We start from the raw sequence: 111,401 nt of genomic DNA, 5'->3' as shown, positions 1-111,401 counted from the left end.
TCATTATCACATTGCCTTTGGAGGGAGCATGCTGTGCACAAATTGGCTGCCATTTCTTACTTTACAACAGTGATTACACTTCAAAAATTACTTCATTGGCTGTAAGGGGCTTTGGGACATGCTGAGGTCATAAAAAGAACTATGCATCAATGAAAGTCTTTCTTTTGTCAAATTAAGAATCCTAGGCAAAGTACTATTATACAGATCAGCATAAAGTTTGAATATTAATTGAGAAAATACGTCAGCAGAAGGCTCAGTGGAAATGTTCAACTTAAACTGGGAAGGCAAAGGAAGAGGTAAATTCTACTCATTAACTAGATTTCAACTGACATTACACGTGGAATTACTGCATCTTCAATAAACTTTACAAAGTAGACATAACTTCTCAAGATAAATGGTACCAAAAAAGAACAAAGTTAAGTTATTATTACATTTTAGTACTGTGTCAGCAGACTTTTAAGACTAGAAATGGTCTCAAGTCTTAGATGATATAATGGAAGTTTGGTATAATGTTCCTTGGCTCAGCAGTTCAAGGATATCAGTACAGTGATTACAATATTTTACAGTATGCAAGCCGGTATAAAACTATAATGCTTTTGGAATCTTCAGCAGCAGCCACTATCAAAGAATCACATAGCCACCATCAATCACCAGACTCTCAATTTCCTGGCTGTAATGTCAATTGGCCCTGGGCCACTGGCAGAAATATTGACCAAGAAAGCAGAGCCAGAGTTGTACCAATATTAGCAGTGACAGAATATGGCTCATCCCATCCCCAGAGTCCACACATTGGCACAAAAATCTGAGTTTTCCATTCCAGCTATTCTAATTTACAGCACAGTCATTTTGAGTCAAGTATTTTTTTTTTTACTCATTCATGGGATGTGGGCTTTGCTGGCTGGGCCAGCATTTATTGCCTGTCCCTAGTTGCCTTAAGAAGGTGGTAGTGAGCTGCCTTCTTTAACCGCTGCAGTCCATGTGGTGTAGGCATACCCACAGTGCTGTTAGGGAAGGAGTTCCAGGATTTTGACCCAGTGACAGTGAAGGAACGACAATATATTTCCAAATCAGAACAGTGATTGATTTGGAGGGGAACTTCTAGGTGGTGGCGTTCTCGTCTATCTGCTGCCTTTGTCCTTCTTTGGAGTAGTGGTCGTGGGTTTGGAAGGGGCTATCAAAGGAGCCTTGGTGAATTCCTACAGTGTATCTTGTAGATGGTACATACTGCTCTTACTGTGTGTCGGTGGTGGAAGGGGTGCATGTTTGTGGATGTGGTGCCAATCAAGAGGCTGCTTTGTCCTGGATGGTTTCAAGTTTCTGGAGTGTTGTGGGAACTGCACTCATCCAGACAAGTGGGCAGTATTCCATCACACTCCTGACTTGTCCCTTGTAGATGGTGGACAGGCTTTGTAGAGTCAGGAGTTGAGTTACCTGTCGCACTATTCCTAGCCTCAGACCTGCTCTTGTAGCCACAGTATTCATTGTGGTGCGCATATTACTTGCCACTTGTCAGGCCAAGCCTGGATATTGTCCAGGTCTTGCTGCATTTGGACATGGACTGCTTTAGTATCTGAGGAGTCACAAATGGAGCTGAACATTGTACAATCATCAGTGAACATCCCAATTTCTGACCTTACGATGGAAGGAAGGTCATTGACGAAGCAGCTGAAGATGGCTGGGCCAATGACACTACCCTGAGGAACTACTGCAGTGATGTCCTGAAGCTGAGAAGACTGACCTCCAACAACCATAATCATCTCCCTTTGTGCTAGGTATGACTCTAACCAGCGGAGAGTTCTCCCCCTGATTCCCATTTACTCCAGTTTTTCTAGGGCTCCTTGATGCCACACTCGGTCAAATGTGGCCTTGATGTCAAGGGCAGTCACTCTTACCTCATCTCAGGAGTTCAGTTCTTTTGTCCATGTTTGAACCAAGGCTGTAATGAGGTCAGGAGCTGAGTGGCCCTGGCGGAACCCAAACTGAGTGTCAGTGAGCAGGTTATTGTTAAGCAAGCGCTACTTGATAGCACTGTTGATGACCCCTTCCATTATTTTACTGATGATCAAGAGTAGACTGATGGGGCGCTAATTGGCCAGTTTGGATTTGTCCTGCTTTTTGTGTACAGGACTTACCTGGGCAATTTTCCACATAGTTGGTTAGCTGCTAGTGTTGTAGCTATACTGGAAGAGCTTGGCTAGGGGCGCAGCAAGTTCTGGAGCACAAATCTTCAGTACTATTGCTGGAATATTTTCAGGGCCCATAGCCTTTGCAGCATCCAATGCCTTCAGCCGTTTCTTGATATCACATGGAGTGAATCGAATTGGCTGAAGAGGGGCATCTGTGATACTGGGGGCCTCCAGAGGAGGTCGAGATGGATCATCCACTCGGCACTTCTGGCTGAAGATTGTAGCAAATGCTTCAGCCTTATCATTTGCAGTGATGTGCTGGGCTCCTCTATCATTGAGGATGGGGATATTTGTGTAGCATCTTCCAGTGAGTTGTTTAATTGTCCACCACCATTTACAATTGGACGTGGCAGGACTGCAGAGCTTAGATCTGATCCATTGGTTGTGGAATCGCTTCGCCCTGACCATCACTTGCTGCATATCTTGTTTGGCATGCAAGGAATCCTGTGTTATGGCTTCAGCAGGTTGACATCTCATTCTTAGGTATTTCTGGTGCTTGCTCCTGGCATACCCTCCTGCACTCTTCATTGAACCAGTGTTGATCCCCTGGCTCGATGGTAAAGGTAGAGTGGGGGATATGCCAGGCCATGAGGTTACAGATTGTGTTCGAGTACAATTCTGCTGCTGCTGATTGTCCACAGTGCCTCGTGGATGACCAGTCTTGAGTTGCTAGATCTGATCGAAATCTATCCCATTTAACACAGTGGTAGTGCCGCACAACACGATGGAGGGTATCCTCAAAGTGAAGATGGGACTTCGTCTCCACAACATCTGTGCATTGGTCATTCCTACCAATATTGTCATGGACAGATGCATCTGTGGCAGGCAGGTTGATGAGGATCAGGCCAAGTATGTTTTTCCCTCTTGTTGGTTCCCTCACCACCTGTGGCAGACCCAGTCTAGCAGCTATGTCATATAGGACTCGGCCAGCTCGGTCAGTAGCAGTGTTACCGAGCCACACTTGGTGGTGGACACTATATCCCCCACCCAGAGTACATACTGTGCCCTTGCCACCCTCAGTGCTTCCTCCAAATAGTGTTCAACATGGAGGAGTACTAATTCATCAGCTGAGGGAGGGTGGAATGTGATAATTAGCAGGAGGTTTCGTTGCCCATGATTGACCTGATACTTATGAGACTTCATAAGGTCCGGAGTTGAGGTTGAGGGCTCCCATGCAACTCGCTCACTGTGCCACTACCTCTGCCGGGTCTGTCCTATCGGCGGGACAGGACATACCCTGGGATAGTGATAGCAGGGTCTGGGACATTATCAGTAAGGTATGATTCCGTGAGGATGACTATGTCAGGCTGTTGCTTGACTAGTCTGTCAGATACTCTCCCAATTTTGGCATTAGCCCCCAGATGTTACTAAGGGGGACTTTGCAGGGTCGACAGGGCTGAGTTTGCTGTTGTCATTTCGGTGCCTAGGTCGATGTCGGGTAGTCTGTCCGGTTTTGTTCCTTTTTTGTGACTTTGTAGCTGTTTGTTACAACTGAGTGGCTTGCCGGGCCATTCAGAGGGCATTTAAGAGTCAACAGGGTTAATGTTTTGAGTCCATCTGGCTCTTATTTATAGCTGCACTGATGAAGAGTCATACGGACTCGGAACATGAACTCTGTTTCTTTCTCCATGGATACTGCCAGGCTTACTGAGTTTTTCCAGAGTTTTCTGTTTTTATTTCTTCCGACTGCTGATTATTTAATTGAGCTCACAAACAAAATTAAAACAGTTTATTTGCACCAAATCTAATTTTGAAATGAGACTTTTATTTATCATGTTCATTTCAAACTTTGGACATGTTCAGAATGATACTTCAGCCCTGCAAGAAAATGTGGGGGGTTTATAAATAAATAAACAATTGGAAAATAGTTTCGATTCAAAACCTCTGAATGGACAAATACAGTAATAATAATAATTTGCATTTATATAGTGCCTTTAATGTAATAAAGCATCTGTCAGGGACAGGAGGGTGTTAATTTAAACAACTCAGATTTCTCCACTTACCACCCATCCATAAACAGATAGGTGCTTTGGATTTTGGTTTTCCCCTTATAAGCAGTGACATATTTCTCAGTTCCTCAATCTTGGTGTGGTCCAATTTTGACTGTGTTCTCCATGGCAACACCCCTACCAATCAGAGTTCACTTGCCAACCAATCAGCACTCTTTTCTCATATATTATAAATTATTGTTTTCCCTTTATTTTGTATTCTTACAAAGTGTCCTGATGAGTGCAAGGCAAAAGCTTCGACATGTTTCTTTTTTCAGCATTACTCAAGTTCTGTGCTACCAAATGACTATTTTAACCATTAATAATTTCAAAAGAGGTTTTGGGATCTTTTGTCATATCAGACTGGTTGTCTCCATTGGCTAGGCCTTGGCCTCAGGAATGTAAATGGTCTTTGTACAATTCTCTTGGATTTGATCTCTGCAGTCACAAGGGTCATTAGCGTCTCTTCAGAGATAACAAGGTGGCAGCTGTTCTAAATGCCAGGAAGTTCCTTTTGGTTGAGTCATAGCCAGCAATTTAAAGTCATGCCAGACACGCAGCTGGCAGAGGCAATGGCAGTTCTTTGCTGCATTTCTGTTTTTTGAGGTTTAAACCCAGGACAGTGCACCAGCAAGGACATTGTCCAGTCCTGGGATTTGGGAGGTTTAGGTGACTTGGGAGGATTCAAAATTCATCTGTATGGGGAAGGCTATTTGGGGCTAGAGTTCTGAATCCCCTCTGTTGGGGAGCAGGCATGAGCAAAGCCCTTGGTGTCAGAGCTCTGCAACTCCTGCTTAAGGAACCTTTAAAGGGTCTGGGGATTGTACAGGGTGGTTAGCACTCAGGGATGAGTGATGGTCAAGCTGCCCTGGGCAATCCACACAGAAATGCTGGACACCTCACTCTGGGGGTGCCAGGCCTTTGGATCATAGGACTGAGTTGCTCTTGTCCAGCTTAGCTCCTGCTTGTTCACTTTGGTAACCTGTGGGTTCACCTGTTCAGACCCAGGGACTGTGGTTAGGCTGAGGGTGAGGAGTTTGGGGTGGTTTAAAGGGACTTTAGCCTCTTTAGGGGCTTCCTGTTCAGGGTCCAGCTCAGGCGCTAGCACAACTGGAGAGTTCCAGCTTCTGGTGCTGGGTGTTTTGGCTTGGCATGACTACAGGCATGCGTTGGCTCCTGAACTTGGGACAGCCTTCTTGCTCCTGGATGATAGGAAGATGGTTTTCAGGCTTGGGCCTCTTCCGCATCTGTACCAGACAGATGTCAGGGCTGTAGCCTGGTGGGTTGTTATGGATCATTTTAACTGTATGGGGCTGTTCCAGTCACCTTGCGATTCTGCATTAAGGGGGTGAGCATGGAGTGCAACCTGGTTTGGGTTCCTCTACTGGCTAGTTATGTGGGATGGGGATGGTCAGCTTTTGCTGTACCTCCAGGTGGCTTTTCAACAAAGTGAGGCATCACTCTCACTTTTTCGAGGCCAATTTGGGAACTTTTCTGGTTGACATTTAAATTCGCCATAAAGCTACCGGCCAGGCCATTCAATGGCTTCCCAGCCAGGGCCTTTGACTTTGGAGGGGGCACTCTCCTAATTTGCTCTATATCCCCTCCTCTTCCCTAAAGTGGAGGTGCAGTGCAGCTACACTCCCTTGTGGCTTTTCGACTAGGGGAGGCACCTGGCTCCCTATCTGCTCATTGGTTTGGGAACTCCCTTTGTCCTTATTTAATATCGAAAAGTAGGTTTCTGCCAGCCCTATTTCAGGCAAGTCCTTAACCTTGGTTTTTTTTAACCTGGGAGAGAGGCAGAGAGCGAACCTGGTTGGAGAACACAGAGGAGACAGTGAGGATATATAGAGGGAGCAAGGCTCGAGGCCTACATTTACCCAGGAGAGAGGCAGAGAGCGAACCTGGTTGGAGGAGACAGCAAGGATATATAGAGAGAGCAAGGCTCAAGGCCTACATTTACCCAGGAGAGAGGCAGAGAGCGAACCCGTTGGAGAACGACAGGTTTGAAAAAAAAAACTAAGAGTGACATCATAGGAAAACCGTAAGTTCATTGGTTAGTGAGACACTGCTGTTAGGGAACATCTTTAAATAGCTGCAAATTAAAATAGCGTATTGTCTTTAAAGAAGTAGCTATTTGGATTTAAGAAACACTAGAAATAGGGGAGTAAATTTAAGCCAGTAAAATAAAGTAACATAAGTAAACCAAAAGTAAATTCAGGTTAAAAGCAAAATACTGCAGATTCTGGAAATCTGAAACATTAAAGTTAACGTATGGGAAGTAAAGTTAAGACATGGCAGGGCAGATCAGTCATGTGGAAAGCATGACCTGTAATATGTGGGAAGTCATGGACACTGCTGGTGTCCTAGATGACCATATGTGCAGGAAGTGCTGTCAGCTACACAAACTTGAGCTCCGGGTTTCAGAGCTCGAGTGATAGCAGGAGTCAATGTGGTGCACCGGCGCGCCTGAGAGCTACGTGGATAGCACGTTCAAATGGTGGTCACATTGCAGGCTAGGAGCATGCAGGCAAAAAGGGAATAGGTGACTGGCAGTCAATCCAAGAGAACCAGACAAGTCGTGCAGGGGTCCCCTGAGGTCCCGCTCGCTAATCGGTTTTCCGTTTTGGAAACTGGTGAGGGCATTGGTCCCTTAGAGGAGTGCAGTCAGAGCCAAGTGTGTGGCACCTCAAGCAGCTCGGCTGTACAAGATGGGAGGGAGAACAGTGGAAGAGCAATAGTGATACGGGATTTGTTAGGGGAACAGACAGGAGTTTCTGTGGCTGTAGACGTGACTCCAGGATGGTATGTTGCCTCCCTGGTGCAGGGTCAAGGATGTCATCGAGCGGCTGCAGGACCTTCTTCTGGGGGACAGTGAACAGCCAGAGGTCGTGATCCACATTGACACCAATAACTTAAATAGGAAGGGGGATGTGGTCCTGCGATCAGAATTTAGGGCGAGGTTGAAAATTAGCAAGCAGGACCTCAAATGTAGTAATCTCCAGGTTAGTCCCAGTGCCACGTACCAGTGAATACAGAAATAGAAGGATGAGGCAGATGAATGTGTGGCTGGAAAGATGGTGCAGGAGATTCCTGAGACACTGGGACTGGCTCTGGGGAAGATGGCACCTGTACAAGCCGAACAGGTTGCACCTGAACAGAGCCAGGACTGAGTTCCTTGTGGGATGTTTTCCTAGTGCTGTTGGGAGGGCTTTCAACTAACTCGCCAGTGATGTGGGAACCAGGATAGAGTATTAAAGAGGAATACCAAGGTGCACAAAATACTGGGAGAGACAGATAGCACTAGTATAGAGAATATTAAGTTAGAGTCAACAGGGTTAATGTTTTGAGTCCATCTGGCTCTTATTTATAGCTGCACTGAAGAAGAGTCATATGGACTCAGAACATGAACTCTGTTCCTTTCTCCATGGATGCTGCCAGGCTTACTGAGTTTTTCCAGCGTTTTCTCTTTTCATTTCTTCCGACTGCTGATTACTTAATTGAGCTCACAAACAAAATTAAAAGTTTATTTGCATCAAATCTAATTTTGAAATTGAGACTTTTATTTATCATGTTCATTTCAAACTTTGGACGTGTTCAGAATGATACTTCAGCCCTGCAAGAAAATGTGGGGGTTTTATAAATAAACAATTGGAAAATAGTTTCAATTCCAAACCCCTGAATGGAAAAATACAGTAATAATAATAATTTGCATTTATATAGTGCCTTTAATGTAATAAAGCATCTGTCAGGGACAGGAGGATGTTTAATTTAAACAACTCTGATTTCTCCACTCACCACCAGTCAGAGTAAGGGAAACAGCCATGAAGTCTAAATCAGGGTTATTGTGCATGTATGTGAATGCACAGAGTATGGTAAATAAGATTGGAGAGTTACAAGCACAGATTGCCCTGTGGAAATATGGTGTTGTGGCAATAACAGAAACCTGGCTCGAGGAAGGGCAGGACTGGGTGTTAAATATTCCTGGGTACAAGGTATTCTGAAAAGATAGGAAGGGAAGAAAAGAAGGAGGGGTGGAGGTATTGGTTAAGGAGAGCATTGCAGTGCTGGAGAAAGAGGATGTCCCAGAGGGTTCAAGGACAGAATCAATTTGGCTAGAGCTAAGGAACAAAAAAGTTGTAATTACATTGCTCGGTGTAGTCTATCGACTGCCAACTAGTGGGAAGGATGTAGAGGAACTAATCTGCAGGGAAATTACAGAGAGATGCAAACATTATAGAGTAGTTATAATGACTTTAATTACCGAATGTATACTTGGACAGTGGTAATGTAAAGGGTGGAGAGGGGCAAGAGTTTCTAAAGTATGTTCAGGAGAATTTCCTACAGCAGTATGTGTTAATCCAACAAGAAAGGATGCACTGTTGGACCTGGTTTTTGGAAATGAGGTGGGCCAAGTGGATCAAGTGTCTGTGGGGAATATTTAGGAAACAGCAATCATTGTATCATAAGGTTTAGGATAAGTGGTAGAAAAGGACAATGTGCAATTCCAAATAAGAATAATTAACTGGGGGAGAGCTGACTTCAATGGGGCAAGAACAGAGCTTGCCCAAATAGACTGGAACCAAAAGGTGGCAGGAAAAACTGTAGCTGAGCAATGGGCTACATTCAAAGAAGAAATGGTTTGGGTACAGTGAAGGTATATTCCCTCAAAATGGAAAGATAGGGAGAACAAATCCAGAGCTTCCTGGATGAAAAAGGAAATAGAAATTAAGATAAAGAAAAAGTGTGCTTATGACAGGTGTTAGGTAGAAAATACAATCGAGAACGAAACGGAATACAAGAGGTTCAGTGGGGAGGTTAAAAAGCAAATAAGAAAAGCAAAGAGAGATTATGAGAAAAGACTGGCAGCTACCATAAAAGGGAATCCCAAAGTCTTCTATTGGGACATAAATAGTAAGTCAGTGGTAAAAGGAGTAGGGCCGATTAGGGATTTACACATGGAGGCAGGAGGCATGTCTGAGGTGTTAAATGAATACTTTGCATCTGTCATTACCAAGGAAGCAAATGCTACCGAGGCCATGGTAACAGAAGAGGAAACTCTGCCACTAAAACAGTTCAAAATTGATAAGGACGGAGTGTTGGATAAACTGTTGGTACTTAAGGTTGATAAGGCATGTGACCGGATGAGATGCATTCTCGAAAGCTGAAAGAAGTAAGAGAGGAAATTGCAGGGGCACGGAGTCAGCATGGACTTCTAAAGGGTATAGTGTGTTTAACTAACTTGCTAGACGTTTTTGAAGAGTTAACAGAGAGGGTTGATGAGGGTAATGCTGTTGATGTGGTGTACATGGACTTTCAAAAGACGTTCGATACAATGCCACACAGCAGACCTGTGAGAAAAGTTATAGGTCATGGAATAAAAGGGATACAAAATTGCCTGAGTAATGGGAAACCAGGGGTAATGGTCAATGGATCTTCTTTGGAAGAAGGTTTGTTAGCGGAGTTTCCAGGGGTTGGTATTGGGACCCTTGCTTTTCCTAATATATATTAATGACTTAGACCTTGGTGTGCAGTGACAATTTCAAAGTTTGCGTAAGATACGAAACTTGGAAGCATTATGAACTGTGAATAGGACAGTATTGAACTTCAAAAGGACATAGGCAAGTTGGTGAAGTGGGCAGATAGGAGGCAGATGAAGTTCAATGCAGAGAAGTGTGAGGTGATTCATTTTGGTAGTAAGAACATTGAGAGACAACAGAAAATAAGGGGTACAAATCTTAAGGATGTGCAGGAGCAGAGGAACCTGGATATATATGTGCATAGATCATTGAAGGTGGCAGGACAGGTGGAAAGAGCAGTTAATAAAGCATATAGTATCCTGGGCTTTATTATCAGGGCATAGAATACAAGCGCAGGGAGGTTATGCTGAGTTTATATAAGGCACTAGTTGGACCTCAGCTGGAATACTGTGTACAGTTCTGGGTGCCATGCGATAGGAAGAATGTGAACACATTGGAGAGAGTGCAGAAGAGGCTTACAAGAATGCTTCCAACGATGAGAAACTTGAGTTGTGATGATAGATTGGAGAGGTTGGGACTGTTCTTGGAGAGGAGGTTGAGGAGATTTGATAGAAGTGTTCAAAATCACGAGGGGGCTGGATCGCGTAGATAGGGAGAAACTGTTTCCGCTCGTAAAAGGATCGAGAACAAGAGGGCACAGATTTAAAGTGATTTGCAAAATTAAATTACGTGAGAAAAAACTTTTGCACCCAGCAAGTGGTTTGAATCTGGAATGCACTGCCTCGAAGTGTGGTGGAGGCTGGTTCAATCAAGGCATTCAGGACGGTAAAAGATGATTACTTGAAAAGAACCAATGTGCAAGGGTACAGGGAAAAAACAGGAAAATGGCACTAAGTCATGATGCTCATTTGAGGAGCTGGTGCAGATACAATGGGCCAAATGGCCTCCTTCTGCACCTTCTGTGTTTTTCCTTTCTGGGCTTATCATCCGGGCCTTTCTTCAGGTTCCTTAGCTACTTAGCATCTCCTTCACTATTTCTTTCCCTGCTTTAGGCCTTCTCTAGTCCCTATTTAATTCTGGTATACTTGGTGAATATATATTTAGATTCTAGGGGCCTTTCCTGGACTTCTTTTAATTTTACTGGTGTGGATTCGGCCTTGCTACATCCGAGCAGCCTTCAATCATTGTTTAGGGGTGCTATTTTACCTTTCTGGGCCTCTTTTCTTTCATTGGCTAACACTTTGCTGCCAACCAATTGTTCCCAAGGAGGAAATCGATTCCTGCTACTGGTAGTTCAGGGACAATTCCTACTGTAACAGGGCCTGACACAAGGTCATACTGTAAGTGGACCATATGGAGGAGGGCAACTCAGATCCTCCTCCCACTCCACTGAGCAGTGCTTTGGTTTTCAGGGAGAGCTTGGCGTAGGGGAGGGTAGGTTTAACTTTCCCTCCAACATTAAGGACTGCTGCATCCCTGACTGAGAGGATTCTCTGCTCCTCCAACGATACCAGCTCATGCAACTCCCTCATAGGTATGTGGGATTCCTAGGGATCTTAGCCATCAGTTGTTCTGCTTCAGCTGCCCAAACTGGATGTAGGTTTGTGTAGGTTCCTTACGAACTTTCTGGAATTGTTGTCAATAGGCCTCCAAGACGAACTCATAGGCACTTAGGATGGCAGCCTTGGTCTGCTCATAATTCAGGGACACTTCAGGAGGCAGCATGGAGTAGACCTCTAAGGCTCTCCAATTGCCTGGTCTCTCTCTCTCCCTTTGAGCTGTTAGCTCTATTTCCAATTCTCAGAACTGAAATTCTCTTTCCCTTTCTCGTTCCCTTGCTCTCGCCTTCTCTCGTTCCCTTTTTCTTTTTCCCTGTTCTGAAATTCGAGCTTTTCCAGCTCAAAATTGGCTTGGGGAGGGGATTCAGAGTCATGGCTGAGCTCTGCCTCCAGCTGCTCTACCAGTAATGTGAAATCCAAATGTTCCACCAACAACTGGATCAGTTCACTTCATTCGCTGAGCAATTTTAACTGTACCTCCCTCCCTACAGCTTTCAATTGTTCTGTGCTAAGGGCCGCCAATGTTTCACCATTTAAATGCCCTTACTGGTACAAACATCTAGACATCAAAAGTAACCATTTTCTTAGTGTTAGGGGAAAAGGGGTTCGCTGCGTTGTTAATTGTGTTTTAAAATTTGTTCCAGCCACCGAGTTTTCCCTTTTTTGGCTTCCAACTGATTCGTTTGTATCCGATGTGGCTCATCTCTTAACTTGGACTCTGGCCAAATTCAGATTGGGTCTTCCCAGACTTGAGCTCCTAATTTCTGTTACTGACAAGACAGGGTTTTAAACAGCCCTGATTTCATCTCTCACCACCCGTAAACAGAAGGGTGTTTTGATTTTGATTATCCTCCCTTACAAGTGGTGGCATATTTCCCAACCCCTCGATTTTTGAGAGAGTGAGAGCCAATTTTGATTTAAAAACCCCACAGATATAAGATAAAATCAGAAGGTTAACATATTTGCACACACTCAAAAATTTGGAGGGGGTGATTGTGCTGTCACTACGTAGCCCCTGCTACATTCATACACTAAAAGAGGGATAGAGAAAGAGGTACAGGCCAAAGACCACAGAATAAATAAATATTATTGTTTCACAGCAGTTCAGAATCGAAAGTCCAATGCTGTATTCTTTCACAGAGTCAGCAGGTTGAAGACTGATGCTGGATAATTTTCCAGTTGAGATCACTTCCACGATGACAATGGGCACATCAAGATGATTTAGTCTTCTAGGCATTGGTACAGAAGTCCTAGTAGAAAAGTATAGATGAGGCCCAGGCATTTACCTGGATCACCCTTCTTCTGAGTTGTTGCTTCGTTACTGGAAAAAGGCAGTCTGCTTTGTAGTTCCACGAAGCAGGCTAACTGATTCTCCCAGCTGGGCAGGCAGGGGCGGGGGTGGGGTATGTGTATTTCATGCAATATGCCTCCTTGAGTTTTTGCAGCAGTGGCATTTAATCAGGTGGGGGGGTGGTGCAGGAGGGCTTCGCCACCTTTCCACCTCCATCAAGTCTGTGGTAGTAAGACCTGTGGATGACCTTCTATCAATTAATGCCCACTAAAGGACCTCATCCCCCACACTGCTGGTCTTAGCCCAGCGGTGGGTAGAGGACTCGCCCTACAGGGAGCACGATAAAGGTGCGGGGGTAGGAAGGTGGTGGTGGAGCCCTCGTTCAAAGGCACTTAGGTACCTAATTGAGAGACCTGGCCTCGGGGGGGGGGGGGGTGCTCAGTGAGCCACCCCTGGCCCTTGCTGCTGACCCACTCACCTGCAGCTTTCACTCCATGACCCTCTTCCCACCATCAACCACTTGTGCCTGGGTACCCCCACCCCCTGTGATCTAAGGCCTCTTGTCAGCGTAGTACGAACAGCAGCCACCAGTGACACTGGTGAGTACAGAAGAGTTGCCAGCCTCAGAATGGCTGGCAGCCCTTGACAGGCAGGACTTCTGCCCCTGGCTCCTTGATTCTAGGGGGAAGGTCCTGTTGGCCTGTCAAGTGCCTGAGTGGCACATGGTGTGGCCGGGATTCCTTAAGAAAAGCAGCAGGTCTCTCCAGCTCTCGGCAAAGACCCTTGTCACCTCCACAAGGCTCCGGCCATTAATGTTTCAACCATTAACAATTTCAATAATGACCAAAAGCTCAATCAGAAAGAAGGTTTTAAGGAGAAGTCTCTTCAAGGATTAAGAGGTGGCAGCATATAGGGAAGAAAGTCCAGAGCTTAGAACTCCAATACAATTTGATTGCTCTAATTAGGATATAATGACAAACATTGTCTAGGTTTTGTTTTGTGTTTTCTCATCCATGCAAGTTCACGCAACTCAAAAAATTACTGGAGGACAGGACTTCAAAGAAATAGGTTCCCTAGTTTAGATCACTCCGAGTAAGCATAGATCTTTCCCTTTTCAATTTCATCACTGCTCAATTTTCCAGGGGGAGTTCATGAATACTAATGTGGTTAAAACCTTCAATGCCGTGCTCATGATAGCTTCAATGATGCCATTAATTACCAGAATCAACAGGTTTGGGAACAGTTGCGTGTTTCCCCAAAGGACCACAAGTAAATGCGTCAGCACAGAATGCTTTTCAACAGGGACATATCCTTCTAACGTGTTTTCAGTATGTGCATTCTCCGAACCCAATTCATCCAAGGGATATGGGGATAGTGCAGGCAAATGGCACTGAAGTAGATGATCAGCCTACCCCTATTTACTATACTTTCCATCTTAATAGCATTGTGCTTGCTGGAAAAAAACGATTGAGGATTTGTCTGTTTTTCTAAGCTTTGAACTTGGGACATCAACAGGAGGATTATACAGGTTCTTTGTTACAACAATGACAACCATTCCCTAGCTACCGACTCCATTCCTCTCTCTCTGGCAACCCAGGGGCTAAACCAGAATGCGCACAGCCTTGGCGTCATACTTGACTCTGATATGTGGTCAAAAGCACATATCAATGCAATCACTAGACTTCTTATTTCCACTACCATAACATCGCCTGATTTATACGTAGAATCTGAATTATTGCACAAGAATTTAAAACTAACACATTCAAAAATAAGCACAAGAGCACAGTGGGTTAGTTCAATCAAACTCATGTTTATAAAGCTAGAAAATATTTTGCTTTGGGACTTAACTGGTATCAAGTGAATTCAGGCATCATTTATTCAAAATTAAGATCCCTCACAAAATTAGCAAAAACGGCAGGTCTAGAACGAGTGTAGTGCAATAAAACCAGTTTAATGCTTGATAAACAAAGTACTGAAAAAGGCAACTTTTATTATAAAAACCCAAACCCATTCATGATTCAGCAAATATAGTTTCAAGCAGACTACTGAGACTCCATCAAGGGGAGGGAAAAATAACTCTAAAAAAAAAGTTAATTGATTTTACCATTAGTAAGTGGACAAAGTATCAGTATTGCCAACTAACCACATGGCTGAGACTAAGGATTAGGCTGGGTAATGATATACAACCGGTTCCATATCAGTTAAAGTTTAAACTTGGTCAACAAGAAGCGATTGGTCTTATTTTGTCGGAAGCACCCAACCATAGACTTAAAATCAGCCTTCCCCCACACAATTGCCACATTGGTTCAAACCACTAGGGGTTCTCTTCAATTAGAAAGTGCATTTTACTTTATATACGAAAGCACACTAACACACCCTTTTTTTCCCAAAGGCGTGTCAAATATTAACTTGAAGCTCTTTTCCCCGGTGCGTCTGAAGACTGGATATTATGCAATGTATAATTGCAACTCAAGAGAAAAAGAAAACTTTATTCCCGATACTGAACACAATTCATGCTGTACTAAATTGGAATTGTGCATTCTGACGTTCTATTTAAACCAGTGGTCTGAGCACTTCACTGTTTCAGTTCAACGTAGTTAGCAGGAAAGAGACCGTATCTGCCTCGGCATTCCCCTCGCCACCATCCTTCGTCAATCATTTCGATATTGGTGATGGTGTCATCCGGATCAAATGAAATTTCATCATCGCCATCTGAAAAATGTATTTGCGTGCATTTTACACAAAAATAATACTTTGAGTTATACACAATTTGCATTATAGAAACAGGCCATTCAGCCTCAACCCCCGCACGTCATTCTAGCTTTCTATATCTCTCTCCTGTTTACATAGCCACCCCTTCAAAGCATCCAAGTTATTCACCTCAACCAATCCATATGGTAGCAAATTTCACATTCTTACCATTCACTGGCTAGAGTTTCTCATCAATTCCTGTTGGATTTTTTTTTAAGTGACTGCCTTATATTTATGTTCCCTAATTCCCTGTGTATCGAGGCTGTCAAGCACTAATAGTCTCCACTTTCTCTGAGGCACATCTGCCATGTTGCCCTTGGGCAACCCTGACCCAAAGCCAGCGCTGGGAGCACCTCAGGTGAGGACCCCGAGGGCAGCAGCGTTGAAGGCCCATCACAGCGCTCAGCCACATCCTCCACCAGCGCAGTGACACACACCTCGGTGGGACCTAGATATAGAGCAACCTCAGGATCACAATCTGGTGAGCACAGCACACAATCTGTTCCACAGCAGGTGGAGGCAGGGGCATTGGAGGTCACCAGCACTTGAAGGACTGCTGGAGGCAAGGAATCTGCCGAGTTCGAGTCAGAGCCTCTGGACTCGGTCCTCAATCAGTTGCTTGACCTGCAAAGACAATCACGGAAACATCAGGAAGGGATGTCTGGTGCACTCCTCAGATTGCAAGGCACGATGGGGGAGTCTGTCCATCTTCAGTCTGAGGTGATGGCACCGGCATGCTGATGCACCAAGGACAACACCTGTAGGATAGCGGAGACCTTGGTCCAGGACATTAGTCCTGCACTGCTGCGGAGGCTGAGTTCCATCGCTGATGCCATAGTTGGCCTCCAACAGTGTCAATGCAAGAGGAGTGGGGAGCAGCTCAATCTCACTCCAGCTTCCCCTTCTCATCAAGTGATCAGCCAGGGGCTGTCGGGCACACATAGGGAGGACCACCAGCAGTTCGATATCCACCCAGGTGATTCTGGGATTGTCCAGCCGATCCAAATCCCCTCTTCCTGTGACCCCATAATCTCCTGCTCCACGGGCCGAGGAGGGTGCACCTGGCCCACAGCAGGATACCCGAAGTGGGCCAGGGCCCTCCAGAGGATGCCCACCAAAATCATCATAGACAACAGGGTGTAGCAGTCAGCAGGCTGCCCCCACCTTCACTGTGAATGTCAGGGGAGCACCAAGATGTAGCGGCAGCATTAGGAAGGTTAAGAAAATGTAGCTACGTAGCCTGGGCACAGGTGTTAGTCACTTGTACTTCAGTGTTTACGATTTCAAATAAACTCAAGAATGTCTCCTTGCCAATGGCTCCTTGTTCTGATGAGCACTGTTCGTGTCACTCAGATGTGAAACCTTGGCTCCTGTACAAGATAAAGGCAGGTGCCTCAGTCCAAGGCCTCTTCCCTGTGCAGTGTGTAACCTTCAGACCAAAGGATGATCCGGCCTCTCAATCCCTGGACACGTTACTGATTCCTGCACCTCAGTGGTGCTTGTCATTGCTGCCAGAATGTCAATGGCAGGTGTCACAGGTTTCCATCATTCTGTGTGCTCTCAGCACCTTTGAGGTGTGGCTAGCCCTCATCTCTTCAGCATCTGTGACCAGTGACGCTGTGCTCCTGGAGGGGACAGGTGCTGAAGGCTGACAAAGGATCAGGTGCATTTAAAGTTTCATGGCTGTGTCTCCATTGTATGACCCTAATCACAGAGCGCAAGCGAGCTGCCCTCAGTCAGACAGGATTCAAACATTCACAGAGGTTATGTGAAGATCTTTGGAGTGCCCTCACTGCTTGTCGTCATCATCTGCCTGGAATCTAATGAATATTAGGGCCTCCACTGTGTCTCCATGACATGAGCCTGAGCACTGAGGGTATGTGCACTGCCATCAGCCACACAGGAGTCAAACATTCAAAAGGTGCAAGGTGAGGACGTCAGGACTGTCCTTGCTGCATCTCGTCATCATCCTCCGTGAATCTTGTGACTCTTAAGGTCTCCCGTGCGTACCTGCCTTGACTGGCCAATGCGACGGCCTCATCTCCGGCAACCTCGCCTTAGAGGACCTCATCATCCTCAGCCTCTTTGGGGATACGTGCAGCTCTTCCATATCCTCAGGCACGTCCTTCCCCCATTGCAGCGCTAGGTTGTGTAGCGTGCAGCAAGCTACAATGATGTGCGACACCTTATGGGGACTGTATCGCAGCCTGTGTGTGCCCTGGAAGATGTCAGGGACCCGAGAGCTGTTAAGGATATAGGAGTCGTGGACGCTCCCTGGGAATCACGCACAGACCTGTAGGATGCATTTGTGGTGGTCACAGACCAGCTGAACATACAGCAAGCGGCACCCCTTGCGGTTGACGTAGTGACCGTTTGTTGTCACGGAGATCTAAGCGCCATGTGAGTGCAGTCGATGGCACCCTGCACCTGTGCAAACCAGAGACTGCCACAAATCTCAGCGCCCTTGTTTCCTAGCTTGCCTGAACCCAGTCAAAATTGCACCAAGTTCTGTACCTTTGTGAAGATGATATCTGTGAACTCCTGGATGCACTTGTGGGCGGAGACTTGCGAGACCCCACAAGGGTCACCTGCAGGGTTCTGGACTGAGCCACCGGCCTAAAAATTGAGCGGCACTCGTCACTTTCACGGCCACCGGCAGTGGATGCCCTCCATATCCCCATGCTCCAAATCCTGCAGCAGGTGGCATATGTGACCGATCAGTTCCCTAGAGAAGCGCAGTCTTTGGCGATATTAGTTCTTAGTCATCTGCAGGAATGAAAGGCGCTGTCTATAGTCCCTGGGTCTGGTGAGGTGCCTACGAGCAACAGCTCGCTGTGGATCTTCAGCTGCATGCGCAAGAGGCCCTGCCGCCCCTTCATTTTGAGGGTGGCACCCCTCCCATTGGCGAGCCAGGCACTCTCTTCTCCTCTGCTCTCTGTAAGCCATGAGGCATACCACTACACTTCATGACCCTGATGTTCTCCTCCTGCAGGATCAAAGAGAGATACGCGTGGGTTAGCGCATGTGTACTAAAGACCCTCTCTTGGTTAAGTTTCAGGCCCCTTCATGCATGGAGAGTGCTGGCCACCACTTGGATGGCAAGTGTGAAGTGTGCTTCATAGCTGTCTGAAATCCCACCCATCTCCACCCCACTCTACTTGACCGATTGACAGCAGCTTATGCCACTCGACTGTATGATGTGCTCTCAGCTCAGGCATTCTCCTAACCCGCACTGCAAGGCTGCACTATTAGCTTGAACCATGATGGATGCTAGTCCACACCTGAATGAAGACATTGCAAGGAGCTGTGAGCGCCTCCACCACTGACTGCTCCATGGCCACCTTTCGCAAGGGCATTCTACAACTTGCCCAGTCGTCGAATTGTTCTGTTGCTCCTAAAACGCACGTTAATTTGCAGTCTGCATCCAAGGGCTGAAATGTTCTGGAGCATTTGGTGGCACTTTCATGTTTTTGCGTTGTTTGAATGAGCAGAAAAGCTTCAGAGGCCCGACTCCAAGCCTGTCAATGGAGCTGCTGCTGAGCAGTCTCAGCTGCAGAAGAATGCTCACTTTTGACAAGTTTTTTCCAAGCGCGTGGCCACTTCCCTCACCCCCACCCCCAGCACGTGCTTGCGTACTTCCTTCAGTCTGTGCTGCCTTGAGCCCTCCCTCACCTGCACTGAAGCCCTTGCCCCAGCAATGCACTGAAAGCCAGCTGGGAAAAAGCGACTTGCCTGTGCCAACTCCGCCACCCACCCCCGCCCCAGAATGCGTGGTGCCTCTTTCCTTGATGTCCTATGGACGACCCTCACGAGCGCTGCACAAGTCGGGTGCACTCATCTCAGGGTTCCCCTCGAAGTTCAGCTCGCCAGGTGCAACACTTTTTAAAGGCGGTCGTAAATCAGGCCGTTCTGAAGTCACGCCAATGTGGGAGGTAAATTTGACGTAGGTGGACAATTCCATTAGCAAGATGCAAATCAGATTTATGCCAGCCTTCAGCGAGATTCACGATCTACCATGGCAGACGCCATCAGATGGCACCGCTGTGATTTCACACCTGCGTGAATCCGATTCCTGCCCTGCTCGCCATGACACCCACCACCAACGGAAGCGGAAGATTCCAGCCCTAGTCTATTCTGATTGTTATAACCTCACTCTTCTGGTATTATTCCTGCAATGCTTTGTGCACCTTCTCCAGTGTCCCCTCTCTCCCTCTGGAGACCAGAATTGTGTACACAGCACTGCAGGCTTGCTTAAAAGAATGGCTCCTGTAACACAATTTGGGCTGCATTAAGGGAAGCTGCTGAGATGGGGAGCAAAATTTAGAGTAACACTGCACTTACCAGCCTGGTAGTCATACAAAGCCACCGCTGTGATTCCATACTCATTTCCATATTCTGCATAAGTGGGCTCATCTAGAAAGGAAGACACAGGGCTGCATGGTAAACGGTTTGAATAAAAATGTCAAAACAGTTTTAAAAAGGACCTCCTATTAAATAGATTTTCTTCCCTTTTAAAGCACAAAACATTCCAATATTAAATCATTTACAGTTGGATACAACAAGCATATTGCTTTTTCCGGGTTTATTTTTTATTATTCTTCGCTCATGGGATGTGGCAGCACTGACTAGGCCAGCATTTAGCCCATCCCCAATTACCCTTGTTCAGAGGGCATTTTTAAGAGTCAACCACATTGCTGTGGGTGTGGAGTCACGTGTAGGCCAGACCAGGTAAGGGCAGCAGATTTCCTTCCCTAAAGGACATTAGTGAACCAGACAATGGTTTCATCATCAGACTTTTCATTCCAGATTTTTATTGAGTTCAAATTCCACCATCTGCCATGGTGGGATTTGAACCCAGGTCCCCAGAGCATTACCCAGAGTCTCTGGATTACTAGTGACAATACCACTACAGCATCATTTCCCCCAAGGTACTTGAAAGGCAATGGTTAGAGCTGCATTTTAGACATTACCTCTTTGATAATCTTGACTTTCATCAGGCATCTGGTAAACTGCTTCTTGTTCATATGTTGCTTCCTGGTAGTGTGGTTCATCAGGGCTATAGCTGGGCTCTGCTTCATAGATGCCCGAATATTGGTTCTCCTGGTGATTCTCTACTTCATGCACCGGTGGCTCCTACAAAATTGGGAATATTTGAAACTTGCTTCACCTAGTTTCCCACATTCAATTCTTCCCATTGAATTCACTAACCGCCCTGGAGTCTAAAGATTTATCAGCAGAACACTGCTGCAGGAACCAGGGAGAAAAATCATCAAGTCTATATTTCAATTTTATGAGTTACAAAAATATTGGTGAAGGATAAAATAAAAAGGCTGCTTTTCCAGGGTGGATTGGCTGGAGGCCAGGGGTCACCTTAGGAAATGTGGCAGGAATACGTCTAACCAGAGCTGGCACCCTAATCTGCTCCAGTCTTTACTCTTTGAATGAAACACACCCTCCATAGTATAGGAGTGACTTGGTAAGTCTCCAGGGAAATCAGGGTCAGAGCAATTAGACAAGAACATCAAAAACAAAAACAGAATTACCTGGAAAAACTCAGCAAGTCTGGCAGCATCGGCAGAGAAAAGAGTTGACGTTTCGAATCCTCATGACCCTTCAACAGTTCTGTTGAAGGGTCATGAGGACTCGAAACGTCAACTATTTTCTTCTCCGCCGATGCTGCCAGACTTGCTGAGTTTTTCCAGGTAATTCTGTTTTTGTTTTGGATTTCCAGCATCCGCAGTTTTTTTGTTTTTATTTTTAGACAAGAACATCATGCTGCTACAGACAGGCAGTGACATGCAAGACAGTTCCACTGCCCAGTTTGTCACTGTTCAGAGACTAGTTCCAAAGCCAGCCTTACTATCTATCATTTCAATGGTCTGATCGATATGCTGGACTACTTTTATCCTCTATTTGACTTGAGCTCATTCCCTTGCAGATGGAAAGGCCATCCATTCAATCTTGAATATACTCAACAACTGAGCATCCACAGCTCTCGGGATAAGAGAATTCCAAAGATTCATAACCCTCTGAGTGAAGAAACTTATCTCAGCGCTAAATGGTTGACCCCTTATCTCAAGATTAGGATCCTAGTTCTGGACTCTCCAATCAGGAGAAACACCCTCTCAGCATCTACCCTATCAAACCTTTTTACACTTGCTGCTACGGAAAAGTCTGTTGAAGGGAACTGCCTTGGAAGATGCTATCCTGGGCTGAAGCGCAGTCAATTCTTACAGTTGGCAAGTCTCAGTAAAGTGGTCACATTCTGTGGTGGGTACTGGGATTCAAAAAAGATGGCAGCTACCATTAGACTTAGCTTTCTTAAGTGACCTCTTACTGGGATCCATGAACTTTTTACGAAAGGATGTGTTAGATTAGACTAATGTCAACCAGTGAGAAGGCAGAAATAAAAAATCTCTCTTGGATTGAGCAGCATAATGGCCTTTGGAGATATTCACCTCTACTTGAATTGTTGCCAGCCTTCTCATAATTGGACTGTGAGTTTTGGTCTTTACACTCTAGCTCACATGAAAGAAACTAACTGCAGCCAAGTCCTCTGCTCAGCAGAACTAGTCACTTATAATGATTGACAATCTGATTATACTTTGGCTGTACAAATTTGTAAACTTAGTGCAACAACGGTGCTTGAAATCTTAAAAGTCCTCCTGCATTATGGATTACCCAACCCATGAGAGGACCTGAAGTAGAACTGAGTCTCAGGGAAAACTGGTTTATTTTAGTGTTTATTTTATAACAGTGGGCCAGATTCATCCACAGTCTCATGGCAGTGAGGAACCCTGTTAAAACTGGCTGTGGTTTTCCTGAAAATTAGAGCGTATATTCCATTTAAGACCCTTAAACCTGGCCCACTGAGGTACTGATTGAGACTCCTGTTAAGTACCTCTAGTTGCAGCTCTGATCTGACAAATTCAAAATGTTAACTATCTCCATTCTCATTTCCACACCTCCCTATTCCTCAGCAGAGTCCTGCTCCCAATCACAAGGGGAAGTTCTGGACTCTGATCCTCCATTAGTCGCAGGTTCCTATTCTGCTCCACAACGAATCACAGTGTGAATCTTAAGAGTGGATGATTGGTTTTATAGCCATGCTAGTAAACTTGGATGGATTTGCCCAGCAGGCTAGGAACATGAACCAATCTAAGTGTTATTTTCTTGGATTATGGTTTGAGAAGCCTGCCAATATCCCTTATCCATATTCTCACCTCGTCTTGATTGTCCCTGAAGGAAAGCAAACTGCAGCAGTGGGTGTTTGATAACAAAAACCTCTAAGTCAACAAAAGTGCAAGTGTACAAAGTTGTCATCACCATGCTCCTGCAATGAAGCGAGACCTGAAGTGTGCATCACTGACGCATAAAAGTGCTAGAGAAATTCCATCATCAATGCCTCCGCCACATCCAGCTAAGGGCCGCCAAAATATTGATAAAAAGAGAAAAAATAGAATGAGAGTAAACTAGCCCAGAAATATAAAAACAGATTGTAATAGCTTTTATAAAGTACATAAAAAAGGAAGAGAGTAGCTAAAGTAAATATTGGTCCCTTAGAAGCTGAGACAAGAGAAATTATCATGGGGAATAAGGAAAAGCCAGAGGCATTGAACAAATAATTTATGTTTGTCTTCACAGTAGAACATACTAGGTTAATTCGGGAAATATCTAGGGGCTAAAAGGAGTGAGGAAATTAATATCAGCAGAGAGAAGGTATTGGAGAAACTTATGGGAGTAAAATCTGACAAATCCCCAAGACCTGACAGCTTACACATTAGGGTTCTAAAAGAGATAGCTGCAGTGATAATGGATGCTCTAGCTAGGATTTTCCAAAATTCCTTAGATTCAAGAATGATTCTATCAAATTGGAAGTTGGCAAATGTTACAGTGCTTTTCAAGAAAGGAGAGAGAAAAATGAACTACATGCCACAGCCTAGCAACAGTCATTGGGAAAACGCTGGAATCTATTATTGAGCAAGCCTTAACAGTGTACTTAGAAAAGTATAGTGTGATTAGAACAAGTCAACTTGGTTTTACTAAAGGGAAATCCTGTTTGACAAATTTATTAGAGCTTTTTGAGGATGTAACTAGTAGGGTAGATAGAAGGGAACCAGTAGATGTTTTATACCTGGATTTCCAAGTGGCATTCAATAAGGTGCCATACAAAAAAGGTCAATAGGCAAGATAAGGGCTCATGGAGTTGAGGGCAATATATTGGCATGGACAGAAGATTGGTTAGTGGACAGTAAGCAGAGGGTGGGTGTTAACAGGGCTTATCAAGTTGGCAGACAGTGAATAATGGAGTGCCGCAGGGATCAGGGACTCAGCTATTTATAATCTATATTGCTGACTTAGATTAAGAGACAGAGAGTAATGTATCTAAGTTTGCTGATATACAAAGCTAGGTGGAAAGATAAATTGTGGGAGGACACAGAGACTGCAAAAGAGATTTAAACAGGTTAAGTGAATGGGTAACAAGATGACAGATGCAGTAAAATGTAGTGAAGTAATTCACCTTGGCTGTAAAAATAGAAAAGCCAAATATTTTTAAAAGGTGTGAAACTTTTCAGCATTGATGTTCAAAGGAGCTTGTCCAAGGAACGCAGAAGTTAGCATGCAGGTCCAGCAAGCAATTAAGAAGGCAAATGCCACGTTGGCCTTTACTGCAAGGGGATTGGAGTACAGGAATAAAGAAATCTGGCTGTAACCGTGCAGGGTTTTGGTGAGACCACATCTGGAATACTGTGTGCAATTTTGGTCTCCAAGTTTAAGAAAGGAAATACTTGCATTGGAGGCGGTACAGCTAGGTTTCACCAAGTTGCCCTCTGGAATGAGAGGGTTGTCCCAAGATGAGAGGCTGAGTAAATTGAGCTTATATTCTCTGCAGTTTAGAAGAATGAGGGGACATCTCATTGAAACCTCCAAAATTGTGAAGGGTAGCACAAAGACTGTTTCCTCTGGTTGGGGAATCTGAAACATGGGCACAGAATTTCAGGATAAGGGGCTGATCATTTAGGGCTGAGATATGGAGAAATTACTTCACTCAAAGGGTTGTGAATCTTTGGAATTCACTACTTCAGAGGGTTGCAGATGCTCCATCGTTGAGCACATTTAAGGTTGGGCTAGACAGATTTTGGGTCTCTCGGGGAATCAAGAGGTATGAGGAGTAGGCAGGAAAATGGAATTGAAGCCCAAGATCAGCCACACTTTTATATCAGCCATGGTCATGTTGAATGGTGGGTAAGGCTCGACGGATCATCTGGTCTTTTCCTGCTCTTATTTCTTGTATCCTCCAGATCCTGTGGGAGGACTGTCAAACAAACACTTGTGCCCTTCTTGAAGCCAGCTCCACAAGCATTCAGGCAAAACTTCTGCAAAATCAACTTTAATTAACTGAACGTGTGCAGATGGTCAAAAACTGTCTCCTCTGCCAGATCCTGTCCTTTCAACTCTCCATCTCCAGGGAGAGGACAAAGAAAACACTTCAAAAACACAAACACTCCTTGAAGCATGGTGGCATTGATCTTAATAACTGGGAGGAGCTTACTGCCAATCATTCAGAATGGTGACAACTTGTCCATCAAGCTGCATCACACAGACCTAATGTCTTAGTGGTGAGGCAAAGCAGCAGCAGAGGAGGAAAGAAAAGGAAATAAATCCCGCACTCCGAATCCCATTACCACACGGGACATCCTGCTCCATGTGCCCAAAGATCTGCGGGGCGAGTATCGACCTGTTCAGTCACAAGACGACCCATGGCAGAAACTCGCGACCCTGAGTAGACATCACCCTCGAATGGAGGGACAGCCAATGACAACAATGGCCCAGGGTCACCTGACACCCATCAGCATCAGAATAGTTTTGAATATGATTTGAGGTGTTGCCTGGGCTTCTGAGCCGACGTTCCCCCGAGGGGAACCAACGTCAGGAGGTTTTAGTTATCTTCCTGGTGTACTCAGTCAGTAATCATTTTGTTTTTAGGAAACAGAATTCAGAGTCAATTGAGAGCAATGATTATTCATGAATTAGTTTAAAATTAAAAGTTACTGACGTCCTAAATATTAGTCGAATGTTTAGACACAACTTACCTCATAAACTGGGCTAGGAGATCTTCGTTCGTTAACAGGTGCTGGAGCAGGAGTAGGAGCAGGAGCAGGTTCGTGAGCTGCAGCAGGTTCCCGAGCTGGAGCAGGGTCCCGAGCTGGAGCAGGGTCCCGAGCTGGAGCAGGGTCCCGAGCTGGAGCAGGGTCCCGAGCTGGAGCAGGGTCCCGAGCTGGAGCAGGGTCCCGAGCTGGAGCAGGGTCCCGAGCTGGAGCAGGGTCCCGAGCTGGAGCAGGGTCCCGAGCTGGAGCAGGGTCGCGAGCTGGAGCAGGGTCGCGAGCTGGTGTCGATACAGCAGCTTGTTTCTTTGCCAATTCTTGCTCCTGCTTCCCCAAAACAAAAAAAAATATGTGTATTAATGTACTTATCAAGCATATATAATGGTTTTAGAAATTCACTGCAAAATGAACTTATTTGGCTTACTAACAGCACTAAAATTAAACAAATTCAGGAAATCACCCCAAATATGTTCATGGTTGTCACCCCACATAAGCTTTTTTTTTGAGATGGCAAAGATTCTAATGAGTGATTCTCTTTGTTTTTAGCTTTAATACTACAATCCTCCTTCACTTACTAAAGACACTTTCAACTTGATTGAGGTATAGATTATAGCTCGACTCATCAAGAGGTATATGGATTATAACCTCCATTTCACAACTAACCTTCAAATAGTCCAAAACTAAAATCCCAGCGTGACCCCTTTGGGAACACTCATCGTAGAGTCAGAAGGCTGTAAGCTCAGGTCTCAATGTGCATTTTAACACAAATCCCAAGAGTAACACTTCAGAGTGCTGCTTCAGCAATACAGGGTTACTGTTTAGTCAGAAATACTGTCTTTTGGGTAGGACATTAAATTGAGAGTCGGTCGCCCTACTCATGGTGTAAAAGATCAGGTGGTATCGTTGGAAGATGAGCAGAGAGCTTGGCAGGTGGCCGATCCAACATGGCTCCTTCAGCCACACTGGCAAAATAGGTTAGTTGGCCATTCATTGCTTTATTTGTGGGACCTACAGTTGCAACGTGCCAATGTTTTACCTCTAGCAACATGTGGAGGATTGGGTGAAAAGAAAGACCTTGCATTTCTACAGCAACTTTCATTAGCTCGGCATATCCCAAACTACTTTCCAACCAATTAGGTATTTTTGAAGTGTAGTCACTGCTGCAACGTAGGTGGGTCTTGTTAACAAGCCAGGGACCATAATCTTGGAAAATGTCACCAATGTTCTTTTGACAGGAGAAGCAATCAGTTACTTTCCACAAACGTTTTGTGTACACGTTCATTTAAAAATCATGTTGCAGCTGTTCTTACCCTGAAACTTTTCATCGTTTAATCTAATGAGCGCAGTATCTAGTCCCCCTGTCCCACCCTATGCCTGAAACTAGCTGCCCATAGTCTTTTCAGTCAACTGAATTTATGACAATAAGCAGCTAAACCCAGATGGGAAAAAATGTCTGTAGAAAAAAAATGCAGTTTTTAAAAAAAGCAATGCTAATCAGTTTAATACTGACATCAATATTATGTTGCTACTTTTCATGTCCCAAGTGCTTCACACAAAGCAATATCCCATGAACAGTAAATGGGATGACCAGTTAATAAGAACAGCAGTAGGCCATTCAGACCCTGAATCCCCATCTGTCAGATCCTGGCTAATCTGGGTGTCAACTCCACCCACCTGCCTTGTCTCCATATCCTTTTACACCCATGTCTAATAAAAATCCATCACAGTGAATCACAGTGATTGGAGAGTCATAGAGACATGATACAGAAGCCATTCGGCCCATTCGAGCCCATTCGGCCCATTCGAGCCCATACCAGCATAAATCTCCAATTTGAAATTATGAGTTAATCTCGTATTTCTTTTGGGGGAGTTCCACACTTTTACCATCCTTTGCGTGATGAAATATTTGCTAACTTCTCTGCTGAGTGGCCTGACTCTGAGTAAAGGCCATGTCCCCTTGTCCTTTGCTTCCCTACTAGGGGAAAAAGGTTCTCCATCTAACCCAGGGGTGGGGAACCCCTAGCCCAGAGACCAGGCCGACCCGCTGCGCGTTTTCACCTGGCCCGCAAGGAGATTTCCAACTCCGGCCCCGCGCGCGCCTCCCCGCCCAACCCTACACGCTGCATTCTGGACAAGCCGCCGCCATGTTCTGTGCCTGAGCCTCGGCTGCAGTCACCAGGAGCCCAGGCTGTGGGCACAGAGCAAGGCCTGAGATACAGGAGCAGGAGCGCAGAGCAGCGTCAGGAAGCTGCCAGTTGCTGAACAGATGATGAACCTGGGCAGCCACAGCCACTCAAGAGCCTTAATAGGAAAGATCTGAGGACAGACCTCCAGGTCAACCATGACTAGGCTGGTCAGAATGATGGGCGCTGTAGGGGAAGTGCAGAGTAAAGGAGGACAGGAAAAATTGCTTCTATGCCATTGAACAGAGAGAAGGCAAACAACTGCTTTCGTATTCTTTATCCACTTCTAATGACTTCCTATTAAGCTATCTACTTTTCCATAGGACAGTCAGTGTACTAAAAATGCTCAGGTCTCAACTCAGAACTTCATTTCCCAGATGGATCTGATAACAGGGATACAATCCTTTCCGGGATAGAGGAACTTGTTCGGACAGCGCAAAAATTAGACGTTCCACACTATAAACTTTATAGTGAGTAACCCGGGGTGGGGGAGAAAGGGAGCAGGACACCCAGCTCCACTGGTGGTTCAACCCCACCTCCCCTAATTTCAGAGGACAGGGGCTCAGCTCCTGCAAATCAAGGGAGAGGCCCAGGCTCAGCCTCAGACTGGGAGTTGGCCAGAGCCTTGGGTTGTTCCAGTCACTGTCCTGGGCTGGTCTGGGGGTGAGACAGGGTGTGAATGGAGAGGTGGGGTGGGGAGAAGAGGAGAGAGAGAGAGAGAAAAAGAGAAAGAGATAAAAAGAGAGAGAAAGAAAAAAAAAGAAAAAGAAAGAGAAAGGAAAAGAGAAAGAGAAAAAAAGAAAAAAGGAAAGAGGGAGAGAGAAAGAGAAAGAGAGAGAAAGAGAGAGAGAGAATGGAAAAGGAAAGCAAGCAAAAGGTTGAGTTGAATTTCAGGAGTGCTGTGATTGGGACACAGAAGCTGTGCTACTCATTAAGGAAAAGCAAACTCAGACATCACATTAAAGCAGTGCGTGAGTTGAAAATTATTGTTCTTGAGAGAGTACAGAAACTAAGTTGGTTTTTGTGTGTGTGTATGTGTGGCCTGCAACTGATTTTGTCTATGTGCAAGTGGCCCTGGATAAGAAAAAGGCTCCCTACCCCTGATCTAACCCATCAATTTCTTTCAAAATCCCGAGAAACTGCAACCATATCAGCCCTTAACCTCCTATATTCTAGATAATCTGTTACAGATGATATTGGTTTAAGGAATATTGGCTAGAAGACCTCCTTGCCCTTGTTTAAATAGTGCCACAGCATCTTTTCCATTCATCTGAACAAGCAGGTGTCTCAAAGGCAAGTTGAGAAGAACAAATGAATGAAAGTAGAACAAAAACAGCTGGAAAAACTCAGCAGGTCTGACAGCATCTGCAGAGCGGAGCACAGTTAACGTTTCAAGTCCGCATGACTCTTCAACAGAACTAAGAAAAATAGAAATGAGATGAAATATAAGCTGGTTGTGGGGGGGTGGGATAGGTAAAGCTGGATAGAGGGCCAGTGATCGGTGAGATAGCCAAAGATGTCATAGACAAAAGGACAAAGGGGTGTTGATGATAGTATATTAGCTATGGAATGTGCTAATGGTGACATTAAGAGTAGAAAGCAGTACAAGCAAGTGACAGATAGCCCCAGTGGGGGTGGGGTAGGGGGAAGGGATCGAAATGGGCTAAAAGGTGGAGATAAAATAATGAATGGAAATACATTTAAAAATACCTCTCTCTTTATTAAAGATAAAAAAAGGAGATGCTGTTCTATATCCCATACAACAAATAAGGGGGCTGTACTGTACCAGCTAACACAACAGGCCTGTGACACTTCCAATCACGCAAACTCCACTGCCCAGAAGGGCAAACGGCACCTGGGAACAGCACCACCTCCAAATTCCTATCTAAGATAGGCACGGCATCCTGACTGAGAAGTATATCGCCATTCCACATTGCCCATAGATCAAAATCCTGGAACCCCCTCCCTAACATTATTGTGGGCGTACATACATCACATTGATGGCTGTAGTTCAAGATGGTGGCTCATCTGTCCCAGGAACAAAGTTTAAAAAAAAAACACCTCAGCTTTTGAAGGAAAGTCTCACTGAATAAGATTTCCTGTAAAGCCAGGAGACGATAGGCAGCAGCAATATATTATCCCATTAAAATATTGTGGCAGTAGATCCATTCAACATCAACTATCTATTTTTCCTTTTAACCACATAAACTACATGACATTTGCTCATCCTACAGCAGGTTAGATTAAACAACACAGTTATGGCCACAGCCGATGTTATTCGCTGAGCAAGCCAATTCCCAGAGGGAAACTTGCCTTACTGATCATAACCTTGTCTTTTGCATTTTGAAAACAAGGTGAAAACTACTGATCCTAGAAGCATAGAACCCCAGTAACACTTTTAAGGTTTTAAAATTAAAAGATTTATTAACAAGAAAAAAAAACAAGCACACAAGGTTAAAACAATCTTACAAAACATTCCCCAAAAAAACCCACTTGGTCGCAACACACAAGTAAACTACTTGGGCAACAGCTCCCTTATAGATTTTTTAACCATAAAAATCCAGTAATGTTACCAAGGCTAAAACTGCTGCTACTTTAGTAAAGCATGCCACAGCTTCTCTCTCTCTCTCTCTCCTCCACAATGTTGTGGAAATCCAAAGGAAGTTCAAAAACAGGCTGTTTTTTGAAAACAGACTTTTCTGGTTTGAAACTGGATGGCTGCTTCAAATTCACAACTTTTCTCAGCACAGAGCTGGTCTGAGGACATCTCCCCCAAACAGCCAACACAACTCAACTAAACATCTTCCCTTAAATACCTTTTGTCCCTCTTTCATCTTAGACTCCATTGTCCTAAGCACCTCTTTGAACTCAACATTTCCAAAATTTATTTAAAAATCATTTTCTTATTACCTCCACTTTTGGGTCAAATAAGATCTAATAACCTTTCCTTGTTTACTTATAAAACCTTTAAGTTGCAGAAGTCCCTTAAACTCCCTTTGAAATTTAACAGCTGAAAAGTCAAATCCCTACCGATCACCTAAGGCAAATTTTAAAATCCAACCTATTATTGTAATTCCAACTTCACCATAGCCTCTCATTACAAATACATACATCTAGCATCTTCACCTTTCATTTCTCAGTTCCCATAGACAAGTTGTCCCTTTGAACCTTCCCCCAGTTTAATTACCCATGGACACAGACACACAGCCTTCTTTACAGAATACCATCGCATTCCCAAAAATAGTTTTTTTAAAATTCATCTTCACACCTCCCTCAACAGAAAAATTGAAACGTCATAATTTTAAAAAGATGTTTTTATTATCTCAAACCACTTTGTATTACTCTATATTTGTATTTATCTATATACAAAACTATTACACTTTTACATGCATCAACCATGATTATATATATACAATTCTTTTGTAAGAATAAAGTTCATTCCAGTTCATTCTCAGTTTCCCAATATCGAAGTCCTTTTGAATTTAAGCTCTTGATAAAGCATCTGTAATTAAATTCTGTTGTTCAGCCACATGCATAATTTTTAAATTGAACTGCTGCATTAACAAACGCCACCCGAACAGTCTGGCATCTTTATCTCAAATCTTTTCTAGAAACTTCAAAGGATTGTGATCTGTATATATAACTGTCTCTGAAGATTTGTTTGCAACATGCACTTCAAAATGCTGCAAAGCTAAAACCAAACTTAAAGTCTCTCTTTCTATAGAGAAATATTTCTTCTGATGCACATTCAACTTCTGCGAGGAAATACCCCACTGGTTTCTCAAGTCCCAGTTCATCTTCCTGCATAAACACAGCACCAACTCCCACATCATTGGCATCAACAGCCATTTTATACCACTTTGTATAACTAGGTATTGCTAGAACAGTTGTAGTGGTTAGGACAGCTTTCAAACTGTCAAATGCAGTCTGACACTCCAACGTCCATTGGAATCTCCTGTTCTTGTCCAATAATTCAGTCAGTTAGAGCAACTACAGGAATTTCCGATAAAATCCATTCATGCACAGAATTCTCAAAACTTCCCGTTTTGTCATAGGCACTGGGAACTCTACAATAGCTTTTACTTTTGCATCTCATGGGGCCACTTGACCATGCCCAGTGTGGCCTAAATATGTAACGTTTGCATTTGCAAATTCACTTTTAGCCAAACTTACAACCAAATTGGCTTCCTGTAGTTGGTCAAACAGTTCCTTTAAATGTTGTAGATGTTCCTCCCATTATTGACTGAATACCACTATGTCATCAATACAGACAGCACAATTGCTTAGCCCTTCAATCACTTTGCTGGTTCGGCTCTGAAATGTTGCTGGTGCATTTTTCATACCAAAGGGTATTATTCTGCATTGATATAAATTATCCGGTGTCATAAAAGCCGATATCTCTTTTGCCCTTTCTGATAAGGGTACTTGCCAATATCCTCGGATAAGTCAATTTTTGTGATAAACGCTGATTGTCCCACTCTCTCAATACAATCCTCCAATCGTGGAATAGGATAGGAATCAGCCTTAGTTACTGTGTTTACTTTGCGGTAATCAATACATAGTCTTTGTGATCCATCCGATTTTGACACCATTATAATGGGTGCACTCCAATTACTGTGACTGGGCTCTAGGATGTCACTTTCAAGCATAAATTAAAGTTCTTTCCACACTTGAACAATTTTACTGGATTTAATCTATATGGGTGCTGCTTTATTGAAACTGAATCCCCCATGTCAACATCATACAAAGCCAAATTTGTATATTTCCACAAATTGCTGTGTGTGACTGCAACGGTTCTTGTAAATCAATTCAACAGTTTTCTGGAAGGTAACTTAATACTACATTTAGATTCATAAGTACTTACTCATTGCCCAATTTAATCAGAGGAAGGTCAATTTCTGAATCTTCAATTTGTGTTTCCTCCTCCTTACCTACAACTACCAGTATCTCCTTTTGTTTATCCTCTCTATTAAAGTACCCTTTTAGCATGTTTACATGACACACACGCTGACTCTTTATTCTATCTGGGGTGTTCACTACATAGTTTACGTCACTCGGTCTCTTTCTGATCTGGTAAGGTCCACTAAACCTTGCCTTTAATGGTTCACCTGAGACTGGAAATAATACTAACACCTTTTCCCCAGCCACAAAACAGCCTTTACCCTTTTATCTGCATTTGCCTTCATCACTTGCTGAGTTATCTTTAAATGTTCCCTTACTAGCGCATATGCCCTAAGCAATCTCTCTGAATTTCACCACATAATCCAGGAGAGTTGTTTCAGAACTTTGACTCCTGAATCAGTTTGAGTGGTCCCCTTACTTCATGACCATAAATTAACTCAAAAGGACCAAACCCTGTTAACTCATTAGCAATGCCCCTAATGGCAAACAACAAGAAGGGAATCCCTCATCTCAATCATGTGGGTAGTTTTGACTATATGCTCAAATCATAGTCTTTAAAGTTTGATGCCACCTTTCTAAAGCACCTTGTGGTGATTCAGGCAGACAACATAAATTTCTTTATTCCTAGGCTGTTCGTTATCTCTTTAAATAGCTGTGACATGATATTTTAACCCTGATCCGACTATTTCTTTTGGTAACCCATATCTTGTAAAAGAATTTGGTCAACTCTTCTATAAATCACCTTTGCTTTGATATTCCTTAAAGGTATTGTTTCTGGAAATCTTGTGGACACATCCATAATTGTCAGTAAACACTGATTTCATATTTTAGTCTTAAGGAGGGTTCCTACGCAATCAATCAACACCCTGTCAAAAGGTTCCTCAAATGCTGGAATTGAATTAAAGGTGCAGATTTAATTACTGCTTGAGGTTTTCCTATCATTTGACATGTGTGGCATGTTTGACAGAATTTAACTACATCTTTATGTAGTCTAGGCCAACAGAAATGTTTTTGTATTTTAGCTCTCAAGTTTTTCCAGTTCCTAAATGTGTAGCCACTGGGATTTCATGAGCTACTTGCAAAATTTCATTCTGGTACCCAGATGGTATCACTACTTGGTGCACTAGATGGTATCACTACTTGGTACACTATCAGTCACTTTTCATCTGCCAAAACATGAGGCGGTCTCCACTTCCTCATTAACACATTGCTCTTAACGGAATAACACTTTGGAATATATTCTGCTTCTGGTTCCGAATAAGCTGTCTGGTATAACCGCTTTAAGTCTGGATCCTGCTGTAACTCTAACTTCAAAAAACTAAACACCTCAACCTCATCCTCTCTAAACTTGTATTCCTGAGTAATCTTTTCAAAGATTGATCCAGCCAACTAAGATTCAGTATCCTCCCCCTGCCTTTTAGATTCTTCCTCTCCCAGTTTAAGTTTGCGTCTCTGTGACCTCAGTACCACAAAATCTGGAAACAATCCAGGGTACAGCTTTATTGTAAAACCTCTGATGATTGAATTTCAACAGGTTCCTCTACAACAGTAGGCATAGTCAATATTTGCGATCCAGCCATATGATTTTCTAGAATAAATTGAACCCCTGCAATAGGCAATTTCTCCACCACTCCAACAATCACCTCTCCTGTTTTGAAATCACTAAATTTACTTTGCATAACAAAATAAGCTTGAACCCTCCATGAATTCCACTAACACTTTTCCCTGCAATAACCCTTCTGGACAGAATATGGCACTATCCCATAACATTAATGGCTTAACAGTCTTTCCTGCTCTTCCCAGAACACATGGATATACTTTCCCTTTGCATATAAAATCATGAAATGCCTCTAACTTGTCCTTTAGAACTTCCTTGGGTAGGTTGTAAACACATTCCCACCTCTGTGGCTAATACTGACTCTTTTTCACCTGAACAAAGGCTACTGGTCCGACTTGCATTTGAGTCTCAGAGTCCACTGCACTTTCACTTACAGAACGCTCTCGAGTTCCTATCGCTGCAATCCATTTCCCATTTATCTTCCAACAATTTGATCTTGCATGGGCAGCCTTGTTACAATGGTAACGTACTTCTTTTCTTCCTCCACCTTTGCCTCCTACCTTTCCATCTTTAACAGACTGGTGTCCTTCAACTGGCTCCTTGTTACTAACACTTTTACCATTGCTAGGTTTTCTATACCTCCAATTCCTTTGCTGACTCCCATATGGTCCTTTTCCTACACTCAAATGTCTGCATGAATTATCATAAGTAGCGGCTAAATCAGTAGCTTCCCTGATCTTTTTACTTTGACTTTCACCTAAATATGTCATGAAGTTACTAGAATACTATTTCTAAATTCTTCCATAATCATAATTTATCTTACATTTTCAAAAGTCTTTTCTAACTTTAATGCCCTAAACCACTGATCCCAGACAGTTTCTTTTTCTCTTGCAAACTCTACAAATGTCTGATTAGGTATCTTCCTTAATCATTTGTTTTACATGAACACATTTCAATTGATAAGCTTTGGGGACAAGCTCCAAAGCATTTAGCTTTGCTGCTTTAACTACCTTGTGGTCTGCAGATTGCTTCTGTGATAAACTAGCATACACATTCATTGTTGTGCCTGACAAAACACTAACGTTATAGTAGAAGAATCGCTTGACCAATTCAGTTTTATAGCTTACCTTTTCAAACGAGGTGAAATCTCTTTCAACTTTAAATTTAGGCATTAACCAAAGATTTTTAGTTAAATCAAATTCCTCAAAGGAATCAAAGTCACCATCAGAATCGCTATCTCTCCTTTCCTCCTTTATTCTATGCTTCATTTTAGACAAATCATACTGTCTGGCTTCTTTGTCTCCTTGAAGCTCTCTATCTTTTTCCTCAATTGCTAACAGTTGAAGTTCAAGCTTTCGCGTTTCTATTTCTTGCAATCTTTCTTTTCTTTTTCTTACTCCTCTTTTTCCCCATGCAAGCTTTTTTAAATTTTTAAATTTACTTTAATATGTCCTCTTCTTTTTCAAGTTCTTTTTTCCATTTCTTTCTTTTTCTTCCAATTCAAGTTTCTGCCTTTCCCCATCTCTTTCTGTATCAAACTCTTTCGAGTACAAACCGGTTTCCATCTGTTTCAGATGAAGTTACGTTGTTTCATAGTTTGCCTTTGAGAGATTTGAACTCTTGATACTCTTTTGAGTAAACCTGTTTCCATCTGTTTCAGATGAAGTTACATTGTTTCATAGTTTGCCATTGTGAGATTTGAACTCTTGATCTTGGGGTTACAAACCCAGTACCATAACCACTTGGCTATTTAGGCCAAGCATCTTTCTATATCAAGGCTGCTTCACCTGCAACTGAAGTCTTATTACTTTCAGCTGTGACACAAGTTTCAGGCGTCCCCTCCTCTAACTTTAAATTCTGAGTAAGTACTTTGACCGTATCAGCCTTATGAAATTCTGCTTTTATTTCTATCTGCACTTCATCTGCTAACTCCCTCAGCCAAGTTTTAGTCAAAGAATTCAAAAACTCCACAGTCACATCTTCCACTCCCAGAAAAGTCTTAGCAACTACCAAGAGCCATTTTACAGACCAACCTCTTTAAAAACCTTCAACACAAAACTCCTGAATTCAGTACTCGTATCCTTTAAATTCACAAATCCAAATTTAATCAAGGAATTTTAAATCCTGGACAAGGCCCCAAATTTGTTACAACTGCAGCCGATGCTATTGGCTGAGCAAGTCAAATTCCATAGGGAAACTTGTCTTACTGAGCAAAACTTTTTTTTTTGTATTTTGAAAACGGGGAGAAAAACTATTGATTCCAGAAGCATAAAATCCTAAAATGTGTTACTGGGATTATAAAATTGAAAGATTTAAGAAAAAACTTAAGCACACAAGATTGAAATTACACAGTGAAAACAAAGAGTCAAAACATTTCCCCCAAAACCAAACCCACTCGGCCAGGAACACACGTTTTCAAAATACAAAAAAAAAAAGTTTTGCTCAGTAAGACAAGTTTCCCTATGGAATTTGACTTGCTCAGCCAATAGCATCGGCTGCAGTTGTAACAAATTTGGGGCCTTGTCCAGGATTTAAAATTCCTTGATTAAATTTGGATTTGTGAATTTAAAGGATACGAGTACTGAATTCAGGAGTTTTGTGTTGAAGGTTTTTAAAGAGGTTGGTCTGTAAAATGGCTCTTGGTAGTTGCTAAGACTTTTCTGGGAGTGGAAGATGTGACTGTGGAGTTTTTGAATTCTTTGACTAAAACTTGGCTGAGGGAGTTAGCAGATGAAGTGCAGATAGAAATAAAAGCAGAATTTCATAAGGCTGATACGGTCAAAGTACTTACTCAGAATTTAAAGTTAGAGGAGGGGACGCCTGAAACTTGTGTCACAGCTGAAAGTAATAAGACTTCAGTTGCAGGTAAACTACTTGACAACAGCTCCCTATGAACCTTGCGTGCACACACTTTACAGAATACCACCATATGCCCAAAAATATTAAAAAAGATCATATCCATCTTCACAATGCAGAATACTGACTTACCAGCACCTAAACACAGACTATCTGGTCATTATCACATTGTTGTTTGTGGAAGATTGCTGTGTGCAAATTGGCCGCTGTGCTTTCTGCATTATAACAGAGCCAACCCTTCAAAAGTATTCCATTGACTGTAAAGTGCTTTGGGGTGCCCTGAGGTGCTACAGAACTGCTAGTCTTTCTTTAAGTGCCCACAAAGCTATTGCCACAGAGCAAGGAAACCAAACAAATTCCATAACTGCACCCAGTACATTCCATGAAGTTAATAACTTGACTCCTGTCATCACTTTGGCTGCACTCAGTTACCAAGTACAAAGCAGGAATGGTCACCTGGTCAATGCTTATTTCTATGTCCTATTTGAAGAGCAGGGGAGTTCTCCCTAGCTGATATTTGCCCCTCAGCCACCATCACCAAGGTGATCTGGTCATTTGCTTATTGCTGTTTGTGGGAGCTTGCTGTGTGCAAATTGGCTGTGATGGTTCCTACATTGCAGCAATGGCTAGACTTCAAAAATACTTCATTTATTGCAAAGTGCCTTGGAACATCCTAAGGTTGTGAAAAGTGCTATATAAATGCAAGTCTTTGTTTTAAATACCAGATGGGTGCTCCAACTGCAACCAAAAGCAACAGCAGGACACCAAGTGTGAGACACCAAAACCCAGCCACCAACATGACACTGTGATGCTTCACTACCAATCATCTCCCTGAAGCTCAGACACATTTCACCCCCAGCTCCACTGGCAGAGACCCTCCTCTCTGCGGAAGAAGATAGCTGCAGTCAAACAAAGAGTAAATGCATCAGGACAGAGGGACGCTGTTCATTGCATAGCAAGTTCACATACAGGAAGAGCTGGTCATACATTTGAACAGCCCTGGGTTTGTCACATTTCTGGGTTTTAAAAAGCTGGAACATCAGAATCATTGATCAGGTGCCACTCCTGCGACAGTAATAAGACTTGCAATAGTACACCCTAAATCATAAGTTTATACTGCATTATAACTTAGAAAGGCAAGCCTTTAGCACTGAAGATTCTCCACCAACCTCCAATTTCCTCTTGGCTTCCTCCTGCTCTAGCTTCTCACTGGCGCGACGGCGAGCTCTCTCTTCTTCAGCCTTCTTTCTATCCTCCTCCTCTTTCGCTTTGGCTATGTTCTCAAACTTGGAACGGATGCTGCTCGCACTTGCACTGGCTGCAAAATGAAGAGAATGAACTAAAGTCATGAAGCTGTGGCAACTTCCCTCCCGCAGCACCAAACCACAGTGAGGAATTGGTCCCACTCAGAGTAGGAGGTTCCAAGGATTTAAAAATAAAATGAATCATTACACTTAAAATCAATCACCTGCCACACAAGCTGGACAGGGGTAAATGTCTCCATAATCAGTAAAAGAAATTTGGTAATTAGATGGGATTGGGAGAATAATTCACAAGGAAGTCGCGACTTCAGCAACAGACTGCACAAAATGGGTGAACAGAATCATAATTATTCCTTGAAGTTCATACATACCAGCTTCCACTGGCTTAGTCTTCTGATAAGCTGGTGCCAACCGCTCAATATCATCAAAGGACGCTGCACTCTGTAATCAAGAAGTCAGGCGTTGGAAACAGCTTTCCTCAATACTGTTAATGCCCTCATTTGTTATTGCTGCCTTTTCAATGACATTCTCTCTCTAGCTGTGCGTCAGCTAGGAGTTTTTAATAATGTCACCAGGCACCTTGTTTGAGGCACTCGGTCGGAAAAAGCTGGCCTTCTTAATTTATAGCAGACAAAAATAATACGGATTTGGTATAAATATTAGCAGACTCAGAAGTATCAAACAGAAAACTGTTGCAGTTTTACAGAGGATAGCATTCATCACAACGCTTAGAACAGTTTCCTGGCAAAAGCTGGGAATTCTAATCAGAAACGAACATGAAAGCATCTATTAGGTGCCTAGGATTTATTTAGAAGGATCTCCATGGAGATGCTCCCATATCCAAAAGCAGATACATTAAAGCAGTTTCCAAAAGCTCCCATTGGGCGCAAAAGTGTGCTAAGTCTATTTCGGTCACTATTTTCCTGAACACTGGTCACTGTTTCAGAGTCTAGACAGTGAGGGGGCAGAGGGAAAAGCAAAAGTGAAATGGAAGTGGGAGAGAAAGAAAAATAAAATGTAGATAGATGTAAACATTAAATCTACTTTTGATGACTTTCAACTTGGAAACCAAGAAAATGGAAATCTCTTTTCTTTGTTAATCACTTGTGATTATCTCATGCACATTCAGGGAGCATGACAACTTACATTTTTATCGCAATTTTAACATAACAAAGCACCCAAGGCACTTCACAAGGGCATTATAAAATAAACTAAGATATCAAGCCATATGAGGAGATTTATTTCCAGAATGCTTCCAGAGATGGGGATTTGAATTACAAGGTTAGGTTAGAGAAACTAGGGGGTTGTTCTCCTTGAAGCAAAGAAGATTGAGGGAGGTTTGATAGAGGCGTAAAAGATTATGACAGGTTTGAATAAAGTAGACAAGGAAAATGTATTCCCATTACCTGACAGTACAAGGGTTTGGGGCAAGAAATGAAGGGGAAAAGTGAGCAAGAACTTTTTTTGCACGGTGACTGGTAATGACCTGGAACTTGGGGGAGGTGGTGTCATGAGGGTGGAGGAAGTAGAGATCAACAATTTCAAAAGGAAATTGGATGGACATCTGAACGAAATAAACTTGCAGGGCCACAGGGTAGAGCGGGGGAAAAGGACTGACTGCATTGCTGTACAGAGAGCCAGCATACTTGATGGGTCAAATGGCCTCCTTCTGTGTGGTAAATGACTATGAGAAACTAGTGCAGATGACTAGAAGCTTGGACAATGGGATAGGTTTTAAGGAACATCTTAAAGGAGGGAAGCAAAGAGAGGGGTGCAGAGGCTTTTTATATTTTAATATCAAACTGACAGCCATTGAAAAAAGGTGCAGTGTAGGTTCTCTCGGAAGAAACTAGAGATAAGGGATCCGAAAGACTGTTGCTCAATGCACTGAAGCTGGTTATTAGAACTGAAAGCATTAAAAAGAGAGATTATTTTCAATGGTGGGGACTCAACAACTGGAGATTTAAACTCAGCAATATTAAAGCGATATGGAATTCATTACCACAAATGACTATTGTAACATTTAAAGAGATTTTAAAAAGTACTTGAGAAAGCAAACTAGTAAAAGGGAATGTAGAGAAAATAAGATTAGAGTTGACAACAGCTGTAGCATTCCTTCTATAGCAGGATACCCTAACATGGCCAAATGCCATCTGCATCTAATTGAATTGAATGTGAGATTGCTTTATGTTATATTTATATTGTTTTAATATTTATCCATATAAAACTGCATTTGCCTCCCATCCTCTCACTCTGAGCATCGGCACGATGGCCCAAATAGCCTGCTCCAGTGCTTTAAATTTCTATAGTTCTATTAGGTTCACATGTTCAACTCCATACATCTTCAACAAAATCAGAAAATGCTTATAAAACTCAGCAGGTCTAGCAGCATCCGTAGAGAGAGAAACAGTTAACATTTCAAGTCCATATGACCCTTCTTCAGAGCTCTGAAGAAGGGTCATGCAGACTCGAAATATTAACTCTGTTTTTCTCTCCACAGCTGCTGCTAGACTTGCTGTGTTTTCCCAACATTTTCTGTTTTTGTTTCAGATTTCCAGCATCCGCAGCGTTTTGCCTTTATCCATACAATCTTCACTTGCATGTTAAAGAATCTTAACGTTTACCATCTCTTCTTATTCTAAAATCACCATCCATCCACAAGTTCAGCTGCAAGATATCACAGATAAACTGTTCCAACATTAAAGAAGTTATATTTTTTAAAAATATAGATACTGCAAAACAATGGGGTCAAGGTAATCTCCTGCACTAGTTTACATCACAGAGAGGAATTTCCCAGATGCTTCCACTCCCAAATTGGCCTGTTTTTAAAAAAATCTGGTATAATTCTAAGGGGGTTCAGGAGGAGGGGGATATATAGGCATATATGTGCATAAATCATTGAAGATGGCAGATAGAGAGTTAATAAAGCATACAGCATCTTAGACTTTATTAATAAGGGCATAGAGTACAAAAGCCAGGTTATGTTAAACTTATATAAAACACTGGTTTGGCCTCAATTGGGGTATTATGTCCAATTCTGGGCACCACATTTTCAGAAAGATGTGAAGGCATTAGAGAGAGAGTAGAAAGGATTCACAAAAATGGTTTCAGGGATGAGGAACTTCAGTTATCTAGATAGACTGGAAAGGTTGGAACTGTTTTCCTTGGAGAAGGTTGACAGATTATTTAATAACAAAATTGATTTAATAATTAATTCAAAACCATGAAGGGTTAGACAGAGCAGATAAGAAGAAACTGTTCCCATCGGGGGAACGATTGAGAACTAGAGGGCACAGGTTTAAGGTAATTGGTGAAAGCAATAATGGAGATATGAGGAAAAACTTTTTCAGGCAGCGAGTGGTTGGGATCTGAAATGCACCAATGAAGTGCGTTGGAGGCAGGTTCAATCGAGGCATTCAAGAGGAAATTGGATTATTACCTGAGAAGGAAGAATGTGCGGGCTACAGGGAGAAGACCAGGGAGTGACATTCGTTAGCCTGTTCCTTTGGATAGCCAGCACAGATATGAGGGGCCAAATGGTTACAGCAGAGGGAAGCCATTCTATTTTTTTCCCCCTTTTCCAGAATATCGCAGTTTTCAGTGGGATGGAAGGCGTCTATATTACAATGCAAAAGTTATCACAATTTGTTTGGGACAGGACTGATGAATAAGAATGTCTTGTCTTGTCCGTAATTGATTGTAAGTTTGTGTAAGTAGCTGTGTGGATTATACATATAAAAAAAATAGTTCCTTGCAGTCTTGTGGCTACAAGAGCAGGTCAGAGGCTGGGAATTCTTCAGCGAGTAACTCACCTCCTTACTCCCCAAAGCCCGTCCACCATCTGCAAGACACAAGTGAGGAGTGTGATGGAACACTCCCCACTTGCCTGGATGAGTGCAACTCCAACAAAACTCAAGAAGCTCAACACCAACCAGGACAAAGCACTCCACTTGATTGGCACCTCATCCACCACCTTAAACATTCACTCCCCCCATCACCAACAGATTGTGGTGCAGTGTGTACCATTTACATGATGCACTGCAGCAACTCACCAAGGCTCCTTCGACAGCGCTATTCAAACCTGCAGCCTCTACCACCTTGAAAGTTAAGTACGGCAGATGCATGGGAACACCACCACTTGTAGGCTCCCCTCCAAGCCTCACATCATCCTGACTTGGGACGACAAAGCTGTTTCTTCACTGTCAAAATCCTGGAATTCCCTCCCTAACAGCACTGTGGGTGTACCTGCAGCAGATGGACCGCAGCGGTTCAAGGCAGCGGCTCACCACCACCTTCTCAAGGGCAATTAGGGATGGGCAACAAATCTGGCCCAGCCAGTGACACCCACATCCCATGAATACAAAAATATATTAAAAAACACTCACCTTATCCATTCGGTCTTTTTGAACTCCATATTTGCCACCAAATCCCTTTGAATAGTCTGAAATAGGAGGTTGAGAGTGTAAGTTTCAGCTGGGAGAAAGATATGCAGGTGAGAGCAGAATGACCATGCAGCATTCAATGAAGGCAGCCAAACTGAATACAAAAAGCCTGTCATTTTAACTGACAGCCAAGATTGGATTAGGCTCAATTAGATTTGTCAGGAGGAAGAGGAAAATTACACAGACGCAGGTTACTATTTTTGGCATTTTGTTTTTGCGCCTTTGGAATCTGATAAGCAGAGTTTGTAACAAGAAAGTAAATGAGATGCTGGAATGAATGACCTGACTACTTCAGGCATGCTAAAGCCAGTCTTTCAGGCAAGAGAGGTGATCGGCTTGATTGAGGTAAATGTACAAGCAGAAATAAAGTCTACAGATCAGACAGGACAATAACAAATAAATGCACCAGTTTGCAGCACAGACCTTCGACGCACTTAGCTGAAATATTACCCTTATGCCCCATTTGGCCTGAGGTCAGGAAATAACTGGATAATCCAGGAAACATCATTCTCCATCTGTCCCAGTTCCAGAACACTCTTTTCCAACCTCTTCTCCCCCAAATAAAACTGGGCTGCTTTGGAGTGATGTTGTGTGTAACCCCTGATACCATCACTTCAACTGTAAAGTGAATGCAGTCTAGAGCACTGCTGTAATGTGTTTCCCCAGGAGTCAGGTCACCTGTAGAGAGACACTGCCTAAAGTGTGGACATTTAGATTAGCCATCTTGATAGTTTATTTACTTGTGGTTTGGCTACCTGGAGCATGTGGCCAATATTTCTATACATCTGATCACGAGGAAGATGTCACTCAATGGCCTTTATGCATAACGTTGAATTGGGGATTCAAATCAAGAGTATTAATTGGGATAATCTTAAGTGTTTGGCATTTAAGTAAACATTCACTGCCAGCTGAAGATCAGATCTAAAACTGTAACATCTCAGTGTGCTTTACTAGAACACAACAAAAGCAGCCACAAGTCAGACTTCATTTTGAGACTGCAGTCTGAAACTTTTATGAAATTTTTGCTGTGGTACGAGATCCCATGTATTGAAAACACCACATTCAATGATGTCAGCTGAGGAAGGCAGAATAGGGCATGGGGGATGGCAGGCTGCTTGCTGCTGGGTCGATGTCCATCAAGAGCTGTTGGGAGAACGCTGTATCTAGGCACTGGAGGAGAAAATTGGACAGCTCTCAGAAGCTTGTAGCCAGCCTATGTCTGACACAAAGAGAAGGGGACCTCGTGGGGAAAAGGCAACAGACTTTCTCTGCCACTTACAGACCCCTAAGGATGAGCCGCTGTTTCCAAGAGAGACGGGAAGAAACTTGGGGAGAAAGCCGCTTTTAATACCCATTGCAAAACATTTTTTAAAAAAGTAAGCCGCTGAAAGGGTCTGTGCTTAAATTTAATGCATCTTAAGAAACCAGAGTGGGGCCTGGCATCAGACTCTGCCTTGTTGAGACTCGTGCTTGGCCAGCTTTTCCTTGTAATCGAACCCCACCGCAGATTTGTCCTGGTTTTCTGTCTCAACACCATATTTCCCGCCGAAACCTCTCTTATAGTCTGCAAATACACATGCAACCAAGACAAAGACGACGACAAGAAAACAAAACAAGCCAGGTTAGGTCAGGCATGTAATACGTTTATAAAACAAAAAAAAAGACAAAAAAAAGCCAACAGTAAGATATCGTACAAACAAACTGTAAAAACAAACTACTTCAAAACGCAACACAATTTAGTGAGTTTTTTTGTTAAGAACAATTGGATTCTTGTTAAACGGTGTTAACTGTAAATACCAGTTAGTTCTAACCAAGCTGTTTTGGATGTAGCTTTAACCCAGTGCCCAAGACAACGAGCCAACACCAACATGATTAGGTGGTTAAAGATCAGCAACACAAACAAGTTCCTTTTCCCCATTGGATAGAAAGTTGCAGAAACCCTTTCAAATGCCAATGAAACCCAACACCAATAGAAATTGTGTCATGAAAATATTATAGTTTTCATAATATTGTGATTTATTGTAAAGGTAGGTTAACGGTGGGGTTTGGATTAGTTTGTGTGTGTGTGGATGTGGGGGGGGTGGTGGGGGGCGTTGGTTAATTGAATTGCAGACAACTAGTCTGGAGCTTTTGAGTTATCAGAAGACGGGTAGGTATGAAATACTAAATACATAAACATGGCTGAAGCTTCAGAATCTGAGCTGTGAGGAACATTGGCATTTTTAGATAAACCAGAGTGAATTTCAAAGAGATGGTAAAGGTGTTACAACTAGCCAACAAAAGCTAAGCCAAACAGTGTGTTTATTTTTCCAAAGATTACTGATAATATGAATACTATGGAAGATTTATATTATGGAAAAAGTAAAATTACAAAGACACACTGAGACAATGAAATTTACATTAAAAAGGAAGAAACCTGCAAAAAGGAGATGAGGTGGTGTGTAAGGAGAAGGCATTCTAAGACTTAACAAGTGTGAAAAGCTTTCAGCTTCTATACGTCAAGCTGCTGTCTCCAGGAACCGAAGCTACGAAAACTCATTATGAACAATAAAATTTTTTCAAAAATAAATAAAAAGAAAAACATTATCCTTCTGGTACATATGAGCAAGCTATCATACAAATAAAAAGCAATATTTCAGAACGGTGTCCATTAATTTTTTCATTTCGCATCAGCCTCAAATCAAAAAATTGGTCTCCTTCCTATTTAACTTAAGAGGACACTGACAAATCCTGAACATTCCTGCCGAGGGTATTGTGTGCTTTGCCTGTGCCTGTTGAAATCTATCTTGCTTTATTGTCACCTTAACGGGGGTGTAACTGGGAGCTAGATTAATTAGGAGTTATTATAGTCATAATTTGCGGATTTGTGTGTTTAAAATCCTTTTTCCTACATTAATAAATGTTCAATTTAGTTTTGTAAAAACCTTTAAGTCTTGGTGGGCTGATTACTACTGAATTTAAAGGCACACACCTCGAAATAAAGTACAAATTGCAAACAGTTGTGGCAGCTGTTTCAAGTTTCCCTCTGGGATTTGACCAGCTCAGCATTTACCACCTGCTGTGCCATTACAGTTGTGAGTTAGAAATAACAATTCTTGAGTGGTATCAATACAAATATTAAATTACATATGATTTGCAAACTTGCTTTTTTTCAATAAAAAGAAAAAAGTCATCCTTCTGGTACATATGAGCAAGAATATCATACAAATAAAAAGCAATATTTCAGAACGGTGTCCATTAATCTTTTCATTTCGCATCAGCCTCAAATCAAAAAATCGGTCTCCTACCTATTTAACTTAAGAGGACACTGACAAATCCTGATTTAACAGATCGAGACAACTCTTTGCAGTCCACACCTATAGCAATTGCACGGGATTTGGAGAGGTCCTTTACACTATAGGTCACAGGATAGTCACTAACTTGTCCAATGGCTATCTGTTTTTTCATTGGCTAATAAGCACCCCAAACACAATTTATGACCCATTATCCCATAGCTTATTTATAGATAACTAAAAAAAAATTATTTAACTAGAGTTTATTTTTAATTTATTTATTCATGGGATGTGGGCGTCACTGAGAACGACAGCATTTATTGTCCATTCCGAGTTGCTCTTAGAAGATGCAGGTTACAGGTTTTGAAGGTGCTATCAAAGAAATGTGAATCTAGCACTGAAGAATATGGCCAGTCAAGATTCCACCAGCAAAGTGGCACTTCCTCTCCAACTGAGAGAGTTTTAGACAGTATCTTTCAACTACCACGCGCAGTAACAATGAGTTAGAGACACACACACACACAAAATGGAGTTCCGGCTGCTTGGTTAAAAAAAACAATTCTATTCTGATTAATATTGAAGAGACACAGGTGGAATTTTATGGCCACATCGTGACAGGAGTGGGGTGTAGACTTCGGCAGGACTGTAAAATTCTGCCAGCGTAAGATTTCACCCATAGTCTAAAAATTAGAGTCAGGCCTTTCAGGAGTGAAATTAGGAAACACTTCTTCATACACAACGTGGTAGAAGTTTGGGGCTCTCTTCCTCGATTGGCATTGATGCTAGATCAATTGTTATTGATGCTAGATCAATTGTTAACGTTATATCTGAGATTGAAAGGTTTTTCTTATCCAAACATATTAAAGGGACATGGGGCAAAGGCTGGAGTTAGATTACAGATCAGTCCTGATCTCATTGAATGGCCTACTTCTATTCCTATGTTCCTCTTAGGGATAACGTGAAAATAGAACAAAGAATGGAATAGGAATGAGAATGTGGGAAAGTAAACTTAAAGTGCTTAAAATTTTCTTTGATTTAAAATTGTTTAAATGTACATAATTAAACTACAATAACAAAGCAACCTGATAATTGAGTCATATACTTGCTTCAGAATGATAGCACATGTCCATAAACTGAAAACTCGCTATTCAAGTTGAACCTGTTGAAAGTCTTTGAGGTGAGGAGTGAAATTCCATTACATTTTACAGCTCTCTCATAAAGCAAGATAAATCAGATGATAGTTCATGTTTAGGTATTGACATTACCTGATCCATGACTTTTAAGCATTCACTTCCTCCACCATTAGTACACGTAGCTGCGGTGTACACCATCCACAAGGTGCACTGAAGCAACTCGCCCACACTTCTTCGAAAACACTTCTCGAACCCATGACCTCTATCCCCTAGAAGAGCAAGGGCAGCAGGCACACAGGAACACCCTCACCTGCAAGTTTCCCTCCAAGTCACAGCATTCTGATTTGGAAATACATCGCTGTTCCTTCAGTCACTGGGTCAAAATCCTGGAACTCCCTCCCTAACAACACTGTGGATGTACCAATACCACATGGACTGCAATGGTTCAACAAGGTGGTGGTCAAGGGCAATAATGGATGGGTAGTAAATGCTGGCCTTGCTAACAATGCCCACACCTCGAACAAATCAAATAATACCTACAGATTATGCTTTTGCGAAATAGGCCCAAAAGAAAAGAGTTGTGGTAAAGTATGTTGCTAGATTACATTTTTATATAAGGGTTGTTACTGCATGGCATATCCTACCAGACAGGGGAGTGGAAGCAGAGTCCATCGTAAAAGGGAGGTGGTTAAATGTTTGAAAAAGAAAAATTAAAAGGAATGGGCAAAAGACAAGACAGCAAGCAGCATATAGCTGAGAGCTGGCACAGGTTTGATGATCTGAATAACTTTTTGTAGTGGACAATTCTATACATCTATTTATCAAATCTAGTGAACGTTTAATAGAATACTTTTCTAATAATGAGGATCACCGAGTCAGTGTTTTTTTTTAAATGCAGATCTTGAGAACAGGACATGTGAGCAGCAACAAGTACATTGATATTCTGAAGAAACCTGGCTTTCCAGGAAGAGAGTGGAAATGCAAAGTGCTTTCAAAATGAAGTTAATGGTACAACTTGTATAGTTACCTCAGCACAGCCCCCGCCCCACCCCACCCCCAACCGGCCACCTCACCCCATCACTTTCAGGGGAGTGGGATGGAAGTTGTTCAATTCCACACAATGGCAAACAATTGTGAGAACAGTGGTAGTGGGCTTCTTTTGAAATAAAAGGAGCCTCGTGTAGCCCTGCAGGGTGATTGGAAAGGCACAACTACATGTGTGCTTCTGGAACTGCTCAAACAGACTGCAATTGATGCAGTAATGCCATACAAAAGATGAGGGGACAGCAGAGTTGTGTGTGTGTTTTTTTTTATTGTCCTTAGCTAATACCGTTATTGTCAAATCACTGTGGGTTGCATCTCTGCTACCAACTATTGACAACCTACACCAGCTGCTTTGTCATCAATTGTGCTGACAATCTCTAGCATTGACAATTGGGCAATGTCAGCTGCGAGCTTTATGTGAAGAATCAAATTATGTCAGCATTGCGCAGGAAATCCTGACAATTGATAGAAGTCTAAACTTGCTGACCACTCTAACAGTGGGTGCTTTACTAACAAAAACAAGTATTCAATTTGATAATACCAAGCTCATTCTCCTGTTGAAAAAACTCCCAACCAGTTCATACTATAATGGGTCGTGTTTGTCAATGGCAATTAATGCCCAAATATTGCACAGAACACGTTCAAAAGAAAACCATTGGGTATCTGCTCATGTATCAGGTGGAGAATTACACTTACAAAAATTCTTATGGAGCCAGTCAGTCATTACAGCATAGGAGGAGGCCATTCAGCCCAAGTCCATGCCTGGTCTCTATAGAGACTCCAGTCAGTCCCATTCTCCCACTCTACCCCTGTATCTCTGTATGTTTATTCCCTTTCCGTGCCCATCCAACTTCCTTTTGAAATCACTCATCATCTCGGCTTCTATCGCCCTTATATTATAAGTATTTCAGTGATCATCTGTCATGACTGTATGAGAATTATGTTCCTATCGCCATTTTTAAAAGTGATGCCACGGCAAACGATCGTAATGACTTCTTTACCCAAACAGCGGTTAGAATGTGAAACATGTTATCAAAAGGGATAGTTAAAGTGAATAACAGAGAAACATTTAAAGGAAACTAGATCTTTAAGATTATGAAGGGGGTTTTTATAGGGTAGACAGAGATGTTCCCACTTATTGGCAGACCAGAACAAGGGGCCATAGATATACTAAAAGTCACTAAAAAATCCAATAGAGAACTCAAGAGAAACTTCTTTACCTAATGAGCGGTTAGTTTGAGGAACTTGTTACCACAAAGCAGTCAGTAATTGAAGTGAATAGCATAGATGCATTTAAGGGGAAGCTAGATAAGTACTGAGGGAGAAAGGAAGAATATGGTGATAGGTTTAGGTGAACAAGGGTAGGAGTAGGCTTGTGTGGAATATAAACACCAACACAGATCTGTTAGGCTGAATGGCCCGTTTCTGAGCTGAAGCCAGAATATGATTCTAAATAATTTATATCATCAATATCTGGTGGGTAGTACAATTGGGTGTTCCATCTTAAATTGAAAAAAAAGTCATTGATTGCTCTTCAAAAAAATATAGATTGCTTTGGGACTGAGGACAAGAAGTTGCCAAATAAACACAGATTCTTCCTTAATTCTATTATTAAGTTGGATCTGTATTTTTGTTAAATAAGTTGTCTTCCAAATTTTTTTCAATAAAGTGTTTGCATTGATAACATCTCTGAAAAACAGGTTATGAAAGTTTGGCCCAACATCAGAGCCACCTGTTGTTTGGGAGAGCCATTTCCATCCAGGCCAATATAGCATGAAACCCATTTCACTTTCCTTTTCTGGGTCCTGAAGCATTTTCAGTTGGCATGGGGAGACAGTGGGGTAGTGGTAATGTCACTGGACCAGTAGCCCAGAGGCCCAGGTTAATGCTCTGGAGGCATGGGTTCAAATCTCACCATGGCAGCTGGTGGAATTTAAATTCATTTAATAAATCTGGAATATAAAGCTAGTCTCAGTAATGGTGGCCATGAAACTTCTACTGATTGTTGTAAAAACCCATCTGGTTCACTAATGTTCTGGCATCCTTACTCAGTCTGACCTCCATGTAACTCCAGACCCACTGCAATGTGATTGCCTTTGAAATGGCCCAGCAAGCCACTCAGCTCCAGGGCAAGTAGGGATGGGCAACAAACGCTGGCCTTGCCAGTGACGCCCACATCCCAGGAAAGAACAAAGAAACAAAAAGCACTTCCTATACTGGAAAGAGCCAACCAGAACTATAAGTTAGACACTTAACTAACTGTTTGGTGCAGGAACATCCTCTTCAGTGGCCTTCATATAGCCTCCAGCAGAAAGTATTCTGCTTCCAGCTATTGGACAAACTTCTCATTCCACTTTTGCCTATTCTCTTCTTCCCTAATGAAACAAGTCTGGATCTAGCATGTGTGTGAGCTGCTGAATCCAGATACTGAAAGATTCCATCAAAGATTTCCTTAAGCTATTTCCCAACATCAGTTTCAACCCTCTTCATCTTTTTACTTCAAACATACGAATGAGCAGGAAGCAGCCACTCAGCTGAGCCTGCTCTGTCCTTTAATGAGATAATGGCTGTTCTGATTGTAACCTCAACTCCACATTCCCTGCTATCCCCAATAACCTTTCACTCCCTTGCTTATCAAGCTTCTACCCCCTACCTTAAAATGACTCAACTCCACTTCCACCATCTTTTGAGGAAGAGTTCCAAAGACTTTCAACCCTCAGAAAAAAATTCTCCTTATCTGTGTCTTAAATGGGCATATCCTTATTTTTAAACAGTGACCCCTCATTCTAGATTCTCCCACAAGAGGAACCATCCTCTCCACCTTCACCCTGTCAAGACCCCTTAGGATCTTATATGTTTCAACCAAGTCGCCTCTTACTCTTCTAAACTTCAACAGGTACAAGCTTAGCCTGTCTTTCCACATAAGGCAAACTGTCCATTCCAAGTATTAGTCTAGTAAACATTCTCTGAACTGCTTCCAACCTATTTATATCCTCCCTTAAATAAGACGACCAGTACTGTACACAGCACACCAGATGTGCTGTTACCAATGCCCTGTATAACTGAAGCATAACCTCCCTACTTTTGTATACGATTCCACATGCAATAAACAATAACATTCTATTAGCTTTCCTAATTACTTACTGTACCTGCATACTAACCTTTTGTGATTCATGCACTAGGACACCCAGATCCCTCTGCATCTCAGAGCTCTGCAATCTCACCATTTAGATAATATGCTCCGTTTTTATTTTTCCTGCCAAAATGGACAATTTCACATTTGCACACATTATACTCTATTTGCCAGATCTTTGCCCACTCACCTAACCTATCTATATCCCTTTGTAACCTACTCATGTCCTCTTCACATTTTACTTTCCTACCTATCTTTGTCATCAGCAAATTTAGCAACCATACCTTTGGACCCTTCATCCAGGTCATTTATATAAGTTGTAAAAAGTTAAGGCCCCAGTACTGATCTCTGGTGACACAACACTCGTCACAACTTGCCAGCTATACCTCAGTTTTGAGGGAGCAGGCAAATTCTTTCATTCCCCTCCCTCTGCGCTTCTTGAATCACAAATATTTTGTGCTGTTCTAGCCAGCTAGTCGCTGGCTACAGCTATCCCCATTTCCAATGCTCAATAATTCCTACCGATTTGCCGCTTATCTGTAGTCCATCACAAAGTTCCCGACCACTTACCTTTCTGAGATTCATGAAGTTGCGTCGTTTCTTGGTGATCCCAGCCCAAGGCGTTCTTGTCCTGTCGATCTGTCTGGACCCCAAACTTTCCACCAAAACCTTTGACATAGTCTAGTTAAATCAAACACCACCAATTAGTTTGGAAGTGAACAGTGATATTATCCCAAGGCACAGACAAAGAATAAAAACTACTGCAAAAGGAGGAAGACTGGGGGAATAACGGAAGGGAATCTGGGGTTTTAAATTGATCCGAGACAAACGAAATGAAAGCACACTGCACTCGGAGCCTAGTTAAACAAGTTGACACTTCCATCTCAATTCCAAGTGGGGTTGGGTCCACAATACAAAATATTAATGAGCAATTAATGTAATGCAGAGAATATAGGAGATAGAGTAGGCCATTCAGTCCCTTGAGCTTATTCTGATATTCAATTAAATCATGGCTGATCTGTATCTTAACTCCCTCTGCTATATGAGGTTCCTTAACCTTTAATACTCTGGCCTCACCAAAATCTATCAATCTCAGTACAGAAATTTTCAAGGGATCATCAGGTTGGGAAACAGAAATGTGACACAGGTTCATTTAAAGCAGGGTGTTGATACAATGTAAAACGAGATATATCCTGCACCCTATGAACTACATTATACCTCATTTGATGCTAGCTGCACGAAACAGGAATCTTTCAGTGATTCATAGAAACATAGAAAATAGGAGCAGGAGATGGCCATTCAGCCCTTCGAGCCTGCTCCGCCATTCATTATGATCATGGCTGATCATCCAACTCAATAGCCTCCTACTACTTTCTCCCCATATCCTTAAATCCCTTTTGCCTCAAGAGCTGTATCTAACTCCTTTTTGAAAACATACCATGTTTTGGCCTCAACTACTTTCTGTGGTAGCGAATTCCATAGGCTCACCACTCTCTGGGTGAAGAAATTTCTCCTTATCTCAGTCCTAAACGGTCTACACCATATCCTCGGGCTGTGACCCCTGGTTCTGGATTCCCTCACCATCAGGAACATCCTTTCTGCATCTACCCTGTCTAGTCCTGTTAGAATTTTATAGGTTTCATTGAGATCCCCCCTCATTCTTCTGAACTCCAGTGAATATAATCCTAGCCGACTCAATCTCTCCTCATGTGCCATCCCAGGAATCAGTTGGGTAAACCTTCGCTGCACTCCCGCTATAGCAAGAACATCCTTCCTCAGATACGGAGGCCAAAACTGCACACAATATTCCAGGTGTGGTCTCACCAAGGCCCTGTATAATTGCAGCAACATCCCTGCTCCTGTACTCGAATCCTCTTGCTATGAAGGCCAACATACTATTTGCCTTCTTTACCGCCTGCTGCACCTGCATGCTTACCTTCAGCAACTGGTGCACAAGGACACCCAGGTCTCGTTGCACATTCCCTTCTCTCAATTTATAGCCATTCAGATAATAATCTGCCTTCCTGTTTTTGCTACCAAAGTGGATAACCTCACATTTATCCACATTATACTGCATCTGCCATGCACTTGCCCACTCACTCAGCTTGTCCAAATCACACTGAAGCATCTCTGCATCCTCCTCACAGCTCACCCTCCCACACAGCTTTGTGTAATATCTCCAAATTTGGAGATTTTACATTTAGTTCTCTCATCTAAATCATTTATATTGTGAATAGCTGGGGTCCTAGCACCTATCCCTGCGGTACCCCACCAGTCACTGCCTGCCATTTGGAAAAAGACCCGTTTATTCCTACTCTTTGTTTTCTGTCTGCCGAACAGTTTTCTATCCATCTCAATAGACTACCCCCAATCCCATGTGCTTTAATTTTACACGCTAATCTCTTATGTGCGGCTTTGTCGAAAGCTTTCTGAAAGTCCAAATAAACCACATCCACTGGCTCCCCCTCATCAACTCTACTAGTTCCATCCTCAAAAAAAATTCCGGTAGGTTTGTCAAGCATGGTTTCCCTTTTGTAAATCCATGCTGACTCTGTCTGATTCTGCCACTGTTTTCCAGTGCTTAGGCTATTAAATCTTTTATAATGGACACTAGAATTTGCCCCACTACCGACATCAGGCTGACTGGTCTATAATTCCCTGTTTTCTCTCTACCTCACTTTCTAAATAGTGAAGTTACATTAGCTACCCTCCATTCTGTAGGAACTGTTCCAGAGTCTAGAATCTCAGATGACGACCACCAATGCATCCACTATTTCTAGGGCCACTTCCTTAAATACTCTGGGATTATCAGGCCCTGGAGATTTATCGGCCTTCAATCCCATCAATTTCTCCAACACCATTTCCCTACTAATACTGATTTCTTTCCATTCCAGCCTCTCACTAAACCCTGTGTTCTCCAACATTTCTGGTATGATATTTGTGTCCTCCTTTGTGAAGACAGAACCAAAGTATGTATTTAGCTGGTCACCCATTTCTTTGTTCCCCTTTATAAATTCCCCTGTTTCTGACTGTAAGAGACCTACATTTATCTTTACCAATCTTTTTCTCCTCACATACCTACTGAAACTTTTACAGTCAGTTTTTATGTTCCCCGTAAGCTTACTCTTGTATTCTATTTTCCCCTTCTTAATCAATTCCTTGGTCCTCCTTTGCTGAATTCTAAAGTGCTCCCAATCCACAGGTCTGTTGTTTTTTCTGGCCAATTTGTGTGCCTCTTCCTTGGATCTAATATTATCTCTAATTTCCCTTGTAAGCCATGGTTTGGCCACCTTTCCTGTTTTACTTTTGTGCCAGACAGGAATAAACAATTCAGCAGGTCTAGAAGCATCTGCAGAGAGGAACAGTTAATGTCTTGAGTCTGTATGACTCTTCAACAGAACTAAGTAAAATAGTTTTATTTAGTTCTGTTGAAGAGTCATACGGACTCGAAACGTTAACTGTGTTCCTCTCCGCAGATGCTGCCAGACCTGCTGAGTTTTTCCAGGTATTTTTATTTTTGTTTTAGATTTCCAGCATCCGCAGTTTTTTGCTTTTATCTTAGGAATAAACAATCGTTGCAGTTCACACATGTGCTCTTTGAATGTATGTCATTGCCTATCCACCTTCATCCCTTTAAGTAGCGTCAAGACCAACATACCCCACCTGCATAAGCACAAAAGAATACACCAGACAAAAATGCTCAAGTTTCCCTCTGAACTTCATCTTAAAACATGCTGCTATGAAATGGAAGAGGCAACCACTTTCTAAACCAACATCGTAAATCAGTGTACCAGTACCGACATTCTTCGGATTCCTTGCAATCTATGCAGACGGTCAATACACACTTGAAGCAATTGCAATTCAGGTCGCAACAAGCAAGTCACCACGTTATCCAAATCATCAGAATTGTTGAGTCTTAACGGAAACTTAGGTAACCAACCTTTTTGAGATTCGTGCTTTTCAGTTTTTCCTTGGTATTCAAAGCCAACAGCACTTTTGTCCACTTTGTCCTTTTCCACTCCATACTTGCCACCAAATCCTTTGGAATAATCTACATCAAACCAAATTGTATTTTTAAATTAAGGCTGAAGAATTTTACTTAATAGAAAAGACACCTTCCAATCTGCTGCTAAACAGAAGTTTGTTTATGGTGTACCTGAACGGTATCAATGTTGGTGCATCCACAGCTAAACACAAAAAGTTACCTGACTAATCCCTCAGACCAGGAATGACATTCAGTCAACAGCTAAAGACAGTATTATAATGGCTGGCTAATACAAGCCATGTCTTCACCTCTGCACTCTTCTCTACAAAATGAATTTAATTCACAAATGCAACATGGCATCAGAAAATAAATCAATCATTCAGAAGCTACCAGAATGCATTAAAAAGAAGTCAACAGGGGGGGAAATAAAGGAGAAGGAATACCAATGAAGAGAATTTTAAATCAGGGAAACAGTTTCCTACAACATGTGCTTTCAGTGAAACAGTCTAAACTTGTAAGATCTAGGTTTGTACTGTGATATTTTTGTTTCATTGCACCCTATTAGGAGAGACAGAAATTTGCCACAACATAATTTGAAATAGAAAAATAAAATGGTAAGCACAGTTATTGCTTAGTTTTGTCAACATATCTAAAATATAGCATTTTCTGCATAACGAGGCACAGATTATCTAACCAACAACTGGAAAATCTTTGCAAGAATTTGGAACAATGACAAGGTCACATTACAGCAACCAAAAGATGTCAAGAGTGCTACAGTTATAACCATTACAGGAAGAGAGTTGTTGAAAAGACGCTTGAGGTAAATGAAGACAAATCTGATAGGTGCTGTTCTTAGCAAGATTCAGCAACTTGACAGTGGAGACACCAATTAGGGTTGTGGGGCTGGAGGAAATTGCAAATAAAGATGGGTGAGGCCATGGAGGGATTGGATTACAAGGAAGTAATTTTGCTGAATAAATTTAAGGAGGAGATAGATGGGTTTTTAATTAGTAATGGGTCAAAAGGTTATGGGGACAGGGCAGGAAATTGGAGTTGAGGCCGAAATGAGATCAGCCATGATCATAATGAAAGGCGGGACAGGCTTGAGGGGCTGAATTGCCTACTCCTGCTCCTAGTTCTTATGTTCTAACTATGAATTGCATATACTCAATAATCGAGATAATGGTTCCAGAAGGCAGTCTAGTCAGAAACAAAATAAATCACCGGGCACTTTGCCATAAACACCAAAATGGAAACTGAAAGCTAGAGTTGATGTATGTAAAACTAGAGCATCATTGACAGAGCAACAGAAATAAACAAACACACAGGCAGAAGTGCAACATACAGCATGGGTAAAGGAGATATGAAAACCCAGTAGGCTCACGACTAAGGTCGGAACATGTGGAGCTAGGGGGCAAGTAACAGAAATGACAGCAAGTTGGCCACAAAACAGAAAATAAACAGTAGGTAGTTACTCTTACAGCAGGTGTTGGGAAGTGGTGTCCCACAAGAAATGGTACTGGGATCACCGTGTTCGCCATTTATATAACCAATTTGAACACAATTTTGCAAGTTCAAAATGTGCTGATGACACCAAATTCATGGGATATAGTTAATACAGAGGCAGACAGCAACAAAATATAGGAAGACATGAATAAATTTGCAGAGTGGGCATTCATTTGCAAATTAACTCCAATAAAGCTAAGTGCAGGGCAACACATTTCAGTGGGTGAATAGGGATGCGCGGAGATTCACAGCATGGTAACAGCACAGAAGGTCATTTGGCCCATCATGTCTGTGCAGACTCTCTGCAAGAACAACTCACCTCATCCCACTCTTCCAACCTTTACCCAATAGCCCTGAAAATATTCTCTCTTCAGATATTGATTCAATACTCTTAAAAGCCACGATCAAATCTGCCTCCACCACACACTCAAGCAGTGCATTCCAGATCCTAAGCACTCGCTGTATAAAAAAAATGCTGCATTTGATTCCTTCATCAATCACTTAAATCTACATCCTCTAGCTGTCGAACCCTTACACCAATGGGAACTGCTTCGCTTTATCTATTCTGTCCCGATCCTCATGATTTTGAGCACCCCTATCAATTCTTCCCTCAAACTTCTCTTCTGCAAGAAGAACAGCCCCAGCTTCTCCAATCTAGCAACGTTACTGAAGTCCCTCATCCCTGGAACCATTCTCAAATATTTTTGCACCCTCTGTAAAGCTCTCTAAAGCCCTCAAATTCTTCCATGAGTGTGGTATGCAGAGTTGGACACAATACTCCAGTTGAGGCGAAACTAGCATTTTCTAAAGGTTCATTGTAACCTCCTTGCTTTTGTACTCTATGCCTCTATTTATAAAACCCAGGATCCCATATGCCTTACAACCCACTTGCTCAATTTGCCCTGCCAACTGTTTAATGGGGAAATTCCACAGCTTAGGGTCTAAGTGGCTGAAGGCACAGTCACTAATGGTGGAGTGATTAGCTTTGGGGTGGGAAAAAGTTCAGAATCAGAGAAGTGCAGAGGTCTGACAGTTGTAGGGCTGAAAACGGTGGCAGAGATGGGGAGATGGTGAGGCCACGGAGGGATTTGAAATCACGGATGAGTGTTTTAGAATCGAAGCCCAACTTCTGCCGCACTAGGCACAGGTTTCATCTAAACAAGTCACACAACTTGTCAGGTGTTCAGTGAACGCATGCAGGCAGATCACTGCTGGAGCGGCAGGTGGGTGGTAGTGAGGGACAAATCGGCAGCTCTTCTGGGAAGAGAAGAAGTTGGGACCCAAGTGAGCAGTGGCAATCAAGGGGGAGGTTTGGCAGGCAAGGGTACCACTGATTGGCCAGCATAGGGCTTGAAAATCTGCGTGGAATCCATTGAACATTTGGTACTAATATTTACCGGACTGAATCCTGGGATGAGAGTGTTTTTCAAAAGAGGAGCAATTCAGCAGAATGGGTCTGTTTTCCCTAGCATTTCGAAGGAATTATTGAAACATATAAAATTCTTAAGGAGCTTGACAGGATAGAAGCTGAGAAACCATTTCCCCTGGCTGGGGAATCTAGAACTCGAGGGTCACAATCTCAGGATAAGGGGTCATACTCCTTGGAAAATAAGTGTCCAAATGGGGTAAAGGAACAGAGAGCTCCTTCAGTGCAGATACACAAATCACCACAAGTTAATAAGGATGTGCATGAACAGGTTAACAAAGCCACAAAAAAGAAAACACTGGGTGTATTTCTAGAAAGATAGAATTGAAAAGCAGAGAAATTAGGTTAAACTTGTACAGGACCTTGGTTAGACCACAGTTGGAGTACTGGTCTCCATTTTATGGGGGGAAAAAGGCACTGGAAATGGTGCAAATATTTACAAGGTGATACAGGAACTAAGAGGTTTTCCCGATCAGGAAACATTGAATAGGCTGGGGCTCTTTTCCCAGGAAGACCTAATCAAATCTTTCAGATTAGCAGGGGTTTGATAAGGTAGACAAGGATGTTTCCATTTGCAGGGTTGGCCAAAAATAGAGGCCAGAAATAAAAGATATTCATAATACACTGAATACGGATTCAGAAGAAAATTCTTTAATCGGGGTTAGTTAGAATGTGGAACTTGCTACCACAGGGAGTAGTTGAGGTGAATAGCTTAGATGCATTCCAAGAGGAAGTTAGATAAGTATATCAAGGAGATGGGAATAGAAGGATATGTTGATGGAGTTAAATGTAGAAGGGTCAGGCTAAACACCCAAAAGGGCCTGGCCTGTTTTTATCCTGTAAATACTTTATAAGCCCCAAGAAATTTTTGAAAGCTCCCAAAGTGGACTGCAAATACAATGGGACACATCACCTCATAAAAGAAAGAAGCTTGTTTGGTTCAGCCTGAATGGAAATACATTAAAGAAAGAGCTGCATTTCTCAAGCAAGCGTCCAAAGTCCAGAAAAAGCTCCAGACATACAGCATCTACACATAGCAGTAGATACAGCTAACGGTGACTTTGGCAAAGATCATATTCCCTCATTTGAAATTGTTGGATCGCTAACCAAATAAAATGCCAACATGCTCATCAACAACAAATAAGTCAGGATTCAGCTATTTCTAGTATTCCAGTAAATGTTTTACCTCGGAATAAATACTTGATACTGTTGGATAATCCAAGTGAGTGAGCACTTTGGAATGCTAACAATTCACTCCTCAGGTTTCAAATAAAGAAGAATTTAGCCAATGGAGAAAAGCTACCAGAAATTCCTAAGCACAACACTGAACAGCCTTGAGTTTCAAATGATCCGAAGTGGATGTAGCCTGTTCTTAACAGTGGAAGCCATCCAAATAAACAACTTGAGGGTGACAGACCATCATCACGGAAGGTACATCAAAGTAATGGCCTGTGGCCAAGTACTAGGATAACTTTCAAGGCAGGGTGAAGTTTAACCACCAATTACCCTGGAGCAGGTTTGTTTGAAACAGATGGGATAAATTTTCTCAGATAGAATCTTACAAGCAAAGGAGGTGGCCAATCGGGCCATCATGCCTGTACTGCACATCTTGAACTGGCTATCCAATTAATTCCACTCCACCCATTCTTCCCTGCAGCAGCCCCCACCCCCGATCCCACAACAGCTTTGCAACTTTCCTCCTTCAAATATTTATCCAATTCCCTTTGAAAGTTACCAATAAATCTGCTTCCACCATTCTTTCAGGCAGTGCATTCCAGATCACAGTTTTTTGCTTTTATCAGAATGTTTTAATGATTGTGCATGTCTAAGAAATTGGAAAAATCTGTCCGATTAAAAAAGGGGAAAAAATCAGCAGCAACTAAGATCAGAGCATATTTTGCAAGCCAGCGTATTCCAACTGAGCCTATTACAGACAACGAATCATTGTTTAGCTCAGGTGAGTTCCAATAGCTACACACAGCCTTACTCCATTTGTAGGCTGATTAAGATATTCAGAGTCAAATCACAAGGCAGAGAACTTAAGGTTGTAAAGACACTCCTGGAAAAAGTACACCCATCTGACACAGATATTTATCTCACTCTTCTTGACCGGTACAATAAACCAATCGAAATACTGGGCAGCTCACCAATTCAGAGATCATTCATCAAAGCAAGGCACTCATTCCTACAACCGGATGTGAAACTGAGGCTAGTAAGTAAAGTGGGCGTGTGAAGCTACACCCAAAACATCCACCAGGTCTGGTTCAACAATGAAGCTCAACTCGCAAACACTTCCTCCTACCTCTCCCTGGACCATGACCCCACCACTGAACATCAAGCCATTGTTTACAGGACTGTCACTGACCTCATCTCCTCTGGAGATCTTCCTCCCACAGCTTACAACCTGATAGTCACCCAACCTCGGACGGCCCGCTTCTACCTCCTACCCAAAATCCACAAACAGGACTGTCCCGGCAGACCGATTGTGTCAGCCTGTTCCTGCCCCACGGAACTCATTTCTCACTATCTTGACTCCCTTCTCTCTCCCCTTGTCCAGTCCCTTCCCACTTACATCCGTGATTCCTCTGACACCTTACGTCACATTAACAATTTCCAGTTCCCTGGCCCCAACCGCCTCCTCTTCACCATGGACGTCCAATCCCTCTACACCTCCATCCCCCACCAGGATGGTCTGAGGGCCCTTAGCTTCTTCCTCGAACAGAGGCCCGAACAACCCCCATCCACCACTACTCTCCTCCATCTGGCTGAACTTGTTCTCACACTGAACAATTTCTCCTTCAACTCCTCTCACTTCCTCCAAATAAAAGGTGTGGCTATGGGTACCCGCATGGGCCCCAGCTATGCCTGTCTCTTTATGGGGTATGTGGAACATTCCTTGTTCCAGTCCTACTCTGGCCCCCTCCCACAACTCTTTCTCCGGTACATCGATGACTGCTTCGGTGCTGCTTTGTGCTCTTGTCAGGACCTGGAAAAATTTATTAATTTTGCTTCCAATCTCCACCCCTCCATTATTTTCACATGGTCCATCTCTGACACTTCCCTTCCCTTCCTTGACCTCTCTGTCTCAATTTCTGGTGATAGACTGTCCACCAATATCCATTTCAAGCCTACCAACTCCCACAGTTACCTCGACTACAGCTCCTCACACCCCGCTTCCTGTAAGGACTCCATCCCATTCTCTCAGTTCCTCCATCTCCGTTGCATCTGTTCTGATGATGCTTCCTTCAAAAACAGTTCCTCTGACATGTCCTCCTTCTTCCTTAACCGAGGTTTTCCACCCATGGTCATTGACAGGGCCCTCAATCGTGTCCGGCCCATCTCCCGCGCATCGGCCCTCACGCCTTCTCCTCCCTCCAGCATGCTGCCACCACCAAACACATCTTCCCTTCACCCCCCCGGCGGCATTCCGTAGGGATCATTCCCTCTGTGACACCCTGGTCCACTCCTCCATCACCCCCTACTCCTCAACCCCCACCTACAGCACCTCCCCATGCCCACGCAAAATATGCAACACCTGCCCCTTCACTTCCTCTCTCCTCACCGTCCAAGGGCCCAAACACTCCTTTCAAGTGAAGCAGCATTTCACTTGCATTTCCCCCAACTTAGTCTACTGCATTCGTTGCTCCCAATGTGGTCTCCTCTACATTGGAGAGACCAAACGCAGACTGGGCGACCATTTTGCAGAACACCTTCGTCTGTCCGCAAGAGTGACCCAGACCTCCCTATAGCTTGCCATTTTAACACTCCACCCTGCTCTCTTGCCCATATGTCTGTTCTTGGTTTGTTGCATTGTTCCAGTGAAGCTCAACGCAAACTGGAGGAACAACACCTCATCTTCAGCCTAGGCACTTTACAGCCAACTGGACTGAATATTGAGTTCAACAACTTTAGATCTTGAACTCCCTCCTCCATCCCCACCCCCCTTTACATTTCTTCCCCATCCCTTTTGTTTTTTCCAATAATCTATATAGATTTTTCTTTTCCCATCTATTTCCATTATTTCTAAATGTACTCCACCCATGGTTTATTTCACCCCACCCTCACTAGAGCTACCTTGCTTGTCCCGCTCTACAATCTGAATTAGCACATTCTTTTAGATAATATCACTAGTTCTGTCGAAGGGTCATGAGGACTCGAAACGTCAACACAAGGTACAGATAACCCTGGTGGGGGTGGGGTGAAGGAATCAAAATAGGCTAAAAGGTAGAGATAAAACAATGGATGGAAATACATTTAAAAATAATGGAAATAGGTGGGGGAAAAAATCTATATTATTTATTGGGAAAAAAGGGGGGGGTCGGAAAGGGGGTGGGGATGGAGGAGAGAGTTCATGAGGTTAATATGGGCAGAGCTGCCTAATCACTTCACAGTAAACAAACCACTGTCTCAACAGAAGGCCAATGCTCGTAACCAATAAAACAATGAAACCTCCATAAGAGAGAAGCTTCTTCCCATTGCCTAAGGAGTGATAAAAGTCATGTCAAAACTATGAAATAATGAACAGGTGAGTTTTATTATTGTTGACCTATCACAGAAACATTTCATTTAATTTCAGAAGAGGGCTGCATTCATATTGGTCTAACTTTGTCGATAGTAACGCAGTAGTAAATAGTAAGTTAAACATTAAAGTTCCCTGGTTGTTCTCTTTAACCTGGTAATGCTTGTATGATTGGAAGCTGAGATAATGGATGAAAAAGGTCAGTGAATACAAATTGTTCTTTTCTAGTTTGTTCATTACTGAAACCTGGAAATGGATTAAAAAAATAAATGGCTGCAAGATAGGGTAGTCGTTAGAGTCCTGTTAGGCTTGGGTAGGGGTGAAATACTGAGTGGAACCACTGATATTCCTAATATACATCAGTGACATCAAATCAGGAACACAATGCAGACTGAGCACGGAGGAAAACGAAGAATGCACCTCAGAAATCAGGTAATGGAGGAGTTGAATAAAACACACGGCTAGGCAAAGCGTGTCATACGGACTCGAAAAACGTGTGAAATGTGATGCACACAAGTGTAAAGTACTGCACGAAGGTGTGGGAAATGAGGGACATGCTCTCCAAGAATGGTGTTAGAAATAGCCAAGGATGAACTTGCAAAACAGCCTTGGGAGACATTATTAAACTTCACAGGAGTCGCTTAACTTTTGGCAACAGTAGACAATGGGTGGCAGTCGAACGGCAGCCCATTCTACACCTTTCAAAATTCAATTCCAGATTTCTCCAGATAATGAAATGTTAGGAATTCTTACATACGCAAACCATCTCTGTCTTTGGGTGTGTTTACTCTGCAACTTTAGTGTTGATGCAACACTATGTTCTTGTACTATAAATCTAGAACCTAGAGGCTTGCCCTGCCTCCAAAGTGAAGGGAAATTCCATGGATGCAGAGGCAAAAAAAACCTTAAACTTTGGAAATCTGAAATTAAAACAGGAAATGCTGGAGCCACTCAACAGGTCAGGTAACATCTGGGGAGAGAAAAACAGAGTTAAAGTCTGAGGTCGATGACTTATCAGAATTATATGGCTTGGGACGTCCATGGAGTCTTGCGCGACTGCATTCCAGAATTAGATTGGGTTCCAGACCCGGATTTACAATGCAGAAATCTGCCATCATTGTAACAGGAACTGTTTCTGCACAGGCATCAGTCTGGTCACTGTAAACATTGCCTTGTTTTGCAATACCATTCACCAATTAGAGACAACATAGTCTCGAACCAAAATCTGAACAAAATGCCTCTAGATATTGAAAAGTTTCCAAGAGATTCACAAAATCCAAACTGGTAGAGCCAGCTGCCCGGAATTTCAGCAAATGGCCACAGGCACTGTTCAGGGTGCGGAGAGAAAATAAATCAAATTGGAAGCAAATCCCCACCAAGGCGGCCCCCCACACACAGACACACACACACAAAACTGCTCCAGCGCACTCGACTGAAAACCACACCACCCCCCCACCCCCCCCCCCCCCCCCCCGCCTCCTTTACTTCCTTGAGGGAGAAGGGAAACCCAAGAGAAAGCAAAAAATGACACACCTCTCTGGGACTCGTGAACCTCAGTTTTGCTCTGGTAATCGAAGCCTAGGGCGCTCTTGTCCACTCGGTCTGCTTGCACTCCATACTTCCCCCCAAAACCAGTACTGTAGTCTGAATAATTCAAGATAGCAAAAGCATCAACAAACGCAGCATGCAGCACCTCTGATAGTGGCAGAAATGCAAAGGCCCTTGATTTAGCAACCGTAAGCAGTCCAGGTATGAAGCAGTACCAGAGAAAACAAGTGCATTTTATTCATGTGTTGTAGTGAAAACACAATAAGCAGGAGGGTGAGCTTTAACGGTCTTAAAACACACCTGAAAAAACTAGTGGAAGATACCTCTATAGTGGGGCAAACTACCCAGGGTTTGCTGTAAATATGCATTGCTAAAGATTCAAATTTGCCTCCTGCTTTAATTTTCACTGCCAAGGGCAAAAGTATATTTCTAGCAAAATCTGGAGATGGGGCTAACAGATCAATCAATATCATTTAATATCATTTTAAACAGTGTTTAAACTGTTTTCATCCTTTTTCGGTGAAATACGATGTTCATTTTACAACTGATTAAAAATAAAATCAAAGTATTGGGTTCGAGTTGGAAAAGATTAACTAAAATGGGGAGGCAGCTAAGATTCCAGTTAAATAATCTGGGAGTGGTTCACTGGGCATCCCATGAAACCCCAGATGCAGACACACAAGAGTCAACGCAAGGCTTGTGGCGGGGGGTGGGAGAGAAAGCAGGGGGTTCAAGGGATAATCATAGACAGATAAGCACAGAAGGAGGCTGTCCAACCCATTCCCAATAAAGCGAAACACCTATTTTTATAAGACCACAAAATTCAACCAAGGTTATGCAAGTAAAACTCCAATTTGAACATCACATCCACGTCATTATCATCAGTTATTCCTTCTAAAATTCAACTGTTGAAAGCGCTGTACCTTTTTGTGACGCGTGCTTGGCAGTCTTGCCTTCATATTCAAAGCCCACAGCAGACTGTAAGAGTTAGAAAACATTTATTGATGCAACGTTCACACGGATTGTGCATCTGCAAAAAGTAATCTCTGAGAACTCAGGTTTAGGAGTCAGTGCGACATATTGCTCAGGTTATTGCCTGTGAAATACTTCAGGCTTCTTCTGAAAAGCCGCTGCAATTTGGTCACCAGTGTAACGCTGCGTGGCAGCTAGAGAAATTTAGTCACAATCCTTCAGGAACAAGAAGTGCAAGGGAGCCGAAACCTCGAGGTTTAATATGGTGGGTAAACATTGCAAACTCTACTGTAGCACCACTTTGGAAACAAAGTTCAGCAAAAAAAAGGATTTGAGACAATCCCAGAGGACAATAGTGGGAGAAAAAAAAACTGATTGGGGTAGGTGGGGGCTGAGGGAAAGGGGTAAAGGGGTTAAGAGAGAAGAAACGGGGCAGGTGGTGTTCAAACATTGCTAACAGGATCAATACCACAAATGGCAATAATAATTTGGCCAGAGCAGAAATAAGACCTTCGATCTGCACAGAAAACATCCAATAATTTTACAAATGAGCTTTGGTACAATATTCAGCAAAAGCATAATACTTGACAGTAATAGAATTAGCTGTTTTCAATTAACACCTACATAAACACAAAACTCCCAAAGCAAAAGTTACTCTTATCTGAATATGCACCAGAGTTTTATTTCAGCCAGCCTCCACCATCTGAACCCAAGGGAAGGATGATGGTTTCACATTTCCTCCTTTCTCTGGTCACACTCAAAATACTTACAGCCAAAGCCAATTCATAAACTAACACTGTGGCAAGTCTCTTTCTGGTTTAGGATTAGAATGCAAAGTTCAAAACAAGGGCAGGATGGGGTGCAGGTTTTGCGGGGGTAGGGGGCAGGCAAGGGGGTGACGGAAAGAGGGGTGAAATTGGAGGGTATGGACCAAGCCTGAATGAGAGAGGAGCACAACTGAACAAATCAAAAGGAAGCAGTTTTCCCAGTGTTCCATTCCATTCTCTGGGTTAGGCATCAACTGGGTACCTCAGGGCATTGGTGCCTAGAAAGAATGACACAATGGTTTGCACCCAAAGTGTGTTAACTAAATAGTCCATTGGGGACTCAGGGAAGGGGAGGGTAAGGTGAAGAGCAAAATGAGGAATCTGCGTCTTTTTTTTAAGCTCCCACCCCCATGTTTTTTTTTTAAGTGCTGCAAGTGTAGAGATCAGCTGCCAGGCTTCTGATTAACAATAATGTAAAGGGTTATGGGTGAACGACATTGAAGTGTCCAATCAGCCGTGATCGTATTGAATGGCGGAGCAGGCATGATGGGCTGAATGGACTTCTTCTGTTCCTATGTCCCAATCTCCAATCCCCAAGAAGCAGCTACTAGTATAGAACATATTGAGCACACTGTTCCTGCAGAGCTTCGGATTAATAGGCTGGAGGAGGGAATCTCAGGACAATCAATCCTATTTTCCCTCCACCTTACTGATCTTTCTGCTGCTCTTTCCTTCCCATGGCCCTGTACTATTTCACTCCTTTCAGAATATCTTACACTGCCAAGGTCAAGTAAATATTTCCACTAAATAAAAATGCAGGCAAGTAATATCTGCACACAGGAGACCAAGATTAGTGAGCCATCTTTACTGAATTTCACAGGGGAATCTACTTTAAACAGGCTTCTATATTCTGAAGAAGCACTATGCTTGCATATTTATTTGTGGAACAAGGTTATCTGAAGTGCCAAAAGAAAGATGGTGAACACATCGCTTGTTACAAGCTCCCACCCAGCCCATTCCCAAAACCACAATCTTGCTAATTTTCTCCCCTCCTTTTCTGAAAACTTCAACAGTTCCCTGCAGCCTTGCTCAGCTAATGCATTTCCCTCTTGCGCCTTGCTTAACATTAGTCACGTGTTAAATCTTGACAGCAAGCACAGGCATCATATGCAGGGGAAAGCTGCAACAGCCAAATTCGTTGCACCATTGTTGGCTCTGCTGCACAGGGGAGGAGTAAAAAAAGTGTGGGAATGCAACAGGGGAATAGATAGGCATTTCTATGGCTGCAAACGAGACTCCCGGATGATATGTTGCTTCCCTGGTGCTGGGGTCAAGGATGTCTCGGAGCAGCTGCAGGACATTCTGAAGGTGGTCGTGGTACACATTGGTACAAACGACATAGGTTTAAAAAAAAGGGATGAGGTCCTAAAAGCAGAATATACGGAGTTAGGAAGTAAGTTGAAAAGTAGGACCTCAAAAGGTAGTGATCTCAGGATTACTGCCACATGCTAGTCAGAGTAGAAATAGCACAATACATCGAATGAATATGTGGCTGAAGAGATGGTGCGAGGATGAGGGTTTCAGATTCCTGAGACATTGAGACTGGTTCTGGGAGAGGTGGGACCGGTACAAACTGGACAGGTTACGCCTGGGCAGGACCAGGACTGATGTCCTAGGGGGAATATTTGCTAGAGCCATTGAGGAGGGTTTAAACTAAAATGGCAGGGAGATGGGAACCTATGCAAGTAGTCAGAGGTGGGGGAATCAAGGGCAAGAACAAAAGACAGAAAGGGGAATAAGAAAAGTGATAGGCAGAGAAATCAAGGGCAAGAATCAAACAGGGCGTCAGTGAAAAATAGTGGGGATGGGACAAGTAATATTAAAAAGACAAGCCTTAAGGCTTTGTGCCTTAACACGAGGAGCATTCGCAATAAAGTGGATGAATTAACTGCGCAAAAAGATGTAAACAATTATGATATAATCTGGATTACGGAGATATGGCTGCAGGGTAACCAGGGATGGGAACTGAACATCCAGGGGTATTCAGTATTTAGGAAGGACAGAAAAAAAGGAAAGTTGCCCTAGAAATAGTGGATGCATTAGTGTCATTTTCCGATATTCTATAGACTCTGGAACAGTTCCTACAGTTTGGAGGGTAGCTAATGTAAGCCCTCTATTTAAAGAAGGAGGTAGAGAGAAAACAGGGAATTATAGACCAGTCAGCCTGACATTGGTAGTGGGGAAAAATTCTAGAGTCCATTATAAAGGATTTCATAGCTGAGCACTTGGAAAACAGTGGCAGAATTGGACAGAGTCAGGGAAATCATGCTTGACAAATCTACTGGAATTTTTGAGGACGTAACTAGTAGAGTTGATGAGGGGGAGCCAGTGGATGTGGTTTATTTGGACTTTCAGAAGGCTTTCAACAAAGTCCCACATAAGAGATTAACATGTAAAATTGAAGCGCATAGGATTGGGGGTAGTGTATTGAGATGGGTAAAAATCTGGTTGGAAGGCAGGAAACAAAGAGTAGGGATAAACGGGTCTTTTTCAGAATAGCAGGCAGTGACTATTAGGGTACCGCAGGGATTGGTGCTGGGACCCCAGCTATTCACAATATATATTAATGATTTTGATGAGGGAAATAAATGCAATATCTCCAAATTTTCAGATGACACAAAGCTGGGTGGGAGGGTGAGCTGTGAGGAGGATGCAGAGATGCTTCAGTGTGATTTGGACAAGCTGAGTGAGTGGGCAGATGCGGTATAATGTGGATAAATGTGAGGTAGCAAAAACAGAAGGCAGATTATTATCCGAATGGTTATAAATTGAGAGAGGGGAATGTGCAATGAGACCTGGGTGTTCTCGTACACCACTCGCTGAAGGTAAGCATGCAGGTGCAGCAGGCGGTAAAGAAGGCAAATGGTATGTTGGCCTTCATAGCGAGAGGAATGGAGTACAGGAGCAGGGATGTGTTGCTGCAATTATACAGGGCCTTGGTGAGACCACACCTGGAACATTGTGTGCAGTTTTGGTCCCCTTATCTGAGGGAGAATGTTCTTGCTACAGAGGGAGTGCAGCGAAGGTTTACCAGATTGATTCCTGGAAATGCAGGAATGAGGAGAGATTGAGTCGGTTAGGATTATATTCACTGGAGTTCAGAAGAATGAGGGGGGATCTCATAGAAACCTATAAAATTCTAACAGGGCGAGACAGGGTAGATGCAGGAAGGATGTTACGGATGGTGGGGGAAGTCCAGAACCAGGGATCACAGTCTGAGGGTACAGGGTAGACCATTTAGGACTGAGATGAGGAGAAATTTCTTCACCCAGAGAGTGGTGAGCCTGTGGAATTCACTACCACAGAAAGTAGTTGAGGCCAAAACATTGTATGTTTTCAAGAAGGAGCTAGAAATAGTTCTTGGGGCAAAAGGGATCAAAGGATATGGGGAGAAAGCGGGAGCAGGCTATTGAGTTAGATGATCAGCCATGATCATGATGAATGGTGGAACAGGCTCCAAGGGCCAAATGGCCTACTCTTGCTCCTATTTTCTATGCTTTCTGTGGTTAGTATTCGAAAATGGGGCGTCATTTTTTATTCATTCATGGGTTGTGGGCTTTGCTGGCTGGGCCAGCATTTATTGCCCAGATGGGCATTAAATGCTGGCCCAGCCAATTAAGCGCACATCCCACGAATGAATTTTTAAAAAGGGAAAAAGGGAAGGGAGGTATGACCTGGAACTTCTTTCATTTGAAATCCACACACACACACGGTGCAGTATCACAGCTGTGTTACTGGTTAGTAATCCAGAGGCCTGGTCTGTAAGGTTCAGCTGTTCAATCAATACAGACCGTCTTGAGTCACTGGGGAAGCAAACAAATCTTTTGATCCAAAGAATCCACAAGGTAACTACACATTTACTGCAAATTCAACGAGTGTGAATATATGAAGTGGTGGTTTAGCCATTCTTTAACTTTTAACGGTGAGGTGTATCAAGTGGCCCCATGGACAGTGTGTAAAGTGAAACGTTGGCACACATGTGCAGTCAACGTGGCTGAATGCCTGCAGCTTCAGTACTTGCCTTATCGACCCTGTCCTTCTGTACACCGAACTTTCCACCAAATCCCTTTACAGAATCAGTTTGAGAGCAGTGTTTGGAGAGTTTAGCAACATATTCATGTCCAACAGCTGACTGGAAAGATGAGAGAATCATGTATTAAAACGATAACATTTCAAAGCCATAAAAGGTCACATGTTGCCTTTCAAGAACCACCAAATTTAAACCAGTCTGTCACTCAGTCACCCTCATTCGGCATTCATCCATTGTCGAGCAAGACATAAATTATTACAGCCTTTTAAAACTATGGCCCTTTTCAGGAATGTCCTATTTCTTCCAGACCACATGCAAAATATCCAGATTATTCAGTAAAACCACAAGAAGTTCAAATCTTATCAACAGGATTCCAGAAACATCTCTGCAGCACAGTTTGGCATTATGTCAGAATTGTATCGCCACTCAACCTCAATAGAGGAGCAGATCTGTTGGCTTAAAAACAATTGGAAGGGTCAAATAATATATTGATATTGACATTGACTTAGAAAACAATTGTACACTTTTTTTTTTATTAATTTGCGGAATTGGGCTTCACTGGCTAAGCCAGCATATATTGCCAATCCCTAACTGGCCTTGGCGGGGGGAGGGGGGTGCGTGTGAGCTGCCGTCTTGAACTGCTGCAATCCCTGTGGTGTAGGTACACCTGCAGTGCTGTTAGGGAGGGAGTTCCAGGATTTTGACCCAGTGACAGTGAAGGAACAGCGATATATTTCCAAGCCACTCACCATCCTGACTTGGAGGGGAACTTCCAGATGGTGGTGTTCCCATGTGCCTGCTGCCCTTGTCCTTCCAGATGGTAGTGGTCATCGGTTTGGAAGGTGCTGTCTAAGGAGCCTTGGTGAGTTTCTTCAGTGCATCTTGTACTTGGTAAATGCTGCTGCCACTGTGCGTCGGTGAAGGACGGAGTGAATATTTATGGAAGATGTGCCAATCAAGCGGATTGCTTTATCCTGGACGGGATCAAGCTTCGGGTGTAATTGGAGCTGCACTCATCCAGGAAAGTGCGGAGTATTCCATCACAATCCTGACTTGTGCCTTGCAGATGGTGGACAGGCTTTGGGAAGTCAGGTTACTTGCTGCAGGATTCCTAGCCTCTGACCTGTCCTTGCAGCCACAGTATTTATGCGGCTGGTCCAGTTCAGTTTCTGGTCAATGGTAACCCTGAGGATGTTGATACACACACACTCCAAACATTTAGGCTTCCCACTGTGGGCTTCTGATGAGCTTGGCAATCAGATTACAGCAGCAAAATACTAAGAATGCTGAAAATCTGAAATAAAAACAGAATATGTTGGAGACGCTCAGCAGTTCTGGCAGCATCTGTGGAGAGAGAAATAGAGCTAACGTTTTGGGTCGATCAGAACAATTCTGACAAAGAGTCATCAACTGAAACGTTAACTCCGTTTCTTGCTCCACAGATGCTGTCAGACCTGCTGAGCATTTCCAACATTTTCTGTTTTTATTAGCAATCACATTGTTTTAATTTTTTTTGCAAAACTACTAAAGGCAATGTAGATAAACCCAACACAACTCTTTGACCCTGCATCTGTTAGCAATTATCATGCATCAGTTTTACAAACAACCAAGTCTTAGTTACTCCAGCTGTATTTCAGGGTTAAACTGGTTCAAGTCACTAGCAGGATATGAGCCACATATTACACAGCATTTATCGCTGGCTTCAACTTTCACCATTGTTCAGATGAAGTGAGACACTGTACTGTTAAAAACAGGCTGCAGTTGCAGTGAATACTTACTCCAACTTCTAAAAACAGCAGAGGAGGCTAGAAAGTTTCCGTTACTTTGCGATGCTGATTAGAAAATGGAATTAAAGATAAACAAGGCTCCGTTCACTTACTTAAACTCATAACCGACACACTAACACAGAAGCACAGGCTGAATCAGATTTTCAAATATTTTCACAGTTGGAACAATAAGAATCATTCATGAATCACCAGCACGTTGGAATATTTGCTTGGTTACAAAAGGGCAGTGTCAGCATGTCTGGTCTGCAGTCTTTAAAACTTGCAAGATGAACTGCAAACACTGAGTCTAAAGCACAGGAACAGGCCATTTGGCCCAACTGGTCCATTCTGGCACTTATGCTCCATGCTAGCCTCCTCCTAGCCCTAACCCCATCTACACATCCTTACCCTTTCTCGTGTGTTTATCTAGCCAGCCCTTAAATATTTACCTCATCTACTTATTGTGGCAGTTCCATATTCTTACCATTCTGAGTAAAGAAGTTTCTCCTGAACGCCCTCTTGGGTTTATTTTGACTATCTTACATTTACAGCCTCTATTTTCGGTCTCCCCTGCAAAAGTAAACATTTTCTCCAAAGCTGCAAACCTCTTCCTAATGGTTCACACCGATTCGTCACTGGCTGCCCCTAGATTCGAGGATGACGTCTACTTAGGGGTCACGGGTTTCTGCCGTGGGTCATGTGACTGAACAGGCCGATCCTTGACCTACAGATCTTTAGGCACATGGGGGAAGGATGCCCAAGAGGGTAGTGAGAACCAGAGTGCAGGATTTGCTTCCTTTCTCTACCTCATCATTAAGACATTGGGACTCAAAGCGTGATGTGGCTTGATGGGCAAGTTGTCTCCAATCTGAATAACAGCTTCGAGAGAGTTTCAGAGTGTTTTTGAAGTGTTTTCTTTGTTCTCCCCAGAAACAATGGCCATTTAAGAGGTGAGAGAACAGGACCTGGCATGGGAGGTAGCTTTCAGCCACCCGGAAACAGTGCCCACTCCATCAAAAATGATTCTGTTGGAGTTTTGTAGGATTTTACCATTTTGAAGAGCAGTCACATTGGACTTCAAACATTAACGGTAACATTAACGGTTTCTCTCTTCACAGATGCTGCCAGACTTGCTGGGTGTTTCCAGCACTTCCTGTTTTCATTTTTGATCTTGGAGGACTTTTGCCTGAATGTTTGTGGAGCTGGCATCAAGAAGGGCACTACAGCTTGTTCGACGGTCCTCATGTTGAATCTGGAGGATGCGGAGGAGGCATTGCTGATGGAATTTCTCTAGCGTTTGCCGCCGATACATAGTCCAGGTCTCAACTCCAGTTCAGGAGCGCGGTGACGATAACTGCACTGGACTTGTGTTGACAATCCTTCCGTAGTTTGTAGGAGGATCATCTGGGACAGCTGATCCAATGTTGGATCTCCTCGTCAATGGTGGCCTTTTGAAAGAGGTGGCTGCCAAGGTGTGGGACATGCTCGACAGATTCCAGAGTCTCTCCTTCAACACATATGGGAGGTGACCAGGTGTGGGCTGTTATATTTGGCTGACCAGGTGTGGGTTGATAGGAGGTTCATTCTGACTAAATTCAAGGACTGACCAATTCACAGGCCTTCAAGTTGTGAGTGGAAAGATACTGCATCATGGCGGTTATGCCCATCCAGAATGGCTGAATTGGCTGGGGTCCTTTATTCTCAAAAAGGGAAAGCTAAGAGGTGACTGAATAGAGTTCCATATATTTATGAAGAGGTTCATAGGTTAGATGTAGAGGAGATATTTCCACTTGTGGGGGAGACCAGAACTAGAGGCCATAAATATAAGATAGCCACTAATAAATGCAACAGGACATTCAGGAGAAACTTTTGTTACCCAGACTGGTTTGGCAATATGGATCTTGCAAGCAAAATGAATAGTTGGGCCAAATAACATAGATACATCAAAAAGGGAGCTGAATAAACACGAGGGAGAATGGAATGGAAGGTTATGCTGATTGAGAAGTAAATGAGGGTGGGGGGAGGCTTGTGTGGAGCATAAACAGCAGCGTTGACCAGTTGGGATGAATGGCCGGATTCTGTGCTGTAGACGATGCTTTTAACGTGAACAATTTAGCCCATGTTCTCGAATAGCACTTTGGCCTCTTCAACTCATTCGCTGTGAAAGGGAGTTTAATCTTCACTTCAAATAAAAACAGAATGCTGAAAATGCTCAGCAGCTCAGGCTGTATTTGTGGAGAGAGAAACAGAGTTTCAGGTCAATGACCTCCCAACAGAACTGCAAAATGTTAGCGGTGAACAGCTTTTAAGCAAATGCAGAGCCTGGAAAAATGTGGGCACCCTGGAGTGGGGTAAGATGGGTGGGCGGCTGCAGTGTGGCGGGGAGGGAAAGGGCAAAAGAATAAAGCCTGCGATAGGGTGAAGATAGGAGGTGATTAAATGACAATAAGGGCAGTGATAACGTGCATTTTCCCACAAAAACGCTGCCTGACCCGCCGAGTGTTTCCAGCACCCTCGGCATTTTCTTTTGGTTTAATCTTCTCTCGCTGGTGTTTTTTTTTGGAGCGCCAAGACAAATGATCACCAGCAGCTCCAAGAAACGAAAATTGCGCTTCCGAAATCTCTTGATATCGATTCCACATGGATAAAGCGCAAGCTCCTCGTCCACGCGCCATTCAGAGCAGAAACCCTTTGTGATCTATCCACACAGACCGTCGAAGCTGAAGCAGCCGCTGTACATAAAACTCAATCCATTCGCTTGGAGCTCGCTCAGCTCCTCAGTCCTGATGACCCACAGATTACTCTTTAGAAAATCAGTGGAAAGTTACCTCCCGTTCAATCAATTATCTGCTTGGTTCAAGCTCATGTAAACATTTCTTATTTTAGCACGGGCAATTAATCACCTTTCTGCTCCATCAGGTTTAAAAACAGTAATTTCTAACTATGAATCACAGAAACCGAACGCTTACAATACAGAAGGAGGCCATTCTGGCTATCATGTCCATGTTTCTCCTCTGCAAAAGCAGCTCAGTTAGCCTCACTGCCTTGCCTTTAGCCCACAGTCCTGCAAATTGTTTTTCTCTTCAAATAATTATTCAATACCCTTTTGAAAGCCACAATTGAATTTGCCTCAATCATATGAGAAATGAAAGCGAAGGTGATTAACTAGTTCCCAAATGTCAATCCTTCATTGAAATTCGGCCGAATGCGCACAACAACAACAACCTGCATTTATGTAGCACTTTAACAGGTGTTTCACAGGAGCAATTATCAAACAACATTTGGCTCCGAGCTACTTGAGAAGACATTAGCAGGTGAACAAAAGCTCTATCAACGGGATAGGTTTTAAGATGCATATTGAAGGAGGAGAGAGCGGTAGATATGTTTAGAGGAGAATTTCCATAGCTTGGGGTCTTGACAGCTGAAGAGATGGCCACCTATGATAGACTGATGAAAATCAGGGATGCACTGTAGGCTAGAATTGAAGGGGCACAGATATCTCAGATGGGTGGAGGGGTGGAAGCGATTACAGGAGGTAGGAGGGGAAGCCATGGAGGGATTTGAAAACAAGGATGAGAATTTTTAAATTGAGGCGTTGCCAAAGCGAAAACCGGTCAGCAAGCACAAAGCATGCTGGATGAATCCAACAAGTCTGAGAGCTTCCCAAATCGATTTGCCCAACTGTTTCCTTTTCCTGCTGAAAACCATCAGTCTCAGTTTGTTATCTTCCCTACTGCATAATAAAAAAAACTCAACAACAAACACAAACCTACATTGTGCTACTGTCTGATGCAACAGTGGAGCAACAAGTTTGTCGGGAGCACAAAAATCCGAGGCTGACTCCAGTACAGCACTGCTGAGGCCCCATATGTACTCTACAGTGAACATAAAAGATCCCATCCCATGGCACTATTTCCAAGAGGAGCAGTGGAGTTATCCCTGGTGCCTTGGCCAATATTTATCCCTCAATCAACTTCACTAAAACCAGATTAGTTGGTCATTATCACGTTGCTTGCTGTGTCCAAATTGGCTGTTCCGTTACCCACATTACAACAGTGACTACATTTCAAAAGTACTCCATTGCCTTTCGGACATCCTGTGGATATGAAGAGCCCTATATAAATGCAAGCCTTTCTTTCAAATTACTGACCTGAAGTCAAGATCTGGCTCCCATCTTAGTTATTGAAGCAATATTTGGGTCATTGCATACCATTTGAAAATTAATCCAACATCCTTAATATACTGCAGATTTTCTACAAAATATTATTAAAAACTATGGATATAGAAACACATTCCTGATGTGCTTTAAACCATACCATAGTTAGTTTTTGAAAAATCAGCTATTTAATCTCACAAACTAGCCTCAAGCTAAAAATGTTAACATTTACAAGTAAAACTACACTAAATGTCTATTCTTAGACACCAAAACTGTTTTTAACAGACAAACTCGAGTTTGAAACAATGGGACATGGAAACTCACCATCATTTGTACCATGAATGCTCCCTCACTTATGCTTATAGTCACTTACTGAACATAACTCAACATTCAAAAGCACTCAGCCATATTGGCAAAGTGCTAACTTTTATATTGTGATTTACATTTCACAGTGACCTCTCCTGTCCGTTTCATTTCTGGCCTGCTTTGTACTGCCAGAAGATCTCCTCTCTCCTGCCAATCCTGGCTACCAACCAAGAGCAACAGGCTTTAACCAGCATGTATCTTATTATTCTTAAAAAAGATGGTAAAGGGGGTCCAGAAGAACACCAACATACTGCACTGGACTCATTAAGGAGGAACCAGAATCAAAGCCAGTTCCAGGTAAACCACTGGAGCAGCAACAAACCAATGTGAATACCAATACAAGCCCTATCCTTAAAAACTTACACTGGTCAGTTTGACAAATCTCCCCTGCCTGTTTTACCCCTGATCTGGTTTCTATCTAGGAGAGATCTGTCCAGTTATGAAGCACACAGGGTGGTGGAGAGAATTGGCAAGGAACAGTGAACCACAGGGGCCGATCCATCACTGATTTATTAAGAAACTACAGGGTGGTTCAGGAGTTTGGCCACAGCACTGAAAAGACATGGTCATCCTTACTGTATTTGGTGCACATGTTGAAGAACAGGGAGCAGGCAGGAGTGGGAATAAACGACATCACTGCTATCTAGACAAGACAGGATTTCTTCCCACCCAACCCTTTGCCAGTTCTCTACTGAAGAAGTTATTCAATGCAGTTATCCACATGCAAATTCAGGGCTAACCAGTGCCCAATGTATGAAATTCAGTACTTGTACCAGTTACAGGTTCAACCTTCCTCTTGAACCTTTTAACGTTTTCTGGTGGTTTTTAGAAAGCAAGGGGATGACTCATCACCCACTGGCTGCTGTGTGTCATTTTAATGATACATCAATGACCATAGTAACTAGATATTTGAAGCAAGCGTGAAGTTAAATGTTCTGTTAAAATGAGCTGGGAAGCAGTGTTTCATCAAACTGTCAATCTTTGAACTTTTATCCAGGGCCTAAGTCACCGGTGTCTGACCTTTCCTGATATTAAACCATCAACAACCCACCATTTTTCCTTCACTATTCGAGAGGCAAGACTTCTGAACATCTTTTCATTGTATTTTCAACCGTGACAGAGCTCTAATTTAAAAAGGAAGTCACATAACACTGAAAAGGGAGCAGTTATATAGTGCCTTTCTCCCCCTCTGGATGTTAGGAAATGCTTTACAACCAATGAAGCACTTCTGAAGCATAACCACAGTCACAATGTTGAGAAACTTGCTCTTATTCAACAAAGTTATAAGAGGAGCTACAATGTGGGCAGCTGAGCAAAAGACTTATGATTAATCACCTAATTATGTTCATTGTTAATTGCTGCATAACTCAAATGGTTTTCTTTGTCAGCACAGACAAGTCACAGTAAATATTATTGTGGGAGGCCACCATTTAACCTTCCTCTCCTGCTGCTGTTGTAATACAATGATTGACATCACTTTACACAAGCAAATCAGATTCACAAAAGAAAGACTTGCATTTATATAGCAATTTTCATGACCACTCGACATCCCAAAATGCTTTACAGCCAATGAAGTACTTCTTAGTTCCTGCTGTAACATAGAAACGCAGCGGCCAATCTGCACACAGCAGCCAATCTGCACACAGCAGCCAATCTGCACACAGCAGCCAATCTGCACACAGCAAGCTCCCACAAACAGCAATATGTTAACAACAAGGCAGTCTGTTTTTATGATGTTGTTTGAGGGATGACCACTGGCCAGTAGGTTTCCCTGTTCTTCGACAAAATAATTCCACAGGTTCTTTTACGTCCAACTGAGGGCAAGAAGGGCCTCGGTTTATCGTATCATCTGTAAGACGGCACACCTCCTGTAGGTCAGCACTCCCTCAATACTGCACTGGAGTGCCAGCTGAGATTTTCATGCTCACATCCTGGAGTGAGACTTGAACCCACAAACTTCTGACTCAGAGGTGAGCGTGCTACCGACTGAGCCACTGCTGACACATAGTTCACATGAAAGCACACAACCACATGCTCCTTATGACAAATATCGAGTGTTTAAACATTTCTTGGCGTGGGTGATGGGAGAAATTAAAGGAAATGGAACAAAGCACCAACAGCTAATTTTAAGGTTTTTAAAAACACGACGGGAGAAAATTGCAAAAATAAGGAATTTCAGCGCTGATCCACGGACACGGAAAGTTCTGAACACTGCAATCCACATTCTCAAAGTGGCAGATATGTTAGTTTTTCAAAGGGGGATCGTTTATCATAGATCTATGGGCAAAAGTCAGTGCAGGGGTCGACAACTACAAATTAGAAGGATTAAAATAATCACTACTCGAGTTCTTCAATTAAAAACAATTCAAAGCAATGACGGCTTTTTAAACTCGTTTCAAAATGGCATATTTCTTACCTTATCCATACGATCATCTTGGACTCCAAATTTTCCTCCATATCCATGGGATGCCTTTGGCCCATCTGCTAATTCTTTCTGTTTAAGAGATTTATGCTCCTGAGACACATTTTCCCTCAGCTCATGCAAGCTGGATGAGAAAAAGAGAGACAGAGATGAAAATAGTTGAGTTATAAATATCACAAAAGATACAGGGGAGCCAGAAAATGTCAAACCTTTCAGCAATTTACACACTAAAATGCCTTGTTCTACTTAAACTGCAGTGGGAAACATATGAAATAACTAGGAATTAGAATTATCTAACCCCAGTGCCATCAAGGGAGTGAGTCAATTTTGTGGACAAATAAAGGTTATCTATCCAATGTAACCTTGCTTCCTCCTCTCTCCCACTCCACTGCTTCTTTTCTCAATTCCTCATCAGTCAAATGGATCTTTCCCTGTGGAATATACGAGGGTGATATACAGATCAAAGAGACTCCATTAAGTACTGATCTCACTTTCCATCTCCAGGAGCAGCCAACTGCACAGGCGATGTTGTGCTATTTCCCTTCCACCCCATCACAAAAAGATTGTACAATCATAGAATCTTTCAGCTCCAAATGTGCCCATTGTGCCTGCTCTTTGACTTTTTAAAATTAATTTATGGGATGTGGGCATCGCTGGCTAGGTTAGCATTTATTGCCCATTCTTAATTGCCCTTGAGAAGATGGTGGGGAGCAGCCTTCTTGGACTGCTTCAGTCCATGTTTCAAATATTGTCCAGGTTGCCTGGCTTCATAATTCTTCTTACGAACATACGAATGATGAGTAGGAGTAGGAGACACTGATTGAGGAAACAGCAGTACGATGTGGAATAATGGGAAAACTCATCAAAAATATGTCAGGATCTTACATGTTTCAGTCAAGTGGCCTCTTATTCTTCCAAGCTCCAGCGGATACAAACCTAACCTGTCCAACGTTTCCTCATAAGACAACTCACCCATTCCAGGTATCAGTCTGGTAAACCTTCTCTGAATGGCTTCCAACCTACTTACATCCTTACTTAAACAAGACAACCAATACTGTACATAGTACTCCAGGTGTGGTCTCACCAATGCCCTATATAAATGAAACAACCTCCCTATTTTTGTATTCAATTCCCCTCACAATAAACGATAACATTCTATGAGCTTTCCTAATTACTTGCTGTACCTGCACACTAGTCTTTTGTGATTCCTGCACTGGAACACTCAGATCCCTCTGCATCAAGAACTCTGCAATCTCTCACCATTCAGATAATATGCTTCTTTTTTATCCTTCCTGCCAAAATGGACAATTTCACATTTGCCCACATTATATTCCATTTGTCAGGTCTTTGCCCACTCACTTAACCTATGTCACCATGCCTCCTTATGTCCGCTTCACAATTTACTTTCCTATCTTTGTGTCATTAGCAAATTTGGCAATCATACTTTCAGTCCCTTCATCTAAGTCATTTACATAAACTGGAAAAAGTTGAGGCTCCAGCACTTATCCCTGGGGCATACCGCTCATTACATCTTGCCAACCAGAAAATGACACATTTATGCCTACTCTCCACTTCCTGTTAGCTAGCCAATCTTCTATCCATGCCAATATGTTACCCTCTACACCATAAGCGTTTAGTTTCCACAATAACCTTTGATGTGGTCTTCTTATGGCTTAAGAAGTGCCTTCTGGAAACCTAAGTACAGTACAGTACAACCATCAGTTCCCCTTTATCCAGAGTGCACGTTACTTCTGCAAAGAACTCCAATAAATTGGTTAAACATGATTTCCTTTTCAGAAAACTTTCTAAGTCTTCTGTGGAGGAGAGGGGTGGACTGTGCATACTGGGTGGAGTGGCAAAGGTCTGAAAGAGTTGGGGGGTGAAATCAGAGGAGGGGGCTGTGTAACAAAGAGACCTGCACTGTAAGGTACTTTATAAACTGTTGTTTCCAAAACAAATCTGCAAGTTGGTCTTACCTACTTTGGCAGCATTGACAAGCAAACAAGACACACACCAATCAGACTGTCCTAGTGTTACCACTGGGAGCTTGTGAAGCAGAAAAATCAAACATCGAGTTCAAATGCAACCAATTACAAGCAATAGCAGCACCTCATGGTATGAACAAAGATTGTTAAGGTAAGGAAGTTTACAGAAAGACCATCCAGCGGTCATACAATGAGAAATTGTTTTACTCCAAGGGTTATGATCTGCAATGTGCTGCCTGAAAGGGCAGCAGATTCAATGGTAGCTTTCAAACAGGAACTAGAAAAACATACTTGACCTCATCCTCACCAACCTGCCTGCCGCAGATGCATCTGTCCATCACAGTATCATTAGGAATGACCACTGCACAGTCTTGTGGAGACTAAGTCCCGCCTTCACATTGAGGATACCCTCCATCATGCTGTGTGGCACTACCACTGTGTTAAATGGGATAGGTTTTGAACAGATCTAGCAACCCAAGACTGGGCAACCATGAGGCACTGTGGGCCATCAACAGCAGCAGAATTGTACTCGAACACAATCTGTAACCTCATGGCCTGGCATATCCCCCTATCTACCATTACCATCAAGCCAGGGGATCAACCCTGGTTCAATGAAGAGTGCAGGAGGGCATGCCAGGAGCAGCACCAGAAATACCTAAAAATGAAGCGTCAACCTGGTGAAGGTATAAATCAGGACTACTTGTGTGCCAAACAGCATAAGTAGCAAGTGATAGACTGATCTAAGCAATCCCACAACCAAAGGATCAGATCTAAGCTCTGCAGTCCTGCCACATCCAGTCGTGAACAGTGGTGGACAATTAAACAACTCACTGCAGGAGGAGGCGCCACAAATATCCCCATCCTCAATGATGGATGAGCCCAGCACAGCAGCGCAAAAGATAAGGCTGAAGCATTTGCTACAATCTTCAGCCAGAAGTGCCGAGTGACCTCCACACAGATGCCGGTCTTCAGCCAATTCAATTCACTCCACTTGATATCAAGAAACGGCTGAAGGCACTGAATACTGCGAAGGCTATGGGCCCTGGCAATATTCTGGAAATAGTACTGAAGACATGTGCTCCAGAACTTGCCGCATCCCTAGCCAAGCTGTTCCTGTACAATTACAACACTGGCATCTACCTGGCTATGTGGAAAATTGCCCAGGTATGTCCTACATAAAAAGGACAAATCTAACCCAGCCAATTACTGCCCCATCAGTCTACTCTGCATCATTAGTAAAGTAATGGAAGGGGTCATCAACAGTGCTATCAAGCGACACTTGCTAAACAATAACCTGCTCACTGATGCCCATTTTGGGTTCCGCCAGGGCCATTTAGCTCCTGACCTCATTATAGCCTTGGTTCAAACATGGAAAAAGAGCTGAACTCCCACGGTGAGGTGAGAGTTACTATCCTTGACATCAAGGCCGCATTTGACCGAGTGTGGCATCAAGAGGCCCGAGCAAAACTGAAGTCAAAAGGAATCAGGGGGAAAAGTCACCGCTGGTTGGAGTCATACCTAGCACAAAGGAAAATGTTTGTGGTTGTTGGAGGTCAATCATCTCAGCTCCAGGGCATCACTGCAGAAGCTCCTCAGGGTAGTGTCCTCAGCCCAAACATCTTCAGCTGCTTCATCAATGGCCTTCCTTCAATCGTAAGGTCAGAAGTGCGGATCTTTGCTGACGATTGCACAATGTTCAGCACCATTCGCAACTCCTCAGATACTGAAGTCCTTGCCCAAACGCAGCAAGACCGGAGCAATATCCAGGCTTGGGCTGACAAGTGGCAAGTAACATTCACACTACATAAGTGTCAGGCAATGACCACCTCCAACAAGAGAGAAACCAACCATCGCCCCCTGATGTTCAATGGCATTACCATCACTGAATTCCCCACTAACAACATTCTGGGGGGTTACCATTGTTCAGAAACTGAACTGGACTAGCCATATAAATACTGTGGCTACAAGAACAGGTCAGAGGCTAGGAAGCCTGCGGCGAGTAATTCATCTCCTGACTCCCTAAAGCCTGTTCACCATCTACAAGGCATAAGTCAGGAGTGCAATGGAATACTCCCCACTTGCCTGGATGAGCGTAGCTCCCACAACACTCGAAGCTTGACACCATCCAGGTCAAAGCAGCCCACTTGATTGGCACCATATCCACAAACATTCACTCTCTTCACCACCGACACACAGTGGCAGCAGTGTGTACCATCTATAAGATGCAATGCAGGAATTCACCAAAGATCCTTTGACAGCATCTTCCAAACCCACGAACTCTACCGTCTAGAAGGACAAGGGCAGCAGATAGATGGGAACACCACCACCTGGAAGTTCCCCTCCAAGTCACTCACCATCCTGACTTGGAAATATATCGCAGTTCCTTCACTGTCACTGGGTCAAAATCCTGGAGCTCCCTTCCTAACAGCACTGTGGATGTACCTACACCACAGGGACTGCAGTGGTTCAAGAAGGCAGCTCACCATCATCTTCTCAAGGGCAACTAGGGATGGGCAATAAAAGCTGGGCCAGCCAGCAAAACCCACATCTCATGAATGAATTTAAAAAAAAAACAGCAAAAATTGCAGGGCTATGGGGAAAGCGCAGGGGAGTGGAGCGAATTGATAGCACTTTCAGAGAGCTGGTACAGGCTCAATGGGCCAAATGGCCTTCTCCTGTGTTGTACAATCTATGATTCTATATCTGGCTGTACCTGGTAATATCATATTAAATTCCAAGAAAAGTCCTCAATGTTCTAAGCTCGATTCAGTCATGTTGAGAGGAACGGCCAACCCAATACTGGAACCCTGATGAATCAGAGCATCTAAGTGTTCCAAGTCTACCAATTATTGTATCCTCCCGATTTCTCAGCAGTTCCTTTGATAACACCACTCTTGACTTCCACACAATCTGCTGATGGGACTTTTTCATTCAGATAACAACCAATACAAAGTTAGAAAATATCTAATACATACAAGCTAAAAAGGAGAAGAGTTTCTGCCTGGCTCCCACTGATTGTTCAGCACATCAGAGGCGAATGCAGGTAGACACTTGCTCAGAAACACACACACCATTTCACCTCTAAATTCCCCCTCTTCTCCCAGCAGGCAGTCAGGCACAGGGGCCCAAGCGATGCAGGATGCAAGGTGTGCCAGTTAGGCTTGGGGGGCCTTGTTAATATCGGTCAGTGGAAGAGCGCAAGGCACTCTTTATAATTGGAGACACAGGTGAGGAGGTGGGGTGGTGCCAGAGTGCTATTTTGTACAGAGCATAACATTTATTGTTTGCGCTATTTTTTTACCATTTCTCCCACAACCTTCCCCCCTGCCTCAAGGCTGCCACATCACAACACGACTGATCAATGACAGTGAAGAACCCGCCCCCTTCATGCTAATGATTCCAAGGTTGGAATTCACCCAGGATTACAGCAGCAACTCAGCAGCCATGCCAGAGAGGCCCTCCCACCAGTCAGAAAGTCTAGCTCCAATTGTTTATTTGCATTATTGGTACCACAAAGCCATAATTAACTAAAACACCAGTTAATATTCACGGAGCTACTTACTCAACAGTCTAAGTCCTTGACCAGCCTGTTAGTGTTGCCCCAGCTGTTGAAGGCTTTGGATTTGAAATTGCTCTTCCTGCCCCCGCTATTATTCACAAAAAGTCCTTGTGGTGGAAGGAGAAATCCAAAGCTAGTCTTTTTGCACAAGTTTAGTAATTTCTTGGAGCAGGCATTTCTTTTCATAGTACAGTCTAATAGTTGGTGACTTGTGTCAACCCATCGTATCTTAGAGATCTCTCTTCTCTAACATTTCTTTTATGCTGGCGAGGTCTATTCTTAGCTTTTTTTCAGCAACATTTTTCATTGAATGAACATTATCCAAAGAGACTGGTCGGCAACATAACATTCTGTGGGCAAACTTTTCTCACATTAACCCTTATATAATATTCCTGTCAGTATATTGGATAAGTAAACCCCCATATCAATCGCTTCTATTAATGCCAACGTTTTGGCAGCTAAGGTGCTTTTCACTACCCTTTTTATATTCTTGGCTTCCCAAGCCAGCAGGCAACATTTATCACTCTTTCCTAACAAGAATATGATAAACCCTGCGCCAGAATACTCATCTGGAAGATTAACAAGTGAAGCGTCGCTCAAAATGACCAACCTCATATCTTCTGGTCCACCCAAGGCTGGAAACTTGAGTGTGCATCTTTCCAAATTTTATTTCTTTAATGTTTTATTTGCTCTCAGAACTTCCCCAACCATATCGTGTTTCATCATAGTACTCAGCTTCAATACATTATAACTAGCACCAGGTCTAGTCCGAGTGCACAACCAGTTCAACTGCCCAAACTTCTCAATTGTTCCGTTTCTTCCTTGGAGGTAGGATCCTCTTTGTGAGGATAAGGTTGTTGATTCAATGTCACTCCTGACTTGCTCTACTAAATGTCTAAAGCTATGTATTCAAAGGCCCCTGAAGCCTGACTGCCAATCTGGAATTCCTTCTTTATCTTTTCGATTACCCATTGCTCAAATTCTAGAGCCTCCCCACAGTAAATCAACACACATGATAAAGATTCCTGCTACCAATGGAACATCACAGATGTGCCTTTAACTGAACGCAACCCGTTTTCAACAGGATGGACCTCACGGATAAACATCACACTCTTGAGCATTATTCAATCCATAAACACACTTGTTCAATTTCCACAGCTTTCCTTTCTACATTGCCAGCTTCTTTCGGTGGTTTCATATAAAAAAAAACTTATCTTCGAAACTTCTCCCACTGCAAAAATGCAGCCTTTATATCAAATCAATTTGCACTCCCTGAATATGATGTTAAAAAAATCTTCAAACTCACTTCTCCCGCAGTAGGCGAGTCCACCCTGACATCCTGATCCCCGAGTCTTTCTTCAAAGCCTCGGGCTACTAATCCCGCTTTAGCCTTATATGTGCCTTCTGGGAGTACCTTTACTGTACAGTTCCACGTGTGAGATAAGGCTGGTTGTCCCCTGTCAGGTATTTCAGAATATACCCTAAATTCCTTCCAACCCTTTCTGTTTGGCTTCCTTTATCAGCTTACTTTCCAATTTATTAGCAGCTACTAAAACCTCTCGGTCATAAGGGCTTCTACTTCTATTGACGTTCCTAGCTTGTTCAACAGTCCTCGTTCTTGTCATGCTATGACCTCTATTCACATTCCTCCCTCTTTCTGGACTACTACTATATGATCTTTCTCCAATGCGAGCAGGATCCCATTCGCAAGTCCATGATTTTTTTCTGGGGTCACGGCCACTTTCTGGTAAACTGTTAAAACTCATACTACGCTTTCTGGGTTTCCACATCTTTACCTCGGTTTGCCAATCGATAGGTCTTGTCTCTGGTCCTTCACCCTGCACATTAGGCCAATGTTTGTATTTACCAGTGGCCTTTCCTACTCTCTCTAGGATGGTAGCATCTCTCCACACAATGGCCTTTTCTGGCATGCATGTTACCTTTGTTCCTACTTTGGGTAGTTGCCCTTTTGGATGAATAGTCCTATCCTGTAGAGTGTGTGAGTGTGTGAGTGAGAGAGTGAGAGAGTGAGAGAGTGAGAGAGTGAGAGAGCGAGAGAGCGAGAGAGCGAGAGAGCGAGAGAGCGAGAGAGCGAGAGAGCGAGAGAGCGAGAGAGCGAGAGAGCGAGAGAGCGAGAGAGCGAGAGAGCGAGAGAGCGAGAGAGCGAGAGAGCGAGAGAGCGAGAGAGCGAGAGAGCGAGAGAGCGAGAGAGCGAGAGAGCGAGAGAGCGAGAGAGCGAGAGAGCGAGAGAGCGAGAGAGCGAGAGAGCGCGAGAGCGAGAGAGCGCGAGAGCGCGAGAGCGCGAGAGCGCGAGAGCGAGAGAGCGAGAGAGCGAGAGAGCGAGAGAGCGAGAGAGCGCGAGAGCGCGAGAGCGCGAGAGCGAGTGAGTGTGTGAGAGTGTGTGAGTGTGTGAGTGTGTGTGTGTGCGCGTGTGTGTGAGTGTGTATACATTTATGGTACCCTAATAGTTTGATTGCCGTGTTGCACAATTACTAATTTTCCATCACTCCCTATCACCTTGTCAGGTCCTTTCCACTCTTTCTAGCCTTCCCTTTTATAACATAGTGTCTAAACAGCATGCATTCCTGATGGTCTTATGTGGTGCCGTAGGGCTCACTGAATTTTCTCCGAAACCTCAGCTTTAATGAAAGCTTTTTTGCCTATATGCAAAGCATTCAGATGAGCAGAAAAGTGGAACTAATGCTGGTCCCTTCTCGAGCCGGGGGAGCATCTGATAACATCAAAGGCAACTTTGGATTTCTTCTGTACATCGACTGGTATAGACTGTACCTCACCCCCTCCAACCATTTGCAGAGAGTTCTTTGCGTGCACAGCCCATGCTAGCGCTGCTTGCAACCAATTTGCAATCTGGTTGATCAGCCAATATTTTATGTAACATGTCATCCATCACCACATGGTTTCTCTCGCAAAGACCATTACTAAATGAGCTCTCAGCTGCAGTGTGCATAATGTTCAAATTTTCCACACATCTTGAAATTCCTCATTGGCCAATTCCCCACCATTATCAGTCAGGAATTTCATTGGTGTTCCTAATCCTGTCCCACCCTTTTCTCCACAAATGGTCAACAATTTCAACAATGGTCTGCTTGACTTACTATGTATTATAGGAGATAGGTTGCTATTACTATGAAGTGTAGTAAAAAAAAATACCCCTATCCTTGTCTGAAATTTTTAAGTCCATTGCCACTCTATCATTAAATTTCCTGGCTAGCGGCAAGTTCACAACAGGATGTGGTGATGTCTTGCAATATTTAAGGTCATCATATCCTTTATCAGCCACTCCAGCATCTCAAACTAGGGTTTTCAGTTTCTATGGCGCTGAATGTGCAAACTGTCTATGTAACATCCACACGATCTCCCTTTTGTTCACCAAATTCTTATTCCCAGAAGTTAACAAAACTTCATGAACTTTTTGATGAGAAATATCTGGCTTCCTTAGTGGCAGGCAGTAATGGCTTGACCAAGTAAAATGTAGACCCACATTTTTTCCAAACACAACTGCTCTATCATTCTTCATGTCTAGCATCATCTGAGCCTTTTTCATTGCAGATCAACTCAATGCAGTATCTCACGAGGAACCACATCAATACTGATGAACAGACTGATCCCTGCTATCTCACAAGGGAGGACCACCCTTTTGGAGGATGTTAATGTGTTATCATCTCCAAACCTGAAGCAGGTAGAGCCTTCATACTCCTTGAACTTGCACCGGTCTGCCTCATCAAGAGACTACAGGCAGCAGTTAAGCCAATCCATCTCTCTTACTCTAGAAATGCAACCACTGTCTAGAACAGCACAGTTGAAGGAATCAACCATCAAGATACCCATCACTGGATTCAAACTCTGTGACCAACACAATTCCATCACAGCAGTCACCATCATCAATTTCAGCCTATTTTGCACCATCCTTCCACCATTCTGAGGAGACATCCTTAATTTCAACATCGATTTGCAGTCTATGGAAGCTTAGCATTTTTGGCTGCTGTCCCACGGACAAGTATCTTGAGATGGTAACTCCAGACTACAAGTTATTCACCAAGGGTAAGGACAAGGGGAAGAACTAGGGAACATGATACTGAAATCGGAGCTAAGCTTTTTATGAATGAAAACAGGCAGCACCTCTTCACATTGGATCGAGGGGATATCTAGAATTCTCAAACCCAAAAGACAGAGGGTGTTGGGACGATTGAGGTTTCAAGATCGACAGAGGTTTTTTGTTAGCCAAGGGATCATGAAACCATATCAGGCTCAGCTAACAGAGCAGCTCTAGGGGTTTAACCCTGATCCTATGATCCTAAGGCAATTTGAAAGAAAAAGAATAATTACACAGCCAGACTGGTTGGTCGATTGGACAGGGTTGCAGGAATATAGACCTGAAATCCCCCTCCTCATCACTCTTTTTTTTTTTGCAAGCAATTCATTAGAAGATGCAACTGATGGCAGAGTAAGAATGTTAAACCACAAGTCTCACAATGAATGCACCACTGCATCTTACAGAGAAGCGGAAAGAGTACTTCAGGAACAGTCTACAGGATTTGAACAGACTGCCAATTTACTGAGCGATTGCCAATAAAATCATTTCCATTAATTGATTGCATCTGCTTGAATCAAAACCAGAAAATGCCACAGCCCAAGTCAGCTCCTCCAATGACAAATAACGTCCCCCTAAGTTACCTAGAGAGTACGAGAGCCAGCCAACCTCCCCAACCAGCAGCGCAGAAAGAGAACTTACTTTATGTGTGCCTGATGTCCAGATCCTTGAACTGATTTGGCACCCCATCGCTGCTCCTTTTCAGACAAATCATTCTAGTTAAAGCAAGAACAGAGACGCAAACAATAAAAACACTTACCGAACTATGCATGGACAAGCATGATCAGTAAGTTCGCAGATGACACGAAAATTGGTGGTATCGTAAATAGTGAGGAGGAAAGCCTTAGATTACAGGACAAGATATAGATAGGCTGGTAAGATGGGTAGAGCGGTGGCGAAGTGTGAGGTGATGCATTCTTGGAGGACTAACATGGCAAGGGAATACACAATGAATGGTAGGACCCTAGGAAGTACAGGGGACCAGAGGGACCTTGATGTACAAGTCCATAGATCCCTGAAGGCAGCAGCACAGGTGGGTAAGGTGGTTAAGAAGGCATATGGGATACTTGCCTTTATTAGCCGAGGCATCGAATATAAGAGCGGGGAGGTTATGTTGGAGCTGTACAAAACCTTAGTTAGACCACAGGTGGAGTACTGTGTGCAGTTCTGGTCATCACACTATAGAAAGGATGTGATTGCACTGGAGGGGGTGCAGAGGAGATTCACTAGAATGTTGCCTTGACTGGAGCGTTTCAGCTATGAAGAGAGACTGGGTAGGCTAGGGGTCTTTTTCTTAGAGCAGAGAAGGCTAAGGGGGATCTGATAGAGGTATACAAAATTATGAAGGGCATAGATAAGGTAGATAGGAAGAAACCTTTCCCCTTAGCGGAGCTGTCAATAATAGGAAGAAACCTTTCCCCTTAGCGGAGCTGTCAATAACCAGGGGGCATAGATTTAAGGTAATGGATAGGAGGTTTAGAGGGGGTTTGAGGAAAAATGTTTTCACCCAGAGGGTGGTTGGAACCTGGAACATACTGCCTGAGGGGGTGGTAGAAGCAGGTACCCTCATAACATTTAAAGAGTGTTTGGATGAGCACTTGAAATGCCATAGCATACAGGGCTACAGGCCAAGTGCTTGAAAATGGGATTAGAATAGATAGGTGCTTGATGGCCAGCATGGACAGGATGGGCCTGTTTCTGTGCTGTATAATTCTATGACTAAGTAATAGAAAGAAAACAATAACAATGGGAAACTGGTGTACCATTGCTGCCACTAAATACTATTGCTAACCATAACACAAGACAAGCTAAAACTGATAAGTCACGGAAATTTAATAACCTTTAGTTGCTCAGGCCTTTTTTCAATTTAACGACTTGAATGAAGGGTCATAGTATAGGCCGTGAGCCAGTGGTAGCACTCTGGTTTCCCAGTCCGGCTGTCGTGGGTTTAAATCCAACTCCAGAGGCTTGAGCCAAAAATCTAGGCTGACACTCCAGAGCAGTTCTGAGGAAGCCCTGCTGTGATAGAGATGCTCTCTTACGAATGAGATGCTCTGTCAGTGCTTTTGGGTAGACGTAAAGATCCCATGGCACTACTTCGAAGAGTAGCAGAGGAGTTCTCTCCCGGTGTCCTGGACAGAACTCCAATAGCTATCCCTCAGCCACGGCTAAAACAGGTGATCTGGTCAGCATTACATCGCTTTTTGTGGCGGCTGCATTTCCTTCCGATATAACAGAGTATATGGGCTGCAAAGTGCTTTGGGTTCTTCTGGGGTCATGACAGGTGATACAGAAATAATTTTGTTCTTTCCAGCTTTTATAAACATTAAGCTGTCTTTCTCTGTCAGATGTTTACTGATCTGCTCTGTACTTCCAGTGATTCCTGCTTTTATTTAAATTGTTTTAAGTGATTTATTGGGAGCATTCAACCAAGTTAGATGAATTGATAAAGCCTAGCAGGAGATTTCTTTTAGGCTTGAAATGACTGGGTAATTTTCCTAATGGATAAAAGCCTCTAGTAACAACCATCTGACAAGAGCATTTTTGCATGAACTAGGAAGCTTGTCAAATGGACAAGCCATTCAATTTCTTGTCGACCATACCAAATATGGTCCAAGCTTCATTATATCTGACATTCTTAAATATTATGATTCATATAAAGACCAGAGAAAGGAGTAAGCTTTTAAAAAAAAATTAAAGCACTAAAATGCAAAAATCATATAACGGAGTTTGTTTCTGAAGCGGAACAGAAACCAAAACAATCCTAATAAACTATTTCCCTATCACTTTGGCAGTGTTAGCTTCAGCTCAGTCAGAAGGTTGAGGGTTCAAGTGTTGCTCCAAGCTGACACTCTAATGCTGGATTGAGGGCACCCTGCATTGTTGGAGGTGCCAGCTATCAGGTGTCAGACCAAGGTTCCATCTACTCTCTACAGAAGACATAAAAGATTCCATGGCACCATTTGAGTAAGAACATGGGAGCTCTCTGCCGGTGTCCTGGCTGATATTTATCCCGCAGCCAATATCACTGAAGAACAACAAATTATCTGGTCATTATATCATCACTGTTTACAGAATCATGCTGTTTGCAGATCAGCTGCCTACCTTCCTACTTAGCGACAATGACCACACTTCAAAAACTACTTCATTGGCTGTAATGTGCTTTGGCACATCGCAAGGTTGTAGAAGGCGTTACATAAATAAGAGCTCTTTCTTTATAAGCTGTAAACAAAAACCAAATGCTTACCACAAAGTCAGGGTCTGTGTCCCAATCATCTCCATCATCTGATGCCGTTACCGAAATAGTGCGACCTGCAGCAGCTTTCCACATCTGGAAAAGAAATCCATAATTGATGGCTACTTCGGCATCGGCTAAAGAGCAACCACTTATTGCTCAGTCATTCCAACACCAGGAACCAACTTAAACCCTACAAGGTCACACCATACTAACTTCACTGGAATATTTTGGTGATTTGGCCAGATTTCAAATTGTTCTGGGTCAGAGACCGTGTAAATATTCACACACAACTGCAAAAAAAAAAACAACCGAAAACACACTCAAGATGATTCTCTGCAAATAGTAACACGTTCCCAGGGACCCTCTAATTTCATGAAGACAGTCAAGGAAAGTACTACACTGGAGAAAGTGTAGTTACTTAAACAAATCAAGAAAAACAGTGTACTAGTAAATCAAAGGTGATTCTGAATCATTATGATCACAGGGGATATTCAGGGTCCTCGAACGGGCCCCAGTTAAAAATCCATTGTTGTATTGACTTGTGGTGCTCACGACACTAGTTCAGAAAAAACATGAACTACAAATCTGAAGTGGGCTGGAAAGGCAGAACAGGACAGTCAGTATCTGTAACGAGAAAAGACTGTACGTTTCATCTTGTCCAATGAGGAGCGACAAATGTCCTGTTACATCTCTTTATTCACTGACCCGCTGTGCACATCCAGTCCGTTCTGTTCTCTCAGTTTCAGGCCAGGATCAATGTCTTCAAAAAGTCATGATTTGAAAACTCAGGCCAGGATTTTACAGCCTCGCCGTGGCGTGTCTCTCCCCCCAACCCGCCAGCAGATACAGCAAGCCATTTAAATCTACATTCAGTTCGGCGAGGCTGTAATATCCCGCCAGGCTGGAGGGGCAGTAAAATCCTGGCCAGAGAGTTGGGGAGAGAATGGAGATCTGAGCACATACCAGTGAGTGTTTCTGGATCCCGTCTTCTACTGATCACTCTAATAATCTGTCCTCTGAATACATAAGAGTGTAACAACTAGCATCAGCAGGCCATTTGGCCCTTCAAGCCTGTTCCACCATTCAACAAGGATATGGCTGATCTTCTATATCAACTCCACTTTCCCATCTATCACCATTTCCCTTAGCACCCAAAAATCTGTCAACTCTTGTCTTTATTATACTCAATGACTAAGGATCTCTATATCTCTCGGGAGGCGATGGCGTAGAGGTATAGTCGCTGGAGTAGTACTCCGGAGACCCAGTGTAATGCTCTGGGGACCCTCGGCAGATGGTAGTATTTGAATTCAATAAAAATCTGGAATTAAAAAGTCCATGAAATCACTGTCGATCATTGGTAAAACCTAACTGGTTCGCTAATGTCCTTTAGGGAAGGAAATCTGCTGTCCTTGCCTGGCCTACATGTGACTCCAGACCCACAGCAATGTAGCTGACTCTTAAATGCCCTCTGAACTAGGGCAATTAGGGATGGGTAATAAATGCTGGCCTAGCCCACATCCCATGAACGAATAATAAAAAAGAAAGAAAATTCCAAAGATTCACAACCCTTTGAATAAATTTCTCATATCAGTCATAAATGACCAACCAATTATTCTGAGACTGTGTTCTAGATTTCCAAGCCAAGGAAGACATTTTCTCAACATTCATCCTGTCAAACCTCATATGTTTCAATGAGATCATCACTCATTCTTCTAATCTTGAGGAAATATAGGCCTAGTTTATTTTCTCTCTCTCCTTCTAGGACAATTCTCCCATCCTCAGGGACCAGTCCAGTGAACCATCATTGCAATCCCTCTGGGGCAAATATGCCCCTCCTTAGGTAAGGAAACTAAAATTGCACACAATACACTAGGGTTTGGCCTAGTCAGTGCCCTACTTGTAGTTAAGACTTCTTTACTCATACTCCAAATGCTTTGTAATAAAAGTTAACATTTTATTTGCCTTCCTCATTGCTCGTGTACAAGAACATTCAGTTTTAGACCATGCAAATTCTGTTTTTTTTTTAATTTCTCCTACTAAAATGGATAACTTTACCACACTGTGTTCCATCTGCCACGTTCTTGCCAACCCACTCACCTGTCTATATCCCTCTGCAACCTCTTCACACCTCTTACTTTCCCACCTAACTTTGTATCACCAGCACTCAAACCGTCAACTAAGTCCCTAATATAGATTGTAAATAGCTGAGGCCCAAGTACTGATCCTTGCAGCACCCTGCTAGTTACAGACAGCCAACAAAAAATTTTCCCGTCTATTCCTCAACGCATGCTAACACATAAACCTCAGTCCAACGAGTCCTGATTGTGTAACGTCCTTTCTTATGGCACCTTGTCACATACTTTAGGAAAATCCAAATACACTACATCCACTGATTCTTCCTTATCCATCTTACCAGTTATATGCTCAATAAATTTGTCAAACACGAGTTCCTTTTCATAAAACAGCAAATTACTGCAGATGCTGGAAATCCAAAATAAAAACCGAAAATGCGGGAAACACTCAGCAGTCTGGCAGAATCTGTGAAGAGAAAGGCTGAGTTAACATTCCAGGCCTGTTGCTGCCAGACCTGAGTGTTTCCAGAATCTTCCGTTTTTATTTCCTTTCATAAATGTGTGCTGACTCTACTTAATCATATTATGGTTTGCCACATGTCATGTTACTACATCACCAAGAGTAAATTCTACCATTTTGCCTACTATAGACGCTCCCATTTTCTTCCTTCCTTTTTTTTTAAATAGAAGGGTTAGGTTTTCTACCTTCCAATCCTTGGGAACTGTCCTAGAATCTAAGGAATTCTGCAAGATCAAAATCAATGCAGCCATTATCTCTACAGCTACTCCTTTTAAAATCTGAGGATGCTGGGTATCGGGTCAAGGGGATTTGCCACCAGTTAGTCTCACTAATTTCTCAGTCAATGGGCACAGCACAGCAATCTTAAATGGTTTCTAGAGCTCCTGTGATTGCCAAACTGATGCAGCCCTGAGTCATTCCATAGGTTCAATTGCTAGCCCAAGCTGATCGAGCTGATTTCATCCTTGGCAGTGGTCAGGGTACTGCAATGAGATTAAGGACCAGGAGATAGAAGGAAGCAAAGGAGAGGGGGAGCAGGGGATGGGCAGCAAGGGGCAAAAAGGAGAACTCATCACCCATTTTTCCTCATTTGTAACCACACAACGATTGTTGTTAAGGGCCTGTGTGCAATCACGTTCATAAAATCCAAACTGCCCACAGTGATACATGAGGCCCAATTTTCGCTCTGTAAGTGGATTGATTGCAATGAGATAAAATCTCACCTACTCTGTCTGGGTTGCACAAATACCAGTGGAGGAAGCTCCATTGCTGAGTACTTTTAAGGCTGACATCAATAGAATTTTGATCTCTTAGGGTATCAAGGGTTATGGGATATGGATAGGAAAGTAGAGTTAATGTAGATGATCAACCCTGATCATATTGAATAGAACAGCAGGCTTGATGAACCATGTAGTCGCCTTCTGCTCCTACTTCTTTTACATACTTTATATGTTTTTTATACTGGATGGTAGTTGTTGCCCATGGAATTGTATCCCCAAATCAGCAAGCATATCAACCAAAAGGGTGAATGTGGACAGGGAGAAAAATCAATGGGGATCTCAAAAAAGAAGGTCCAAAGGAAAACAAAATGTAATTTATAGCATTTCTTTCACACGCTCAGGATATCCCAAAGCACCTGACATGAAGTGCTTTTGAAGTGTATTCACGGTATTATGTAGAAAAATGAGGCAGCCAATTTGCACACAGCTAGCTCTCGGAAAGAGCAACAAAATAAAATGATCAGATAATCTATATTAGATGTTAATTGAAGGATGTGTGTTGGCCAGGACACAAGGGGAACTCCCCTGCTCTTCCTTGAAGCTTCATGGACATTTTTCCATCCACCCGAGAGGGTACACAGAGACTCAGTTTAACGTTTCATCCGAAAGATGACACCTCCTACGGTGCAGTGCTCCTTCGGTACTGCGCTGGGAGTGTCAGCCTAGATCTTTGTGCTCAGGACTCGGGAGTGACATCTGAACCCACAACCTTTTAATTCAGAGACAAGAGTGCTATCAAGTGACTCATGGCTGATGAATTGGAAATCCACGTCTTAATTATTAGCACTGGTCCAAAATTAAAAAGCTAACTGGCAATTTAACATTTCATCTCCACGGGATGGTGCTAGCTTAAAAAGGAAGTTAACATTTACTGGGTGAGCCATTAATTACAGTGATTATCTTCAATCGCCAGATCCGATGGCACACTGCTGGCTGAAATTACCGGTATATCTTGGAGCGTTACATTTCAAACATTGTTCTTTCCTTTCACCAAAGAGATAACAGCTCAAAACAGCATCGCTTTTTTTTGTTCATTCACAGGATGCAGACAGCACTGGCAAGGTCAGCATTTACTTCCCACCCCTAACTGTGAACTTACCAACAAAGGATTTCTCCGAGGTTCCCAATTAAAAACACATTGCATCACTTCCTTACTTATTTTAGGCTGGAGTGGAATGGCTGGCTTCTGGGTAATAGCAAGTCTGTCAATAATCGCCCGTCTCAGGGTTAGGGCAGCATTCAATGTGTAGTTCCCTCCCATAACAATGAAAAAATGATGGAAAATACTAACTGGCAGACTCTTCAGTATTAGACGTCAACTGTAGCTCAGTGCATCACTCATGCTCGGGAGTCAGAAGTCACAGGTTTCAAGGCCACAGGCTAGAATCCAAAATCTAGGCCAGAACTCTCAGTGCTGTCCTGAGAAAGTACTGCATTAACAGAGAGGTGCCTTTTTTTCCCCCAGGTGGGACATTAAAGAAAACTCCCATCTGCTCTCTCAGGTGAATGTAACAGATCCCATGCACTAATTCAAAGAGCCTGCTGATGTCCTTGCCAATATTTATCACTTTACCATCATCGTGAAAAACAGGCAATTTGGTTATTTAACTCATGGTTTGTGGGATCTTGCCATGTACAAACCTGAATGACAACACTTCAAAAAGTACCTCATTGTTTGCAATGGCACCATGTAAATATCATTCGACTTCTATTAATTAATGCTACTGCCTGGAATTGGAATCTCATTTGAGGATAAACTGTAAAGTACAATACAGTAAATTTTAAATAAAACCGAGCTTTATTAACCCAACTGCCATTCAGACAGTGAATCAATGTTGAAGAATCACTTTAAGCATCAAGTAATCCTATACTCCCGAGACACCACATTGTTCCAAACAGCTAATGCTGACTGAATGCGTCCTGTGTTTATCATTGTTCACAAATAAAAAAAATATTGCCTGGGGCGGGGAGTCACATAAATCTAAAGTTGAAATTATGCGGGAAACCCAGGCTTTTTGTTACCATCAAGAAGGTTCAGTGAGCATAGCTGGGACTTTTGCAGGTTAAAGTTGTGCGGGTCTCGGCTATGCAGAGAGGGGGCTTGCAATCCGGTTTCAGCTGGAAAAATAAAACCACTGCTGACAACAACTTGACCTTGGCAGTGCCAGCTTTGTGAAGCAGCCTCCTCCACACCATGGTGTAACAAAGCGCGATCCAAAGAACATCTTATAGTAAACATGTGCCCAGAGTGGCAGTCCCAGATCTGCCTTCTTTGCTGGGACCTGTTACTTTTCAAAAAGGTCATTCGGACCAAAATGGAGCAAAATTGCTGTCTTAAAACGCAAGTTGGTAAGGTAAAGTTAAGCCTCAGGAAAGCCAACGAGAGTGGAGGGGGGAGTGCGCCTTGCTTGGCTGAGCCTGGTCTCTTTGTGGCTGCTCCCCTCTTGCAGTTGGCAGCCGAGCCGATATTCCACACAGATCCAGACGGAGTCGGCAGCAGCCCCACCCCGTCTCCCTGCGATCGGCTGCTGGACAGGAACACCTTAAACCCACCCACCCCTCCCACCATTCCAGCCCAGTCTCGGGGAAAAGGCGAAACCCTTGCAGCACAACAAGGCGCCGGAGTGCTGCGCTGCCCGTCCCCACACTGAGCGCAAAGACAAAGCGGGGCTTCAGAAACAACCTATTAGGCTGGGAGGCTGGGAGGGGTGGAAAACACACACCTCCCTCTGTAAACCCGTCCACGGTTCCGTTCAATGTAATAACACTGCAGTCAGGATTTGGCTCAGAATTCCCCGTTCCTAATTTTAAAAAAACCTGGAACACACACACACAAAAATATGCACATTTCAACCCCCACCAACTTCCCATCAGCTCCTGACTCAAGGAATGCAGCAATCCCACAGGAAAACTTGTGCCTCTAGGGGATAGTAAACGGAATTTCCCTCCCTTCTCTCTATCTAAAGCACAGGCCGTACGGAAGTATACAATCTCTCACCTTGCAACGAAAAGATGAATTCCTCCTATATCTTCTCCCTACCTCTATTAACTCCCCCCCCTCTCTCTCTCTCTCTTTGCTGGATCCTTTGGCCGCAGTTTCCGTCTCTGGTTTACACACACTTCCTGCACCGATCACGTGTGAGATCAGCTGCTCCATCCCAACCTTCTTGTTAATATCCCTCAGGCTCCTGAACGGCAGGGGATGGATTTCATGCATGACTTTTTCCAAATACCTTCTGCGATTCAACAGCCCCTTCTACTTTGCAATTTTTAAAATATATAACAGAGAGATTTTTAGTCTTGTTCTATTTAAAAAATCTGGCACGACGTTTAAAAGCTGCTTCAACTTTTCTTTGCATAGTCCGTTTTCAGACTGGTTGCGTCCTTCAATTTTGCACCCACTGTTCAATTTAATGTTAAACTGAGACATCCCAGGAAAATACAGCCAGCGATCATCATTAATCTAAAATAGATGCATCGTACGAGTACCAGCAGTCCCTCGGGTCCAAAAATAATGAATGAAGAGGAGGGGAGAAAATAAAATACCTGGATTGAAAAATAAATGTCAGAGTTGTCTGAGGCTGCAGTTGTACTGTACTGCTGGTCTGACATTAAGTGTGGAGTGTGATTCACATACAGTAACAGCCATTGTGCCTGCCTGGAATTGTAAATCTCATTGCATCATATTTAGACAGGTGCACAGATCTCTGCTCCTTGCAAATAATTTAATGCTTTAGAATCAGGCTTAGGAGCGTCTGCTTTCTCAACGTGTGAAAAGCGCTTACTTAAGCCTGAATGGTCCAACAGCTTGCCCCAAAGACTTCTGTAAACATTGCGGAAAAAAAGAGACATGTCTAAGCTTTTCGTCTTGCACTCATCAGGACACCTCACAAGAATACCAATATATCGGTGCCCTTGCAAAGTGTCTTGATGTGTGCAAGACGAAAAGCTTAGACATGTCTCTTTTTTTCGGAAATACTCAAGTTCTCTACTACCAAACGACAACTTCTGTAAACCATATAATAAATCCCAAACGATATATAAGGAACATGGTACTGAAATCCCAATAGGTGATGTCAGTAAAAGTGTGTCAGACAAACTTCCTCCCATCCTTTTACAAGCACCTGGATTGCTGTTGAACGTTTAATGTAAAGGGGCTTCACTAGATAGAAACTGAGCCAGAAAGGGAGAGGTTGGGAGGACTGAGTTATGATATGGTATGTGGTACTTGCTGGGCTGACCAAATCCCAAAGGGAAACTTGGCCAAGCTATCACAACGATTTGCAATTTGTATTTTTATTATGAACAGGTATGTACAGTGATGTCAGAAGTGAAGAATCCACTGCTACTTTTGGATATTTTGTATATTAAATTAAAGCATGTATTAACAAAGGAAAAGAAAACTTACGTATACAGGATTATAGTTACACCGTTAAATTTAGTCTTACAACAGTTCCCAAGAGATTTCTACTTAGCTAGACTCCCAAATAACACCCTTTTCCAGGCAACAGTCCAAACAGATTCTTAATCTACAAAACATCCAGTAATATTACCACAAAGAGCCCACTGTTGCTATAAGTAGGTATTTCACAGGACTACCCGCTCCCTCTCACTCAACAATGGAAATGCAAGGCATTTAACAACACTTTGCTTTCTGGAACAAATAAGCACTTCTCTGGAATGGCTAGAGGCTGTTTTTCATAAGCCTGTCTTCGCACAGCCCACCTTTCAAGATCTCACATGACCACTCATTCATACAGCTTTCAATCTTTCCTTAAATATATTTTCTTCCTTTTGTTCTTTAAAACCTATTGTTTTAAACTTTATTTGGAAGTTACCTTTCCCAGAATATGAACATCTTTCATGTTGTCATCATGGCCAGCACTTAATAACTTAATAACTTTGCCTTATTTATTCACGATTTTGCCAGTTGTAAACTTCTGGTCGTGCATCTTTAAAATTCAAACAGCTTCTCAACTTATCTGCAAATGCAAGTGTTAGCTCTCCCATTTCAATTTCAAAATGCCTGCTTTTACAGGCATATAAACCTTGCAGTCTGACCATCTTCAGTTTAATTAAAGTAGTCACACACACACACAGCCCCCACAAGTCTGCTTCAGTATCCCACAGTAACATTTGGAAAAAAATGAAATTCCCTTTATAACTGACATAAAGCTCGGAAGGTTTTAGAGAAGGGGGAGAAGGTGGAGAGCTGGACTGCAATAGCAGTTGATGATTTCTTGCAAGGTGAGAAATACACTATACATGCCTAACCAAACTAGCTTATTCCCATAATAGGCCATTCACACATGCCTGAATAACCTGTAGTTTGCTGTGCTCAAGCTGATAATTTGCCTATCATTTTCAGGTAGCTTTCATGATGAGACAGCAGCAAAGAAAAAAAAACAAAAGTGCATTGGGAGCTACTTGATCATCATTAGATGGAACTGTCAACAGCTTCAAGTCACAGCATCATGATGAGATGCTTCTCTTGCAAAAGTTTAAAGGGGGATTTTGAAAGAGTAGGGTCAAGGTGGCTGAAGGCTCTGTGACCAATCGTACGACAAAAAGGAGGGGTAGTGTCAGTGGAGCAATGTTCTGGGGGGAAATGGGGCTGATGAAGGTTGCAGAATTGGGATGAGGCAAGGCCATGGTAACATTTAAAGATGCGGAGCTTACGGTTGCTCCAATGGGGGCAGGGAGCCAATGTGGGCCATGGAAGAAGGAAGTGATGAGTAAGTGGGGGTTAATCTAGGACAAAGCTGGAGGGTGAAGTTGAAGCAAAGGTGATAATTATTATAGAGGTGGCAGTAAGTAGTCTGTGTGAGCAAAAGTAAATGAGATCTGAAACTAAGCTCAGGGCTGAACGGGACAAGATTGCAAATGAGTGGTTGAGCCTGTCACGGTGGCTGTGGGGTGGGAGGAGGGGGGCGGAATGAATCAGTGGCAAAAGAGCAGCCTTTATGGAGGGCAATGGCCTCAGTCTTTTTGATCTTGAGCTGGAGGAAACTGTGAGTCAATCAAGACTAAACATCTGACAACTCAGCAGTTTAGAAGTTGAGGGAATGGACTTGGAATTTACCATTCAGGTCAAAGATTTGTAACATAGTTTTGAATTACTTTGTTTTTCCATAACCCAACCAAAAATATAAGCAAAGCCAATCACCACAGGACAAGAGTATAATGAAATGAAATTTAACTTTAACTGAACAGAAATGTCAAAAACTGAGATGGAGACAGAGAAGCATAACAATGTCATTTAACCACAATTACAAACACATGCCGTGTACACCACATTGTTGATTACAGTAGAGGTCAATTATTTCTCTTAATAATAAAAATATTTAAAACCATCAAATTAACTGTACATTTTACAATATCCTGAGGGGTCTTGACAGGGTCGATGTGGAGAGGGTCCTTCCTCATGGAAGAATGTAGAACTAGGGATCACTGTTTAAAAATAAAGGATCACCCATACAAGAAGAGATGAGGAAATTTTTTTTCTCTCAGAGGGTCATGAGTCTTTGGAACTCTCTTCCTCAAAGGACGGTGGAAGCAGAGTCTTTCAATATTTTTAAGGCAGCGGTAGATAGATTCTTGATTAGCAAGGGGGTGAAAGGTTATCGGGAATAGGTTGGAGGTTACAATCAGATCAGTCATAATCTTATCAAATGGCAGAGCAGGTTCGAGGGGCCAAGTGGCCAACTCCTGCTCCTAATTTATATGTTCATAATATCTCAGCATTAGCTGGTTTTTCTAAACAGCAATATGACAGAGCGATGTTGACATCCAAAATTAGAGCATTGTATTAGTTAGTTTAATTTCACAATCTATATCCACGTATCACTGGTAGACTGCCAGTTTAGAGGCTGTCTCTTGTTGACACAAAAGAACTTGCATTTATATAGTGCCTTTTACAACCTTATTACATCCCAAAACCCTTTACAGCCAATGAATTAGCTTTGAAGTGGAATCAGCATTGTAGTGAGGGAGACACTACAGTACATTTGGGAACAGCCAAGATAAGGATAATGACCAAATATGATCTGTCTTTTTTTTTATAAGTGATGTTGGTTGCAAGATAAGTATTTTCCAGAACGGTTATGATTCATTCAGGTCATTCAGGGACATATCAATAATCCTGAAGTGAACCATAAACTGTTAACTGCCCTGTAAATAAAATGTTTTGAATGAATGTCCTTTGTCATTACAATGAGTGATCAGTTTAGAGGAATGACCTGAATGTCTCTTATACTTCAACAAAGCTATGTGCAATGCTATGCTATTAGGATGCCCGAATCAGAACAAAAAGCCAATTGAAAAGCAGGCAAGATGATTTAAGTGCACATTGATCCCTTTATTACAGCTATGCCCAGTGGCGGATTTACAGTTAATGGGGTCCTGGAGCCCTTTGCTCAACTTCATTTTTGACCCCCCCCCCCCCCCCCCACCCCCAACACACACACAAACACACACACAGAACCCTAAACTATTGGGCATTGGTTATTTCACTGACTTTTTTCAAAGTCACGTAGCTACTTCTGCACATCATCATATAACCTCAATTCTCGCCACTCAATCGGAAAAAAAAAGCTTTTGGGCTTCTAACGAGATGATACAACTTAAAACGTGTGAGCAGATGAGCAGAACAGTGTGCTGTGTGGAGCAATCGGTTAGCACGTGGTACATTAATGTGTCCCACATTCACATTTCGCTGAGAGAAAGTCGCCGCGGGATATTTTAATCTCCCAGTCGCGGGCAGGCCAATTTGGTGGCTTTTTGCTGTCCGTGAAACCCAGTGGAATATGCTGACCCAGAAGGGCTAGCAGCAGGGCAGCGACAAACAATAACGTTCCTTCCCCCATCATCTTCCACTCAAGTAAAACGGGGCGATTACAATGTTTGCTGTATTATTACAAGATATGGGGGGGTGGGGGGTGGGAGGGTTTAGAAACTTGCAGAAATGCTTGCATTCTGACAGAAAGGCCAAGCAACGAGGGCTGAAAGACTCAACATTCCCCGATTTTATTAAATCTGCCACGCAGCCCCACATCTATAATCTGAGATGACGTCGAATCCAGAGATGTCCCATTCATTTAGCTCACAGCTGGAGCTACCCTCAAGGTCAGAACGGTATGTCCTCACCTCTCTCAAAAGGTGGCAAAAAAAACCTTTCTCCTAGTGAGACCCTCCTTAATTTTGACAACATACTGCGCATCGATGTCCTTGTCTTCAACTGCCCTCGACATTTACAGGTCCTATCTGTCTGAACGAGTACACCTCATGTCAAAGCACCGTGATCTGTGCAGTGTTTTGAATCCTAATCCGGGCTCTGAACGGTTACAAGATTTTACTAAATTGGAACTCAAGTTTATCAGTCTGAATATGGGATTGTTGATTTAGCTGCAAAGGTCATGACATTAACTGCCCTGCACTATTATATAATCACTGTTACATAATTTTAAACTTGCCATTTTGATACTTTATGTTGCTATAATTGAAACGCCAAATATCATAAGCGACAGAGCTCGATGCTGATTTATAAGAGCGGAAGGCAGACAGGGGCACTGTGAAAAGCTTTCTACTCAAAATCGTATTTGAAGTTAACATTTTAAATTGTTTTGATTCGAGCTGGACACTAACTACATCTTATTTTCGTTCAGATCGAAGCAAAGCAACGATGTTGATTCTAAAAGTTAAATTAGGTATCTGATGAGATCAAAAGCTTCTCCTCATTACATTTAAGATAATCAATCAGATGTTCCGTTTAAAGTTGATGAGAAACTTCAGCTATGAGGATAGATGGGAGGGGTTGGGACTGTTCTCCTTGGTGAGGAGAAGGCAAAGAGGAGATTTGATACAAATGTTCAAAATCATGAGGGGGCTGGATAGAGTGAATAAGGAGAAACTGTTCCCGCTAGTAAAAGAATCTAGAACGAGAGGGCACAATTTTAAAGCCATTTGCAAAAGAAGCAAATATGATATGAGAAAAAATTTTTTCACAGCAAGTGGTTCGAGTCTGGAATGCACTGCCCGGAAGTGTGGTGGAGACAGGTTCAATCGAGGCATTCAGGAGGGCATTAGATGATTATTTGAATAGAAACAATGTGCAGGGTTATGGAGAAAAGGCAGGAGAATGGCCTTGAGTCATAATGCTCATTCAGAGAGCTGGTGTGGACACGATGGGTCGAATGGCCTCCTTCTGCACCAGAGCAATTCTGTGTGAGTTGTCGAGGTATTTTTTCTGTGAAGTATTTGAATTGAAAATGGGATTGTACGTTGATTTAAAACTCTAGTTTGCATTTAATAATATATTCTGTGCATTAGAGAGAAAAGTGAAAATATGAATCAAATCAAACCACTATCCTAATTAATTGAGTAATTAACTCGGGCCTGCTACAAATTTGGAATTGGTAACACTAGGTCTTGCCTGATGGGCACACTTCCAAGTCCCCAATAAGCTTTCTCTTTTTATTTCATTTCAAAACAGACCTAGAAACATATTCAATGTTAATATGCTGGAATCTAAAAACACATGTCACAATTGATCTTTTTAAGACAGGATATTACTTCCATAAGAAAGGTAAGAAAAGCATGTTAATGACATTGATCAGTGTTGGCAGTGCGCACTGTATCTTTGTTTTATAAATTGTCTGTTCTACTTTCTTCAACAACTAATGTCGATTTCTCTTTTGAATTTAAAATGTTTTGTGAACCTGCTATGAAACAGAGGTGAGCTTTTGTTTAAATATCTCAACCACCGTTGGAACCAAAGCTCAGAATTACAATATATGGTCCTCAAAAATCTGAAAATCACACAAAACCGGTGCCCAAAAATGTAAAATGAAGGGAACTCCTTTAAGTCAGCTTTTAAATAGTACTTTTGTATTCCAGGATCACTAAGTTGGATGTTAATTGGATGCACCATGGATATATCACCAATCTTATTCAATATTACAGTGTTGTGTGTGTGCATACGTGGGGATGGGGAGATTATACAAAGCAAAAATGAAAAGCCTTATGTGAGAAGGCCAACATTTTTCAGCACTGAAAAACTGATATGATTTCCTATCATGTAGCTAAGGCTTTTGGCCGAAGTAATGCACTAAATTTGACCTCTTAATTTACATCGCTTGATGAGGAGTCACGTGTAAAGTGTAAATAATGTTTATGTAAATAATATTAGATTACAAATTACAAATGTGTGAAAGAGTCTTTCTTCCAGGTCCTGTTGCATACACACAAGTTTTTTGTTTATTTTTAATAGACTGGTTTCATTTGCGATCTTGTTTTGCCTTAAACTGAATGGCTTGTCATATGCTTGGATCACAGAACAGTAGCAAAAAGAAATCCTATTTTATTGCGATCATATGTCACAAGATATAACATTGACGGAAAGTGTGAATCACCCTATATTCCTCGATTCCTTTGAATGAACACTGGTGAAAGCATCATTAAAATGAATATATTTGTTCATTTGACTTAGCTCAAGAAAATATTCAAGAACAACATTTTCAAATCTATTTTTGTTAATTTGTAAGGTGTGCTGCCTATGTACCAGTCAATTTTCAATCAAGTTGTTACTTTTCTTTTAAACAGTCATTTGGTGGCACAGAACTTGAGTATTGCTGAAAAAAGAGACATGTCAAAGCTTTTTGTCTTGCACTCATCAGGACACTTCACAAGAATACCAATATAAGGGGAAAACATTTATACTTCATGTGAAGAGAGTGCTGATTGGTTGGCAAGTGGACTGTGATGCAAAGAGGTATTACCATGGAGAATGCACTAGTGATGGTGACTGACAGTTAACTGTCAAGCATTGTTTGGTGCATTTGTGTGCACTGGAAGCTATATATATTAATACACAAGGCCATGTCCATTTCAGACAAAGGAACATGTACACATTGCGCCAGTTTCAGCTAAACAAAATAAGTGACATGTACTGATGAGGCATGGACTTATTCCATGCATTGATCAATCAGGGTCAAGCTGCCTGGTTTAAATTTCAAACAGTGCTTGACAGTTAACTGTCAGTTATCATCACTGGAGCATTCTCCATGATAATGCCTCTACCAATCGGAGTCCATCTGCCAATCAGTACACTCTTCACATACAGTATAAATTGTTGTTTTCTATTTATATTGGTATTCTTGCAAAGTATCCTGACAAGTGCAAGACAAAAAGCTTAGACATGTCTCTTTTTTTTCAGCAATTCTTTACTTTTAAGAATATTGAATTGTTCCTTGGCAAATTGATGTGGAAGTGTTTCAAGAAGTGCAAGAACTTCACCAATAATAACTAAAACTCTCATTATTAACAAATCTTTAACATCAATAACATCTCATGGCACAATAAAGGGGTGAGGGTGGGGTTGTTGATGGGGAAGGAATAAATGAAGGGGAAACCAAATAGGTTGAGGAATTCAGACAAGAGCTGAAAACTTGAATTATGAGAAGATTTTGAAATATAGAGAACAAAATGAGGATGTGAAGTGACTCAGGGAATAAATCCAAAAGAGTGAGGCTGAGGCACTGAAACATTTGTCGCTGATGATGGGGTGAAGGATACAGACAATAAGGGCATTGTTTCAGTGGAGGGCCAATGTTGCAGAAGAGAACATAAATATGGCAGTATTGCAATGGTAGGAAGAAAGAGGCCATACTACAAACTGAAAACTAGGCTGAAGAACTTCAATTCAATGGATTGGGTTCATGAGGACGACAGTGATGTGCAGGCGAGCCTTAGTTTGGATAATTGGTGATCAAGTTTTGTACCTAGGAGTAACCCCCTATGGCTTCACCAGTAGTGAGATAAGAATGGATATTGACAGTGCTGCGCAGGTGGAAGCGAAAAGTCTTGGAAATGGATAGATTGTGGGTTTTAAACCTGGCTCAGGATGGAACAACAAGTGGTTGTGGTGTTGAAATGGGTTGGGGGTGAATCGGTGCAAAGGACAGGAGTTTTAGGTGGGATGCCAAAAACCATTGGCTTCCATTCTCCGCAGGTTCAATTTGAGGAGGTTTTGATCATCCAGGTCTAAATTCAGATGGGCAGTCCAGCCATACAGAACTAATTGTGTGATTACTTGAGAAGAATTATTTACAGTAATAGGTAGCTATTAATATTAATGATAGTTGGCAAACATTGTTAACTTTACCAGGTTAGGTTATTTAAAATAAGTACAGGAAAAAGCTGGAAATACTCAGCAGATCAGGCAGCATTTGTGGACAAACATGTTTTGCTTTCCAGATTTCCAGCATCTGCACTACTTTTTATTTGCTTATTTTTAATTTCGAATTTATTCTAAACAATAAAGTGAACAGTATCATTTAAACTTTGCATTAAAATATGGAGGTTAGTGAAAACACAAAACCCAGGGGAATCTTTCCAGTTTCCTAAAGATCAAGGACTGAATTTTGCTTTCGATCAAATGGATTTAAGAGTTTTCTAACTGCCCAGGAAATTTTTTGTACACAGCCGAGCAGACAGTTTAGCATCTCAGCTGACAGATGGCACTTCCAACAGTTCAGCAGTCACTCATCATTTTGCAGCCCCACCCCCTATCATTTGGGGACCCCATGCTACTGCACGGTGTGTTTCATTGTAAATCTGACCCTGGCCATGCCTATGGGTCACTAGAGGATTGGGCGAAATCCTGCTGAAAAAAATCACACTATTATCAATGTAGAAATGGGCTCATAAATTCAAAGAAATCCAAGATGTAGCATGAATTACAAATCACCAGAATTTGCATGTTGCTTGATGCTGCTCATTGTCTTAATACAAATATTGCCCTCATCTTCCTCATTATTTGCAAAAGCTTGCTGGATTTGCACATTAAAGGCCCATTTGAATTCATCACAGAAAGTTAGGGCTGGTAATTAAGTACCCTTTTAATGATATGATAATTGTTAGTGCAACCTCTCTGGCCCAGAAAGAGAAAATTACATCTCTTTAGTCTCATTCAGCATGTAGTAAGTTCTTTGAGATTTAAAAATGTTCTTGAAGAAAACTTACTTTCCTGTTTGTCCCTCTTTTCTATCTTTATCCAGCCTTTCTTTCCCTCCCTTTCTTTCCCTTTCTATATCTGAGTTGGCTCCAATTCACCTACTCTAATTCACTTTCCTTCTCTGTCATTCCTGTTTCTTTCTCAACTCTTAAATCTCATTAGTTAAGGAAATACATTAAAGTCCCAGCTGCCCATTGGCCTTGGGGTGCCATTGTCAATTCACACTTCCAGCAATTTACTGCATGTTCTGACACATCAGTTAGTAAAAGTTGAGTTGTTTAAATCCCAGAGGGAAACTTGAACAACTGTCATAACCTATGTTTTCAATTGGTATGGTTGACATGCAGCTCTGAATTTAGGAATAAGACCTCCGAGTCTCAAGATGTTTTTTATATAAAACTAAATAAGACATTTATTAATCTAACAACAAATTAAACACATACACATGTCTACAAATTACAACCATAATAACTTTTAAACAAATCCCCAAATTAATCACTCCCAGGTAAATCTCCACCAGGGAACAGTAACTCAGTAAGCAGGCAAAGCACATTTGATCTTACAAATTCAAAATGAGGTTCCTTGCAATTTGTCTTCTTTGCAGATAAAGTTATTGGCTTGGTTAGATCTTAAATGCTTCTACCTTACACTCATAAACTCCTTTCTGTTTATACCTAGCTTTTCCTTTGAATGTAAATTTTCCATGGTATCCTGGGCTTTTAACATCACATCTTCTAACAATAAAATTTCCAACCCACTAATTTTATTAGTAAAATAAATACATTGCTTGGCATCTCTCAGCTAGGTGCAAGATTTTACTCCTACTCTTGAATGCTTTATTCAACAAATGCAAATTTACCTTCTATCCTCCTTACTGTTTACCCAATTAACATCGCAAAACTACTATACATCAAAGCACCCAGACTAGCTGGCTTTAATCCAATTAAGGCACCACACAGGCACACATATAGATACCAATAAACTCTATTTTAAAAAATAACTTCCAATAACATTATAGATATTAATCTCTTCATGCCATCCCCTTCCCTACTGAGAAATGAACAGTCATAATTTTAAAAGATGGCTTCATTTCTAATAACCCATCTTACACCATATCTCATACTTATTACACTATTACATTACCAGGTGCATGCATTAACATAACAATATAAATACACAAGTCCTTGGTATCAATAGAAATTACCCAATCTAGTGTCCAGGTTTTTCAAAATGTCCAATTTTCCCTTTAAGCATCAAACTTTTGATAATGCAACTGCGAATAGACTTACTCTACCAGAAACATCTATAATCCATAGATTAAATGGTTGTAATAATAGATGCCACCAGAAAAGTCTTGCACTTTTGTCTCAAAATTTGTCCAAAAACTTCAAAGGATTGTGGTCTGTATAAACAATTGTTTCTGATGAATTGTTTGCAACATAAATTTCAAAATGCTGCAATGCTAGCACCAAAGCCAAAGTTTTTTCAATCATTGAATATCTTCCCTGTTGTACATTCAGCTTTCATGAAAAATATCCTATTGGTTTTTCAATTCCAGTGTCATCCTCTTGTAACAGTGCAGCCCCTATATCGCTTGCATCAATGGCCAATTTAAATTGCTTTGCATAATTGGGTATTGCTACAAATGGTGTCGTAGTTAATACAGTTTTCAAACTATCAAATGCCTTCTGACACTCCAGTGTCCACTGAAACTTCTTGCCCTTTTTCAATAGTTCAGTCAGTGGAGCAACCACTTCGCTAAAATTTGCTGCAAATTTCTGGTAAAACCCACTCATGCCCAGAAATCTCAAAACTTCACATTTTGTTATAGGAAATCCAGGATAGCCTTGACTTTCGGATCTCTCAGAGCCACCTTACCATGTCCAATGGTATGGCTTAGATACATAACTTGCGCTTTTGCAAATTCACTTTTAGCCAATTTCATCACCAAATTAGCTTCTTGTAATTGAGAAAATAATTCATTCAGTTGCTGCAAATGCTCTTCTCACGTCTGACTGAAAACTATCAGATCACCAATATAAACAGCACAATTGCTTAGACCAGCAATTGCTTTGTTTGTCAGTCTTTGAAATGTCACAGGTGCCTTCTTCATACCTAATAGCATGACTTTAAACTGATTTAGCCCATTTGGCGTTGCAAAAGCTGATATCTCCTTTGTTCTCTCCGACAACACTACCTGTCAATATCCTTTTAGCAAGTCAACCTTTGTGCTAAATATCGACTGTCCCTCTTTCTCAATGCAATCTCCCAGCCATGGAATAGGATATGAATCCGCTTTTGCATCACATTAATCTTTCAATAGTCTACACACAGTCTGTGTGCTCCATCTGGTTCCAGTACAATAGGCAAACTCCAGTTACTGCAGTTAGACTCAACATCATTTTGAAGCATGAAATCAATTTATTTTTGTACTTGTGATAACTTTGCCAGATTTAACCTGTAAGGATGTTGCCTTATTGAAGATGAAACCTGTATAAACACATCATTTATAGCTAAATCTGTCTTCCCAACTTATTACCACAAATAAATATAAAAACAAAAAACTGCGGATGCTGGAAATTCAAAACAAAAAATAAAAAATACCTGGAAAAACTCAGCAGGTCTGGCAGCATCGGCGGAGAAGAGTACAGTTGACGTTTTGAGTCCTCATGACCCTTCAACAGAACTAAGTAAAAATAGGAAATATAAGCTGGTTTAAGGAGGGGGGGGGGCGGGGCTGGAGAGAAGGTGGGGGGGTGTAGTTGTTGGGACAAGAAAGCAGTGATAGGAGGAGATAACCAAAAGATATCAAAGACAAAAGAACAAAGAGGTGTTGAAGCTGGTGGTATTATCTAAAAGAATGTGCTATTTAAGAATGGATAGCAGGACAAGCAAGGTACAGATAGCTCTGGTGGGGGTGGGGTGAAATAAGACTAAAAGGGCATAAAAGGTATAGATAAATGATCAGTGGAATACATTAAAAATAATGGAAATAGGTGGGAAAAGAAAAATCTATATAAATTATTGGAAAAAAACAAAAAGGAGGGGGAAGAAATGGAAAGGGGGTGGGGATGGAGGAAGGAGTTCAAGATCTAAAGTTGTTGAATTCAATATTCAGTCCGGAAGGCTGTAAAGTGCCTAGTCAGAAGTTGAGGTGCTGTTCCTCCAGTTTGTGTTGAGCTTCACTGGAACAATGCAGCAAACCAAGGACAGACATGTGGGCAAGAGAGCAGGGTGGAGTGTTAAAATGGCAAGCGACAGGGAGGTCTGGGTCATTCTTGCGGACAGACCGCAGGTGTTCTGCAAAGCGGTCGCCCAGTTTACGTTTGGTCTCTCCAATGTAGAGGAGACCGCATTGGGAGCAACGAATGCTGTAGACTAAATTGAAGGAAATGCAAGTGAAATGCTGCTTCACTTGAAAGGAGTGTTTGGGCCCTTGGACGGTGAGGAGAGAGG

General features: G+C 42.6%; 1 protein-coding gene and 1 non-coding gene across 6 annotated transcripts; both read right to left on the bottom strand.

The window, feature by feature from the left end:
• Positions 1-14,436: 14,436 nt before the first annotated feature.
• On the bottom strand, positions 14,437-98,063 carry LOC121283361 (src substrate protein p85-like). Of its 5 annotated transcripts, none has more exons than XM_041197848.1 (17): positions 97,932-98,063; positions 91,572-91,655; positions 88,967-89,040; positions 78,664-78,793; positions 69,951-70,061; positions 65,054-65,108; positions 64,116-64,226; positions 55,087-55,197; positions 51,717-51,827; positions 44,018-44,128; positions 42,508-42,563; positions 38,494-38,563; positions 38,030-38,178; positions 25,350-25,688; positions 20,226-20,388; positions 19,597-19,668; positions 14,437-15,216 (listed from the first exon to the last, which is right to left on the bottom strand). In XM_041197848.1, exons 2-17 carry the CDS (start codon positions 91,653-91,655, stop codon positions 15,080-15,082), a joined length of 1,884 nt encoding a protein of 627 aa, XP_041053782.1. In that variant the 5' UTR covers positions 97,932-98,063; the 3' UTR covers positions 14,437-15,079. The 5 variants fall into 5 exon arrangements, with proteins under 5 accessions (XP_041053782.1, XP_041053783.1, XP_041053784.1 ...); XM_041197849.1 differs by having other exon boundaries at positions 25,350-25,685; XM_041197850.1 differs by lacking the exon at positions 44,018-44,128.
• Positions 74,286-74,420, bottom strand: LOC121283708. The gene has a single exon (XR_005944354.1). It is a non-coding gene; the product is annotated as a U11 spliceosomal RNA (small nuclear RNA).
• Positions 98,064-111,401: the final 13,338 nt, after the last annotated feature.

Source organism: Carcharodon carcharias, chromosome 10, assembly GCF_017639515.1.
Source record: "Carcharodon carcharias isolate sCarCar2 chromosome 10, sCarCar2.pri, whole genome shotgun sequence".
NCBI classification, from domain to species: Eukaryota; Metazoa; Chordata; class Chondrichthyes; order Lamniformes; family Lamnidae; genus Carcharodon; species Carcharodon carcharias.
The sequence above is the reverse complement of the archived record's forward strand: the minus strand, read 5'-3'. Positions and strand labels throughout refer to the sequence as shown.

Bases quoted from the DNA above. Each gene is read 5' to 3' on its own strand.
- LOC121283361 (XM_041197848.1), bottom strand. From the start codon at position 91,655: ATGTGGAAAGCTGCTGCAGGTCGCACTATTTCGGTAACGGCATCAGAT. The intron at 78,794-88,966 runs GTAAGTTCTCTT...TTTCTCATCCAG, and splicing joins GGACATCAGGCACACATAAA to CTTGCATGAGCTGAGGGAAA. The intron at 20,389-25,349 runs GTAAGTTGTGTC...CCAATTTTGTAG, and splicing joins CTCCTAGCCCAGTTTATGAG to GAGCCACCGGTGCATGAAGT.